Source organism: Lepus europaeus, chromosome X, assembly GCF_033115175.1.
Source record: "Lepus europaeus isolate LE1 chromosome X, mLepTim1.pri, whole genome shotgun sequence".
NCBI lineage: Eukaryota > Metazoa > Chordata > Mammalia > Lagomorpha > Leporidae > Lepus > Lepus europaeus.
The window spans coordinates 82,239,094-82,383,272 of NC_084850.1; the positions used below are offsets into that span (position 1 = coordinate 82,239,094).

At 38.5% G+C, this 144,179-nt stretch overlaps 1 protein-coding gene across 1 annotated transcript; it reads right to left on the reverse strand.

The window, feature by feature from the left end:
* Window positions 1–34,229: 34,229 nt before the first annotated feature.
* Window positions 34,230–115,423, reverse strand: CHIC1 (cysteine rich hydrophobic domain 1). The gene is made up of 6 exons (XM_062183716.1): window positions 114,990–115,423; window positions 103,092–103,146; window positions 95,793–95,948; window positions 42,319–42,375; window positions 41,987–42,046; window positions 34,230–40,475 (listed from the first exon to the last, which is right to left on the reverse strand). The coding sequence occupies exons 1-6, from the start codon at window positions 115,283–115,285 to the stop codon at window positions 40,425–40,427; spliced, it is 675 nt and encodes a 224-aa protein (XP_062039700.1). The 5' UTR covers window positions 115,286–115,423; the 3' UTR covers window positions 34,230–40,424.
* Window positions 115,424–144,179: the final 28,756 nt, after the last annotated feature.

Consider the following 144,179-nt stretch of genomic DNA (forward strand, 5'->3'; position numbering starts at 1 on the left):
TATTTTAAAAATACAGCAAAATTTTTGAAGTAAAGTATGTATTGTTAAAACATTTACTAGCAGCATTTTATAATACAGAGCATTTTCTTCTTTATAATTTTTGATTAACATGCAATATATGTACACCTTTATGGGGTATGGTGCATATTTCAACACTTGCATGTAGTGTAAATTGATCAAATTAGGCAATCAGCATCCCACCCTTCCTCCATGTTAGGTGCCTACCAGCTCCTCTCTCCTTTAGTTCATTATTGTGATTAATAGTGATCCCATTATGCTGATAAAGACAATAAGGCATATATACACAGTGGAATATTACTCAGACATAAAAAGAATGAAATCTTGACATTTGCTATAAAATACATGGAACAGTATATCATTATTCTAAGTGAAATTAACCAGACACTGAAAGACAAATACTGGTCCTCAACTGTGCTTTTGTGCTTTTGTGCCCATTAGGAAACTCCCCTCTATCCCACTCCTCGCTACCCTTCCCAGTCTGTAATAATTACTATTCTAATTTCAGATCAACTTAGAGAGAGAGAGAGAGAGAGAGAGAGAGAGAGAGAATGGCTGCAATAGCCAGGGCTGGGCCAGGCTGAAGCCAGGAGCCAGGGGCTCCATCTGGTCTCCCATGTGGGTGCAGGGGCCCAAGCAGTTGGTCCATCTTCTGCTGCTTTCCCTGGTAGGTTAGCAAAAAGCTGGATCAGGGGGCTGGTGCAGTGGTGTAGCAGGTAAAGCTGCCACTTGCATTGTTGTTATCCCATATGGGCACTGGTTCGGGTCCTGGCTACTCCATTTCAATCCAACTCTCAGATATGGCTTGGGAAAGCAGTAGAAGATGGCCCAATCTGGGCCCTTGCACCCACATGGGTTAACTGGAAGAAGTTCCTGGCTCCTGGCTTCAGATCGGCGCAGCTCCAGCCATTGTGGCCATTTGGGGAGTGAACCAGTAGATGAAAGACTTCTCTCTTTCTCTCTCTCTCTGCCCCTCCTTCTCTCTCTATGCAACTCTGACTTTCAAATAAATAAATAAATCTTAAAAAAAGAAAACTGGATTAGAAGTGGAGCAGCTGTGACTAACCAAAGCCCATATGGGATGCCAGCAGCATAGTTTAACCTGCAGCACCCTAAGGCTGGCCCATAACTCTACTTTCACATTCAATAAATCTTTTTGAAAAAGATTTAGTTATTTTATGTGAAAGGCAGAGTTACAGAGAGAGAGAGAGGTCTTCCATCCGCTGGTTCACTCCCCAGATGGCCACAACAACCGGAGCTGAGCCAATCCGAGGCGAGGAGCTAAGAACTTCTTCCAGGTCTCCCACACAGGTCCAGGGGTCCAAGGACTTGGGACATCTTCCACTGCTTTCCCAGGCCATAGCAGAGAGTTGGATCAGAAGAGGAGCAGCCGGGACTCAAACCAGTGCCCATATGAGATGTTGGCACTATAGGTGGTGGCTTTACCTGCTAGCCACAGTGCTGGCCCCATAAATATATCTTTAAAAAAAACCACAGTGAGATAGAAGTAATAGGTTCCGGGGTTCTTTTTTTATAAAGTCCATACTTTACCTGAAGACAGGCAAATAGCACCTAACTCAATTCAAATGATTAAGTGTTTCTACAAGCATTTTAAATTTAAAAGTCTTTAAGGAATTCTTCCTGGCATAAGTCAAGGATTCTTCTCCCATGTCACCCCACTCCGATAAAAGCAGTATTTCTATGTTAAAAGATCAACACTGTCTCCTTTTATAGTTCCTTCTCTTTAACTTACTCTAATGGACTTTCTCTGACATTGGTGGTTTCTTTCTGTCTCTGTTAAATGCATTGCTCCAACTACTTGGGTTCTGAATGGACCTTGGAGTTCTTGGACATTTTTATCAACACTACCAGTCACAGAGGTAAGGGGAGCTATGAAAGTTTTAGCTTATGTCATATTCACAGTAGACATCAAGGCAATAGAACTGATCAACTATGAGAATAAAAAATATATAACCAGTCAGGATCTTTGAAACTATCCCACATTTGACTTCCAAGAAGAAGAGGGAAAGGAAAAAAGATCTGCCAGAAAACACGGCTTGAACTACTAATAGAACTAAAGGTCTTTCATCTCATAGCCCAGTGCTCTCTTCACCTTACTATTTACAGAATTCATTAAATAAACATCCCAATAAACATCTGGTCATCGTTTTGAACAGGACAACTGGTTTTTGGTGTCACTATACCCAGGGGCTGTCACTGACAGCTTATGCCATATTTTAAACTTTTCTTTTTTTTTCTTTCTTTATTTTTTTTAAACTTTTATTTAATGAATATAAATTTCCAGTGTACAGCTTATGGATTACAATGGCTTCCCCCTCCCATAACTTCCCTCCCACCCGCAACCCTCCCCACTCCCGCTCCCTCTCCACTTCCATTCACATCAAGATTCATTTTCAATTCTCTTTATATACAGAAGATCAATTTAGTATAAAGATTTCAACTGTTTGCACCAACATAGAAACACAAAGTGAAACATACTGTTTGATTACTAGTTATAGCATTAAATCACAATGTACAGCACATTAAGGACAGAGATCCCACATGAGGAGCAAGTGCACAGTGGCTCCTGTTGTTGACCCAACAAATTGACACTCTAGTTTATGGCGCCAGTAACCACCCTAGGCTGTCGTCATGAGTTGCCAAGGCTATGGAAGCCTTCCAAGTTTGCCGACTCTGATCATATTTAGACAAGGTCATACAAGACAGAGTGAGGATAGTAACCAATGATCCTAAGAGTGGCATTAACCAGGTCTGAACAATTATACAGCATTAAGTGGGGAAGAGGACCATCAGTACACACAGCTTGGGAGTAGAGCCATTGGTGGTAGAGTAGAGGTTATGATTACAAAGGAATGAGGCCCAAGTGCACTAGACAGGGTCTAGAACAAAGGACAGAGTCATTATTAGAGGAGCTAAGAAAGGTGCTGTCTAAGCTACAATTAAGTTTTCTGATTGAGAGGCAAATAGAACCTGACAGAAGGGGCTTGATAATAATCTGGTGGGCTTTAGGCCTTGTAAGTTAAGAGGCCCAGACCTATCTATCTCTTCACATGGGGTATATCCTAAGGGAGGTGTGAACCTCCTAGGGAAAGGCACTCTGTTGACTTTCATTACTTGGCTGGGCTGGGAGGAGAGCTGGCCAGGTAAAGGCAGGGGGCATCTCTAATAAGAAATGTACAGTTCTGCCTGCAATGTTGCTGACCCTACTTGACCTTCCCCTCAGCTGCAGTGGTCACTTTGGAAGTTGGGCTGAGTGAAGGGCTTTTCAGCTTAGAGCCAATAAGATCTGTGGTTCTGACCTGGGCATCCTTCGACTCCAGGGCAGGTCCATTTCCAGTGATCCAACTCTTGGCAGAGCTGCCAGGGCTCTTCACAAGCTGACTTCTGCTGAAGCCCAGGCTTACCACATTGAAAGCCACTGCAGTGGACTGGCCTGTTGGGTCTCCTTGAGGGCAGATCACTGTACAGATCAGCCATTAATAGGCCTGCCACCCATTGCTTCTGATGCCGAGCTTTCTTTTCCTCCTGGTTTGTGTTAAAGCAGACCAGAGGATGCAAGTCAAGGGAGTGCCCAAGTCCCATCTCTAATCTTCTGTGGCCTGAACTACAAGTCTATAGTCACAGGCATGTTCTGTAGTAGTTTTTCTAAAGTAGACAATGCCCATGAGGAAAATTATATTCTCACTTAAACACTTTCTTTCCCTTTGGTCTGAAAGGGAGGTTTTTTCTACTTACTGCTTACTTCGCTGATGGCGAAGTGGATCTAGCTATGAGATTATTATTTAAGTTCTTATTTTGGCTATGCTATTACAGAAAAATGTTAGCCATCTCTTTTATAAGGTCTAAAGATTAAATTGTGCATACTACAGATTCCTTCATAATAGAATTAGTTTCCTACCTTGAAGAGAATAGAGAAATGAAAGAACAATTTGGGCTTAGAATAGAGAAATGAGGGAGCAAGTCCTAGATCGCTTGCTGACAATAGAAATATCACATGAATACTTAGCAAACCGTTTCATCCATTAGATAACAACTTAAGAAAACATTTACCAGAAGGTCCAATGCCTTCTATAAATTTTAAGAATCATGTATTTGAAAACACCTCTTAAATATCTAACATGGTGTAGTTTGTTTAACCAGTAAACTTAAGCACAACCATCTAAAATGTTTTTAGTTTCTTTCTACCAACCAGTTTAAAACATATGATACACAGATTCAGGTTACACAAATTAAAATGTATCTTTGATTGATTTTAGCAGCTTAAATTTATGGACAATCTTATCTATAAGCCATTTAAAATAAAACTCTTAATAAAATTTCCCCATGTGGACATACAATATGTACACACATATAATATAGCATAGTAGACCAATATAGCAATTTTAATAATAGCTTTTAAAATCTTTAACTCTTTTTGTAGATTGCCAATTGATTTGAATTGCTTTTTCTTTTTAGTAACCTCAGTTAACCATACTTTCTCTCAGTTGGTACTGTTAATACATTATTGGCTTCATCTATTTACAGAGCCATCCCAAAGTACTGAATACAATAGAAGTGGCTGGAAAAAGTCCATAGGAACCAATAGGAGGACAGCTAAACACAGAACCAACAATGCTTTAGTTTTATGAGCAGCATTAAGGATTTCTGTAGTTCAAGAATTTGTTTTTGAGAACTTCTTAATGTTCTTATCAATTTTTTGAGATCCGCTTCTTGCATTTCTTCGATCTCATCATCTTCATAATCTTGCATTGGGGTGTCTTTTTCATTTGGGGGCGTCATAGTGTCTTCCTTGTTCTTGTTAGCTTGTTTTTTGCGTTTGTTGTTTGGCATGTTGGAGATATTTGGTTTCTTCACTGTGGTGTTTTTTCTTGTTACACTAGGCTCTATATTAAGTGGACTGTCTGCTTTCAGTGGAGCCTTAGAGGCTTGAGATGAGTGTGGCCTGAGAGCTGTGTTTGGTTCCTCAGGGTTGAGGGTGTGTCAAAGATGACACTCCCAGGTTAAGTGTGGTAAATCTCTCTTTCTTTTTTTGATTTAAAAGGGAAGTAATTCCGCACAGCTGAACGTAATTGGAGGTAGTTAGCAGGCAAATGATATACCCACAGGAGCCAGAGATCAGAAGCTCTTTCCCAAGGACCACACAGGGAATCTCTGCTGCCCTCAGTGTGGGCTCCAATTCTCCTGCAGTCTCCCACTGGGTTGCCAAGTTAGATCCTAATCTCCTGTTATTTCACCCCTCCCCCCAGAGTCAGGTTTTTCTGCTAGGCTCAGGGCCGGTGCAGACCTGAGGTCGCCCTGCTTATGACGTGTGTCCAAAATGGCGCCTGCTCTGTCTTGCTCGCCTTTGAGAGGTGAGCGGAGAGAGAGAAACTTGTGTCAGTATCGGTCACTTTTTTTTTTTCCTCTCTCTCTTCTAGTTAGCCTGGTGAACTTTTCCCCACGGAGTTTCAAGCCTCGTTCCCTCTAGTCTCCTCTTTCCGCTTTCCCGCTGGTATCTCGGGCTATTGAGGTTCGGCTCACCTCGCGTTCCAGCGCTGGTGTGTTGAGTCTGCCGCTGGTGTCCCGAACTTGGGCCCCCACGCTCTCCACGCAGGTCCACTGTGAATCACTAGTTCCGGAAGAGTTTCCTCTGCTGTTTCATCCCCTACTCTTCCTTGACCCTGCAGTATCTCCACTTATATTCAACTGTCTCTCCCCCCTGACTACTAGTGTGCTCCCTTCCTATTCCGCCATCTTGCCGCTCTCCACCATATTTTAAACTTTTCTTTTTTTTAATGATTTATTTATTTATTTGAAAGTCAGAGTTACACAGAGAGAGGAGAGGGAGAGGGAGAGGGAGAGGGAGAGGGAGAGGGAGAGAGAGAGAGAGAGAGAGAGAGAGAGAGAGAGAATCTTCCATCTGCTGTTTCACTCCCCAAATGGCCTCAATGGCCTGAGCTGTGCTGATTCAAAGCCAGGAGCCCGGAGCTTCTTCCAGGTCTCCCCCGTGAGTGCAGGGGCCCAAGCACTTGGGCCATCTTCCACTGCTTTCCTAGGTCATAGCAGAGAGCTGGTTCTGAAGAGGAGCAGCTGGCACTAGAACTGGTGCCCATATGGGATGCCGGCACTGCAGGCCAGGGCGTTAACCTGCTGTGCCACAGCGCTGACCCCTAAACTTTTCATTTCCTCTACATCCCGTTGTAAACATGTCTCTACCTTGGGCCAACTTTTCAGAGTTCTGTGTGCTACTTTCTCAGGTGACAACAGGTATATTAATAGCCCTATTTCTCTCTATATAATCTGGGGAGTGAAGCAGTGGATGAAAGACCTCTCTCTCTGTCTGTTTCTGACTCTGACTCTGCCTTTCTGTAACTCTGCCTTTCAAATAAATCAGAAGTGGAGCAGCTGGGACTTGAACCGGTGCCCATATGGGATGTTGGCACTGCAGGTGGTGGCATTACCCGCTACACCACAGCGCTGGCCCCCATGTATTTCATATATACAGATTTAGGAGCAGTGATACTTCACACATACCTTCCCTCCTTCCCCACGCTCCCACCCTCCTTCATTTCTTATTCTTTCTTTTAATTTTTAAAAGGATTTATTTATTTTTCTAAAACCTGGAAGAAGCTCCTGGCTTGTGGCCATTTTGGGAGCGAACCAGCAGATGGAAGACCTCTCTCTCTCCCTCTCTACCTCTCTCTGTAACTTTTTCAAATAAGTAATTTTTTAAAAAAGAATCATTTGTAGGGTTGGACAAATGGTGAAAAATTCTTTCAATTTCTGATTGTTTTGGAAGGTATTTATTTCATCTTAATGTGGAAATGAGACCTTTTCTGGGTACAGTGTTCTTTCTTTTAGGACTTGGACTATGTCTCTCCATTCTCTCCTCGCCTATAGGGTTTCTGATGAGAAATAAGCTGTTAGTCTAATTAGGGATCCTCTGAAGTTGCATTTGCTGTCTTGTCCTTATGCAATATGTCATGGGATGATACAACAAGAAGTTTCTGATTAGATATGGCTCCTCAATATTGACCTTCTCAACTCCAGAGCCAAATAAATTTTTCTTCATAAATTACCTAATCTCTGGCATTCTATTATAGCATTCAAAATGACCTAAGACGCTGGGATCAGTTACTACTTCACTCACTGTGTAATATTATCACTCTGGTCTTGAACCCTGCCTCAGGTTTCACCCTACAAAATTAGGATACTTGTGTAAGATCAGTAGTTATCAATTTTCTGTGGAGGTAGGAACAAAGATGGAGGCTAAGTAAGATGCTTCACTGACACCTCCCTCCCCAACTGAGACACTAGTGTCAACAGCTAAACACACACCAAATCACCTTCACAAGAGCTATGGTAGCCACGTGGGAGATCACAGTGCCTCTTATTGATATAATCATTAGAAACAAACAAAAAAACCTCATATTGAAGAAAGCAAGAAGGGAAGAATTGCTTTCCAAGGTGCATGGTGTGGAGAGATAGCTCTTGCTTGGGACAAGGAGAGGAAACTGAATTCCAGTGCTAGGCCCACTACAAAATTCACTCATTCAGACTGAGCCCCGCCTTCCCCAGCAACCCCTGCTCTCAGACCTGCACCGGCAGGGTGGGAGTCCTTTTTTTCTGCCAAGGACCATTTTGATATTTATAACATTAACAGGTCATACAAAATGATCAACATAAAAATTAGCCTGCTATAGATTTGCTGAGTTTTGAGTCCCCCCCCTACTGATGCCTTGGCAGGGCCAGACTAAATGATTTTGTGGGCCTGATACAGCCCATGGGCTGGACATTATCCACCCCTGGGACTATTTGGACCCTCTACATCCTGGCAGGCTCCACCACCCTTCTCCTAACTGCCAGCAGAAAGCAAAATTCTAGGGACCAGAGTTGTAGTGTTTCAGGTAAATCTGCCACCTTTAATGCCAGTATCTCATATGGGTGCTGGTTCATGTCCTGGCTGTTCCACTTCTGGTCCAGCTCCCTACTTATAGCCTGGGAAAACAGCAGAAGGTGGCTGAAATGTTTGGGAGACTCAAGTGAAGCTCCTGGCTCCTGGCTTCAGCGTGGCTCAGCCCTGGCTGTTGCAGCCAACTGAGGAGCAAGCCAAGATTTGGAAAAATCTCTCTCCCCCGCCTCTGGTTTTCAAATAAATGAGTAAATCTTTTTAAAAAAGCAAGAAAAACTCCAACTGCGTAGAGAGGCCAGAAGAGGGAGCCTCAGAGCTCAGAGCAAGGCCTACCTGCCAACACCCAGCTCTCTATCTTCCAGCCAGTGCTCACAGACCAAGACTCTAGATTTGCTTGGCATCAAGTAGAGACCAGTGCTCCAGGATGTTGGACTCATTTTGGTATGTATCACTACTCACCTCAGGTAGGCCTGGTGGACTCCCTGGAACTTCATGAGGACCAGTGTCTGTGAGTATGATCAGCCTGGGACCAATCTTGGGTGGCCAGGGAGCTGCTCTTATGTCCGTCCCCCAAACTGGGGCAGGCAGCACAGGACCACATGACTGTGTCCTGGAACTCCATATTTGGTTAGTAAAGCCCAGGACTAGGCAGATCTCATCCTAAGATTGTCCCTTTGGATAGTCTGTGGACTTGTCCCAGTATCAAGCAGAGACCAAGCCCCTGGTGAGACAGACCTGTCTTGGCATGTATCACCACCCACCAACAACTAACTGGCCAGTTCTAAGTTTGTTAACAGTTAACAGATTGGTGGCTGCCTAATTTTTTGACCCTGAGCAAGTTGATTTGCTTTAAGTTTCAGTTTTCCTACTTATAGAATGAGAGAGTGGCAGTATGATATCTCTAAGGTCTCCCTGCCCTCAGCTCATATATTTTAATTCCATCATAAAGGTAAATCAGGATTTTTATGCTTTGTAGTTATCAGAACTTCAGAATAGGTAAGGTGGAAAGGATTGGGAGAAAGCAATTCAGAATAAGAACACCAAGATGTGGAGTTAACTAAGTCAAGGTATAGTAAAATTAGTAGAAAGGTCATGATTCTGGTATATGACCTTGGATAAATCACTTTTCCTTTTGTGTCTGATTTCCTTACCTCATTTTAAAATTTTTTAAAAAGATTTATTTATTTATTTATTTATTGACGAGAGAGAGAGAGAGAGAGAGAGAGAGAGAGAGAGAGAGAAAGAGGTAGAGATATCTTTCAACCACTGATTCAACTCCCCAGATGGCTGCAACAGCAAGGGCTAAGCCAGGAGCCTGGAGTTTTATCCAGGCTTCTCACATGGGTGGCAGGGGCCCAAACACTAGGGACATCTGCTGCTGCTTTTCCAGGCCTTTAGCAGGGAGCAGAATCAGAAGTGGAGCAGCCAGGATACAAACTAGCGCCCATATGGGATGCTGGTGTCACAGGCAGCGGCTTTACCCACTATGCCACAATACCAGCCTCTGATTTCATCATCTCTAACGTGGATATAATTGTGTCTGCACTATCTAGCAGATTTTTTTATGATTTAAAAAGCTATTAAAGTGTTAAAAAGCCCTATAGATCTAAAAGTGTAATTATGTAAGTGAAGTCCTAGTTAGGACAGGATTACAAAACATTTCCTTGGTATATTAGGTGACCATTATTTACAAATTACATACATCATTGGCAGAATAGCTTCTGTGGACTCAAGGACTTATGCCACATACCACATCTGGGAGTCCTGCTCATTTCCAGGAAATCTGTACGTTTGGCCTACATTTAATATAGTTGCTGATTAACTTGCCTTGATTAATGCTTTCTCTGTTCTTATATACTGTACTGGGATTTCCTTCTAGGAAACAGAAGAATTTTTTTTACTTTTTATTTTTTCTTAAAGATTTATGAGGATGGGCAACGAGGGAGAAGTCTTTCATCTGCTTGTTCACTCCCCAGTTGGCTGCAATGACCGGAGCTGTGCCGATCTGAAGCCAAGAGTCAGGAGCTTATTGTGGGTCTCCCACATGGGTGCAGGGGCCCAAGGACTTGGGCCATCTTCTACTGCCTTTCCAGGCCATAGCAGAGAGCTGGATTTGGAGTGGAGCAGCTGGGACTTGAACCAGCACCCATATGGGATGCCCAAATCTCATATGAGAGTGCCTGGGTTCGAAGGAGACAGAGGAATCTAAAACATGCTCCCTGCTGTCCCCACTCTACTCCCCTGCTGGCAGCACTATATTTTAGTTATGGGGACAAGACTACATGACTACAGTGTTCTTATTTTATAAATTAAAAATTGGGATTTGTGATCTAACAAGTACACATGTTCTTTTTTTAAAAAAAAAACAATTTATTTATTTTATTTGAAAGACAGAGTTGAGAGAGAGAGAGAGAGAGAGAGAGAGAGAATCTTCTATCCGCTGGTTCATTCCCCAGACCAAAGCCAGGAGCTTGGAGCTTCTTCCAGGTCTCATACGTAGGTGCAGGGTTCCAAGAACTTGGGTTATTTTCTGATGTTTTCCCAGGTGCATTAAAAGGTAACTGTATCAGAAGTGGAGCAGCCTGCGCATGAACTGCCACCCATATGGGATGCTGGTGTCTCAGGCAGTGGTTTAACCTGCTATACCACAACACTGGCCCTGTACACATGTTCTTACGGACACATTTGAATAACATTTAAAGTTTGTACTATAAGAAAAAAATCAGGATGGTTACAATAAGAAATATACACCCTTGCAGAAATAGCATATTTTGTATAGAATTGCTAATTAAATGTCAATTGAATGAGACAGATTATTACAGGGAAGATTTCATTGACATGGTCATATCTGATATGAGGTGGAAAGTGTCCATTGTACAGGCTTATAGAAAGAGGGATGAGAACACTGTAAACATGAACATAGTAGAAGTTAGATTAGTAAATTGCTCCACATTGGAGGGAATCCAACGTTGTGCAGCTGTTGATGTCACAGCTTATAAAGTTTCTGGTGTGGTCTAAATAATAAACCCAAGTCCATATAGTGTAAAGTTCTAATCTGGCTTTATGTTACCTGGCACAGCAGATTGATCTTCTTTGTGCCTTGCTTACACTTAAGATGAACACATTAAGGGTGGCTATTAGATGGACTGAAGAAAAGCCCTAGCTAATTCAGGGGACAAGGAAATGTCAAAAGTAATCAGTTTGCAAAGACAACACCAATTCATATATGTATCAAAATGTCAGGCCTTGGCTTGTCAGAGTGCAGCCTACTAGAATATGTTTCATCCTTCAACTTGCTTCCTTTTTGAGTTCCCAGGCAGTTTTCTCAGTGTTTACAAAGGTAAGTTTTCTTCCATGGGATTGACCCCGAAGTGCTCAGTGGGTGTCTTAAGATGCCAAGTTCCATCAGGGGAGAGCCAGGAGATTTTTCTATTTCACAGTGTGGTGGAATGAGAAGGCCATGCCAAGATAGGCGCTGGCAACGGAAATTGCCTGGCAACAGGTTGTGATTGGATGGCTTTGGAAACTCCCTGGCAACAGGCTGTGATTGGTTAGGGCATAGACCGCCCCTTGACCGGATTGGCTGCCTTGGCTATTTAAGCCGCTGTACCAACTGAAATAAACGAGTCTGCGGGCTGCTCGCCTCTGGCCTGCTTTCACCCGATTCCCGGGGTCTGTGTTGTGACTCCGTGCCTCTTGCTCCCACCGCACTCCTCCTCTCAGAATGAATCCACAGAATGGTGCAGTTATCAATGAGAAATAATAGATGGAATTTTCACATCCAATGTACAAAAAGAACTCACAAAGATGCATGGTGTTGTCCCACGATGTTAAATGTCCTAAAATTTTAAACTGGAAAAATCATTAAAGATCCTTGAAGTTACTAATTTGAAAGCACGACACTGAAGCCCTCATGATTTCACAGTTAAGAAACAGAAGAGGCAGGGCTAGCATCCTGGCTTAAAAAATACCTAGTCCAGTTTTCTCTCCATTCTACTATGCTGTCACTCACAAATCATGTAAGAATGTCTAAAATTTATTGAGTTTTTGCTTTATGCCAGACAGTTTACATGTGTCATTTCACTAAAATATCACAAGAACCCTAATAATTTGGTACCATTAATATGGTGATATTAATGATTAATGAGGAAACTGAGGTTTAGAGAGCTTAATTTTCCTAGGTCAAAAAGATGTTAAGTGGCTTAATTCAGGGCACTTCAAGAAGTTCATGGAAAACAAAATTAAAAAGTAAGTTTATTTTGATGCAAAAAGTTGAAATACATGCATACTTTCCCATAATATTCATTTTCCATTAAATTTTTAAAGACCCCTTAATTAGCACCAAATCCCATTATCTTCATAATTATGCTATACTTCCTTAAAATAGTAGACCTTACTTGGAAGAATGCTCAGCCTCACTAGAAATAAGTGGAAACTGAATTGATTAATGAATTCATTTAAATTAATAAGAATAAAGAAGCCTTCCTTGTCAAGAAACAGGAACATTTATGCATTGCTGATAGTGATATAATTAGGCAGTACACAGATTTATAGAGCACACATATGTATAAATTAAAAGGTATATGTATAAAACCATCAATATTTTTATTAATAGAAAAGTTGAAATTGTCCAAAAACTCACACTGGAGAAATGTTTAAATCCTATAATTATAGACTGCTGAAAGTAGAGTCTTTGAAGTCATTTTGTTCAAATACCATTTCTTTGCCATCCCATCTTATTTTTCACACTAAGCAATTGAACCCATGTAAACTCTGATACCAACTAAAACGAATAGTACACAGTATCAAACATGATAAAAATCATGAAATATAAGAAATTGATAAAATACAGTAGTCACAACCCCCTATGAACATGTAATGGTAAAGGGAAGGAAAAAATAGCCTATGAAACAGTAAGTCTGTAGGGACACTCTTTGATAGCACACTGACACCTGTAAATTATAGAACAGTTGGAATCATTCTGTTTGGAACATTTGCCTAATTCAGAGATTATTTATCCAAGTCACATCCTGAGGCAATTTTTTTCCTATTAAACAACCAGACTATATGAGCACAAATTGTTTTGTGTCAACCATTACAGGTTTGAGTAAGAAATGCAGGATAATCTTTGGGAAATACTCTGACTTACTTAGGTCCATATATCCCTTCACTTTTTCTATGCTTTTGATAGCTTCTGACTCATTCTTCCCTTCATTATGACTTCCAGCACGAGTGTGGGCCTGCTCTGAGTCATTAAAACATTCTCCTTTATCTCACATAAGTCATTCTGGTATCATTTAACCACGCATTGTTTCTTCCCGGTGAGACTTAGTTCTGATTTGGTTCCTGGAATATGCCAAAGCTCATTAGTCTTAGAAGTCAAGGCAACACTAACATGATTCAGATCAACTCAGTGGGGTGACCAGTAGTTCCTATTCCCATCTGCCAGCACAGATTTATTTGTTGACTGCTTTTAGGCTTTGAGAAAACTGGTTCAGGTGGAGTTGAAGAAAAGACAAGATTGAGACAGAGACAAAAACAAAGTAGAAAGACAAATGAAATTGAAGATGTTATAACACAGTGTTAAAATTGATCACTCATTAAGTTTCTACAGAGTATCAGACTAACATCAGCAATATGGAAAATGAGGGTCAAGGTGCATATGTGTTTCCTTTCAATTATGGTTGTAAAGAGTATACAGTTGATGTACTTTATACTTTGTGCGTCTGTATGGGTGCAAACAGTTGAAATCTCTACTTAGTATAGAGGTGGTCTTCTGTATATAAAGTCAACTAAAAAATCTTAATGAAGAATGGAATGGGTGAGGGAGTAGGAGGTGGGAAGGGAGTAGGGGTAGGAGGGCGGGAATGGGGGGAAGAACCACTGTATTCCTAAAAGCTGTACATATGAAATTTGTATTCATTAAATAAAAACCTCTGAAAATGTCAAAAAAAAAGACCTCATGAAAATGCTCTAAGCCAATTTAAAAAAAGAGTTGAAAGGTTAGTTTATTTGAGTTTTTCTCTTCTCTAGCCACAATAAGTAATCAACTGGAGGAAAAGGGCCCATGAACATCTCTCAACAATCAAAAGCACCAAGAATTTGTTTGTAAATCACCACTAATGCCTCTTGTTGCTTGGCCTCCATTGTGTACATCTTATCTTGGTTCATTAAAACTTCATTAATATGGGATATTTATCTTTTGAAGGCATTTAGAAGTCTCCTCTGGATGGCCCAGGTCCTTGGGCCCTGCACCCGCATGGGAGACCAGGAGAAGCACCTGGCTCCTGGCTTCAGATCAGCGTGGTGCGCCTGCTGCAGCAGCAATTGAGGGGTGAACCAATGGCAAAGGAAGACCTTTCTCTCTGTCTCTCTCACTGTCCACTCTGCCTGTAAAAAAAAAAAAAAAAAAAAGAAGTCTCCTCTGATCTCTCTCTGCCTTCACATCTATGCCACTCTAAACACCTGCATTACTGCCCACGTTTTATCTGTAAAAACTCTCATCAGACTGTAAATAGTCCAGGATGCTTTCTCAGACAAGAAAAATGAGAACTGGATGCTCTGTTACTTCAGTTCTGCTTGTTGATTAAACTCACTCCTGTCCTCCACATCCTGCTGAATAACTAATTTATAGCCCAAACTACTTAAAATATGTTTTCTTTTTTTTAAAAAAAGAAATCACACACTAAAAGTAAAATGTAAAACTGATCTCAGGAAACAATGTATTTGTCATCTTCTCTAATATACTGTATTCTGTGTATGTGAAATATATAAATATGCATATTTATAGGCAGAATATGCTGTCAGAATACCATGGTGGTAAAGAACATAGTCTCTGGAGAAACAAAATAGTATAGGAAGAATGCTAATGTTATTATTTATTTATTTTTAAATGTATAATAATTTTTTTCATAAATACAACTTTAGGAATATAGTGATTCTTCCCACCATATCTGCCCTCCCACCCACACTCCCAATCCTTTTCCTCCTCCTTCTCCTATTCCTATTATTTTTTTTACTATGATCCACTTTCTTTTTTTGTAAATATTTTCTGTGAATTTTAATTAATTTATTTATTAATTTTTTAAAAGACTTATCCATTCATTTGAAAGTCAGAGTTACACAGAGAAAGAAGGAGAGGCAGAGAGAGAGGTCTTCCATCTGCTGGCTCACTCCCCAGTTGGCCTCAATGGCTGTAGCTGCGCCAATCCGAAGCCAGGAGCCAGAAGCTTCCTCTAGGTCTTTTTTTAAAAAAAACTTTTATTTAATAAATATAAATTTCAAAAGTACAACTTTTTGGATTATAGCAGTTTTTTCCCCCCCATAACCACCCTCTTGCCCGCAAACCATCCCATCTCCTACTCCCTCTCCCATTCCATTCTGCATTAAGATTCATTTTTAATTATATTTATATACAGAAGATCAACTTAGTATATACTAAGTAAAGATTTCAACAGATTGCACCCACACAGACACACAAAGTATAAAGTACTGTTTGAATACTAGTTTTACCATTAATTCGCATAGTACAACACATTAAGGACAGAGATCCTACTTGAGGAGCAAGTGCACAGTGACTCCTGTTGGTCTTTCACACGGGTGCAGGGGCCCAAGGACTTGGGCCGTCCTCCACTGCCTTCCCAGGCCACAGCAGAGAGCTGGATTCAGAAGTGGAGCAGCTGAGATTCAAACCAGTGCTCATATGGGATGCCGACACCGCAGGCATCAACTTTACCCATCATGTCACAGCGCCGGCCCCATTAAGATTACTTGCAAGGTGGCATGTACCAATGCCATCTCACTAGTCAAAGTGATCAATTTCAGTTCACATTCGATGGCTCTGATAGGTCTAAGAATCAAAGGGATCACACAAACAAGACAAGTGTCTGCTAATACTAACTGATAGAATAAAAAAGGGAGAGAAAGATCCAACATGGGAAGTGGGATACACAGCAGACTCATAGAATGGAAGACGTCCTAAACAACACTCTGGCCTCAGAATCAGCCCTTAAGGCATTCGGATCTGGCTGAAGAGCCTATGAGAGTATTGTAGGCATGGAAAGCCAAGATACCATGGAAAAGAAAAAAAAAAAAAGAAGAAGACCTAAATGAAAGATCTCTGTGAGTGAGATCCCAGTGGAAAGAATGGGGCCATCAAAGAAGGAGGTACCTTTCTCTGAAGGGAGGAGAGAACTTCCACTTTGACTATGACCCTATAGGAATAAGATCAAAGTCAGAGAACTCTAAAGGCTTCCATAGCCCTGACAACTCACGACTAGAGCCTAGGGAGATTACTGACGCCATGAACAGGAGTGTCAAATTGTTAAATCAGCAACAGAAGTCACTGTGTACTTACACCCCATGTGGGATCTGTCCTTAATGTGTTGTCTAATGTGCAGTGATACTATAACTAGTACTGAAACAGTATTTTTACACTTTGTATTTCTGTGTGGGTACAAACTGATGAGATCTTTACTAACTATATACTGAAGTGATCTTCTGTATATAAAGAGAATTGGAAATGAAAAAAAAAAACCTGGTGTTAAATTGGAAATGGCATAGAAAATTAATTAATTTTTTTAAAAAAATATATTATGTAGGATCTCTGTCTTTAATGTGCTGTACACTCTTATTTAATGCTATAACTAGTACTCCAACAGTATTTTTTTTCACTTTGTGTTGCTATATGGAGGCAAACTGTTGAAATCGTTACCTAATATATACTAAACTGATCTTCTGTATATAAAGAGAATTGAAAATGAATCATGATGTGATTGCAAGGGGAGAGGGAGCGGGAAAGGGGAGGGTTGTGGGTGGAAGGGAAATTTTGGGAGGGGGAAGCCATTGTAACCCATAAGCTGCACTTTGGAAATTTATATTCATTAAATAAAAGTTTTAAAGAAATTTAAAACTATCCTTAAATAAAAAGTTCAAATATTAAAAAAAGATTACTTTTAATTAACTTTATACACATAGTATTAACTCTATACTAAGTAAAGAGTTCCACAAATTGTATAAAAAAAAAGTTCCTCAACCATCAAGACAAGGGCTGTTCAAAGTCATTGCATCTCAAAGTGCCAATTTCACTTCTACAGATTACCTTTTAGGTGCTCTATTAGTTACAACAGGTCAAGGAGAACATATGGCATTTGTCCTTTGGGGACTAGTTTATTTCATTAAGTATAATGTTTTCCAGTTGCATCCATTTTGTTGCAAACAACAAAGCAATTTTTTGAATTCTGTTTCTGGCATTTCTTCAATCTCTTAATCTTCACATTCTAATATTGAAGTGTTGTGTTCTGTTGGGGATGTCATATTGTCTTCCTTATTCTTGTTTCTTGATTTGTTGCATTTATTATTAGGCATTTGTGAAGATATTTGTTGATTTTTTTCCCCTATGATGCCTTTTATCTTCTGACTACTCCTCTGGGGCTTAGTGGAGTGTCTGCTCTTTCAGTGAATACCCAGAGGCCTGTGCTGGGTGTGGTCAGGGAGCTCTGTTCAGTGCTCCAGGGTGAGGAGAGTGTTCAAAGTGACACCCAAGTTGAGCATGGTCAACCTCCTCTCTCTCTCTCTCTCTCTCTCTCTCATTGGAGGAGAGATTTGTTCTACTCTGTTGATGTATTTTCATGCTCACCCCATATCCTCAAAGGAGATGAATGCCTGAGCACTATTCCAAGCGGATACAATTTTCATCTGTGCTGCCACAAAAACAACACAAAGGATCTGTGCAGCCCTCCATGTGAACATGGGTCCTGCAGCATGACCTTCACTAGGGAATCAGGAAGCCCTGAGCATGTGGAGCTGCCCACAGTGACTGCCCAAAGTCCCAGCCACACTGTGCACCTTCACACAGAGTCACAGTGTTTTCACAGTCCCTGCCCACAAGGCTCCCACAGTCATGAGCACCCAGCCCCCTGTGAATTCTCCCAGCTAGATTCAGGTGTCTCCTCTAGGCTGGTTGCTGGGTGTATGGACATGAGCTGGTGCAGCTATTAACATGTCCAAAATGGCACCTGCCCTCTCTTGGCTAGTTACAGGACTCCAGTGTCAGGTGGTTGGGGAGAGAGAAACATGACCCCTTGTTTTCCCTCTAGGTTGGCAAATACACTGTCCCCCACAAGGCTACAAGCTGGGCCAATGCCAGGCTCTTCCCAAGGTTTGTCACCAGTATCTTGGGCTGCTGCAATCTGGACTCACTGCACATGGAGTTTCCTCTGCCATTTTCTCTAACCCTTCCCTGAGATTGCATTCTATCCACTATTTTTAAGCTATCCTCCCCTAGACTAGAGCAGTAAGCTCCCTCCCTATGCTGCCATCTTGAAAAACCTCTTAAGCCTTAATGTTGTATTTAGCACATATTAATTGCTCACTAAACAGTGGTTGTATAAATGAAAGAATGAATCAATGAACTTTACCACTTTACATGTTAGGCACCAGAAAGTAGGGTCACATACTGTATAGTCATGGCAGGAGATGATGCACACATTGGTTGTGTAAAGAACACCCAAAAATTCTGAAGAGTGCTTCTAATTAGAAAGAACTGAAAGATGATCTGCAGTTTTTATCTTGGCAGAGTTTTCAACGGTCAATGCATCTAACATGAGTTTTTGTCAGAACCTCATCCCAAATAGCAGCTCTAAGTAGTGTATATGTTAATTCCTGATCTTAATTCCTCATCTATTCAGAGGAAGACAGAAATACTTACTTAGTTTTGGCATGTCTTATGCCCCATGCCTCTGCTAAAGCAATCTTGCAAATTATACGAAAAGTCATAACAACTTCATAACTTTTCACCCAATAATCAATTTGTAGGCATTCACCTGGAGGAAATTATCAGATTCATGTAAATGTCTACATATAAAGATGCTTATGGAGTCATAATTTATAATGTCAAAACACTAAAAACAGGTTAAGTGTCAAATGATAAGGAAATTCAAAATTAGGTATATTCTGAGGCCAGCGTTGTTTCCTTCCCAATTTGTATCCATTTGATTTTTTTTTTTTTGCCTTATGGCTCTGGCTAAAACTTTCAAGACAATATTGAATAGTAACAGTGAGAGTGGGCATCCTTGTCTGGTTCCAGATCTTAATGTGAAAGCTTCCAACTTTTCCCACTAAATAAGATGCTGGCTGTGGGTTTGTCACAGAATGCCTTGATTATCTTGAGGAATGTTCCTTCTATATCCAATTTGTTTAAGGCCTTCATCATGAAGGGATATTGTATTTTATCAAATGCTTTCTCTGCATTCATTGAGATAATTATATGGTTTTTGTCCTTCAGTTTTTAATGAGATGTATGACATTGACTGATTTGTGAATGTTGAAGCATCCCTGAATACCAGAGATAAATCTCACTTGGTCTAGGTGGATGATCTTTCTGATGTGTTGTTAGATTTGATTGGCCAGTCATTTGTTGAGGATTTTTGTATCTATGTTAATCAGGGAAATTGATCTGTAGTTCACTTTCTCTGTTGCATGTTTTTCAGGTTTAGGAATTAAGGTGATGTTTGCTTCATGGGAGGCGTTTGGGAGGATTCCCTCCCTTTCAGTTGTTTTGGCTAGCTTGATAAGGATTGGAATTGGTTCTTTAAATGTCTGCTCTTTCACTGTGCTGGGTGTGGCCAGGAAACTCTGGTCAGTGTTCCAGTGTTGGAGAGTATTGAGGGTGACATCCAAGTTGGGAATGGTATATCTATTTTTTTTTTTTTATCAGAAGGGAGGGTTTTATCAGCTCTGTTGGAATAGTCACACCATCACATCCTCTGTTCCAGGGTAATCAATGCTCAGATGTTAGCCCACAACGGGTTTAACACTCATCCCTGCTGCTGTAAGAACCACACAAAAGATCTGTGCAGTCCTCAGTATGAGCACAGATCCCCTTGCAATGACCCACCCTAGGCAATCAGGGAGCTCTGATTGCGTGGAGCCCTCTCATTGATTGCCCAGAGATCCAGATATACTCTGCACCCTCTTGTGCAGTCACAGTGTTCCCATCATCTCAGCACAAAAGGCTACCATATTCATGGGGTACCAAAGATCTGCTCTACCCTGCTAGTCTGTCCGGTCCACAGAGAGGTAGAGATGCCAGCTGTCTGTGAGTGTTCTGCCTAGGCATTTTTTTTTTCAAGTGAAAATGTCTCTTTATTAACAGTGGCTGCAGGTGGGACCACAAAGTGCAGAGCGACCCCCCTCCCCCTCCCGGGAAGGGCCGTGACAGTGAGCACAGAGCTGACCACGGAGCCCGGGTGGGGCCACAGGACGCGGGTCCTGCGGGAGATAAATAATGGGGAGTGGGTGTTAAATAAGTCGCCGTTCTGGGCAGATGAGGGGACCGACGGCGAGCGCCGGGGGCAGGCGACCTGGCCGTGAAGGCCTCCTGACCGATTCCTGAGCGGGAGCCGCCGCCCCAGCAGCTCGGCTCTACCTGGGTGCAGCGTGCTCGGGTCAGCTCACGTGCGGGCCACAGGCGCGTCCAGGAGACGCCCGGCGCGGGGCTGGACACAGGGTGCAGGCAGCCGGGCTCGGTCAGGGAGGAGGGTACAGTGTTTGTCTCAAGAACATGCATTGTTCTAGCCCGGGGACCTGCATGTGTGACTTCGCTACTGTCCACCCTGGGGCGTCCGGGGGAGCCGGGGTGAGGGGTGGCCCTCGGTTCCCCACGCCGAGCAGGGCCGCCCCGGCCGCGGGCAGGCGTGGGGCGCAGCACCTATGAGCCAAGAGCACCGAGGGAGGGTGGGCTGGCGTGAACCGGGTCCAGGTACCATCTTCAGACTTCACTATTGCTGAGGGCGGGGCATGTGTGGGCGGCCAGAGGCTGGGCGAGGTCCTGGCCGGCCCGCCCACCACCACTCCCCCATAGAGCTAGGCCCCGCCCCAGTGGTCCCTGCGCGGAGCGCGGCTGGCCGGACAGTGGCCCTGGGCCGATGCCACAGTTGTGCACTTTAAATAAAGAATTTCCCCTTGCTCTGCTGTACATCTGTACACTTTCTCTTTAAGTTCACTGTGTATTATACAATCTGAAAATAGATGCCGTCGCTTTTATGAACGTAGAAATCTCATCCCAGCTATAAAATACTGCCACCGGCCACCAGGGGGCGCGGCCAGAGGACCCAGGGCAGTAATGCACTTGTCGCACAGGCAGGCGCCCTGCAGGCCACAGGCCAAACCACGGGGGAGGGGAGCCCCTCCCGGGGGGAGCCTTTGGTACGGGGTGAGCGCTGCGGCGGCTGTCAGCACCGAGAGGTGGGGCTGCCGGTGGGCGCGTCGGCACATGTCCTGTTCCCCACAGGACTCGGTGCCTAGGCATTTTGAGCCCTAGAGCTTGTGATGTGTTGGGATCCTGGGGGTAATTCACAGTTCCAAGTGTGTGCCTAGCCCCTTATCAATCCTCTCAGCCTGACTCAGGCACCTCCTCTCTTCTGGTAGCTGGGTGCACAGACCCGAGCTGTTACATATGTCCAAAATGGCACCTGTCCTCTCAACTGGTTGCTGGGTGCCAAGATGGGGACAGAGAAATGTGCCCCTTTTATTCCTCTAGATTAGCAGGTACTCTGTCCCCTATAGGGCTCCTGGCTGGACTCATGCCAGATTCTCCCCTCAGCTATATCGCCAGTGGCACAGGCTGCTGCAGTATAGTCTCATGTTATCTTCCAAAGCGCTCACGTTCTTGGCTGCTGCGGTCTTGTGTTGTGTCCACGTTTGTGCTATGCATTCACACCCTCCACACAGATCCACAGTGTCCCTTTTCTTTCTGTGGAATTTCCACTGCAGTTTTCTCCCTAATTCTTCCCTGAGATTTCACTCTTTCTACTTTTTAAAAAAAACTATCTTGCCCTAGCCTACAGCAGTAAAATCCCTCCTATTCTGCCATCTTGAAGTCACTGTGTGACTTCTAAGTTTATAAGTTAAGCTATCATCAGTCTCTCTCTTTCTCTCTCTCTCCATTCTCCTTTAGAACTCAGTCACTATGCTATGAGAAAGCTGAAACTATTCCATGCAGACAGACCTAAGCAAGAATGCTCCAGTAAATGGTTTACATTAATTCGAGAATTTTAAAATTATTATAAAATACTTGCTTCCATTAGAAATTATAATGCTATGGGGGCCGGCACTGTGGCATAACAGGTTAAGCTTGCAGTGCCAGTATCCCATATGGGCACCAGTTCAAGTCCTGGCTGCTCCACTTACAATCCACCTCCCTGCTAATGCACCTGGGAAAGCAGTGGAAGATGGCCCAAGTCTTGGGCCTCTGCACCCACGTGGGAGACCCAGATGATGTCCTGGCTCCTGGTTTCAGCCCGGCCCAGCACTGGCCATTGTGGCCATTTGGGGAGTGAACCAGCAGATGAAGAATTCTTTCTGTTTCTTTCTGCCTCTGCCTCTTCCTCTTTGTAACTCTTTCAAATAGATAAACCTTTTAAAAATATAATGTAAATAAATATGAAGAAAGTAAAAGTTTTCACCATCTGCTATAATTTTAGTACATTTAAATTGTTAGATTATTTATGTGTGTATAGTGCATATTTCAAAAGAAAATTACTATTTTCTATTTTTCATTGTGTTTGAAAGGCAGAAAGAGAGCTTTCAGTGGTTCACTCCCCAAATGCCCACAACACCTAGATCTGGGCCAGGTTGAAGCCAGGAGCCTGAGACTTCATTTGGATCTCCCACATAGGTGGCAGGGACTCAAGTACTTGAGATATCACCTACTGCCTCCCAGGATGTGCATTAGCAGAATATTGGATCTGAAGCAGAGTAGCTAATACTCGAATCAGGTACTCCAGTATGGAATACAGGTGTCCCAAGCAGCGACTTAAGCCACTGCACCAAATATCTGCCCAAAGGAAAATTATGAATTATACTGTATATTATATGCCACATATTTTCATATATTCCTATATACATTCTTTGAAATTAAATCATGGTTATGTAATGGTACAATTTATGAATATACCATAATTTTTAAAAAAGATTTCTTTATTCATTTGAAAGGCAAAATTATAGACAGAGGGAGAGTCAGAGAGATAAAGAGATATCTTCCATCCTCTGGCTTACTCCCCAAATGTATGCAAGGGGATCCAAAAGACTACATGCACTAAGAGATTATTGGAAATTATAAAAGAGTTTGATAAAGTGGCAGGATATAAAATTAACCCTGAAAGACTAATCTGTACCCCCATGTTTATTGCAGCTCAATTCACAATAGCTAAGATATGTAATCAACCCAGACGTCAACCAACTGAAGACTGGATAGAGAAATTATGATATATATACACTTTAGAATACTACACAGTGGTAAAAAAAATGAAATCCTGTCATTTGAAACAAAATGGATGCAACTGGAAACCATTATACTTTGTGAAATAAGCCAGTCCCCAAAGGACAAATACCATATGTTCTCCTTGATCTGTGCTAACCAATAGAGTACTAAAAAGGTAGTCGATAGAAATGAAATTGACACTTTGAGATGTGATGATTTTGAAAAGCTCTTGTCTTAACTGTTGAGGAACATTGTTTTGTTTTTCTTCATACTATTTGTTGAACTCTTTAATTAGTGTAGGGTTAATCTTATGAGTATAAAGTTAACTGAAAATAGTTCCTTGTAAAAAATAAAAATGGAAATGGGAGTGGGAGGAGGAAGAAAGGTGGGAGTGCGGGCAGGAGGGAGGATGGAGTTGGAAGAATCACTGTGCTCCTAACTTGTATATATGAAACGAAACGCATGAAGTTTGTATGCCTTAAATAAAAGGTTTCTAGGTTAAAAAAAATTCTCTCAGTCACACTTTTCATGCATCTGACCTTAATATAGGTCATATTAAACTAAAAATTGATTTAGTTCTGGTTGCAGTGTGTAAACACACTGAATTTAGCTTATTGTTGAACTGTTTTTCCAAATATTCTTTTAGGCCAATATCAATTTGATGTATTATAGTATGAGAAAGGAAAAACAATCATTACTGCTATCTCAACTATAAAACCGAGGGTAGGTTTCATAGATTCCGAACAAGACTTATCATGTTAATATCCCTCCGGGTAATATCACCTTTGGGAGATAAATGCTGCTTTTAGGTAGCCAACCAATACTTTGTTGAAGAGATGTGAGGTAAAGGTCCAATGTTGTGGCTGAGCAGGTTAAGCTGCCACCTGCAACCCTGTCATCCTATGAGTGCAGGTTCAAGTTCCAGCTGCTCCATTTCTCATCCAGCTCCCTGTTAACGCACTTGGGAAAGCAGTCAAAGACAGCCCAAGCACCTGGCCCCTGCCACCCACGTGGGACACCCAGATGGAGTTATAGGCTCCTGGTTTCAATCTGGCCTAGACCTGGCTATTGTGGCCCTTTGGGGAGAGAATCAGCACATGAGATTTCTCTCTCTCCCTTCCTCTCTCTAACTCTGTCTTTTAAATAAATAAATAAATATTAAAAAAGAAAAGATGTGAAATAAGATCAGTTCTAAAATAATGCGTTGGCCTTTCCTGTCTGTGGCTATGTTTCAGTAGGAGGAATCTGTGATGCCACCATTCTATATGGAAATTTGACCAGTTTCATAAACTCCATTGATTCATCATTTCAAAGGCCCAATGATTCCAAATATACCAATATTTTAAGAATCACTTCCAGGAAATTCAATGTCAGAAGCAGATGAAACTTTACAGATTGTTTCAGGAATCTTAGAACAAGTGTCCATAATTATCAGGCTAAATCAATGAATGAAGTAGCTGGTCATATGTAAAACACTTACCTGTACAAACATGTACAAGTATACACATGTTCATGTGCTCGCACACACACAGAGTTTTTCTGCCATAAAAATCATGATAGCTACTTATATTAAAGAACACAAGAATATATGTAGCTATCATGGTATGTATGAGTATTTGTTCCTCAATTTTGAAAGAGACAGATATTTAAGAAATATTTTGCATTTAACTACACCATAGGAAAAACAATCTAAATATTAGGGAGACAAGAAAGAACAGTGGTGACCATGGTAAAATAGAAAATAAATGCCCCATTTAAAAGGAATAGACTATTACTCAGCTCTGATTGTTGACATGTGGGAGTTCTCAAAAGAAGCCAGAAATCTGGATTTCTACACAGTCTTTTATTTATTTTTTGACAGGCAGAGTTAGACAGTGATAGAGAGAGAGGGAGACAGAGAGAAAGGTCTTCCTTGTGTTGGTTCACCCCGCAAATGGCCACTACGGCTGGTGCGCTGTGGCTGGCGCGCTGCGCACCGATCCGAAGCCAGGAGCCAGGTGCTTCCTCCTGGTCTCCCATGCGGGTGCAGGGCCCAAGCACTTGGGCCATCCTCCACTGCCTTCCCGGGCCACAGCAGAGAGCTGGACTGGAAGAGGAGCAACCGGGACAGAATCTGGAGCCCCAACCTGGACTAGAACTTGGATGCCAGTGCCGTAGGCAGAGGATTAGTCTAGTGAGCCACGGCGCCGGCCCACAGTCTCTTAATTTTAAGTGATGGCAACTATTGCAAAATTAGTGAAAAATTATGTAGGTTAAAAAGTCATGTCTGGAAGATTTCCAAGATGGCTGAATAAGGAAATGATGTACTGCTTTAAGTCAGGGGAGAATAGAAAAAAAGTCAAGGAAGTGTATTCCCAGGGGAGAGTTGGAGAAAAATCTGCATTGGAAATTCTGCAGAAGGAAGAGGGACACCATGCATCAACACTGAAGGTGCGGATGCACAGCAACGAGTGTGGACCCAACACACAATCCCTGTAGCCAAGAGCTGGAGTATATGCCAGTTTTAGAAAGTGAAGTGAGAGCAGACTGCAGTAACCGAAGCCACTGGTGATATTGCCAGAGGGAGAGCTTTGCAAACCACACTGTCCTTGAGTCCAGCCTGGAGCCCTAACAGAGGGCAGGGTACCTGCCTAACCCACTGGGATAAAAAGCACATTTCTCTCTCCCCATCTCTCCACAAGGGCACCCGGCAACCAGCAGGGAGAAGGTACCATTTTCACAACAGTAGCGGTCACAGTGGCTCTTGTGTGTGTATGTGATCTGGGGATTTTACCAGAGGAGAAAATTCACATTCTCCACTGACTTTGAGTCTAGCTGGGAGGGATGACAGGGGGTTAAGGCACATACGTAGAACTGAGAGGTGCCCCCAGCCTCTCAACATATCATAGGCTCTGGGGCTCAAACTGCCAAGGCAGAGTATCCACAGGCAACTATTTCTGGGAATGTCTCTGCTCTCCTCGTGGTTGGGACAAGCTAGTGGGGCAGAGCAAATCCTCTGCACCCTGTGACTGTGGGAGCCTTGCATGCTGAAACTGTAGAAACTGTGAATGCATGACAGGGTGCAGGGTGTATCTGGGTCTCTGGGCAATCCTTGTGTCTGGGGCCAGAGGCTCAGAGTTCCCTGATTGCCTAGGATGGGTCATTGAACTGGAATCCATGTCCACATTGACTGCGCATATTCTTTGAGCAGTTTATATGGCAGTGCTGGTGAGTGTTGTACCTACTGAGGGCTAACCCTGGGCTTTGATCGCCTTGGAAGATAGGAAGTGAGGGTGTGATTATGCCAACAGAGGTGATCATACCCTCTTCCCTGCTGACAATAGAAGAGATCTACCACACTCAACTTGGGTGTCACCCTGGAAACTCACTCAACTCTGGAATACTGACTAGCTCCCTAGTCACATCCAGCAGAGACCTCTGGCTATTCACTTAAAGAGCAGACACTCCACTAAGCCACAGATGCATAGTTCAAAGACAAAATCCATCAGAGGAGAAATCCAACAAGTATTTCTATAAATGCCTAAAAATAAATGCAGAAATTAAAGAAACAAGAATATAGAAGGTAACATAACTCCCCAAAAGGAACATAACAACAGTTCAATATTAGAATGTGAAGATGAACAGACTGATGAAATGCTTGAGAAGGAATACAATACAAAAGATTGATAATAGGATTTCTCAGAAGAAATGAGAAGCAAATTCATGAGTTAAAAAAATCCATAAATGACATGGCTAAAATATTTCCCATGAAATTCAGATTTTAAAGAGAAATCAAACTGAAATACTAGAAGTGAATAGTTCAATACGTCAAATAAAAATACAGTGGAATGCCTTGAGAACACACTTGGTAATGCAGAAGAAATAGTATCTGAACTAGAAGACAAATCTTTCAAAATACAACAAAAAAGGAAGAAATTAGAAAAATTAAAAATAATATTTGAGATTTATGGGATACTATAAAAAACATATGGGTCTTAGGAGTTCTTGAAGGTGTGGAAAGAGAGTGGATTATAAAGCCTATACAGTGGCCGGCGTCGCGGCTCAATAGGCTAATCCTCCGCCTTGCGGCACTGGCACATCGGGTTCTAGTCCCAGTCGGGGCGCCGGATTCTGTCCCGGTGGCTCCTCTTCCAGGCCAGCTCTCTGCTGTGGCCCAGGAGGGCAGTGAAGGATGGCCCAAGTGCTTGGGCCCTGCACCCCATGGGAGACCAGGAGAAGCACCTGGCTCCTGCCTTCGGATCAGCGCGGTGCGCCGGCCGCAGCGCTCCAGCTGCAGCAGCCACTGGAGGGTGAACCAACGGCAAAAAGGAAGACCTTTCTCTCTGTCTCTCTCTCACTGTCCACTCTGCCTGTCAAAAAATAAATAAATAAAAATAAAGCCTATACAGTGAAGTAATTACAGAGAACTTTAATTTGGAGAAAGAAAGTGATGTCTAAGTACACAAAGCACGTAGAATTCCTAATAGACATTACCAGAAAAGATCCTTACCATGATACATTGTAGTCAAACTTTCAACAGTAAAACATAAAGAAAGGATTCTAAAATGTGCATGAGAGAAATGCTGGATTATACCTTCAGAGGCTCTCCAATTAGACTCAGCTGACTTCTCATCAAAAACTCAACAGGCTAGGAGACAATAGAGAGACATAGTCCAAATCTTAAGAGGAAAAAACTGTCAAGCCAGAATACTGTACCCTGCAAAGCTCTCATTTATGAGTGAAGGTAAAAAAATATCTTCCATAACAAACAAAAATTGGAAGAATTTGTCACCACTCATCCAGCCTTACAAAAGATACTTAAGAATGTAGATGTGCTACACACAGAAACACAGAAAAATAGTTATCACTATTAAAAAATGTGAAGGCAGAAAATCTCCCAATAAAAGTACAAAGGAAATCCAAAGCAAACAACAGGAATATTTGTGGGAAAATGGCAAGCCAAGTCATTATTTATCAATAATAACCTTAATATAAATGGCCCAAATTCTCCAATTAAAAGATATAGACGGGCTGAATAAATTAAAAAAATAAAACCCATCTATTTGTTGCCTACAAGAAATATAGAAACACATCACCAACAAAGATACACACAGACTGAAAGTGAAAGAATGGAAAAAGATATTCTGTGCTAATGGGAAGGACAAATAAGCAGATGTAGCCATCCTAATATCAGACAAAATAGACTTTAACACACGAAAAAAAAAAAACTGTTGAAAGAACCAAAGAAGGGCACTATGTATTGATTAAGGAATCAATTCAACAGGAAGATGTTACTATAATAAATGAATATGCAGCTAATGCTAGGGTGCCTAGCTATTTGAAAACAAATATTAATGGATCTAAGGGGACACAGAGACTTCAATACAATAGTAATGGGGGACTCCAACACACCCTTTCATCAATGGACAGATAAACTAGACAGAAAATCAACAAAAAACCAACCGAGCTAATTGACACTATGGACCAAATGGACTCTATATCTACAGAACCTTTCATCTCACAGATGAAGAATACACATTCTTTTTCATCAGTGCATTGAAGTTTCTCTATGATAGACCACATACTAGGCCATAAAGTAAATCTCAGCAAATCCAAAAAATTGAAATCATACCATGTATCTTCTCTGACCACAATGGAATGAAACTGGAAATTAACAACTTAAGAATCTCTAGAAAATATGGAAATATATGGACTGAGCAACATGCTCCTGTATTAACAGTGTGTCATAGAAGAAATGAAAAGGGAAATACAAAAATTCTGGAAACAAATGAAAATGAAAATGCAGCATATCAAATCTTATGGGATACAGCAAAAGCAGTGTGAAGAAGGCAGTTTATAGCAATTGGTGTCTACATCAACAATATGGAAAGGCATCAAATAAATGAACTATCAGTGCATCTCAAGGACCTAGAAAAACAACAACAAACCAAACCCGAAATTAGTAGGAGGAAAGAAATAATTAAAATTAGAGAAGAAGTGAACAAAATTGAAACAAAAATTACAAAAGATCAGTGAAAAAGAGCTGGCTTTTTGAAAAAATAAATAAAATCAGAGATGAAAAAGGAGACATAAAAATGGATACCACAAAAATAAAAAGAATCATCAGGAATTACTACAAATAGCTTATGCCAACAAATTGGAGAATCTAGAAGAAATGGACAGATTCCTGGACACAATACAATCTATCAAAATTGAATCATGAAGACAGATAAAACCTAAATAGACCAATGGAGATTGAATCAGTAAAAAGACTCTCCCAAGAAAAAAAGCCCAGGACGAGATGGTGTCACTGCTGAATTCTACCAGACTTTTAAAGAACTAATTCCAATCCCTGAAAGGGAGGGAATCCTCCCAAACTCCTTCTATAAGGCCAGCATAACCTCTAGCCCATAACCAGAAAAAGATAAAACAAAGAGAATTACAGACCAATATCCCTGATGAACACAGAGTACAAAAAATGTAGTGTATAGGCTTGAAATTCACATTTTGAGATTTGACAACTTTTTACAGCCCTTTTCTCTACTGTTTAGGAACAGTGTTTTTTTCTTTCCACTGTTTGTTGAACTCTACTTAGTGCAGGGTTGATCTTATGAGTCTAAAAGTAAACTGAAAGTAATCTTTGTAAAAATTAACAGACTGAATGAGAGAGGAAGGAGCAGAAAGGGTGGGAGTGCAGGTTGGGAAATTTCACTGTGTTCCTAAATCTGTATATACGAATTACATAAAATTTGTTTACTTTAAATGAAAAATTCATGTCTGAGGGTTGAATATAGCTTAGTTTATAACTTTGATCTAGTCTAACTCCCTTCCTTTGGTATCATGAACAAGATCAGCCTGAGTGTTCTGACTTTTGCTAGTGATCACTTGGGTGACCAGGCATTACAAATACCCTGGTAATTTTTAAAAAAGATTTATTTATTTATTTGAAAGTCAGAGTTACGGGGAGAGAGAGAGAGAGAGAGAGAGAGAGAGAGAGAGAGAGAGAATCTTCCATCTGATGGTTCACTCTCCAATTGGCTACAATGGCCGGAGCTGCGCGATCTGAAGCCAGGAGTCAAGAGTTTCTTCCGGGTCTCCCACGCGGGTGCAGGGGCCCAAGGACTTGGACCATCTTCTACTGCTTTCCCAGGCCATTGACAGAGAGCTGGATTGAAAGTGGAGCAGTCGGGTCTCGAACTGGCACCCATATGGGATGCTGGCGCTTCAGGTCAGGGCATTAACCCACTGTGCCACAGCGCCAGCCCTACCCTGGTAATTTTAACTGAAGAATTCTGGTATTGCCCAGTGAATTTTCTACATTTATGTAAGTATCCCATACAACGTTATGTACTATTTAATGCAGATTTAAAGTCCTATGACTTCTGCCCTCAAAGTAAAATGTAATGTAAAAGCATTTCCCACATAGTACATCCTACTTCAAAGAAGTCATCAATAAAAAGTAGTTTTTGCCCTATCCATGTAGTAAAGCTTCAAAAAATAATTTTAAAGCAAAACATTGTGAAACTTCTATGTATGGGGCCAATATTCTGGCACAGATGCTTGCTATGCCAGCATCCCAATTAGAGTGCCAGTTTGAACACCAGCTGCTCCACTTCCAATCCAACTCCCTGCTAATGTGCCTGGGAAGGCAGCAAAAAATGATCCAGTTGCTTGAGCCCCTGCTACCCATGTGTGAGACTTGGATAGAATTATTGGCTCCTGGCTTTGGTTTGGCCTAGGCTTGGATGGTGTGGCCACCTGGGAGTGAACCAGTGGGTGGAAGGTCTCTTTGTGCATGTCTCACCCTCTCTCTGTCACACTGCCTTTCAAATAAACAAACAAATTAAAATTTTAAAAAAGCTTCTATGTAGGTTTATCTGTGTCATCTCTGCTTTAACAGTTTGAAGCTTAGAATTCCTTTTGAAATATTCTTTACAATTAACAAAGATACCAGGAAACACTAAACAGTTTTTCTTATTATATTGTATTTTTCTAGTTTCGATGAATTCACCGACTTAGGTATATTTTGAAAAAAAAATCTATTATTCTATGTTAATCAGCTTGATTAGTAATTCAAATAGATGTTAACATTTGAATTTCTTACAGAATATGCAGGTTAGGAGAGCCAAAACTGTTGTCAAGTGGCTTCACATTTCTACATTCCTTGTACTTAAACATTTATGCTTGGTAAGGTGGATCTGTACTTGTACTATACTTTCAATTTTATAGTTTACATGCAGGGTGAATGCAGAGTTGCTTAGAAACCACTTTGTTATTTTAGAGAAAGAGAAAGAGTCAATGGTGGGTTTTTAGCTCTCTCTTTAAAGATGTAGGTATTCAGTCTCAGCGAAGAGTTAGGGAGGAAACTCTACACAAATTAGAGGGACACAGTGGACCTACATGGAGGGCGTGGACATGCACAACTCAGGACCCCAGCATCTGAGTGCTTCTGCACCAGCATTGGAGAGTGAGATAAGACCAGACTGCAGCAGCCCAAGCCACTGGCAAAAAAGCTGCAGGGAAAGCCTAGAAGAAATCCAGCTTGGAACCCCATAGGGGATAGTGTATCTGCCAAACTAGAGGAGAAAAAACAAGAGGGGCACATTTCTCTCTCCCCAATCATCCTCCAATGGTGTCCTGTAACAGGCTGATGGCAAGCACCATTTTGGACATACATAATGGCTGTGCCCAGCAATGAGCTTGCCATCAGCCTGTTAATAGCAAGGAAACAGCAGATTTAATCGAAACTATAGACAAAATGGATCTAACAGATATCTACAGAACTTTTCATCCTATAGTTGCGGAATTCACATTCATCTCACCAGTGCGTGAAACTTTCTTTAGGATTGACCCCATGCTAGGCCACAAAGCAAGTCTCAGCAAATTAAAAAAAAATCAAAATCATACCATGCATCTTCTCGGAACACTATGCATTGAAGCTGGAAATCAGCAACTTAGGAATCTCTAGAACATATGCAAACACAAGGAGACTGAACAACATGCTTCTGAATGACAAGTGGGTCATAGAAGAAATCAGGTGGGTCATAAAAGAAATCAAAAGAAAAATAAAAAAATTCTGGAAACAAATGAAGACAATAAAACATATCAAAACTTATGGGATACAGCAAAAGCAGTGTTAAGAGCTAAGTTTATAGGATTAGGTGCCTACATCAAGAAATTGAAAAGGCACCAAATAAATGAACTATCAATGCATCTCAAGGATCTAGAAAAACAACAGCAAAGTTGTTAGTATTAGAGAAGAAATCAACAAAATTGAAACAAAAAAATACAAAAGATCAGCAAAACAAAGAGCTGGTTTTTTGAAAAAATAAAATTGACACAGCATTGGCCCAACCAACAAAAAAAGAAGACCCAAATCAGTAAAATAATATGAAAAAGGAAATGTAACAACAGACACCACAGAAATAAACAGCTGTATGCTAACAAACTGGGAAACCTAGAAGAAATGGATACTATCTACCTAAATTGAGCCATGAAGACATAGAAAAGCTAAACAGACCAATGACCAAAATGGAGATTGAATCAGTAATAAAATCCCTCCCAATAAAGAAAAGCCCAATACCGATGGCTTCACTGCTGAATTTTATCAGATATTTTAAAAAGAACTAACACCAGTTCTTCTCAAGTTATTCAAAAACAATTGAAAGGATGTACTTTTCTTTGAAGGGAGAAGAGAACTTCCACTTTGCTTATGGATTTGTCTAAATACTAACAGAGATTATGGATTCAAAAGGTTTCCACAGCCTTGGCAGCTCATGTCAAGAGCCTTGGGTGATCATTGTTGTCATACGTAAGAGTGTTAATTGTTAAATTTACAACAGGAGTCACTGTGAAATCAGTTCCCATGCAGGACCTCTGTCCTCAATTATGAGAATTGACTGTAAACTTGTTCTCAGTTTGTGTGTGTGCAAATTGTTGAAATATTTACTTAGTATAGAGTTGGTATTCTGTGCTTAAAGTTAATTGAAAATGAATCTTAATAGAATGGGACTGGGAATGTGAGAGTAGTTGGGGTGGGAGGGTAGGTATGGTGGGAAGAATCACTATATTCCTAAAATTGTACTATGAAATTTGTACTCCTTGAATAAAAGGTTTCCTTGGGGAAAAAATAAAAAAAAGAATATGTATGTAATTATTTGAAAGAGAGAGAGAGAGAGAGAGAGAGAGAGAGAGAGAATCTTCCATCTGCTGGCTCACTCCCTAAATGGCCACAATGGTGGGGGCTGGACCAAGTCAAAGCCTGGAGCCAAGAGCTTCTTCTGGGTCTTCTATGTGGGTGCAGGGGCCCAAGGACTCAGGCCATCCTCTGCTGCTTTCCCAGGTGCATTAGCAGGGAGCTGGATTGGAAGTGGAGCAGCCTGGATGTGAACTTGTGCCCAAATTGGATGCCAGCAACACAGGCAGCAGCTTAACCTGCTGTGCCATAATGCTGGCCCCTAGAAACCACTTTCTACTTAGCCAAATGTTCAACACTGGACATAAGAAAGGCTTCCATAGACAAACCAGTATAAATTACTTATAGAATCAGACACACACTAGCAATTAATTGTGGGAAGGGACAATACGGAAGATACAGTGTTAAAAGGAACCCTTTGGGAGTGCACTTATTTGACCTAGTGGTTAAGATATCCATGTCTTCTATCTTGGTACCTGGCTTCCATACTTGGCTTCAGTTCCAGACTCCAGCTTCCTGCTAACGTGGATCCCAGGATGCAGTGTGATGGCTCGTGTAATTGGGTCCCTACCATCTGTGTTGGAGACCTGCTTTAAGTTTCTAGCTCCCAGCTTCAGCACAGCCCACTCCAGCCATTGTGGGCATTTGAGAAGTAAATCAGTTTATGGAAGGAGTCAGTATCTCTCTCTCTCTCTTGCTCTCTCTCTTTCTCTCCATGTCTTTCAAATAAATAAATGAATAATTTTTTAAAGGAAGCTTCAAGTAACTACCTTATGATGATGCAACTATAGGGAAGGGAGAAGGAATATGCAACAAAAAAAAAAGGAAGAAGAAAACAAATTGCACACATTTCAACTCATTACGTAGATTTGTACTTTATTTTAATTTTGCATCCTGAGATAATAAAATTTTATCTGACAAGTGAACAACGACAGAAGCAGCAGTGAAAGTTTCAGAGAGGCAGGTATCCTTCATTTTGGCACAGCTGTATATAGGTTGAGTTCTTCCAGGGGAGTCATTCCTGGACTCAAGGGAGAAAAATGAATTCATTCCACAGGCTATGTAACAATACAAGATGCATGAAAGTTCTTGGTTCGGATGGACATGTCCACTATTATTCTTTTCTGGTAAAGCTGTCCCAACAGGAATCCTCTCCCAAAAAGTAGAAATCCTAGGCTTTTCAACCAGATGTTCTGGGTAAATGTCTGCTTCTAGCTATCCGGATGTCCTGTTCTTGCAGCTGAGACTCATATTTGTAGTGGTTAGTCCAAGGATGGCAAACTACCTTGTAGATTACATATTTTCAAACATTTGGAATTTGTTCCAAAGTCCAGGCATTAAAATAATTTTACACTATTTGCTTATTGAAAAAACAGAAAATTAAGAAAATTAAGCTGAGATAAAGGTAAATAAAATAGGCAGGAACCAAAGGAACATCCGAGAAATTATTGCCTTGATTCATCATGTTGAGTTTATACACAGAACTACTTTGAAGAGACTCAGAAATTGATATTTAGTCCAATGCTAGAACATGACATAACACTTTCCACATTTGCAATCCTATATGTGTGTCTTTGTATGAGTTACATTACATACCTAAATAAATTAGCTCAGTTATATCATCTTGAAACAGAAAAAAAAAATGAAGGCAAATTCTAACTTGAAGTGATATAGCCCAATCTAGTCAGAACACACACACACATACACACACACAAAATCTAGTATCTAATTACAAGTATTTAGGGACTTAAGTAAGTCATCTGTGGAGAGGGTCAAATAACCTTATAAAAATGGCTCCCAACATTTTCACCATAAAGATCTCTTCATTATCTCTTTCCCTTGATTTTAAGTATTTACTGAACTGTATGTAATAATAGGCTTTTTCTTATTAGTCAAAAGCATACTGCTATTCACAGCTTCTGATCAGTGTTGAGAAGCAGCATTAATAATTGAAAGAATATAAACAAATACACGGAAATCCAATGCCTTAACTGGCTTATGCAGCAGAAATATTATGGGTTTGTAGCATTTTTTTAAATATTGAAAAAGGATAGACTCCATTGTAATCTTCATCTGCCCCACATTGGGAACCACTGGTTTACATCTACCTGCTTTTCCTCCCTAAATCAAGTATTAACATAGTATAATTACCCATAATTAACAAACATGGGATTAATAAAAAATTTACCACTGAAAAAATAGATCGTCTGCAACACTCATTCTGTAGAGTCTGACTGAGAAAGAAAACATCACAACACGTATTTAAAGAAAATATACTTAGAAATTACACAATTATGATATCCAGTATATCTTTCAATCAACTTCAAAGCACGTTAATATGTGAAGAAAATCCTCAATTCCCCTGTGAGGTAGGTCCAGATTTTGTCCCCACTTCAACAATGAGGACATGAGGTACAGAGGAATTAAGCAGCAGAGCTAAGAATTAAACTAGAAGTGACTTGGGTTTAAATTCACTTTCCTTTCCTCTTAATTGTATCAATTCGTTCCAAAAGATCTTCTGAGGGTATGGAACTTGATAAGACACTAAAACAGATATTGGATAGGATATGAAGCTTTTCACATAAATGTTAAAGTGGGTCCTCCCATATCACCATTGTTGTCACAGCTATAATTCTTGCTTAGATGTCACCCCGATAATCGGATTCCACATAGGCAAAGCACACAGACCTCAGTCCTCAGTTATTAGCAAAACTACATTCAATCTTATCATTATGGAGGGACAAAGGTCTAGCAGGCATCAGGTTCTTTCAGTCTATATGAGATTAACACCAACTGGCAGCCAGTTGGCAAATCGAACTTCTACTGTGTGCAAGGCACTGAGAGTTTCCAACAAGGGGAGTAGATCTGAGAATAATCATTCTGAGGTTCTATGGAGTAAAAATTCGCTAAGGATTCCTAGAATCACAGAATGTTAGCTGATTTCTAATTTTCTGTCCAGCTCTAGGTTCAATCCTGTAATTTTACAGATGAAAAAACTTACATGCAATATAAGTGACTTGTCTAGGGCTAACACATTACACCATTTCCTTATAGAAAATGAATTTGAAAAAGTCCACAGAAAATGGAGCATATTCTCAGGTTGCCATCATCAAAATAAAGACTGGCTTAGGATCAGGTATGAGAAATTTGGGGTAAGATAAAGTCAGATATATATCTTCAATTATTTAGTCAACATATTGCATGAACAGGTGTTAATAGGAACTATTCCTTTTCTATGGAAAATTTCCCAAAAGTTCACGACAATTTGACAAACAATTTGACAACTGTTGCAAAATAGATGGTTTTTAAGAAGCAGACTCTTATATACATAAGAGGACCTAATTTCAATGAATTTGAGAACTTAGAATCAAATTAGCAAAAATATTTCCATTATGTGAAACTGCTCCAATTAATTAGCTGAATACAATTTCCATACCATCCTAGGCAAATATAGAAAATTATATTGAAATAGTGTGTGTGGACTTTATGTTCAAGTTGTAAGACTTTATTTTTTAAGTGGCAGCTTATTTGTAAACAAAATAAAAATGCAATGGTTTCTTAAATCTCTCATACATTTGTAAAAAACCCTATTTGTTCAAAGGCTTACAAATGTTATTAAACTTTACTCAAATTGCTTAAAAATGAGAATAAATTTCATTAAAATGACAGAGTGATAAATAGTAACACAGTTTGATTATTTGCTCAGACACTAGTGTTTATAGGTCATGACAATATGAATAGCATGTGCATTAAATACCTAAAGTGGGTTTTGGTACAGCTTCCATCAAAAACTACTGTCCTTCTAGAACCATGTTAAATTACAAGCTTACCAACACTAGAATTACACTATTTTTATGTGATAGTCCTTTTCTGTAGCATCTTGTCACTAATATATCACCTTATTGGGGAAAAATAAGGAGACAGGTGTTTGGATAATAAATAAAAGAAGGACAATAGACTAGTGAAATATTTTTATACCTAGTGGAAAAAGATTATTTTTAATATAATGATCTTCATTCTTCTTCCTTCAGCATACTGTGTTATCTTTGTTCAAAAAAGACAAGGCACTTCTCCATCTACTTCTGAAGTTTAACTACAGCAGTCTTTTTCCTAAATTAACATAGGGGTAGGAGGGAACAAAGAGTAGAGGACATTTTTGGGATGGAGTTAATAAATCTATAAATGATACTTGTCAATATTTGTTATTAATAATTCACATGCCACTGGCTTTTTGACAAGATTTAAAACAACCAATTGGATAAATTTATTAAGCCAGAATCTTGGACCAAATAAGAAGCATTGGAACATTAATTTTAAAGAATAGTTTTAACTTGTAACTTCAAAGCCTTATGAGATTTATAAATTTTGGCAAATACATGCAATCTTTCCCTAAAAACCACCAGGTTAGATTTCAGGAAGAAACGTTATGTAACAAAGAAATTCAAAATTAGTTCAATCTAAAAACACCTTTTGCAAAAATATTTTACTAAACCAATGGAAAAATACAAGTGTGTTCTATCCTGAGTATAAAATAAAGGTCTGATGGGAGATGAAATAATTACTATAGTGTGCTCTGTTGTTTCAGTATTCACTGCTGCCAATTTCATTATAAAGATTTTCTCCCACCCAACGCTCTAAAATATTCAACTGTTAATCAATTCCCTGCAAAATTAAATAGTTTGAAAAAGAAAAGAAAAGAGAGAGAGAAAAAAAAAGAAAATTGGGTGTTTTCTGGGTGGGTCAAAGAAGGTAAGTCAACAAGCATAATGAATAACACAACTGTAAATTTAAGAGTAGGTTAAAATTAAGTTTATACAAGCTGGCATGTTGTTTATGATAAATACTACTGTAACTTGAATTATACTCTGTCACTGCCAGATACACTCTACTCTTGTCTCAGTATTTGTTTCATGGAAACAATTCACCACTTTCTGCTGTTCTTTGAGCAAAATCAAGTGTGATTTATACATGGCAGAAAAAGTTAATATGACTACCATAAGACAAAATTCTAAAGTTACAGAAAAAGATAAGATTTTTAAGGGCTGACACTTAAAAGCTATCAGTAATAATTAGAAATTCTGTTATGCTGAAAATTAATTTTAGTATTAAAAGTCACAGTTTGAAGCATAAAGTTGATGACATTAGCTAGAACATATACCACAGATACAATTTTTCCCTGACCTTAGCTGTAAAACAAGACATTTGGTATGATTTTCAGAGGTTTCCACCTTGTCTATAAAAATATACCTTCTCTTTTGCGACAGACAGACATATGATATTTGCAGGCATACACAATATATTAAAAGTAGAGACTAGGGGTCCCTGGGTGGCATGGTGGTAATGAAGCTCTACAGAGGAAAGTGGAAAAGTGTTTGTGCAAATAATTATCATCACATCCCAAAGAGTGTATCTTTTTGTTACTGGTCTAGGATTGTGGATTTCAAATTAGGCATGTGTTTTAAAAGTAGCATAAAAGGCTTGCCCTTGTATGCACGAATAATGATTGTTTTCTTTACTGGGATGAATGCTTGCCAAAAAATTTACTGAAGGCATTAAGAGTAAGATGACAAATAAAATATTATTCAGTCTTAGACACTTTTATTTTTAGCACTGTGAATTGTAAATAATGCCTACACACAGGCATACATTTGCAGTTGAATTAGTGTAATATGAAGCTTTTGTTATACTCAAATTTTAAATTCTAATAGAATTAAGAGTGTGGTGCTCTCACTCACATTAATGGTGAGGAGAAATAGAGAAATATGCACACAACAATGAAATGGCTACATGTTTGGTGAATTTATAAACTAAAATACTTTTGTATTTGTGTAACACTTGTCTTTTCCACTAGTAATATCCAAATGTTTAAAAAAGATCCTCAAAAATAGATTGAGAATTTTTGATCAGTTATGAATCAGCCACTAGATATTCTTTATCTATAGCTTTTTAACAAGTTCACTCTCTTTCTCAAAGCAGAATATTGGAACTTAAGAACGGGACTACAAGTGGCTTTTACAGAGGTCTAGATACCTCCCAAGATATCTGAAATCTCAAAATACTCCTTTAAAAGTCATAGTTGTGTGTATTTGCAAAGGAGGGGAATACATATAAAGGGAAACAAATGATGAATAAGTGAGGTTGTGAAATGTGTCAGGTGTTAAGTAAATTCTGTTGGGGATTGAGGGGGAGGGCAAAATGGGAATCATTGAATTAAATGGAAAACATAAAGTTCTTGGTTTCAATTTTAATTCATTTGTTACAAAGGGCAACCCTGCCCTACACCTGAAATTTTTAACATACTTATTATGGCTTTGCCATAAAACGGCATGTTAACGGTCTCTACATTCAAAAGGATGCTTGCAAACTTCATTCCTATTAAAATCTATGCAGAATTGTTGGCAATACAGCAAGAGTAATATTACATTCTGTAAACCATGGCATATCACATTTTACATTATGCAAAGAGACAATATTTACAAGTCTTTAGGAGTTTAAATATATTTTATCCACTAACATAATTTAGCAAAGTGCAGGACGAAACCAGTGCTATTAATTGCATGTCCTTTAAAAGCGTATCCTTTAAAAGCAGAGTAAAACCATTTCTAAAAGCTACCAAAAGCTTATTTAAGTGTGTCCAGTAAGGGATTACAGAGCATTAAGTAGCCTAGAAAAATGATGCATATTTAGAAACAGTGAGTATGAAAATTATAAGGCAGCATGCTGAGAACAAGTTTTTGTTTTTTTAAAACACCAGCACTGATGTTTTATCTTTAGTGGCAAATATATATATATATATATATATACAAATATATATATGTATATGTTGATGTGTGTATTTAAAAATTGAGAGTGCAAAACACAAGCCTCATTTAACAACAAAAAAGATGTGCAAATTTCTTTCTTCAAACCAACAAAAATTAAAAAAGCAAGAAGAATATTCTACCATTATAAAGAATAAGTTGAACACAGCAAAGGAGACCATCTTCATTCCAAAATCATCTACAAGGCACTAAGGGTAGGAAATGACAGGAAACACAGAAGTGACCGAATAAAACTTCTCAGTCAGGTCGGAAAATGGGATATTTTGGTAAGAATTCTATTAGTATTACCTGTAAAATAAAACAAACAAGACCATATTGACAAAATATTTTTCATTTAATACAACATAATACCAAGAAACTTTATAATAATTTTTCACAGGACTATAGTTTTTGATCAGTTATTAAATAAAGTAAGTAAAAAACATGAAACAGATAAAGAACATATCCTAAGTCGTGATTAGACTGGCAACTTAAAAACTAAGGTGGCAAACAAAACTACTTGCTATAGCTAAGAGTTTTTATTTATCTGATTTATAATAACTATTTGTTTTGATTCAGAGGAGCAAACCCTATTACATTATCACGTCCTTCTCCTACTTGCATTTTTAAAAGCAAAATAGAAAGGATTAAAACTATGTTATACAGATTAGAATAAATACTTTTATATATTTTTTCAATTAAAGCAGTTGACATTGAAGATTACCCTCTTACAAGTTGTTTGTGAAAAATAATAAAGTGCCCAAATATAATAATAGAAATCTAACATACTTGTGTATGTTTAAGTATAACTGATTTTAGACTTGTGGTCATCTGTACGTTTTCCCCCAAATTATTCAAAGTATAGAGAGATGCCATAATAATCCTTATTTATGAGATGCAAATGGAATGTTTGTATTAAATATACACTATTTCAGTGAAGTTTGGATAAGTTAATAATCTCTTGAGTGTTGGTGTTGAATTGATAACATTGGTTATATGCAAATTTACAAGTTGGTTTTATGACTAGAACTGCAGTGTTTTCAGAGGGGGGGAGAACAATAGCTTCCTCATGAAAAGTTAAATGTCAGCTAAGGGAAAAAAAAAACCAAGAATATGAACCTAGAATTCAGAAATCAATTTGTATTTATGCAAGTTTTGACAAGATCACATTTAGAAATATTTTGTTTGACAGTGGCTATCCCTACCATAATATGCTATGGTTTGTGCCTATGTTAAAATAAAATTAAGAGGGTGACAAGGTGGCCCAATAGCTTAAGCTGCTGCTTGAAACACTAACATCCTATATGGAAGTACCAGTTTGAGGTTCAGCTACTTCACGTATGATCCAGCTTCTCGCTAATGCACCTAGGAATGCAAGTACCTGGGTTCTTGCCACCCACATGGGAGGGAGACCTGGATGGAGTTCCAGACTCCTAGTTCTGGCCTGGCCCAGGCCTGTTTGTTGTGGCTATTCAGGGAGTGAACCAGCAGATACACGATCTCTCTGCCTTTCCCTCTCTCTGTATCACTTGCCTTTCAAATACACAAATACATAAAATAAAATAAAGATTAATGTTGTACAACGTTGCCATCTGAACATACTAGCTGAGACCTTTCTAAGATCTAAATTGTTAGTTTTCAAATTACTTTGGGTTTACACATCTAAAGAAGATGGAAGGGAATCTCTACATTCCAACTAACAAAAGTTCAGGCTGAGCAGAAAAAAGAAGGCAGAAAGAAGAGATGATAAATAATAAACCCAGTGAAATGTTACATTTAGGATGAAATCCAAAAAATGTAATTAAGAGCTTCATACTTACATACTCCATCATATTGCTAGTTTCACATTTCCTTTTAGTCAACTTCCAGTGCAAAGCAAGCTAGAAAGTACAGTTTTTTTTAAAGAATGTTTATATCAATTTAAACTAATTACAATCTATACATTTGAAATCACTCAAAACCATTCATTAATAAGTATAAGACACAAAACACAGCACTTAAACACCTTGTAAAGAATATATACTAAAAACAAAGTACTAGTTCTGTAATCCATTCCTTTGTGGCCCAAAAAATTACGATTTTGTACTTATTCTCTTTTCAATTTTATAATGTAAATATAAGAATGAGGCATTTATTTGCTTAAATTTCTTACCTTGTGATATAATCTGTTATTTTCCCATTCTAATAACTTCTGAATGGATCTTCTGGTCTAAGAAAAAGGACCAAGACATTTGTTACAAGATGAAATGAAGATCCCTGAACTACATGTATCTGTATTTTTCTGCTTACTTATACGACCTAATTATTATCTCCTCATGTTTTTCTACTAGAAAATCAGGAAAAATAATGTAAGTGAAACTGCCAGAAGAGTAACATTTTGGGGATTATTATACAGTTATAATAAGATCTCAATTTATATATCTACTTATTAGATTCTTGTATATGATTTTCAAAATGAAATATACATTAGAAATATTTTGCACAAATTATTCTGCATCAAAAGGCCATTCACTTGACTACTGTGAAAACTTCAACAACATCGCTACCTTGAAATCATAGTCCATTTTTGTATATAATCTAGATTTTCACACAGCTTTCACAGAATCCCTTTTTTCTTAAATAAGCATCTAATATGTCAAGCTAGTCTGACCCCTCATAGAAAGTTTTCCTATCACAGCTCCTGGCATAAAACCTCCAGTCAAGGTCTGTAGACTGAATAAAACAAATCAGCATAAATCAGAACTTCCACTGAAAAGAACATGTTAAAAAAAAGCCAGTAAGGAAACTTGTATTTATAGGAAAAATAAAAATATGAGAAGCAGCAATGTAGTAAGTGGAAGCTGAGGTTTTCCATTAGTAATGCATATATTTTATGGGGAGTAAGAAAAGTTTGCAAAGCCTTTGTAAAAATAAAAATAAAAAGCCATTAAAGGCATTTCTTATTCTTACTGAAGGAAGAGCTTTATGAAATTTCTGATTTTAAAAACTGTTGGCAGGCATTCTTAACTTTGGAAACTATTCTCTAAAATTAAATGTTAACAAGCCAGACTATATCTGAAATTATTTTTAAAGTACCAACATAAGAAACTATTCTACTTGCTCAACTATGTAAGTTAACAATCAATGGCAACTGAATCAAGTGGCTGATTTATCACTGACCAGATAAGTGACAACACCAGCTACAGTATTTCTCAGGGTCATTATATTTGATAGAATATCTCTAGATACAATCAGATAGATAATAAGCAAAAATACTGAATTAGTAATTAAAGTCTTTCCACAAAGGAAAACCTGCTACAACGGGCTTTAATTATGAGTTCTTCCAAATATTTTAAGAAATAATATCAATGTTTCACAAATTCTTCCTGAAGATGGAGGGAACACTTCACAACTCATTTTGTGAGGACATTGTAACTCTGATACCAGACAAAGATGTTAAAAGAAAAGAAACCTCCATATCAATCTGCCTCAGTAGTATATACACAAAATTTTCAACAATACTAGCAAACTGAATCATTACAAAGTGTTATCCATCCCAAGTACCAAAAATAAACTAGAGGAAAACTAAACCTAAATTTTGTAGAAGAAAGGAAATAACAAAGATCACAGGAGAAATAAATTAGAGACTAGAAAAACAACAAAGGATTAACATCACTAAATCACTAAGAGTTGGTTTTTGGAAAATAAACATAAAATCAAGAAACCCTTACCAAGTCTAAGAATAAAGAGGGATGACTCAAATAAATCAGAGATGAAAGAAAACAGCATTACAACAGATATCACGGAGATATAAAGGATAATGGGACTACTATGAACACTTACACTCAAACAGACTAGTAATGAGCAAGGAGAATGAATCAGTAATAAAAAGGCCCCAATTGAAAAAAAAAAAACCCACAAGATGGTGGAATAGGGAGGGAGTATATTGCTCTAGTTTAGGGGAAGATAGCTAAAAAAAAGTGGAGAGAGTGCAATCTCAGGGAAGAGCTATGGAGAAAACTGCAGAGGAAACTCCATGCAAATTAGAGGGACACTGTGTATCTTAGTGGAGGGTGTGGACATGCACAACTCAGGACACCAGCAGCTGAGAGCCACAGCACCAGCTTTGGAGAGTGAAGTGAAATGAGACTGCAGCAGCCCAAGCCACTGGTGATAAAGCTGCAGGAAGAGCCAGGCATAGTCCAGTTTGGAGTCCTATGGTGAACAGTGTACTTGCCGACCTAGAGGAAAAAAAGTGGGCCAAGTTTCTCACTCCCCAACCACCTAGCACCTACATTCTGTAACTATTTGAGGTTGGGTGGGGGCGCCATTTTGGACACACGTAACAGTTGAGCCAGCTTGTGTTCCCCTGTCCAGCAACTAGTCAACAGGAGATGCCTGAGTCTGGCTGGGAGAACTGACAGGGTGCTGGGTGCTCATGACTGTGGGAGCCTTGTGTCCTGGGACTGTGAAAACACTGTGGCTGTGTGGGAGGGCACAGCGTATGGTTGGGTTTTTGGCATGAGAGAAATGCCAGATTACTTTCAGAGGATTTCCAATTAGACTTATCAGAACCTTGCAGGTTAGGAGAGAATGGCAAGATATATTCCAAGTCTTAAGAGAAAAACATCTGTCAACCCAGAATACTGTACTCTGCAAAGCTCTCATTTATGAATGAAGGTGAAATAAAGACCTTCCATAACAAACAGAAATTGAAGGGATTTGTCACCACTTGTCCAACCTTACAAAAGATGCTTCAGGATGTGCTGCACACAGAAACACGATCATCACTATGAAAGAGTGTAAAGGCAGAAAATCCCCCAGTAGAAGTACAAAAGAAATTAAAAGTAAACAATAGGAACATTTATGGGAAAACAGCAGGGCCAAGTTGTAACATCAATAGTTGCCTTGAATGTAAAGGCCTTGACTCTCCAGTTAAAAGATACAACCTGGCTGAATGGATTAAAAAACAAAATCCATCTATTTGCTGCCTAAAAAAAACACATCTCACCAACAAAGGTACACACAGACTGAAAGTGTAACGATGGAAAAAGATATTCCAAGACAACAGAAACCAAAAAAGAGCAGGTGTTGTCATCCTAATATCAGATAGAATAGACTTTAGCACAAAAACTGTTAAAAGAGACAAAGAAGGGCACCATGCAATGATTAAGGGATCAATTCAACAGGAAGATGTGACTATTATAAACATATATGCACCTAATTACAGGGCACTTGGCTACTGAGAAGAAATGTTAATGGATCTAAAGGGAGACAGGGACTCCAATACAATAATAATGCGGGACTTCAATACCCTATTTTCAGCAATGTATAGAACAAACAGACAGAAAGTCAACAAGGAAACAACAGAGTTAATTGACACTGTAGACCAAATGGACCTAACAGGTATCTACAGAACTTTCATCCTACAGTTGCAGAATATACATTCTTCTCACCAGTGCATGGAACTTTCTCTAGGATAGACCATAGGCTAGACCATAAAAAAATATGAAATCCTGTCATCTGCAACAAAATGGATTAAACTGGAAAACATCAAATTTAGTGAAATAAGGCACTTCCAAAAAAGGACAAATATATGTTCTCCCTGATTTGTGGTAACTCATAGAGCATCTAAAAGGTAATCTATAGAAGTGAAACTGATACTTTGAGATGAGATGATTTTGAACAGCCTTTGTCTTGACTGTTGAGTTAATCTTATGCGTATAAGATGAAGACAGATGTTAGTAAAAAATAAGATTGGGAATAGGAGAGGGAGGAGGAAAAAGGGTGGAAGTGCGGGTGGGAGTGTGGGTATGGTGGGAAGAATCACTATGTTCCTAAAGCTGTATTTATGAAATGCATGAAATTTGTATATGTTAAAGAGTTTCTGGGAACAAAACAAAACACTCAGGACCTAATGTCTACACAACTGAATTTTACCAAACATTAAAGCAGAACTAATATTAATCATTTTTAAACTCTCCCTGAAAACCTGAAGATAAAGGAACACTTTCAAACTCATTTCACAAGGTCGGCATCACCCTGATACCAAAGTCAGGCAGGTACACTACAAGAAAAGAAAAGTATAGGCTAATATCCCTGATGAATATAGATGTGTAGGGTTTCTTCAACAATATACTAACAATTCAGCAGCATGTTAAAAGTAGAATTTCCTGTGTTCAAGTGGAGAATTTCCCTGGGTTGCAAAGATGGTTCAATATACACAAATAAATGTAAGAAATTCAATTAACAGAATAAAGGACAAAAACCATATGATCATTTCTACAAATGCAGAAAATGCATTTGACGAAAGTCAACACTTTTCCATGATTAAAAAAAACTCTGAACATACTAGGTAAGGAAGGAATGTTGTGGTGCAGTGAGTTAAGCTGCTGCCTACAATGTGGTATCCCACATGAGCACGAGTTCTAGTCCCAGCTGCTCCGCTTCCCTGTTAATGTGTCTGGCAAGGCAGCAAGCAGCAGATGGCCCAACTATTTGGGCCCCTGCTACCACGTGGACATCTGTATGGAGTTCTGGGCTCCTAGCTTTGGTCTGGCCAGGTCCACCAAATTGAAGCCATTTAGGGAGTGAACCAGTAGACAGAAGATCTTTCTCTGTCTGTCTCTCCCTCTTTCTGCATTTTTGCCTTTCAAGAAAGAATCTTCCTCAACAAAACTAAGGCCATAGGAAAGCTTTTCTTCTAGGATCAGGAACAAGACAAGGATGCCCCTTTCACTTCTATTCAACATAGACCTGAAAGTACAAGAAAAGTGGTTAGGCAACAAGAGGAAATAAAGGGCAACACAATTGAAAAAGAAAGGATGAAATTGTGTGTTGATAACATGATTCTACATGAAGAAAACCCTGAAGACTACACCAAAAAGAATCTGTTAGAATGGATAAATGAATTCAGGTGAATTACAGACTACAAAATCAACATGTGAACATCAGTTTATTTATCACTTACATCTTTTCTAGAAATATTATTTTATTTTTTAAAAGATATATTTATTTATTTGAAAGAGTTACACACAGAGAGAAAGAGAGACAGAGAGAGACAGAGAGAGACAGAGAGAGAGAGAGAGAGAGAGAGAGAGAGGTCTTCCATCCGCTGGTTCACTCCCCAATTGGCCACAATGGCTGGAACTGTACAGATCCAAAGCCAGGAGCCAGGAGCTTCTTCTGGGTCTCCCAAGTGGGTGCAGGGGCTCAAGGTCTTGGGCCATCTTCTACTGCTTTCCCAGGCCATAGCAGAGAGCTGGATTGGAAGTGGAGCAGCCAGGACTTGAATTGGTGCCTATATGGGATGCCGGCACTGCAGGCAGTGGCTTTACTCACTACGCCATAGCACTGGCTTCAAGAAATATTATTTTATTATTTTTATTTCACTGGAGAGAGAGAGAGAGAGAGAGAGACAGAGACAGAGAGAGAGACAGAGACAGAGAGAGACTGATAAAATCACAGAGCTCCCATCTACTGGTTCTCTCCTCAAATGCCCACAATGACTGGATCTGGGTCCAGAGCCAGCAGTCAGGAATGTAATTTAGGTCTCCCATATAGATGGCAGGAACCTAATTACCTGAGCTACCACTGCTGCCTCCCATGGTGTGCATTGGTGGGGAACTGGAGTCAGGATCAGGAACTGGAAATTGAATCCAGGCACTCCAATGTAGGATTTGGGGGTCTTCACTGCTAGGTTAAATGCTAACTCCCAGTTGCATCTCTATAACTCCTTTAAAAATAAAGCACTTAATAATAAATTTAAGGAAGAAAGTGAAAGACTGAAAACTTAAAGGAAATTGAAGATACAAATAGACAGATGTTCCATGTACTTAGATTGGGAAAATTACTATTGTTGAACTTCCATGCTAACCAAAGTGATCTAGAGATTCAATGCAATCCCTATAAAAATTCCAGTGAAATTTTTCAAAGAAACAGTAAAAGGAATCCCAAAACTCATTTTGAACTACAAAAGATCCCAAACAGTCAAAGCAATCTGGAAGCAAAAGAACAAAGCTGAAAGCCTCAAAGTACCTGATTTCAAAATATATTTTAAAGTCATAATAATCAAAACAGCATGGTAGCAGCATAAAAAGAAATATATTGAACAATGGAATAGGATAGAGGGCCCATAAATAAACCTATATATTTACACTCATTGATTTTTAGGAAAGTTACCAAGAATACACAATGGGGAAAGGAAAATTTCTTTAATAGTGTTGGGAAAGCTGGGTACTCACATTTAAAAGAAAGAAACCGAGCCCTTATCTCAATCATAAAATCACTCAAATGGATTAAGGACAAATACATAAGACCTGAAAGTGTAAAAGTACTAGAAGATAATGGGAGAAAAACCAACTCAAAATGGATTAAGGATTAATATGTAAGACCTGAAAGTATAGAGGTATAAGATGGGGCTGGCACTGTGGCGTAGTGGGTGAAGCCACTGCCTGCAGTGCCAGCATCCCATATGGGCACCAGTTCAAGCCCCAGCTGCTCCACTTCTGATCCTGCCCTCTCCTGTGGTCTGGGAAAGCAGCAGAAGATGGCCCACATCTTTGGGCCCCTACACCCGTGTGGGAGACCTGGAAGAAGCTCCAGGTTCTTGGCTCCAACTGTTGTGGCCAATTGGGAAGTGAACCAGTCAGTAGATGGAAGACCTCTCTGTCTCGGCCTCTCCTTCTCTCTGTGTGTAATTCTGACTTTCAAATAAGATAAATAAATCTTAAAAGAAGTATGAGAAGATAATGGGGAAAGTTCCTTGACATTGTTCTTGGCAGTGAGATCTTGGCAAAAATACAGCCAACAATAAGAAAAAATAGAAGAATGCTATTACATCAAGTGAAAAACCTTTTGCACAGCAAATGAAATAATTAACAGAGTGAAAAGAAAATCCATGGATTATGAGAAAATATTTTCAAACTATACAGCTTATAAGGGGTTAATATTCAAACTATGTAAGTATCTCATACAACTGAATAGCAAGGGGGCCGGCACTGTGGTGCAGCGGGTTAACGCCCTGGCCTAAAGTACCGGCATTCCATGTGGGCGCCGGTTCGAGTCCCGGCTGCTCCACTTCTGATCCAGCTCTCTGCTATAGTCTGGGAGGGCAGTGGAGGATGGCTGAGTCCTTGGGCCCCTGCACCCTCGTGGGGGACCTGGAGGAAGCTCCTGGCTCCTGGCTTCGGATCAATGCAGTTCTGGTCGTTGTGGTCAGTTGGAGAGTGAACCATTGGATGGAAGACCTCTCTCTCTGTCTCTCCTTTCTCTGTGTGGCTCTGACTTTCAAAGAAATAAATAAATCTTTAAAAAAAAACTGAATAGCAAGAAAAGAAATAACCTTATTAAAAATGGGCAAATGAGTTAAATAGACATTTCTGAAAAGAAGATATGCAAATGGATAGCAGGTATATGAAAATGTATTCAACATAATCATCAGAGAAATGTGTATTAAAACAACAATGGTTATTATCTCATACTCGTTGGAATGACTATTATCATAAGGATGAAAAATAACATGGATTGAGAAGTATATGGAGAAAAAAAAGCCTACACTTTTGGTGGGCATAAAAATTAGTACAGCCATTATGGAAAACAGTATGGAAGTTACTCAGAAAACTAAAATTAGAATTATATGATCAAATAATCTCACTTCTGGGCCTACACCCAAAGAAACTGAAATCAGAGAGATATCATGGTTGGCTTTATTTCTTGTTTTGCAAAAACTGACAAACTGATCTTAAATATTCATATATAAATGCAAGGGATCAAACATAGGCAAATCAATCTTGAAAAAAACCATATTTTCTCTTGATATCAAAACTAATCACCAAGCTACTGTAATTAAGTCCTTGTGGCACTGGCATAAAAACAGAAGTATATTTCAATGGAATAGAAATGAGAACCAAGAGAAAAATCTTATTTATGTTCAACTGATCTTTGACAAAGATGTTGAGAAAATAAATGGAAGGCCAATCACATTTCTAACAAATTATGCTGGGACAAATGAATATCCACAAGAAAAATGATGAACTTGGACTACTACACTATGGACAAAAATTAACTCAAAGTGGCTTAAAGAATTAATCCTAAGAAGTGAAACTTTAAGCCATCTAGAAGCAAAACCAAGAGCAAATCTTTGTGATACAATATTAGGTGAAATTTTCTTAGATATGATATAAAAACCATAAGCAAGAGAGTTTAAAAAGTGATAAATGTGACTTAATCAAAATGAAAAGTTTTGTGTATCAAAGACACCCTAAGAAAGTGAGGGCACTTCTAAAACAGTTGTGTGGAAATCTCTTCCCTGGAGAGACAACTATTAAGCTGATCAATATTAGCAAAGCAATCATTCAAACTGTCCAGAGATTGACCAAAGAGCTTATAACAAATTGAGAAGCACTTATTGAACACAAATCTGTGGAAAATATGTAAGAACAAAGTCCTTGGTATCAGACCTAGGCAACACACTGAGATCACCACTACTGAGTCTTTGGAAGAAGTCTCTCAGTGAGTTCGGAAGCTGAGTGGCAGTTACCATATCTCTCAACTCCCTGAAGTACAACCACTCTTCTAAGTAGTTTGGACAGATGTTTACAACAGGTTGATGCCATTTTCCATAGTTTCATGCTGCAGAAGGCCTATATCAAGTGGGTGGTGGCAGCTGGGCAACACCCATTTCCCCACCCACAACTTCAACAATGGAGGCAGGGCAATTGGTGAAAACTGCAGCACCCTTTTCTGGCACATATTTATTCTGTAGAAAAGCTGCTACAGTTGTTGGCTTTACTGCTGAGTGGCTGTCCCCATCTACTCCAGCTTCTTAAGGAGTATCTATTTTGGGCAGATTTGACAGATTATGGATCTTGGCATATCCTAAAGAATTGTATTGGGTAGCAGCTGCAACCACAAGGTGGCACTAGTTCCCACCCTTCCTCCAACAGCTGCTCCATAGGGAGGATAAGGTAGGGGTAACTGGTGAAAAGAATATTTCCCATCACATGCCAACACTTGCTCTACAGCACAAAAGTTCTTCACAGAAGAGTGAAGCATAATGCAAAGCAAAATCTGTCTAAAGGACCAACTTGAATTGGATCAGACTGAAACAATTTATATCATAGGCACTGTCAGATATAATAGAACAACAAGATAGCAGATAGTGGAGTCTTCTTGTTGTGCCAATAGAGGCAAAGAAGCCACAAGCTTAACCCGGAGGTCCGGGAAAATACAGTAAATGTTACAGGGCCAGTGTTGTGATGCAGCAAGTTAAGCCACAGCCTGCAACACCGGTATCCCATATGTGCACCGATTTGAGCCCCAGCTACTCTACTTCCCACCAGCTCCCTGCTAATGTGCCTGGGAAAGCAGCAGAAGATGGTTCAAGTACTTAGGCCCCTGACATCCATGTGGAAGACCCAGATGGAGTTTCAGGCTCCTGGCTTTGGCCTAGCCATTGTGACCATTGAGGAGTGAACCAGCAGATGGAAGATCTCTCTCTCACTCTGTGTCTCTTTTTCTTGCTCTGTAACTCTGTCTTTCAAATAAACAAATAAATTAAAAACATATTAAATGTTAGCCCAGCTAAAACCACAGTCAACCCTATTGACCAGGAAGAAAGACTACATGCATACCGAAGCCTGTGCTTTAAGCGTACCATCCAATGTTGCAGCTTGCAGGGGAAATGAACTTCATTGAACTAGGCCAACCAAGTCATTAAACAAATACACAAGCCAACAACAACTCCTGGATGGAGAGGCAGAGGACTCTACATTCAGAGTTGCTTCAAAATATATCTAAGACATCTAATTTTCAACAAAAACTATGAGACAGTAAAAATAAACAGGACACTGGGCATTTAGTGCAGCAGTTAGGATACTTCTTGTGATACCTGCATCCTATATCAGAGTGCCAGAGTTCTAGCCTCAATTTCACTTCCAATTCCAGTTTCCTGTTAATGCATATAATGGATGCAGCAGGTGATGGCTGAAGTACTTGGGTCCTTGCCACTCACATGGGAGACCTGGGATGAGTGCCTGGCTCCTGGCTTTGACCTGGTCCAGCCCTGGCTGTTGTGGGAACCGGGCAAGTCAATCAGTTAGCAGATGGATGATCTCTGACTCTGTCTTTCACGTAATTTGTAAAAATTAAAAAAAAAAGAACAGTAAATTGTGACCCATACACAACTTAAACTTCAGTTGAAGAGGCCCGGATTTGGCATTTGGCAGGCATAAAAGCAGCTATCAGGCTTAAAACATAAAATCATGTTTAGGGACTTGGAAGAAAAGGTCTGAAAAATGTCACACTAGGAAGCTCCAAGCTCTAGTTTTTCCAGACACTTAAAAATATAAATGTCAACCAGAAGCTATCTGGTTCAATTTTGGAGTAACTCTGGAAAACAGGCAAAGGTTTATAGTAATCAAGTAAACGTCAAATGAAGGAAAACAAACACCTTTTAAAATGGAAGAAAAAGTTTTGTGGCACTTTTACTGGACCCTGTCCTTGACGCACTGCCACCTAGCCTATGTAGCAGCAGTCTTGTTGTGGATGAACATCACAGTTTCCACTTCTCTCTCCTGAACCAGAGAGAGAAGAAAAATCCTTATTTACAATATTTACAATCTGTTTGAAGCTGCCCAAAGGACAGATCTCTGTTTTACATAATTTGCATTTAAGTGGGTGAAGGAGTGGACATGTTTCACAGAATCTGCAGGGATACTGCAAACCACAGGAGCCTGGGACCAGAGATTATGAGTGAACACATACAATAGACTAAAGCCCCCAAGGGTGAAACTTTCTGGGTATTAAGACATAGAAACATAGTCACATTTTTGGGTAACTGAAAATACCAAACACAGGTCCAGGTAAGATGCATGCTCAGAAAAGACCTGAGAAGGCTTTAAACTTTCACCTTGGAATGATCCTTATGCAAAGATCAAACTCAGGCAATCTGTAAAGGACTGTCTCTGAGAAAATCCGGTCTGCAAAGATTGGAAGATGTGGTTGTTTTTCTCAAATGCCCAATTTTCAAAAACAAAATAACAAGGCATACAAAGAAACAGAAAGCATGGTCCACTCATAGGAACAAAGAAATTGACAGAAAAGGTTTATAAGGAAGCCAAGACACTGGGATTATAAGGCAAAGAATTTAAAACAACTGTCTTAAATATACTCAAAGAATTAAATAAAGGATAACACAAACAAAGGAAATCAAGAATATTATATGTAAATAAAATAAGAGCATTAGCAAAGGAATAGAAAACATAAAAAGGAACCAAACAAAATTCTGGACCTGAAAAATATGAGAGGTGAAATAAAAATTCATTGGAGAGGTTTACCAGCAGATCTGAGAAGGCAAAAGATTCAGTAAAGTTGAAGATAGGATAACTGAAATTACTGAGTCTGAGAAGAAACAGAAAAGAATGAAATGAAGAACACTGAGCAGAGCCTAAGGGACTGGGGTACACAATTAAGCAGATTAATATATGTATTATGGGTTTCCAAGAATGAACAAATAGCAAGAAAGGAACAATGATATTATTTGAGGAACTAATGGCTGAAAACATTTCCAATTTAAGGAGTGATATAAACCTACAAATCCAAGAAGTTCAATCCTTTATAAATAGGAAAGACCCAAAGAAATCAACACCAAGGGGTTTCTGTTGTCATATAGTTGCCACTTGTGATGTGAGCATACTATGCTGGAGCACCAGTTTGAGTCCTGGTTATTCTACTTGTGATACAGCTCTCTGCTAATTTGCCTGGGAAAGCAGTGGAAGGTGGCCCAACTACTGAGGCCCCTGTTACTCACATGGGAGACCAGTTCCTGGCTCCTGGCTTCAGCCTGGCCCAGCTCCGGCCATTGTGCCATTTGGGGAGTCAACCAGCACATAAAAGATATTTTTTCTCTTTATGTCTCTCCCTCTGTTTCTGTCACTCTGCCTTTCAAATAAATATTTTCAAAAAATGAGACCAACACCAAAACACACTGTAATCAAACTATCAAAAGACAAAGACAAAAAAGATCTTAAAAACAAGAGAAACAACTCCTCATCTGCAAGTTATGCTCAATAAGATGGTCAGCTAATTTCTCCTAAGAAATCTAGTGGGCAGGAAGGCAGTGAGATACTTCGTTCAAAGAAATGAAAAATGGTAACACAGAATTATGTGTTGTAAAACTGTTCTTCAAAAATTGGAAAAAAAATTAAGACATTCTCAGATAATCAAAAGCAGAGATCTGCTTTACCATTAGACTTGCCCTCAATGAAAGTGCTAATGAAAGCTTCACAGGAATTCAAAGTCAGAAGAAAATAGAAACATCCCTGGTAAATACATGGACATATATAAAATCATCATAATGTTGCTGTGTAACTACATTTAAAATTTCTCCACATAAAATAATTATAAATTTATGTTAGTAGGTATATAATATTTAAAGATGTGTTTTGTTCTATCAATAGCAAAGTGTCAGAGGGATAGATACATGTGGAAATAGAGATTATGTATTTGAATCTAAACTGGATTCTTATAATTCTGGATGTCATATGTAATCTCCATAGTAACTACAGAGAAAATACCTGTAAAATAAACATAAAAGGAAATTAGAAGATAATCAAAACATTTCACTACTTCACTACAAAAAAAATCAACTAGGGGGTTAGCATTGTGGCACAGCAGATTAAGCAACTGTCTGCAATGCCAGCATCCTAGATGCCACCAGTTCAAGTCCCAGCTACTCCACTTCCCATCCAGCTCCCTGCTAATGGCCTGGGAAAGCAGTGAAAGATAGCTCAAGTGCTTAGGCACCTGCATCCATGTGGGAGACCTGGAAGACGTTCCTGGCTTCTGGCTTCGACCTGGCCCAGCTCTGGCCATTGAGACCACTTGGAGAATGAACCAATGGATGGAAGATCTCTCTCACTCTCTCTCCCTCCTCCTCTCCATCTTTCCAATAAATAAATAAATCTTTTTAAAAAATCAACTAAACACAGAAGGTAGTAAACAAAGAAAACTACATGTATAAGGCATACAGAAAAAAATTAACAAGTAGTAAAATCATGTCACTACTTATAATTAATTTAAATGTACATGGTTTAGACTCTCTAATCAAATGTGAGCAGTGAGAGAATGGATAAAATATATGATCTAACTGTATTCTGTCTACAAGAGACTAACTTTAGATCTACAGGCACAAATACAATGAAGTGAAAGGATGGAGAAAGATATTCCATACTAATAGTAAGCAAAGGGACCTGAGGTGGCTGCTCTAATATCAGACAAAACAGGTTTTAGGTAAAAAACCATTATGTGAGAAAAAGAACTGCACAATATATTGAAAAAAAAATGATATATATTCCAAAACAAGAATATAACAATTACAAGAATATATGCACCAAACATTAGAGTTTCAAATATATAAAGCAAATATTGACAAAACTGAAAGGAGAAATCAGACAATTTTACAATAATAATCACACACTTCCATATTCAACTTTCAATAATGGAATCAACACCAAGAGAGAAGCAAACAGAAGACTTTAACAATACCATGAGCCAATAGGACCTAGGAGATATACAGACTGTTCCATGCAACAACAGCAGAATACATATTCTTTTCAAGTGCACATGAAACATTCTCCAGGACCAACCAAAAGTTAGTTATTAAAAAGGTCAACAAAACTGACAAATCTTTAGTTTGACTAACAGAAAAGCCTCAAATTAATAAATTCAGAAATGATTTTGGGGACTCTAGAATGAGTTTTATGGGAAATAAAAAGGATTATGAGAAAATATGGCAAAAAATTGGATGAAAACAAATTGGGTAGCCTAGATGAAATGGACAAAGTCTTTTTTGGACAGTCTTAAAAACACAAGACTTGGGGCTGGTGTTGTGGCATAGTGGTTAACTGTAGCATCAGCATCCCAAATGGGCACCAGTTCCAGTCCTGGCTGCTCCGCTTCTGATCCAGCTCCCTGATGATGTGCCTGGGAAAGCAGAGGTGGACATCACAAGTGCTAAGGCTCCTGCACCCATGTTCCTCAGCCTGGCTCAGTCCTGGTCGTTGAGACTATTTGAGGAGTTAACCAGCAGATGGAAGACCTCCCTCAGTTCCTCCTTCTCTCTCTGTAATTCTGCCTTTCAAATAAACAAAATAAATCTTCAAAAGTTTATTTAAAAAACCATAAAACTTATAGAGGCCAAATCAGGAATATACAGAAAATCTGAATAGACCAATAAACAAAATTTCTATATTTTTATAAAGATTTATTTTATTTATGTGAAAGGCAAAGTTACAGAGAGAAAGTGAGAGAGACAGAGACAGAGAGATATCTCTTCTGGTTCACTCCCCAAATGGCCATAATGTTCAGGGCTGGGCCAGACTAAAGCCTTGAGCCTGGAACTCCAACTGGGTTTCCCACATGAGTGGCAGGGACTCAAGTACTTGGGCCATCTTCCACTGCATTAGCAGGCAGATTAGCAGGAAGCTGGATTAGAAGTGGAGCAGCTGGGACTCCAACCAGTGCTCATATAAGATGCCAGCATCGCAGACAGTAGCTTAACCCACTGCACCACAAGGCTGGCCCCAACCAATAACTATTAAGGATACAACATCAGAAATCAAAACCTTCCTATCAAAGGAAAGACCTGGACTTGGACAACACTAGTGAATTCTTCCAAACTATCCAAGCAGTGACAAGGAAAAATACTTCTTAACTCATTCTATGAGGCCAGCATTACTCATATACCAAAGCCATTCAAAATACTACAAAGAAAGAAAACTACAGTCTGTTATCTTCTGTGAATACTGATATAAAAATTTTCAACAAAATACTAGCAAATGGAATTAGTAGCATAATAAAAGGATTACAAACCATGACCAAGTAGGATGTATGCCTGAAATGTGATGATAGTTCAACATATAAAAGCCAATCAATAGGATATACCACATTAACAGATGAATGTAAACATCATGCGATCATCTAAGATGATGCAGAACAAAAAAAGTGAAAGAGTGACATCAGTAAGACTGCAGAATAGGAGGTCCAAGCTCTCATCCACTATTAAGTCCTCAATTTTGGCAATCACCCATGGATGAGAAAATCCCTATGGGATCCACAGAATCCAGCTAAAGTTCCTCCACCCCAATGGAACAAATTTGAGAGAGGATTGACTCACTGAAGTGAGTACAAAGAGCAGTTTCAATACACTCATGTCATCCCTCTGCTAACATGTCACAGCTCAATGCCAAATGAGCCCTATGGGAGAAAAGTGAGAATAAAAAGAGCAACTGGCTTCTGCAGCTTTGCAGGACACTGCCCAGGAAGCCCACTTCTTTTTTCTTTCTTTCTTTTTTTTTTTTTTTTTACAGAAGATCAGTTTAGTATATATTAGGTAAAGATTTCAACATTTTGCCCATATAGCAACATAAAGAGAAAAAACTACCATTGGAATACTAATTATAGCATTAAATAGCAATGTACAGCACATTAAAGACAGAGATCCTACATAATTTTTTTTCAAATTAATTAATTTTCTAAGCCATTTCCATTTTAACACCAGGTTGTTTTTTTTTTTTTCATTTCCAATTCTCTTTATATACAGAAGATCACTTCAGTACATAATTAGTAAAGACCTCATCAGTTTGTGCCCACACAGAAATGCAAAGTATAAAAATACTGTTTCAGTACTAGTTATAGCATCACTTCGCTTTAGACGACACATTAGGGACAGATCCCACATGGGGTGTAAGTACACAGTGACTCCTGTTGCTGATTTAACAATTTGACACTCCTGTTCATGGCGTCAGTAATCTCCCTAGGCTCTAGTCGTGAGTTGTCAGGGCTATGGAAGCCTTTAGAGTTCGCTGACTTTGATCTTATTCCGATAGGGTCATAGTCAAAGTGGAAGTTCTCTCCTCCCTTTGGAGAAGGGTACCTCCTTCTTTGATGGCCCCGTTCTTTCCACTGGGATCTCACTCACAGAGATCATTCATTTAGGTCTTTTTTTTTTTTTCCATGATATCTTGGCTTTCCATGCCTGCTATACTCTCATGGGCTCTTCCGCCAGATCTGAATGCCTTGAGGGCTGATTCTGAGGCCAGAGTGTTGTTTAGGCCATCTGCCATTCTATGAGTCTGCTGTGTATCCCGCTTCCCATGTTGGATCTTTCTCTCCCTTTTTGATTCTATCAGTTAGTATTAGCAGATACTTGTCTTGTTTGTGTGATCTCTTTGACTCTTAGACCTATCAGAGCTATCAATTGTGAGCTGAAATTGATCACTTGGACTAGTGCGATGGCATTGGTACATGCCATCTTGATGGGATTGTGTTGGAATCCCCTGGCACATTTATAACTCCACATCCCTACTCAACCACTGAGAAGATTGGCACAGGAGCAAGGAGGAAACTGGCATGTAGTTGAAAATAGTGGCCACAGATCCTGCTAACCTACTCACAGACTACACCAAGAGGCCTACCCAAGAAATAAATAGGATGACTTGCCTGAGGACCAATTTCCCTAAGTAGCCAACATAGGCCCAAGTGTACATGTGCCTTTCGCAAACCCTTGGATGTTGCTCCACATATTCATGACATTGTCTGACTGAGCTCTCAGAGGCAGCACATGGATCTCAACAGCACATGTGTATCTTAGCAGCCGTTGTGATTTTATTGATTTGCAAGAAACTTACATGTGTTAGGGCACTGCTCTACAGAAAAAAACAGGAGGCTCTCAGGCCTGGCTTCATGGGATATACAAAAAGGAACAGAATTCTGAGATTGCCCCCTAGAAGAGAACAAGAAGAGTGGAGTAGTAACATCCATAGAAAGGGTATGAGAGGGACCAGCGCTGTGGTGTAGTGGGTAAAGCTGCCGCCAGCTGTGCTAACATCCCATATGGGCACAGGTTCGACTCTCAGCTGCTCCACTTCTCATTCAGCTCTCTGCTATGGCCTGGGAAAGCAGCAGAAGATGGCCCACGTCTTTGGGCCCCTGCACCCGTGTGGGAGACCCGGAAGAAGCTCCTGGATCCTGGCTTTGGATCAGTGCAGTCATCTGGGGAGTGAACCAGTGGATGGAGGACCTCTCTCTCTCTGCCTCTGCCTCTCTGTAACTCTACCTTTCAAATAAATAAATAAATCTTTTTTTTTTTTTAAAGAAAGGGTATGAGAGCCCAAGAATCTCTTGTTGGGTTCACCCGCAAAGGTCTTTTTCTCACAAAGCCAGGTAGTAAAGACTGGAGGAAGTAAACTTTCAATTGTAAAACAGTAACAGAGACTAAAAGAAAAATGCAGAATTAAGGAAATATCACCGAAATAGCAAAATAAACCTCCAGTGAAGACCCCAAAGGATAGAGACCCATGAATTGCCTGAGAAAGAATTCAAAATAGTCATCTTAAACTCATCAAGTAACAAAGAACACTGATGGACAACTGAACAACATTAGAAAAATAAAAGAAAAAAGCTTGGGGCTGGCACTGTGGCTCAGGTTAATCCTCTACCTGCAGTGCCAGCATCCCATATGGGCACTGGTTCTAGTCCCTGCTGCTCCTCTTCCAATCTAGCTCTCTGCTAATTGCCAGGGACAGCAGTGGATGATGGCACAAGTGCTTGGGCCCCTGCACCCATATGGGAATCCTGGAGGAGGTTCCTGATTTCTGGCTTAAGATCAGCTCAACTCTGGCCATTGTGGCCATTTGGGAAGTGAATCAACGGATGGAAGACCTCTCTGTCTCTCCCTCTCACTGTCTGTAACTCTACCTCTCAAATAAATAAATAAAATCTTTTAAAAAAAGAAAAAACCCAAAAAGTTTAAAAGAGAGAAAGAAAAATGGTAAAAAATAAAATAAAAGCCCTGGAAATACAAGACACAATGACAGAAGTGAAAAATTCAACAAAAATCTGCAATACCAGATTTGATCAAATGGAACACAATATCAGCAAACTTTAAGACAGATCACTTGAAATTATTCAGTTGGAGAAACAAACAAACAAACAAAAAAATGGAAAAATGGCCAAAAGAACTTACAGAACAGCATCAAATAAACCAATAAGAACATTATGGCAGTCTAAAAAGGTGCAGTGGAAAAGAAAGTACAGAATGATTAAATAAACAAGGACAGAGAACTTTCCCAATCTGGAAAGGGAAGTAAACATCCAGATAACAAAGAACTCCAAAATAGGCTGAGTTGTTTAAAGTCAAAGAGAATTTTGAAAGCACCAAGAGAAAACTCAATGCATCACATTCAAGGGAATCTCTTATCATCATTGCAATGAAACTATCAGCAAATTTCTGAACATAAACCTTACAGGGTATGAATAAGTTAAATGATATGTTCAAAGTGCTGAAAGAAGAAAACTGTCCTTACTACCTGAACGAAAGGTAAAGACTTTCCTAGATAAACACTGGGGGAGTTCTTTATCAGTGAACCTGCATTGCAAGAAATGCTAAAGGATGTTCTTCAAGTTGAAATGAAAGGATGCTAATCAGCAACATGAAAATATATAATATTATAAAACACACAGTAAAGCTGCGTAGATAGTGAAATTGAGAATACTATGGTACTGTAATGATGGTATGCAAGTTAAGTTTTAATTCTATGATATGCAAACAACAATAGCTATCATGGTTTATTAATGAATACACAACATAAAAAGTGATGAAAACTGATCTTATGGTAACCACCAAGAAAAAACCCTACAGTAGATATGCACATTTAGAAAAAACCCAAACGTGTGCTTCCCACAAAATACACATTACCTTTAAAAACACACTTAGGCTGGAAGTGAAGCATGGAAAAAATATAGTCCATGAAAACAGTTTAACAGAACCAGAGCAGGGGTGGCTATACTTGTGTAAGACAAAATAGAATTTCATTTAAAATATATCACAAGCGACAATGAAGGTTTTCATCAAGTAAATATAACACTTACAAATTCATATGCACTAAGGTTAGAGGACCTAAGCAAATGCAATAATTTGCAAATAAAAAGACAGTAGCACAATAAAAGCAGAGAATTTCCATACTCTATTTTCAATAATGACAAACCATCCAGAGAAAAATCAGTAAGCAAATGGCAGACTTGAATAAGACTGTAGATCAAATGGTCCTAATGGATACACACAAAACATTCCATTAACAGCAACAGAACACACATATATCTCATTTGCAATGGAACATTATCCAGGATAGAAAATGTGGCAGGCCATTAAACAAGTCTTAACAAGTTTAAGATTGAAAAAATATTAAGTATATTTTCCCAGTACAATAGTATTAAATTAGAAATCAGTAATAGGATGAAAATTGGAAAACTAACAAGTATGTGAAAATTAAGTAATACACTTCTGGAAAACCAATGGGTCAAACAAGAAATCAAAGGTGAAATTAAAAAATGAAAAAAATTAAAAGTATAAAAATAATTCATTCTGAGATAATTATATGATCGGTCTTGGTAGTAGAAAACAGGGGAGAGAAGAGAGGACACCTTAAGAAACACTTCAGGGATTTTATTTGTTTATTTGAAAGGTAGAGTTACAGAGAGGGGGAGGCAGAGGCAGAGAGAGAGAGAAGTCTTCCATCTAATAGTTCATTCCCTAAATACCTGCAACAGCCAGGGCTGGGTCAGACCAAAGCCAGGGGCCAGGAGCTTCATCTGGGTCTCCCATGTGGGTGCAGGGGCCCAAGCACTTTCCCAGGTGCATTAGCAAGGAGCTGGATCAGAAGTGGAGCAGCCAGGACTTGAACCAGCGCCCACATGGGATGCTGGCACTATAGGCAGTGGCTAAACCCACTACACCACAGTACTGGCCCCATGGGATTTTTAAAAAAATATTTTATTTATTTATTTGAGAGGTAGAGTTACAGACAGTAAGAGGGAGAGACAGAGAAAGGTCTTCCTTCCGTTGGTTCACTCCCCAAATGGCTGCAACGGCCAGAGCTGCAGCAATCCGAAGCCAGGAGCCAGGTGCTTCTTCCTGGTCTCCCATGCAGGAGCAGGGGCCCAAGTACTTGGGCCATTTTCTATTGCTTTTCCAGGCCATAGCAGAGAGCTGGACTGAAAGAGGAGCAGCCTGGACTAGAGCTGGTGCTCATATGGGATGCCGGCACCACAGGTGGAGGATTAACCTACTACGCCATGGTGCTGGCCCCCTTGTGGGATTTTAACTTAACAGGCCACCCTGCTAGACCAGCTCTAGTTGACCAAGGTGCAGGGTAGGGATGGAGTAAGTTATTTTTTCCCCATTAGCACAAAGAAGGCAATAAACACTCCAAGCTTCAAAAAAAAAAATGAACAGAACAAAAATGTGTAAGGGTATTGGTAGACAATCAGGTATCAAGGATTCCAAGATAGCTGAATAGGGAAAAGACATACTGCCTTAGATGAGGGGAAAATAGCAGAAGAAAATCGGAGGAAGTGTATTTCAAGGGGGAGAGTTGGAGAGAAGTTTGCAGGAAAAATTCTACAGAAGGAAGAGTGATGCTGTGGAGCAGTGTGGAAGGTGTGGACACGTAGCAGCTAGAGGAGAAACCATATACAAACCATGCAGCCAGGAGCTGAAGGAGACGCCAGCTTTGGAGAACAAGGTGAGAGTAGACAGTGGCAGCCTGTGCCAGTGGTGATATTTCCTGAAGGAGATCCTTGTGGACCACACTTCCACACTGTCTTTAAGTCTAGACTAGAGCTCTAACGGAGGGCAAGGTACCTACCTAATCCAGAGAAAGAAAAGCACATTTCTTTCTCCCTATCTCCCTACATGGGTGCCCGGCAACCAGCTAGAACACGCCATTTTGACATACGTAGAGGCTACACTGGCTCTTGTGCATGCGTGTGATCAGGGGATTTTACCAAAGGGAAAAATCTGCATTCCCCGTGGACTTTGAGTCTGGTTGGGAGGGTTGACAGGGGCTAGGCATTCACGTAGGACTGGGAGCTACCGCCAGCCTCTCAACATATCACAGGCTCTGGGGATCGAACTGCCAAGGAAAAGCACCCACAGGAAGCTGGCCCTGAGAATGTCTCTGCTCTTTCTATAGATGGGACAGGCTAGCGGGAAAGACTGCATCTTCTGACTCTGGGAGCCTTATAGGTTGTTGACTTTGGGAACACTGTGATTACAGGAGAGGGTGCAGAGTGTAGCTGGGTTTCTGGGCAATCACTGCATTTGATGCCAGAGGCTCAGAGCTCCCTGACTGCCTGGGGTGGGTCATTGTAGAGGAATCATGCTCACACTGAAGACCACAAAAATCCTTTGTGCAGTTCATGCAGCAGCGCTGTTGAGTGTTGCACACACAATGCCTGGCTAGCCCCAGGCATTGATCACCTTGGAAGAGAGGAAGTGAGGGTGTGACTATACCAACAGAGGTGGTTTTAGCCTACACCGTGCTTACAATAGAGATCTACCATGCCCAACATAGGTGTCACCCTGGTTACTTGCCCCACCCTGGAGCACTGGCCATAGCTCCATAGTCACACCCAGAACGTGCCTCTGTGCATTCACTGAAACAGCAGACACTCCACTAGGCCACAGAGGAATAGTTCAAAGATAAAATCCATAAGAAGAGAAAACCAACAAATGCCTAAAAATGAATGCACAAATTTAAGGCACAAGGATAAGGAAGACAACATGACCACCCAAAGGAACACAGAAACACTTTAATATTAGAATGGGAAGACGAAGAGACTGAAGAAATGCCCGAAAAGCAATTCAAAAGAATGATCACAGGATCATTCAGAGGCAATGAGAAGCAAATTCATGAGTTAAAGAAATCCATACATGACATGGAGGAAAAACTTTCCCATGAGATTAAGATTCTGAAGAGAAATCAAACTGAAATATTAGAAATGAAGGTTCGATATGTGAAATAAAAAATACAGTGTAAAGCCTTAACAATAGACTTAGTGGGGCAGAAGAAATAATATCTGAGCTAGAAGACAAATCTCTGGAAATATCTCAGGCCAAAAGAGGAAGGAGGAAGGAGGAAGGAGGAGAAGCAGAAGAAATTAGAACAATTGAAAACAATATTCAAGATCTATGGAATACAGGTCTTAGGAGTTCCTGAAAGTGTAGAAAGAAAGGATTAGAAGGCCTGAAAAGTGAACTAATTACAGAAAACTTCCCTAGTTTGGAGAAAGAAATTGCTTTCAAGCACACAAGGCACATAGAATTCCTAATAGATGTGATCAGAAAATATCTTTACCATGACAGATTGTAGTCAAAATTTCAACAATAAAACATAAAGAAAAGGTTATAAAATGCACACTAGAGAAATGCCAGATTACTTTCAGAGAACCTCTAATTAGACTCACAGATTATTTCTCATCAGAAACTCTATAGGTGGGGTTGGTGCTGTGGTGTAGCAGGTTAATGCCCTGGCCTAAAGCTCCAGCATCCCACATGGGCATTGGTTCAAGACCTGGCTGCTCCACTTCCAATCCAACTCTCTTCTATGGCCTGGGAAAGCAGTAGAAGATGGCCCAAGTCCTTGGGCCCCTGCACCCATGTAGGAGACCTAGAAGAAGTTTCTGGCTCCTGGCTTCGGATAGGTGAAGCTCTGGCCGTTGCAACCAATTGGAGAGTGAGCCATCGGATGGAAGACCCCCCCCCCCCTCTCTCTCTCTCTCTCTCTCTCTCTCTCTGCCTTTCTTCTCTCTGTGTAACTCTGTCAAATAAATAAATAAATCTTTAAAAAAAAGAAACCCTACAGGCTAGGAGAGAATAAAGAGACATAGTCCAAGTTTTAAAAGAAAAAAAAATTGTCACCCTGCAAAACTCTCATATATGAATGGTGAAATAAAGACCTCCCATAAAGAACAGAAATTGAAAGAATTTATCACTACTCATTAGTCCTTACAAATGATGCTTAAGGATTTGCTACACACAGAAATACAGTCATCATTATGAAAGAATGTGAAGGCAGAAAATCCCCTAGTAAAATTACAAAGGAAATGCAAACAAACAACAGCAATATTTATGGATTAATGGCAGGGCCAGGTAGTTACTTTTTTTTTTTTTTTGGACAGGCAGAGTTAGACAGTGAGAGAGAGAGAGAGAGAGAGACAGAAAGGTCTTCCTTCCGTTGGTTCACCCCCCCAAATGGCTGCTACAGCCGGCACGCTGCACCAATCCGAAGCCAGGAGCCAGGTGCTTCCTCTTGGTTTCCCATGCAGTTGCAGGGCCCAAACACTTGGGCCATCCTTCACTGCCTTCCCGGGCCACAGCAGAGAGCTGGAATGGAAGAGGAGCAACCGGGACAGAATCTGGTGCCCCAACCAGGACTAGAACCTGGGGTGCCAGCGCCGCAGGCAGAGGATTATCTAAGTGAGCTGCAGAGCCAGCCAAGGTAGTTACTTTTCAATAATAAGATTGAATGTAAGTGGACTAAATTCTACAATTAAAAGATGCAGAATAGCTAAATGAATAAAAAAACAGGACCCATCTATTTGCTGCCTATAAGAAATACACTGTAACAACAAAGATATATGCAGACTGAAGGTGAAAGAATGGAAAAATATATTCTGTGCTAACAGCAAAACCAAACAGGTGTAACCATCCTAATAACAGAAAAAAAAGATTTTGAGACAAATACTGTTAAAGGGGCCAACGAAGAGCATTATGTAATGATTAAGGGATTAATTCAACAGGAAAAAGTGACTATAATAAAAGTATATGCAGCCAATGCCAGGGCACCTGGATATTTAAAAGAAATGTTAATGTATCTAAAAGGAGACATAGACCCTAATACAATAGTAATGGGAGACTTAAACAGCCCACTTTCATCAATGGAAGATCAATCAGACAGAAAATTAACAAAGAAACAACAGCCCTAATTGACATTATGGACCAAATGGACCTAACTGATATCTACAGAATCTTTCATCCCACTGATGAAGAATATACATTCTTTTCATAAGTGTATGGAACTTTCTCTAGGGTAGACCATATACTAGGCCATAAAGCAAGTCTCAGAAAATTCAAAACAAAATGAAATCATACTATGCATCTTTTGTTACCAGAATGAAATGAAGATGAAAATTAAAAGAATCTCTAGCATATATGCAAACACATGGAGACTGAACAACATGCTTCTGAATGAACAGTGGGTTACAAGAGAAATCAAAGGGAAATAAAAAAAAATTCATGGAAACAAATGAAGATGACAATAAAACTTATGAAAACTTAAGGGATACAGCAAAAGTAGTGCTAAGAGGGAAGTATACAGCAATTGGTGCTTACATCAAGAAATTGGAAAATCATAAAATAAATGAACTATCAATGTATCTCAAAGACATAGGGAAAAAAACAACAAACAAAATCCAAATTAATGGGAAGAAAGAAATAATTAAAATCAGAGAATAAAGAAAATTGAAACAGAAAAAAATAATACAAAAGATCAGTGAAAAAAGAGCTCTATATTTTGAAAGAATAAACAATATTGACACAACATTGGCCCAAAAAACAAAACAAAACAAAAAGATGGAGAAGACTAAAATTAAGAAAACCAGAGGTAAAAAAGGAGACAAAACAATGGACAACAGAGAAATAAGAAGAATCATCAGTAATTACTATAGCTATATGACAACAAATTGGAAAATCTAGAAGAAATGGATACATTACTGGATACATACAATCTACAAAAATTGAGTCATGAAGAGCTGGAAAACCTAAACAGAGCAATAACCAATACAGAGATTGAATCAGTAATAAAGTTCCTCCCAACAAGGAAAAGCCCAGGATGGGATAGCTTCACTGCTGAATTCTACCAGACATTTAAAGAAGAACTAATTCCAATTCACCTCAAGCTATTAAAAAACAATTAAAAGGAATGGAATCTTCCCACAATCCTTCTACGAGGCCAGCATTACCTGAATTCCAAAACCAGAAAAAGATAGTCAAGAAAGAGAACTATAGACCAATATTATCAATGAACACAGATGCAAAAATTCTCAACAAAAACCTTACTAATTGAATCCAATGATCAGAAAGATCATTCAACCAGACCAAGTGGGTTTATCCTTGTTATTCAGGGACGGTTTAATATATGCAAATCAATAAATGTAATACATCAAATTAACAAACTGAAGAATAAAAGCCATAGATTATCTCAATAAATGCAGAGAAAGCACTTGATAAAATACAACATCCTTTCATGAAAAAACCTTAAGAAAACTGGGTATAGAAGGAACATTCCTCAACACAATCAAAGCAAACCCACAGCCAGCATCTTACTGAATGGGGAAAAATTGGAAGCATTTCCACTGAGATCCACAACCAGACAAAAATGCCCACTTTCAGAATTGTTAATCAATATAGTCCTGGAGGTTCTAGCCAGAGCCATTAGGCAAGAAAAAGAAATCAGAGGGATACAAATAGGAAAGGAGGAAGTCAAATTATCCCAAAAGACTCCACTTAGAGACTATCGGAATTCCTAAGAGAGTTTGGTAAAATGGCAAGATATAAAATTAACATATAAAAATCAATAGTCTTTGTATACAAAGACAATGCCACGGCTGAGAAAGAACTTGTAAGACCAAACCCATTGAGAAGAGCATAAAAAATTTAAATATCTTGGAATAAATTTAACCAAGAATGTGAAATAACTCTACAATGAAAATTACTAAACATTAAAGAAAGAAATAGAAGACACAAAAAATGGAAGAATCTTCCATGTTCATGGATTGAAAGAATTAATTTCTTCAAAATGTCCATACTACCAAAAGAAATTTAAAGATTCACTGTGATCCCAATAAAAAAACCAGTGACATTCTTCTCAGATCTAGAAAAAATGATGCTAAAATTCATATGGAAACACAAGAGACTCTGAATAGCTAAAGCAATTTAAACAACAAAAACAAAGCTGGAGCCATCACAATACCAGATTTCAAGGCAGTTGTAATCAAAATAGCCTGGTACTGGCACAAAAATAGACATGTAGACCCATGGAACAGAATAGAAACTCCAGAAACCATCCACACATTCATAATGAACTAATTTTTGAGAAAGGAGCTAAAACCAATCCCTGGAGAACAGATACTCTCTTCAACAAATGATGTTGGGAAAACTGTATTTCCATGTGCACAAGAATGAAACAAGACCCCTACTTTATATCTTATAAAAAATTTACTCAAAATGTATTAAGAATCTCAATCTACGTCCTGATACCATAAAATTATTAGAGGAGAACTTGGGTGAAACTCTGAAAGACATTGGCATGAGCAAAGATTTCTTGGAAAAGATACCAGAAGCACAGGCAATGAAGGCAAAAATAGACAAATGGGATTACATCCAGTTGAGAAGTTTCTTTACTGAAAAGGAAACACTCAGTAAAGAAGAAGCAATTGACATAATGGGAAAAAATATTTGCAAACTATGAAACTGATAAAGGATTAATATCCAGAATCTACAAATAGCTCAAGAAAATCAACAACAACAAAACAAATGATCCCATTAACAAATGGGAAAAAGACTGGAACAGGCACTTTTCAAAAGAGGAAATTCAGCGGAAGGAAGATCTTTCTCTCTGTCTCTCCCTCTCACTGTCTGTAAATCTAACTCTCAAGTAAAAATAAATAAAATCTTAAAAAGGGGCAAGTGCTTTGGCATAGTGGGTAAAGCTGTCACCTGCAATACTGCCATCCAATATGGACACCGGTTCAAGTCCCAGCTGCTCCACTTTTGATCCAGCTCTCTGCTAATGGACCTGGAAAGCAGTGGAAAATGGTTCAAGTCTTGGGTCCCTGTACCCTTGTGGGAGAACCAGAAGAAGCTCCTGGATCTTGGCTTTGGATCGAGCCAGCTCCAGCTATTTCAGCCATTTGGGGAGTGAACCAGTGGATGGAAGATATCATGCTCGCACTTGTGCGCTCTCTGTCTCTCCCGCTCTCTGCCTTTGCCTCTATGTAACTCTGCCTTTTAAATAAATAAATCTTAAAAAAAAAAGAAGAAATTCAACTCACCATCAAACACATGAAAAAATGCTCAGGGGATCACTAGCCATGAGGGAAATGCAAATCAAAACCTCAAAACCACAATGAGGTTTCACCTCACCCCAGTTAGAATGGCGCTCTCTCTCTCTCTCTCTCTCTCTCTCTCTCTCTCTGACAGGCAGTTAGACAGTGAGAGAGAGACAGAGAGAAAAGTCTTCCTTTTTCCGTTGGTTCACCCCCCAAGTGGCTGCTATGGCCAGCACGTTGCAGCCAGTGCACTGCGCTGATCTGAAGCCAGGAGCCAGGTGCTTCCTCCTGGTCTCCCATGCGGGTGCAGGGGCCAAGGACCTGGCCCATCCTCCACTGCACTTCCGGGCCACAGCAGAGAGCTGGACTGGAAGAGGAGCAACCAGGACAGAATCCAGCACCCCGACCCAGACTAGAACCCAGGGTGCCGGTGGCACCGCAGGTGGAAGATTAGCCTAGTGAGCCACGGTGCCGGCCATAGAATGGCTCTCACACAGAAATCAACAAATAAGAGCTGGCCAGGATTTGGGGGGAAAAGGTACCCTATTCCACTGTTGGTAGGAATGTAAACTAGTATAGCCATTGAGGAAAACAGTATGGAGACACCTCAGAAATCTGAAAACAGATATACCATATGACCCAGTCATCAGGCTCCTGGGACTTTATTCAAAGGAAACAAAATCAGCACATGAAAGAGTTTTCTGTACCCCATGTTTATTGCAGCTCAATTCACAATAGCTAAGATAAGGAATCAAACTAGATGTCTAGATGTCCATCAACCAATGACTGGATAAAGAAATTGTGGTATAGATAGGCAGGTAGGTAGGTAGATAGATAGATATAGTATAAATATAGATATAGATATGTATATATATTATGGGATACTACTGAGCAAATAAAAAAAAATGAAATCCTGTCACTTGCAACAAAATGGATGCACCTGGAAACCATTATACTTAGTGAAATAAGCCAGTCCCAAAAATACAAGTATCATAAGTATTCCGGGATCTGTGATAATTAACAGAGTACCAAAAAATGCAGTATATAGGGATGAAATTCACATTTTGAGATTCGATGATTATTTATAGCCCTTGTTATGGAAGTGTTTTTGCTTCTTACTATTTGTTGAACTCTTAGTGTAGGGTTAGTCTGATAAGTATAAAATAAACTGAAAGTAGATAACTGTAAGAATTAAGAGAGGGAATAACAGAGGAAGGAGGAGGAAGTGTGGGAGCATGGGCAGGAGGGAGGGTAGGGTGGGAAGTATCACTATATTCCTAAATCTGTATATATGAAATTTGTTCACATTAAAATATTTTTTAAAAATCTCATAAAAGATCTAATCAATTATATTCCCACAAGGAAAAGTTCAGAAACAAAGAGCTTCATATTTGAATGCTACCAAGCATCGAAAGAATTAATATCAATCCATCTCAAACTCTTTCAAACAACTGAAGAGGAGGGAACACTTCCAGTCTCATTTTACAAGGCTAGCATTACTTCAATACCAAAGCCAGCCAAAGATATAGACAATTACAAGTTCAATATCCTATATATATATATATATATATGTATATACACACACACACACACGCACATACATATATATATATATATATATATATATATGCAGAAATCCTGTTCACAATATAAGCAAATCAAATTCAATGACAGATTAAAAGCATTACAAACCATGTAGGATTTATCCCTGGTAAGCAAGGATGGATCAATATTTCCAAGTCAATAAATGTGATACATTATATGAACAGAAAGAAGGATAAAAATTATACGATCATCTCAATAGATACAGAAAGCATATTAAGAAAAGTGAACATTCTTTAATGATTAAAAAAACTCAATAAATTAGGTGAAGACCCAGCTACCTGAGCCAGGCTCCACCCCCATCCTAATGGGATTTGCTGCTCCTGCTTCCCTGACCGTCCTCAGGTGAAGTTTTAAAAGGGCCTGTTCCTGAACACGTGCTCTCTTGGCTTCTCTCCTCCTCTCGGCTCTCTTCTCCCTCCTCTCTGTCTCTCTCTCTTACAGTCTCCTTCTCTTTTTCCTTTGCCACGCCTTCACTCCGGTCTGTAGGGTGTTCCCCAGTAAACCCTTTCCCTTAAAAAAAATTAGGTGAAAAAGGAATGTTTATCAACCAAATAAAAGGCTACATGTGACAAGCCCACAACTGACATTACATACAATAGCAAAAAGCTGAAGAATAAGGTAGGATGCAACTTCTACTCAACCTAGTACAGGAAATCCTAACCAGTACAATTAGACAATGAAAAAAAGTAAAAATGTCACAATTCATAAAGCAGGAAGTGAAATTGTGAGCTTTTCTCTAGTAAACCCTATAAGACTCCACCAAAACGTTGCTAGAATTAATAAGCAAATTCAATATATTTCAACGATAAATACAATAAACATACAAAACTCATTTACATTCCTATACAATACAAATAAACTATTTGTATTAGTCAGTTTTTTTGCTATGATGAGATACCTAAGGTAAATTAACTTTATAAAGAAAAAAGGTTTATTTAGCTCATAGTTATTTTTTTAAAGATTTATTTTATTTGCAAGTCAGAGTTACACAGAGAGAGGAGAAGCAGAGAGAGAGAGGTCTTCCATCCAATGGTTCACTCCCCAGTTGGCTGCAACAGCCAGAACTGCGCTGATCCGAAGCCAGGAGCCAGGAGCTTCTTCTGGGTCTCCCATGCGGGTGCAGGGGCCCAAGGACCTGGGCCATCTTCCGCTGCCTTCCCAGGCCACAGCAGAGAGCTGGATCGGAAGCAGGGCTGCCGGGTCTCGAACCGGCGCCCATATGGGATGCCGGCACTTTAGGCCAGGGCGTTAACCCGCTGCGCCACAGTGCCAGGCCCTTAGCTCATAGTTTTAAAGGTTTAAGTGCATGGTGCTCTTATTGCCTCAGTTCTAGTGAGTGCCCTCTAGGCTGTATCACATCATAGCAGATTATAGTTAATGGCAGGAGTGCAAGTGGGAGGAAGCAATCAAATTGCCAGTGAGGAAGCAAGGGAACACTGGGTAGGGCCAGCTCAGGCTTTTATAACAGACAGCCTTTTATAAAAAGACTTGTCAAGGGATCACAGAACTACCTGAATCCCTTTCAAGGGCACCCCCTCAATAGACCTAAGGATGTCCCACTAGGTACAACCCTTAACTCCTACATCTTTCAACACTGCTACACTGAAGACTAAGCTTCCAAATATGAACCTTCGGGAGGACAAGCATCATCCAAGCCATAGTATCATTTCCAAAAAATAAATTAAGAAAATAACTCAATTTATAACAGTTAAAAAATATTTCAGAATAGATTTAACCAAGGAGGTGAAAGATTTGTATACCAAAAAGTGTAATACACTGATGAAATATACTGAAAATACATAAAATACGAAGATAACTAATTTTTTAATATGTCTATACTACCCAAAACATTCTACAGATTCAACACAATCCTTATGCAAATTCCCTTGGATTTTCCAAGAGAAATAGAAAACACAACTCCAAAATGGAATCATTTAAGACTCTAAATATCCAGAGGAATCTTGAGAAAGCAGAACAGAGCTGGAGGCCTCAAGCCGTCTGATTTCAAAACATATTTCAAATCAAACTACTATGTTACTGGCATAAAAACAGACATTTAGACCAATAAAATGGAATAGAGAGTCCAGAAACTAGCCAGTGAATACACGGGTAACTAATTTTAGACAAGGGTTCCAGAAAAAACAATGGGGAAAGGATAATCTCTTCAATCAATTGTGTTAGGAAATTACATCTACTTGCAGAAGAATGAAAATGGACCCTTAACATACAAAAATAACTCAAAGTGGATTAAAGACTTAAATGTAAGATTTGAAACTATGAAATTCCTAGAAGAAAAGAAGTAATACTCATAAGCTCCTGGATATTGCAATGATATTTTTTAGATGTGACAGTAAAAGCACAGGCAACAGAAGCAATCAGATAACATATCTCAAAAACTTCTGCACAGCCAAAAGAGACAATCAACAAAATGAAAAGGCAATCTACAGAAAGTGAGAACACATGAGGGCACTTCAAAAAGTTTGTGGAAAAATGGAATTAAAAAATAATTTTAGGAGCCACTGTTGTGGCACAATGAATAGTTGCAGCTTGAAGTGCCAGCATCCCATACCAGAGTGTGAGTTCAAGTTCTGGCTGCTCCACTTCCGATCTAGTTACCTGCTAGTGTGCCTGGGAGAGGGAGGATGGGCAGCAGCAGATGGCTCAAGTGCTTGGTCCCGGCCATCCATGTGGGAGACCCAAATGAAGCTCTGAGCTCCTGGTTTCAGCCTGGACGAGCCTTGGCCATTGCAGCCATTTAGGGAGTGAACCAGGGTTTGAAGATCTTCCTCTCCCTCTCTATCACTCTGCCTTTCAAATAAATAAATCTTTAAAAAGATAAGTTTATTTCAGAGGTGTAAAAAGTTTGAAATCAATGCATATTTCTGAACTATCTATTAAATAAATCAAGAATGAATAACCTTCAAAACAGAAAGTATCTGGCCCATATAAGTTAACTAATGAATTCTACCAAAAACCTAAAAAGGAAATTACACTAATTTTTGACAATATCATTCAGAAACCAGCAACAAAAGGAATACTTTCTAGCTCATTCTATGAGGATGGTGTTTCCCTAATTACCAAAACCAGACAGATACTGTACAAAATCATAACTATAGACAAGTATCTCTCATGAACATAGATTCAATAACCTCGTACAAAGTATTCGTAAATCAAGTACAAGAATGTATTTAAAACAATCAAGTGAAGATTTATTCCCTCTATCTAAGGCTAGTTCGACATCTGAAACACAATTAACATAATCCATCAAACTGACAGGCTTTACAAAGGGAACTCACATGATCATGTTGATACTCATAAATGCAGGAAAAGCATCTGACAAAAGGCAACAGTCATTCATGATTAAAAATAAACATTTTAGCAAATCAGAAATAGGAATTTTCTCAACTTGGCAAATAACATACACAAAAATCTACTGGCAACATCATATCTAATGGTGAGAAACCAGATGCTTCCCTGCTAAGATCAGTTATCACTACTTCTATTCAAATTCATAGTGGTTGTCATAGCTAATGCAGTGAGACTAGAAAGGAGATAAAGACTATACAGACTGGGATATGTCTTACTCCATTTAGGCTGTTATACCATGATACCATACATTGGGTGGCTTATAAAGAACAGAAATTTATTTCTCACAGTTGTGAAGGTTGGGAAGTCTAAGACTCTCTTACGAGCACATTCAGTGTCATGTGAGGACCTGCTTTTTGGTTCAAAGATAGCTGTTTTCTGGCAATGTCTGTACAAAGCAGAAGGGCAAGGGAGCTCTCTAGGATCTTGTGTTGATAAAGGCACTAATCCCATTCATGAGGACTCTTCATGACCTAATCACCTCCTCAAAGTTCCACCTCCTAATACCATCACATTGGGAAATAGTTTTCAACACTTAAATTTTAGGGAGGCATAAATATTCAATCTATAGCACAGCCCTTAGCCACCTAACAAACATGTCCTTCTCACATGCAGAATGCATTCATTCCATCTCAATAACCCTCAAAGTCTTAATTTATTCCAGCATTAACTCAAATGGAATTGAAAATTAATATAATACCATTTATATAACCACACCAAAGTGGAAATACTAGGGTACAGATCTAACAAAACAGATACACAATCTATATGAAGAAAGCTACCAAATTCTGATGAAAGAAATAAAAAGTATAAATAATGGAGATATTCTATGAAAATGTATAGGAAGTCTAATTATTGTCAAAATATCTGTCCATCCCAACTAAATCTACAGATTCAATGCAATCCCAGTCAAAATCCCAGCATCTTGTCAATACTGACAAACTGGCTGTTAAGTTTATATTGAAATTCAAAAGTTCCAGAACAACCAACACAAAATTTCAAGGGAACAAAGTTAGAAGACTAATACTGCCTGACCTCAAGACATATAAACCTACAGTAATCAAGACAGTGTGGTACTGCCCAAAGAATCAATTAATTGATCAACAGAAAAAAAAATGGAGAGACAGATATGGATCCACAATAAATGAAGTCATCTGATATCTAACAAATTACCAAAGGCCATTCAATGGAGTACAGATGGTCTTTTCGACAAATGGCGTTGGGCACAACTGGATATCAACATGTAAAAAACAAACCTATTCACAGGTCTTATATCTTTCACAAAAAATTACTCAATATGAATCACAGATCTAAATGTAAAACTATAAAACTTCAGGTTTGGCAATGAATTCTAAAATGCAACACCAAAAAGCATGTTGCAAAAACGAAAAAAAAAATGATATATTAGAATCTTCTGATCTACTACAAAAGACAGTTTTAGGAGAATAAAAAGATAATCCACAGACTGTTTGAAAACATTTGCAAAATATATATCTTATAGAGGACTAGTATAAAAACATATGAATTAATATTTTAAAATAATAAACCAAGCAACCCAAATAAAAAGTGGGCATAGGATAACCTATAATCACCCATCTCTCTGTGCCATAATAAAATAGGGCGTAGATTTGAACATAAATTTCTTAAAAGAATATATAGTTGGTAACTAAGCATATTAAAAAGCTACTGAATATCATATGACTGCAGAATTGAAAAATGAAACAACAGTGAGATATCACTACACTACAAATTTCTTAGAATGACCAAAATTAAAAAAAACTGACATCAAATGTTGCTAAGGCTATGGAACAACAGGAAATCTTCTTCATTGCTGGATGTAGGCAAAGTGGTGTTGCCACTTTGGAAGACAGTTTGTCAGTTTCTAACAAAACTAAATACGCTCTTACCATACGATCCAACAACCATATTTGTTAGCATTTTCCCAAATGAGTTGAAAACTTGTACTGACTGAAAAACCTATACTTGAGTGTTTGTAATAGTCTTATTTGTGATTGGCAAACGCTGAATGCAGCCAAGGTGCCCTTGAATAGGTGAATGAATAAACAAACTGTGGTACTTCCAAAGAATGGAATATTATTCAGTGATAAAAAGAAATGAGCTTGGTACTGGTATAGAAACAGATGGATAGATCAATGGAACAGAATAGAAACACCAGAAATCAATCCAAACATCTACAGCCAACTTATATTTGATCAAGGATCCAAAACCAATCCCTGAAGTAAGGAAAGTCTATTCAATAAATGGTGCTGGGAAAATTGGATTTCCACGTGCAAAACCATGAAGCAAGACCCCTACCTCTCACCTTACACAAAAATTCACTCAACATGGATTAAAGACTTAAATCTACGACCCAACACCATCAAATTATTAGAGAACATTGGAGAAGCCCTGTAAGATATAGGTACCAGCAAAGACTTCTTGGAAAATACCCCGGAAGCACAGGCAGTCAAAACCAAAATTAACATTTGGGATTGCATCAAATTGAGAAGTTTCTGTACTTCAAAAGAAACAGTCAGGAAAGTGAAGAGGCAACCGACAGAATGGGAAAAAATATTTGCAAACTATGCTACAGATAAAGGGTTGATAACCAGAATCTACAAAGAAATCAAGAAAATCCACAACAACAGAACAAACAACCCACTGAAGAGATGGGCCAAGGACCTCAATAGACATTTTTCCAAAGAGGAAATCCAAATGGCCAACAGACACATGAAAAAATGTTCAAGATCACTAGCAATCAGGGAAATGCAAATCAAAACCACAGTGAGGTTTCACCTCACCCCGGTGAGAATGGCTCACATTCAGAAATCTACCAACAATAGGTGCTGGAGAGGATGTGGGGAAAAAGGGACACTAACCCACTGTTGGTGGGAATGCAAACTGGTCAAGCCACTATGAAAGTCAGTCTGGAGATTCCTCAGAAACCTGAATATAACCCTACCATACAACTCAGCCATACCACTCCTTGGAATTTACCCAAAGGAAATTAATTTGGCAAACAAAAAAGCCGCCTGCACATTAATGTTTATTGCAGCTCAATTCACAATAGCTAAGACCTGGAACCAACCCAAATGCCCATCAACAGTAGACTGGATAAAGAAATTATGGGACATGTACTCTATAGAATACTATACAGCAGTCAAAAACAATGAAATTCGGTCATTTGCAACAAGATGGAGGAATCTGGAAAACATTATGCTGAGTGAATTAAGCCAGTCCCAAAGGGACAAATATCATACATTCTCCCTGATTGGCGACAACTAACTGAGCACCAAAGGGGAAATCTGTTGAAGTGAAATGGACACTATGAGAAACAGTGACTTGATCAGCCCTTGTCCTGACTGTTGATGTACAATGTAATACTTTATCCCTTTTAGTATTTTTTTTTTGTTCTAGTACTATTGGTTGAACTCTGTAATTAACACACAATTATTCTTAGGTGTTTAAATTTTAACTGAAAAGTGATCCCTGTTAAATTTCAGAGTGGAAAAAGAGAGGGAGGAGATGTACAATTTGGGACATGCACAATCGGACTTGTCCCAAATGGTGGATTTAGGAATGTGCCAGGGCATTCCAATATAATCCCATCATGGTGGTATGTACCAATACCATTTCACTAGTCCAAGTGACCAATTTCAGTTCACAATTGATCACACTGATAGGTCTAAGAGTCAAAGGGATCACACAAACAAGACTAGTGTCTGCTAATACTAACTGATAGAATAAAAAAGGGAGAGAACGGTCCAACATGGGAAGCGGGATACACAGCAGACTCATAGAACGGCAGATGTCCTAAACAGCACTCTGGCCTCAGAATCAGCCCTTAAGGCATTTGGATCTGGCTGAAGAGCCCATGAGAGTATTTTAGGCATGGAAAGCCAAGACACTCTGGAAAACAAACAAACAAACAAACAAACAAAAAAACACCACCTAAATGAAAGATCTCTGCGAGTGAGATCCCAGTGGAAAGAACGGGGCCATCAAAGAAGAAGGTACCTTTCTCTAAAGGGAGGAGAGAACTTCCACTTTGACTATGACCCTGTCTGAATAAGATCGAAGTTGGCGAACTCAAAAGGCTTCCATAGCCTTGGCAACTCATACTAGAGCATAGGGAGATTACTGATGCCATAAACAAGAGTGTCAAATTGTTAAGTCAACAACAGGAGTCACTGTGTACTTACATCTCATGTGGGATCTGTCCTTAATGTGTTGTCCAATGTAAAGTAATGCTATATCTAGTACTGAAACAGTATTTTTTTTTTATTTTTTTTATTTTTTTATTTTTGACAGGCAGAGTGGACAGTGAGAGAGAGAGAGAGACAGAGAGAAAGGTCTTCCTTTGCCGTTGGTTCACCCTCCAATGGCCGCCGCGGTAGCGCGCTGCGGCCGGCGCACCGCACTGTTCCGATGGCAGGAGCCAGGTGCTTCTCCTGGTCTCCCATGGGGTGCAGAGCCCAAACACCTGGGCCATCCTCCACTGCACTCCCTGGCCACAGCAGAGAGCTGGCCTGGAAGAGGGGCAACCGGGACAGGATCAGTGCCCCGACCGGGACTAGAACCCGGTGTGCCGGCGCCGCAAGGCGGAGGATTAGCCTGTTGAGCCACGGCGCCGGCCCTGAAACAGTATTTTACACTTTGTGTTTCTGTATGGGTGCAAACTGATGAAATCTTTACTTAATATATACTAAATCGATCCTGTATATGAAGATAATTGAAAATGAATCTTGATGTGAATGGAATGGGAGAGGGAGCAGGAGATGGGAGGGGTGTGAGTGGGAGGGAAGTTATGGGGGGGAAAGCCATTGTAATCCATAAACTGTACTTTGGAAATTTATATTTACTAAATAAAAGTTTAAAAAAAGAAATGAGCTAACATGTGAGGAAAACACACTGATGAACCTTAAATGCATATTGGCAAGTAACAGAAGCAAATATGAAAAGATTATATTCTGCATAATTCCAATTATATGATATTCCTTAAAAAGCAACACTGAAGAGGCAATAAGATTTTCAGTGATTGCTCAGATTTAGGAATGGGAGGAAGGGATGAATAGGTGTGAATAGGCATAGTACAGTAGACTTTTAGTGCAGTGAAACTACTACTGTTGTCTATGACACTATGATGATAGATACATGTCATTAAACATTTGTAAAAACCCACAGAATGAGAGGATTCCAATATGGTGGACCAGGGAATGACATATTGCACTAGGCTAGAGATGAACAGTAAAAAAAAAAAAAGTGCAGGAAGTGCACTCTCAGGGAAAAATTGGAGAGCACCACACTGGAAATCCTACAAGAGGAAGAGGAATGCCATGGACTTGTGTGGAAGGTGCAGATGAGTAACACAAACGCAATCACAAGCAGAACTAAAGCAGCCAAGGCCCGGTGCAGGCAGCAGCCTGGATATGGTGGTGAGACTGGACTGCAGCAACCCGTGGTGATATAGCCAGAGGGAGAGCATGGCGTGAGCCCAGGCTGGAGCTCTGGGGACTAGTGATTGCTAGTGGTTGCCCGTGGAATTAGAGTGGGCATGTTTATTTTCCCCCAATTTCCCCACAACAGTACCTGTTGTCTAACTGAGAAATGGCAGGCGCCATTTTAAGTTAGGGCAGGAGCTGTGGGAGACTTTGTGAACACAGCAACTGGCTGAGACAGGACACCATCTTCTCAGGATTACTGGTGGTAGTGGTGTGGAGACAGCAATATTAGGCCGGTAGCTCTTGTGTACATGTGTGATCCAGTGATTCTAGGGGAGGGAGCAATCTGCAGTCCCCCCTGATTCTGAGCCTGGCTGGGAAGAGGCTGGGCAACTATGTAGGATGGTGAGGCACTCACAGCCTCCCAGCAGCAAGACACTTGGGTGGAGCTGTCTCAGGGAACATCTGCCTCTCCATTGACTGGACAGGCTGGCAGGGCATAGAGAAACCTGTGCACCCAGTGACTGTGGGAGCCTTCTGTGCTGAGGGTCTCAGTGCTTACAAGAGAAAGTGCAGGGTATAGCAGGGTCTCTTGGCAATACTGGGTGCAGCTCCACATACTTGGAGCACCTTGGTTGCCTATAAAAGGTCATTGAAGGCCAGTGCTGTGGCTCACTAGGCTAATCCTCTGCCTGCGGTGCCGGCATCCCGGGTTCTAGTCCCGGTCGGGGCGCCGGATTCTGTCCCGGTTGCCCCTCTTCCAGGCCAGCTCTCTGCTATGGCCCGGGAAGGCAGTGGAAGATGGCCCAGGTCCTTGGGCCCTGCACCTGCATGGGAGACCAGGAGGAAGCACCTGGCTCCTGGCTTCAGATCAGCGCAGTGCACCGGCTGCAACGTGCCAGCCGTGGCGGCCACTTGGGGGGGTGAACCAATGGCAAAGGAAGACCTTTCTCTCTGTCTCTCTCTCAACTGTCTAACGTTGCCTGTCAAAATAAAATAAAATAAAAAAAAAAAAGGTCATTGAAGCGGGAATTGTGCTCACAGTGAAGACTGCACAGACCATTTGTGCAGTTTATACAGTGGTGTAGAACACACTGGGGCTAACATCCAGGCATTGAGATCTACCACGTCCAACTTGGGTGTTACCCTGGATACTTGTCTCACCCCAGAGTGCTTTACAGAGTTCCCTGGCTACACCCACCACACACCTACTAGTATTCATTGAAAGTGCAGATATTCCATTAAGCCACAAAGGCATAGCGTAAAGATAAATGCCATCAGGGACAAAACAAAAATCAACTCCATAAATGCCTAAAAGCAAATGCAGGAATTCCAGAAACTAGAATAAGGAAGACACCATGACCCCACCCCCACAAAGAAACACAACATTTAATATACTAGAATGTGAAGATGAAGAGATTGAGGAAATGCTGGAAACAGAATTCAAAAAATTAATCATAGGATTACTCTAAAACAATCACATGCAAATCCTGAACTAAAGAAAACCGTACATGACATGAATGAATTTTTTCTCACGAAATTGAGATTTTAAAGACATCAAAATGAAATACTAGAAATGATGGATTCAATAGATATAGATCAAATAAAAAATGTGATGTAAAACTTATGGGATACAGAAAAAGCAGTGTTGAGAGAATTTTATAGCAATCTGTGCCTACATAAAGAAATCGGAAATGTACCAAATAAATGAGCTATTATTGCATCTCAAGGACCTAGAAAAACAACAAACCAAACCCAAAATTAGCAGGAGGAAAGAAATAATTAAAATTAGAGAAAAAGTAAACAACACTGAAACAAAAAAATACAAAAGATCAATGAAATGAAGAGCTAGTTTTTTGAAAAAATGAACAAAACTGATACACCACTGGCTCAACTAACCAAAAAAAGAAGGAAGACCCAAATCAATAAAATCAGAGATGAAAAGGATATATAACAACAGATACCACAGATGTATCAAGAATCACCAGGTGTTACTACAAAAAGCTGTGTGCCAACAAACTGGGAAACCTAGAAGAGATGGCTAGATTCCAAGACACATACAATCTATCAAAATTGAGTCATGAAGACACAGAAAACCTAAACAAATCAATAACCAAGATGGAGACTGAATCAGTAATAAAGACCCTCCCAACAAACAAAAGCCCAGGACCGGATGGCTTTACTGCTGAATTCTACCACACATTTAAAGAACTAATTCCAATTCTTCTCAGGCTATTCAAAAACAATTGAAAGGGAGAGAATCCTCCCAAACTCATTCTATGAAGCCTGCATCACCTTAATTCCTAAATTTCTAAGCCATAAAAAGGTACAACAGAGAAAGAGAACTATGGACCAATATCCCTGATGAATACAGATGCAAAAATCCTCAATAAAATACTAGCTAATCAAATTCAACAACACATTAGGAAAATCACTCAACCAGACCAAATGGAATTTATCCCTGGTATGCAGAGATGCTTCAACATCTGAAAATCAATGTGATAAATCATATTAACACATTGAGGAACAAAAACTATATAGTTATCTCAATAGATGCAGAGAAAGCACTTGATAAAATATAACACTCTTTCATGACAAAAACTGTAAGCAAATTGGATATAAAAGGAACATTCCTCAACATAATTAAAGCAATTTATGACAAACCCATGGCCAGCATCCTACTGAATGGGGAAAAGCTGGAAGCATTCTCCCTAAGATCCGGAGCTAGACAAGGATGCCCACTCTCACCATTTCTATTCATTGCAGCCTTGGAACTTTTAGCTAGAGCCATTAGGCAAGAAAAAGAAATCAAAGGGATACAAATTGGAAATGAGGAAATCAAACTATCCCTATGACATGATCCTATATATAGGGGATCCAAATGACTCTACTAAGATACTATTGGAACTCATGAAAGAGTTTTGTAAGGTGACGCGATATAAAATCAACACAGAAAAATCAATAGCCTTTGTATACACAATGTCATGGCTGAAAAAGAACTTTCATGATCAGTCCCAATCACAGTAGCTCCAAAAATAATTATACACCTTGGAATAAGTTTAACAAAGGATGTTAAAAATTTCTATGATGGAAATTACAAAACACTGAAGAAAGAAATGGAAGAAGATATTAAAAATTGGAAAAAATCTTCCATGTTCATGGTTGGAAGAATCAATATCATCAAAACGGTCATACTACCATAGGCAATTTACAGATTCAATGTGATCTCAAAATACCAATGACATTCTTCTCAGATCTAGAAAAAAAAATGATGCTTAAATTCATATGGAAACACAGGAGACCCTGAATAGCTAAAACCATCTTAAGGAACAAAAACGAAGTCAGAGGCATTACAATACCTGATTTTAAGACATACTACATGGCAGTTATAATCAAAAACAGCCTGGTACTAGCACAAAAACAGACTTGTGGACCAATGGAATAGAATAGAAACTCCAGAAATCAATCCATGAATCTACAACCAATTTATCTTTGACAAAGGAGCTAAAATCAATCCTTGGAGCAAGGACAGTTTCTTTAACAAATGGTGCTGGTGAAACTGGATCTCTACATGCAGATGTATGAAACTAGACCAATATCTTACACCTTTCACAAAAATCCACTCAAAATGGATTGAGCACCTAAATCTATGCCTGATACCCTCAAGTTACTAGAGAACATTGGAGAAACTCTGAAAGAGATTGGCAAAGGCAAAGATTCTTGGAAAAGACGCGAGAAGCACAGGCAATCAAAGCCAAAATTAATAAATGGGATTATATCAAGATGAGAAGTTTCTGCACTGCAAAAGCAACAGTCAGCAAAGTGAAGAGGCAACTGACAGATTGGGAGAAAATATTTGCAAACTACAAAACTGATATAGGCTTGACATCCAAAATCTATAAAGAGCTCGAGAAATTCAACAGTATCAAAACAAACAACCCAGTTAAGAAATGGGTAAAGGACTTGAACAGGCATTTTCAAGAGAGGAAATTCAAATGACCAAGAGACACTTGAGAAAATACTTAGGATCACTAGCCATTAGGGAAATGCAAATCAAAATCATGGTGAGGTTTCATTTCAATCCAGTTAGAAAGATTCACATGTAGAAATCAACAAATGACAAATGCTGGTGAGGATGTAGGGAAAACAGTACTCTGGTCCACTGTTTGTGGGAATATAAACTGGTGCAGCCACTGTGGAAGACAGTATAGAGATACCTCAGAAATCTGAATATAGCCCTACCATGATCCAGCCATCCCTCTCTTGGAAATTATTCAAACCAAAAGAAATCAGAATATGAAAGAATTATCTGTACTCCCATGTTCACTGCAGAACAATTCACAATAGCTAAGATATGGAATCAACCCAGATGTCCATCAACTGTTGACTGGATAAAGAAATTGTGGTATATATACACTACGGAGTACTACTCAACTATAAATAAAGTGAAATCCTTTCTTTTGCAACCAGATGGATGTCATTGGAAACCATTATACTTAGTGAAATAAGCTTGTCCCCAAAAGACAGATATCTTATGTTTTCCCTGATTCGAGGTAACTAATAGAGTATCTGAAAGGTAATGTATTAGAGTGAAAGACATTTTGAGATTTGATGACTGTACAGTGTTTTTGCTTGTTTGTGTTTTTCTTCATACTATTTGTTGAACTCTTTTACTAATTTTAGGGTTAACTATACAAGCATTAAGTAAATTGAAAATAGAGTTTTGTTAAAATTAAGAGTGGGAATGTGAGAGGGAGGAGGAGGAAGGGAAGGACTGTGGGCAGGAGGGAGGGTAGTGGGGGAAGTGTCACTGTGTTCCTAAATCTGTATATATGAAATACATGAAACTTTTATAAACTTAATAAAATTTTTAAAAAAGAAAAAAAAAACCCATGGAATGCAGAACACAGTGAATCTTAATGAGTACCATGGACTTTAGTTAATCATAATGTATCAACACTGGCTTATGAATTTTAACAATTGTATGATACTAATGCAAGATGTTAATAGGGAAAATTTGTGTTGGAAGAGTTATGGAAAGTCTGTACTTTTTGCTATTTTTCTGTAAATCTAAATATTTTCAAAAAATCTACTAATCAAAAAATTAGGGGTGGGCTTTTGGCACAGCGATTGTTTTGCCATTTGGCATGCCAGCATCACATATCAGAGTGCCAAGTTGGAATCTTGGCTTCTCTATTTCTGATCCAGCTTCCTGTTAACGTATACCCTGGGAGACAACAGCATGTGATGGCTCAAGTGTTTGTGTCCCTGTCACCCATGTGGAAGACACAGACCAAGTTATGGACTTCTGGCTTTGGACTGGCCCAGCTTTGGCTGTTGTAAACATTTAGGAAGTAAACCATAAGACAGAATATCTCTGTTTTTCTGCCCTTCAAATAAAATAAATTTTAAGAAATTTTTAAATTGTCTAAAAAACTGAATATGAAATGAAGAATTTCCTAGATAATAACTGAGAACAGACTCATCTTGTGATAAACACTAAAGAAAGTTCATCAGGCTGAAACCAAGTGATAGTAGGTACTAATTTGGATTCACACACAGAGAAATATGAAAAACCCAAGAAGGTAAATAAATTTCAGGTGCAACAAACTGTAAGTGAGCCATACTAAGACAAAGTGTAATAAAACTATTGAAAACCAAAAAACAATGATAAACCTTAAAAGCAGTAAATGGGAAGTGCCTTTAAGGGATCCTCAATAAGATTAACAGCTAATTTCACATTAGAAACCATGAAAGTCAGACACTGTTTGAATAATATATTTAAAGTATTGAAAAAAACCCATCAACTAATAATTTTACATATAACAAAACTACTCTTCAAAACCGGAGACATTAAGAAGCTTCCAGACATAGATGTGCTGAGGAAATTCATCGCTATTAGAACTTCGGTGCAAGAAATTCTATGGAGTCCTTCAGGCTGATATGAAAGGACACCACACTATAACTGTAGTCATATGCTGAAATAAAGAATATTGGGGCCGGCGCCGCAGCTCACTAGGCTAATCCTCTGCCTGCAGCACCGGCACACCGGGTTCTAGTCCCGGTCGGGGCGCTGGATTCTGTCCCGGTTGCCCCTCTTCCAGGCCAGCTCTCTGCTATGGCCCGGAAGTGCAGTGGAGGATGGCCCAAGTCCTTGGGCCCTGCACCCACATGGGAGACCAGGAGAAGAACCTGGCTCCTGGCTTCGGATCGGCTCAGCGCGCTGGCCGCGGCGGCCATTGGAGGGTGAACCAACGGCAAAAAGGAAGGCCTTTCTCTCTGTCTCTCTCTCACTATCCACGTTGCCTATCAAAAAAAAAAAAGAATATTGGAAAATTACATATATATTAATACTGCTGTATTTTTGGTTTGGAACTCCTCTTTACATCCAATACAATTTAAAAGAGACATGCACAAATAATAATGCTAAGCTTAGATTAAGGGCCACAATACATAAGATGTTATTTGTGATAACATAAATTGGGAGGTATAGAGGTATAGAGAAGCAGAATTTATGTACTATTGAAGCTAATTAATTCAAACTAGCATGTTATAAAGTTAAGACATTAATTGTAACAACTAAGAAAACAATTTAAAAATACAGATAAAGAAATGAGAAGGTACATAATACACTCTAATAGGAGAAGGTGGGTATGTTTTATAGATTATTACAAGTATATTAATATAAGAATCTATGTGAGGGATATATGAGAACTCTGTACAACTTCACAATTTGTATTTCATAAATTTAAAAATATTTTGAAATATAAAGTTAAATATAAAAAGATTGGAAGATGTAAAAAAATCAAACAAAGCAAGGAAGTAATGGAGGAATTGAGGAGCAAAAAAAAAATGAAATGTGGAAAACAAACACAAAATAGCAGTCTTTCTTTATGTGTTACAGACTGAATTACATTTGATCAAAATTCATACGCTGAAAGCTGGTCTTGTGGCACAGAGGATTTAGCTACCACTTGCGACACTGGTATCCCATATGAGCACCAGTTCAGATCGTGGTTGCTTCACTTCTGATCCAGCTTCCTGCGAGTTTACCTGGGAAAGTAGCAGAAGATAGCCAAAGTACTTGGACCCCTGTCACCCAGCTGGGAGACTTGGATGGAGTTCCAGGTTCCTGGATTCAGCCTTGGCCAGCCCTAGACCTTGTGGCCACTGGCGAGTAGACCAGAAGGTGGAGGATCTATAATCTTTCCCTCTCTCTGTAATTCTGCCTTTTAAGCAAATAAATAATTATTTAACATATTATGCTGAAGTTATAACCCCAGTACTTTGGAATGTGTCTATATGAGGATGCTAAAAAAAAGTTCATGGAAAATAAAATTGACATGTAAATTTATTGTGGTATAAAAGATTTGAAATCCATCCATAGTCTTCATAACATATATTTTCATGAACTTTTTAAAGACCTTGTGTATGCAAGATACCCCCAAAATTTTTGTCCCAAAATAAACCTATTTTTTAATTCAATTTTTCCATGAACTTTCTGGAGTACTTTCATATTTAACAACAAGCTATTTAAATAAGTAATTAAGTCGGGGGCCAGCATCGTGGCACAGTGGGTTAAGTCATTACCTGTGATGCTGGCATTCCATATGAGCATTAATTTGAATCCCGGTTGCCCTACTTCCAATTTGGATCCATGCTTACGCACCTAGGAAAGAAGCAGAGGATGGCCCCAGTGCTTGGGTCCCTGCCACTCATGTGGGAGACCTAGATGGAGTTCCAGGCTCCTAGTTTTGGCCATCTGGGGAATGAACCAGCTGGTGGAAGATCTCTGTCTCTCTCTCTTTCTGTAACTCTGCCTTTCAAATAAACGAAATAATTCTCTTTAAAAGCAAGTTAAAATGATTGTTCAGGGTTTGCCTTAATTGGATATGACTAGCATCCTTATAAGAAGAGGAGATTAGAAACAGGAATTTATGGAGGGGAGTTGATGTGAAGACACAAGGAAGAAAATGGTTATCTATAAGGCAGGGAAACATGATGCCATAAAAAAAATCAACTCCCGCAACATGTTCATCCTTGACATCTAGCCACCATAATTGTGAGAAAATATATTTCTGATGTTTAAGCCACATAGTCTGTGGTACTTTGTTATAGCAGCCCTAGTGAACTCCTATGTTATCATTAATAACCGTAAATGTAAATAGATTAAGCTCTCAAATAAAATGTAGAAATCTGTAGAATAAGTTTAAAAACATGATCCATCTACATGTCTACATGAGACTCAACATAAAAATTGACACAAATTTATTGAAAGTGAAAGGATGGAAAAAGATATAGCATATAAACAGTGGTCAAAATTGAACTGGGGTGGCAAATGAGGGTAGCAAGAAGGGAGGATAGAGAGGGAGAGGGAGGAAGGAGGATGCAGAGGGATGAAGGTGAGTGAAAATGAGCAAGGCAAAGGAAAAGGGGAAGGGAAGGAGAGCTTTCTGATCTCTTTTCATGTGGGCTAATCCTATCATAAGGACCCCTACCCTCATGATTTCATCTGAGCCTAATTACCTTCCAAAGGTCCCATCTCAATACCATCACACTGGGGATTAGGGATTCAACATAATGAACTTTTGAAGGTCACATTCAGTCCACAACAGTATATATTTATAAAAGAGTAAATTAATCAAGAAGAAACAGCTATAAACATATATGTAATAAAAACAGAAACATAAAATATGTGAAACAAAAACTGACAAAACTGAAGGGAAAAGTAGATAGTTCCACAATAATAGTGACATTAAGAATAAACACTATTCAGGGGCCAGCATTCGTGACATGGCATTCAATATGGAAGCACCAGTCTAAGTCCTGATGCTCCCCCTTCCAATCCAGCTCCCTGTTAATGTGCCTGGGAAAGCAGTGGAAGGCCACCCAAGTCATTGGGTCCCTGCACCCACATGGGAGATCTGAATGGGGTACCAGGCTCCTGGCTTCGGCTGGCCCAGCCCCAGCCACTGTAGCCGTTTGGGGAGTGAAGCAGGGATGAAAGAAAGATATCTCTTTCTCTCCCCCCCACACCTTTATCACTTTGCTGTTCAAATAAATAAAAATAACTCTTTAAGTTGGAAATGAAAAAAAAAACAACCTGGTGTTAAATTGGAAATGGCATAGAAAATTAATCAATTTTAAAAAAATATTATGTAGGATCTCTGTCTTTAATGTGCTGTACACTCTTATTTAATGCTATAACTAGTACTCCAACGGTAGTTTTTTCACTTTGTGTTGCTATATGGGGCAAACTGTTGAAATCTTTACCTAATATATACTAAACTGATCTTCTGTATATAAGAGAATTGAAAATGAATCTTGATGTGAATGGAAGGGGAGAGGGAGCGGGAAAGGGGAGGGTTGCGGATGGGAGGGAAGTTATGGGGGGGGGAAGCCATTGTAACCCATAAGCTGTACTTTGGAAATTTATATTCATTAAATAAAAGTTTAATAAATGGAAAAAAAAACTCTTTAAAAAATAATAATCACTACACAGAAGACCAATAAATAAATACAGAACTTGAACATTATCAACTAACTAAACCTAACAGAAATACAGAACACCCCACCCAAAACAATGTAGTACAAATTCTTCTTAAGTATAAATGGAGGCCGGTGCCATGGCTCACTTAGCTAATCCTCCGCCTGCGGTGCCGTCACCCCGGGGTCCTAGTCCTGGTTGGGGTGCTGGGTACTAGTCCCGGTTGCTCCTCTTCCAGTCCAGCTTTCTGCTGTGGCCCAGGAGGGCAGTGGAGGATGGCCCAAGTACTTGGGTCCCTGCACCCTCATGGGAGACTGGGAGGAAGTACTCGGCTCCTGGCTTCATATCGGCGCAGTGCCGGCCGTAGCGGCCATTAGGGGAGTGAACCAATGGAAGGAAGACTTTTCTCTCTGTCTGTCTTTCACTGTCTACAACTCTCTCTCTCTGTCTCTCTCTCTCTCACTGTCTAACTCTGCCTGGCAAAAAAATAAAAATAAAAAAAGTATAGATGGAACATCTTTGAGGACATTCTATATGTTACATCACAAAGCAAGCCTAAATAAGTTAAAAACAAAGATTAAAATAATACAAGGTCATTTCCCCCAGTAGTAAGAGAATGAAACTGGAAATCATGAGAGAAGAAACCTGGAAAATTCACAAATGTATGTATAAAACACCACATTCTGAAATGACCAATGGGCCAAAGAACTCACGAAAGAAACTGGAAAGTGAATGAAAACAAAAACACAACATAAATAAAGCTGTATTTGAAAGGAAATTGAGAGCACTCAATGCCTTCATTAAGAAAGAATTAAGATGAGGGGATGTATTTCCTTTTGTTTGGGACATGGGCATTCCATATGGGACAGCCTTCATAGGACTCCACACTTCATTCCAGCTTCCTGATAATATGTACCCAGGAAGAGGGGCAGCAAGGGATGTCTCAAGTAGTGGGGTCCTTATCACCCATGTGGAGACCCAGATTGAGCTCCAGGTTTCTGGCTTCAGCCTGGCCCCTCCCTGGCTGCTATGGGCATTTGGGGAGTAAGCCAGCATATAGGAGATCTCTCTCTCTCTCTCTCTAATTAAAAAAAGGAAAGAAGAAAGACCTCAAATCACTAACCTAATTTTATTTCTAAAGGAGATATATGAAAGAGAGCAAACTAAACACAAAGATAGCAGACGAAAAGAAAATACAAAGAGTGGAGATAAATGACATAGAGAATAGGAAGATAACAGAAAAAAATGAACAAAACCAGAAGTTTTGAAAAGATTGACAAATTTGACAAACCTTCAGGTGTAAGGATTAAGGGGAAAAAAAGAAAAATACAGAAGACTCAAATTATTAAAGTCTGAAAGTCAGAAATGAAACTACAGACATTACTATCAATCTTACAGAAATAAAAAGATTACAAGAGAATACTAAGAACAACTGCAGGTCAATAATTTAGAATATCTAGATGAAATAGGCAAACTCCTATTACTGATTCAAGTAGAAATAGAAAATATGAATAAATCTGTTACAAGTAAGAGACTTAATTAGTAATCAAAATGTACCATGAAAAATCTTCTACAAAAAGATGTTTTCACTAGCAAATTATCCAAATTACCATCAAATTGCCCAAATATTAGCAAATTGTCCCAAATATTTAAATAATTAATAGTAGTCTTTCTTAAACTCTTCTGAAAAACAGAAGACGTAATTGCAGTTCTTAATTTCCTAAGTAAGGGAAAGGGACATGAGGAGTGGCTGCTTAATAGATTTGGGGTGATGAGTAATTTTTGGAACTAGACAGTGGCGATGGTTGCACAGCACTGCCAATGTACTTACTGCCACTGAATTATACACCTGAAAGTGTTAAAATGGCAAATTTTATGTGTATTTTCCATAATATAAACCATTCTGCTCAGTTTCAAAATCTAGCCATGAAAGAATACGTATTATATGGATGCAATATCTGAAATGACAAAAAAACAAATATAAGAGAAAAAGTAGACTAGTGGTCACTTAGAACTGAGAGAATTCTGGGGAAATGGGGATTGACTAAAAATGGCCACAAGTTTAAGTTTTCCCTTCAGGATGATGGAAATGTTCTAAAATTAGATTACAGTGATGGTTGCACAACTCTGTAAGTATATTAAAATTCAACAAATTGTGAGTAAACATTATGGAATGTAAGTTATTTCCTAATAAAGTGTTTTGGAAAACCTTGGATGAGTGGCTCTCAAACTGATTGGAAAAAAATGTTAGCTTAATACCAACCATTGTACTTTTGTGGAGCTGATAAAATCCTACATGCAGCATAGTTAGCCAGCAAAGGTGATAAAAGAACAAATGAAGCAAACTTAGCCTTTAGCATTTTACATGTCATAAACACTGTCATTTTTTTATAACTGATTATAGCCAAATGACTCAAGTTTGACACAAAAAAGGTTCAAAGATGGTGAGAAAGAAAGGAAAACCCAGGCTAAGAACAAATTATTAGTATCTGAGTGCTAGCTTTACGCATGCTGTCTTTGTCTAGGAATACAGAATGTCTTTTGTGGAAGGCATATATAATAGGTATAAATTATATAGAGATTATAAGTAGTTTACTTAACTTCAGCTGAACTATTTATCTCTTGTAACAAAGACTGGTTTTGTTTTCCATATGGCTCAATGGATGGCTGAGGATTTTGTTTCTATCATATGCTTTCTTTCTTTTTATGACTATATACAAAAATATGGGATCAAATAAGACAATGAATTATAACTTCTATCTCCTAAAACATGATATTCATGTTGTGAGACAGAGAATAGTCCCTTCCTTCTGAATACCCCCTCAATTCAGGAAGCATTAAGACAATACATGGAAAAGTCAAAGTAATTTCAAATTTAAGGGCGGTAGTGTGACTAGGCCAGAAAACTGACTACACTATCACAGCTGAGTGGTAGATTCAAGAATGAGTAAGTGGTGCTACCATGTAGCTATGAAACCCCCCCGAAACCATGATAGACCAGCTCAATGCACCCAGATTAAGATTTCTTTTCTCTATTACCTGCTATGTTAGAGAAAACAATCACAAATTATACTGTCTCAAAAAATAACTCATAAGGTAGACTAACACAGAATTTTTTCCTGGAGATATTTTAGTCATTGATTCACATAGCAACTTTGTGACACAGGCCACAGTAATCACATTATTCCTGTTTCATTTTGTGGATAAACAAAGACACAACTTTGATAGAGCTTGATACCCAACTAGAGATGGCTACAGCAGGATGGCAAACCGTAGCCCACAGATCAAACCTGACCTGCTGCCTGTTTTTGTAAATCAACTTTTATGGGAACACAGCAATGCAATCCATTTATATGCTGTTTATGGTTATTTACATGCTACAATGGCAGACCTGAGTAGCTGTAAAACACCTCTGGGCCACAAAACCTGAAATTTTTACTATCTAGTTCTTCAAGAAAAAGTTTTCCAACCACTGCAAGAGAATTAAAATCCAGTAGGCTGTTGATTATGTCACTTATTCTAATGTTTCTTGTCTCAGGAATAGGGAATAGGACATAAGAAACATGAGTTGGGATGGGCGCTGTGGCACCGCATGCTACACTGCCGCCTGGAAATACCCGCTTCCCCCATTTGGAGTGCCAGTTTCAGTCTTGACTCCTCTGCTTCCAATGTAGCTTCTTAATGCACCTGGGGAGGCACTGGATGATGGCCCAAGTTCTTGGGTCCCTGCTACTCATTTGGGAGACCTGGATGGAGATCCTGGCTCCTGGCTTCAACTTCGCCCAGCCCTGGCTGTTGTAGGCATTTGGGGAATAAAGCAGCAAATAGAGGCTCTCTCCCTCTCTCTGTTATTCCGTATTTCAAATAAATAAATACAAAAATAGATAATTGTTAAAAAGATTTATTTATTTATTTGAAAGTTGGAGTGACAGAGAAAGAGGGAGAGGTGGGGGGGAAGAGAGAGAGAAAGAGAGAGAGGGAGAGAGAAATATCTTCCATCTGCTGCTTCACTCCCCAGATGGCTGCAAAGGCTACAGCTGGTCCAGGCTGAAGCCAGGAACCAGGATCCAGGAGTCAGGAGCTTCCTCCAGGTCTCCCATATGGGTGCATGCGCCGAAGGACTTGGGCCATCCTCCATTTCTTTCCCAGGCACATTAGCAGGGAACTGGATAGGAAGTGGAGCCAGGACTCGAACCAGTACCCATATGGGATGCCAGTCATGCAGATGGCAGCTTAACCCATTGTGCCACAGCACTAGTCCCAATAAATATATATATTTTTAAAGATTTATTTATTTACTTGAGAGGTAGAGTTATAGGAAGAGAGAGGGAGAGATAAAGAGAGGACTTTCATCTGCTGGCTCACTCCCCAAATGGCCACAATGGCTGGAGCTGAGCTGATCTGAAGCCAGGAGCCAGGAGCTTCCTTAGGGTTTCCCATATGGGTGCAGGGGTCCATGCACCTGGGCCATCCTCCACAGTTTTTCAAGGCTACTATTAGTGAGCTGGATTGGAAGTGGATATGGGACGTTGGCACCGCAGGTGGAGGCCCAACCTACTACATCGCAGCGCCAGCCCCCATTAAATAAATTTTTAAGAAGAAAAAATAAATATGATTTAGTCAAGAGAATACAGTGAGGCAAGGGGAAAAAACAAAGAAAGGAATATTTTTCTGGTTGTACCATTTGCTGTGTGATACTGGGAAAGTCACTTCAGCTCTCTGGCTGTCAGTTTCCACACTTGTAAAATAAGGGACTTGGGCTATTTGAATGCTAAGGATTATTTCAACTAAACTAGTATAATATATATATATATATATAATATATATATATATATAAACTTATTTTATAGATTGGAAAGCTGAAGTAAGGGTATAGAAATCCTTAAAATTTTCCATTTTATTTTTTATTCCTCCATGTACACAAAAACACTCTGAGATGTCTTAAATCTCTTTATCATCACAAACACCTTAAAAGTAAATAGTACACATACTGTCCTAATTCTATAGGTGAGGAAACAGGCAGTAACTTACACAAGGTCATCAGCATGTACTTAATGTTTATGAACTGACAACATGGTATTGTACAAAATCAGGGGCCATGAACGATATTGCCTGTCATTCATGTAAGGCAGATCATATAAATGCTGAGTAGTTCTATGGTGAACAGGAGACTGAATGTCCTATTTAAAAGGAGTAGCCTCCATCTAGCTAGAGCCAACTGCTGACACAAAGGTATGTGGGTTTAATAAACCAGACTTTTAGATTTTATGAGAGACTGGATATCTCAAATTTTACCATAAATATCCTAATTTTTAAGTATTGATAGCTGATTGATTTATTGAGAAACAGAGTGGGCTGGATTTGTTTTATGGGACTGCAGTTTGCAAATCTACGTGAAGTAACTTTTGAATTGCCAGATTGGTGAAGTAGACACATTGATGTCTCAATTTCAGCATGAACTCTAAATTAACCAAAGTAATGGTGAACAGGGAGAAATCACAACATGAGTATTACCTGATTTTACATTGAAAATTCAACAGACAGATGAACAAATGAACGAACCAATAAAAACCGCTTCTCCCTACTCAGGTCCTCTGGGTGGAGGTATTAACAAACAGATAAATAAGTAAGGCTTAAATAGGTGAGAGAGAGAGAGAGAGAGAGAGACAGAGATACAGAGAGAAAGTGACAGTGAGTGAGCCACTGATTCTATAACATTAAAACTGAAAATCTGTTTTTAAGTAATTGAGATAGGTTGTACTTATATGATGGGAAATCCAAATCATGATTAATTCACATAGAGGTTTTTAAAACGATGAGGATGGGTAAGAGTTATTGATTATAACTTTTAAAAGGAAGATATGACAATTATGAGGAGAAATTTATACTGTCAGCTTTTTAACTTATGGAAAGCCATTTGAGAATATTGTACATGCTTTGACAAAGAATAAATTAAGCTCCATTTAAAGGAAAGCTCTGACCTACTGGTGGTTACCAAGGGAATCAATAAAATGCCTAACTTTTCCATTCAAAAATAAAATGCCTAACTTTTCCACACAAAAAGGTGTTTGTGATGATAAATGGCAGTATTTTATTTTTTTGAAGTAGGCATTAAAGAGGGTTGAGTAAAGATGGAGAGGAAAAAATAACCAGCATGTCCTGGGAATATTTTTAGCCTTAATGAAATAACTGTACCACTAATTGTTCCTCCACAAGGTGCTATAATTTTGAAGCTGATTTAGTGGACTAATTATTATTTCAAAGTTTAAATAAAACGATTAATGTTGTACTGGGAAAAGAACTTTAAGTAAAACAAATTAATTTTCCTCCTTGGCTTCAATTAAAAGTTCTAAAGCTATTTTTCCCCCACTGGGGGATAATCATTCTAAAGACTAAAATGAAATTTTAAAGACAAGTTTAAGACAGTATCTTAAATCCATAATGTAACTAGTAATGTTATGTTAGAAGACTATTGTGACATGTTCAAAACTAAGAATTTCCCACTGGTTACTCTCACTTCTGCCTTTCTTCAGCTAGAAGAAGCTCTCCCATACACCTGTAACTCCGATATACAGTACCTTGAGGCATAGCTTCAGGTTTTGTAAAAAGAATAAGTAGCTTACTCATATTTATATTTACTTAAGTTCTTCACTTACACTGTATTTATTTAAAATGATAAGAATCCGCATCTCTAAATAAGGATAGTATTATATAAAGTACTTGATAACAGTTCTGAGCACACAGTAAGCACTCAACAAATATTAGCTCTTATTATTATACAACAAAACGGTTACTCACTCTTTTGTTGAGACAAATAACAGGCCACAGGCTGCAACCCAGTGTGCAACAACAGCAGAGACAACCACACAGCAGCCATTTCACATTGACTGGGAGAGCCTTTTTCAAACATGAATTCACACGGCCAATGCTGGTCTTAAATTCTTCTGGGGCCACCTACAACAAGGGCACTACCTTTAAAAGTTTGTGGGCAGCTTTTTCATTATTTATCTCTAAACCTAAAGAAAATGTTTGTTTTATCACAAATGCCTCCTGGAATTACAAATGTCTAAATATATTTTCTTCCCATTTCACCCCATAAATATGTATCACATACTCTTTGATGACATTGGAAAGCAAAATAATGTGATATCATATTCACAGAACTTAGCCTGATGTTCAAAAACAATCTTCTGAGATAACCAACAATAAAATGACAGTGATAAAACTGATGGTAATGTATACCCTTCAAGCAGTTGTGTGACCAAATATTCTCACTGTTAAGACAATATTATTTGTAGTCTGCAGTCACTCTGAGTTGAGTAAGATTAGAAGCACAATAAAACAAAAATCCAAATAATACCACAGGAAATGTAATTAAAATTAGACCTTGGCACTATTCTTTGATTACATTTTAAAAGGCATCTTTGCAATCTTTTCTCTCTGGCAAATTTTGCAACATATCAATTTTAATTACCATTTGCCATTGTTTGCAGAGGAAAGTTACACCAACTAAACACAATACCTTGTGGTTACATTCAAAATGATGTGTTAATATCAACATAATATGGACTCATAACTACTGTGAATTTTTCAAAGTTGAAATGTCTTTATATATATAAATTTAACATGTTGAATTACTACTTCCATTCCTGGAAGTGGTTGCTTCTGCCTCTCTGTAAACAATGACAAAGTCAGTTCAAAGTCATGAGCATGACAGGGATAATTAGATTTATACCAAAAATTCTATTTTAAGGATACAAAATTGAAAGGTATACTAAAAATAGTTTTCTTTCAGTGAAATCACATTTCTGAATGACAAAAATGATTCCCTTCCATTTAGAAAACTGTCAAACTGTAAAATTTATGGGAAAAAATTTGCACATCTGGCTGTGAAACCAAAAGTTAAAAAAACTGTTAGGAAAATAACCTGCTGGAAAGTAAAAACCCCATGATCATGGTAGCTTATCAAAAACTTGGAGCTTTACTACTCTTCCCAATAAAAATTTCACTAGCGGAATCAATTTATTACATTTTTTGTCTTTTAATAGATATACCTTAGAATCAACACTACAAAACATATACCTATATGTATTATAAAGCTATGTGACCACAGAATTCAGCACAGTCATGATTAAAACATTAACTAAATGAGCTTCTTTAGAACTGCTCATGTCATCCAATAAAGTTAATTGTTTAGCCCAGGAGTCTTATTTTCTTCCTAATGTGTTAACACTCAGTAGTTGTGAAATCATAAGGCTCAAAAATTTATCTGGGACAAATAAACTAATTTTATTATCCATTAAGATCAACAGCAACAGGATGTAAAGACAATCAGTGCATACAAAGAATTCCAATTAAATGATAAAATTTATCATGTAAATACGGAAATAGATTCAGAGGATCATGCCTTATAGTTGAAAATTGAAGATGAGCTACATACATTAGACATAAATCAAGAGATCTGGACTCTAATAACTTATTGGCTATGAAAAATGCAAGGCAAAATCATTTAATTTTCCTGAATTTCAGTTTCCCATCTATAACCTGTTTTAGATACATCATGGAGAATGCAAATTAAACCTTAGAACTTTCTGATTAGAATGCTTTGAAAAAGGACATCTGAATCACATCTTAAGTAGATCTGAATCACAGCTCTCTTTTGTATGGAGTCTCACACAAAGGCAAGAGGATTGATCAAGTAACTGTTGACACTCCACAGTTCTGATACACAATTCATCATAAAAAAGAATAATAATTTGCTGCATTTTGAATGTAAATTTAATGCTCTTCATGTCTTTAATTCCACAGAGAAAAAAAGATGTCCTTTTTACAAAAAAGGTACCAAGTTCCTATCTTAAGATTCACCTCTCCAAACAGCAATAGTCAACTTCTTTTTTCCTGTGGAACCACACAGAAGTTAAAATAAAGAAAAATACATTTATATATTTAGCTCTAATTTGTAATGTAACATTATCAACTCTCTTTAAGTTGTATAGCCAAAATCACTAACATTTTTAAATACAGCCATTTTGATATAAATTCATGTAAATTATAAAATTAACTGTCTATTTACAAATTTAAGTGCCTGTAATTCAAATGAGAATTTTTATTTGTAAGTATAAGCACACATGAAAAAGCTCAAAGTACAGCGAAGCATGAGGCTATGTGCAGAAAGAAGTCAGGGTAAAAGAATAGAAAAATACGTTTATAAAAGCCTCAGAAAAGAAAGCTGTATTTCTGCAAGGGGTGACAAGTGTTAGAATTCTGAGGGAGACTAAACCTACAGAATAAAAGGGAAAAGGAAAATAAAACTGGCTGTTTATTTCAAACATTGTGAAAGAAATAAATTATATGCAAAGGGATATAAAATTTATTTAAAAACATCTTTTGTTACATGTTTCTGAAAGTGAAAACAAAAACATTCCTAAAGCATGACAATTTTCCTGTTTCTCCACCAACACTTTCCACTTTTAACATATGAATAGTCTCAAATTGTATTTTTTATGATAGACCAATTAAGACAAACTAAGCAAGTTAATAAAAATGAGTACTGAAATTCCTTAAAGTCATAATACAAATATATTGAAAAGAAAAACTTCTACTAGTATTTCAAACAAAAACTAAAACCTGCATTTTGGCTTTAAGAGGAAGCCAGAATTGTCTTTGAAAAAACAAATCTGTATTTGAATAACAGTAAAAGTCGTAAAACAGAAAAAGGCATAGGAAATGAGAATTGGCTAATACCGGATTTGATTTTAAACAATGCGGAAAAAATGTTTAGTTAACTGCGTAGAATCAGTGTTAATAACATTTGACTCATTTACTTCCGTATAATTGAGTATCTCTAGTAATGAAAGTTAGATGGAAGCTCCTGACTTTCTGGTTGAACGGTAGGTTGTAAAAAAACGTTTCATTCCTTTTGACTCTCTTGGAAAAAAAAAAAAACCACATCATAAAGGCCAGGAGAAGGGTCATAATATTTTATAACAGGATGCAGGAGCCTGCAAACAGAAGAAAATCTAAGCAAACCCCAGCAGGACTGATTTGCCTCCTTCAGTTGTGGAGGACACAACCCTATCAATCACTTGTCATATTGGATCACAATAGTAAAAGTTGATTTTTATGGCTCAAGATTACCAAAGCTACACACTAATTTCCCCATAACACCATGCAATTGTTTCAAGTTAAGGGCCGGAAGCTGGAAGCTTTCATTTCTTTTCTAAAGTTCTACAGTTCTTTCATTTTCTGGCCACCACAATCTGTGTATCTATACCTGCTTGATATGTCCTATCATGACAGGAGGACTTAAAGTGAAATAGGGAAAATTATCTTTTGTGTGTTTAATATAAAAGATGATCTCTTTCTCTACATTAAAAGCATTAACACACAGGGAGCACAAAAGTAATACTGAGCCACAGAACTTGTCAAAATGGCTTTATTTTTGCATTTAAGAATTCATTTTGCTTAGCCCAGAAAGGCATAAAAGCTATACAGAATCTCATCCATGCTGGAAAACTGATTTTGTAACAAGTGGATTTTTAAAAAAATTTTAGGTATTGCATTTATTTATTTTAAAAAATGTTTTAACCTGAAGGCTAGAAAATTCAGAATTTGAATTTTTCTTAAATTATTTTTCAGATTCATGCAAATTCTCTTTGCTTTTTCACCCAGTCAATAAAGAAGAATTTTGATAACCCAAAGTAACCTATACAAATGAAACAGTGCCTACTAGGAAAAAAAATTACCTTGTTAAAGAGAAAATTAATAAAGTTAATGTTATCACCCCGTGACTCTTACAAATCAGACATTGAGAATTCCTTTTGTGTTTTTCTCATCACCAAACACACATGAGAAAAACACCATAGTATCATTCATGCCTTACAAATATATGAGAAATTTTACATACTATAAATAATGCACACTTGAATAAACATGCATGCATCATCATAGTATATGTTACAAAAGCAGTCATCTGAAAAGAATGGATGACTTTTAAGAGTGGCTCATAGTCAGATCATTTAAGTTATGTTAACACACAACAAAAGCCTACTTACCATTTTTACTCCTCTAGTTAAAAAGCAATACTATCTTTTGGGTCACTAGAATTTTAAGTTTCAGAAGGCTTGGAAAGAAATATGTAGGTGTGAAAAGATATTTTGAAGATTTCTTGAGCATATAAGACTAGTTAATTTTTTAAAAATGGGTAACTCTTAAGTCTGGGAACTTTATTCATTGACATTTCTTAGGTTATTCATTTTCTAGAATTTCTTGGACCTAGAATTCAAACCTTTTTTTTTTTAAGTAAATCAATACTAAAGCTGGATGCAACAATCCAAAAAACACATTTAACAGCATCAAGGAGAACAAAAAGACTAAGTTTTCCACTGGAGATATTTTAATTCATATTCTCTGTCATTTTAATATTGAACTTACCATTTTCTACCAATATATTATTATTCAAGAGATTTGCCCACATCTGTTTTTATTCATTTGGAAAAAACATTTATAGTTAACTCATATATAAAATCTAAGTATAAACTGCTGCTTCAATTCGTGAATTATTCTACTATTATTATTCTACTATCAGGGTAGAGAACCTTATTTCTGCTAAGGGTCATTTGGATATTTATAATATAATTCACAGGCCATACAAAATTATCAACTTGCAAATTAGCTGGTTACAGATTTATAGAATTTTGAGTCCTTCCTGAGGTTGCCTTGGCAGGGAGGGCCAGACCAAACAATTTTGCAGGCCTTATATGGCCTATGGGTTGGACCTTCCCCCACAATTGTATCTAAATGATTAGAGTAGGAAGGTAGAACATACAACACATCTAAGGCTTCTTTGGGTCCTAAAGAGTTAAAGGACCATGTATCTTCTAATGTTAACCATGGACTATGATCTCATGCTTATTCTATGGAAGGATTTGATATTATATCTTAGGAAAGACAAAAGTGGTCAACAGGCAATAGGACAGATTAATTGGGACTAAAGAATAAATTATTACTTAGATTAAGAGTAGCAAACACAATTAAAAATTTAAAGTTAGTGAACTAGCAAAATAATCAGGCTGAAACTTGGATACACTGATGGAAGCATGGCCAACAGCAATCACAAAGTAACACTGGGAAGCTACTAAGCACCTGACAATACAATAGGAATTTCATATATATTCTCTCAATTAAACCCTTAAAACAGGAAGTGAGAGCATTATCAGCATCATCTCTATTTTTCATGCCAGAACTGATTCCAAATAAATAAATAAATCTTAAAAAAAAAAAAAAGATCTAAGGCACAGAGAAGTGATTTGCCCAAGGCCATATAGCCAGGAAGCAACAGAATTTGGAGACAAATGCAGATCTGACAACAAGGTTTATTTATTTTACTCTTTCTCAAGACAGATTCCATTTTTCAGGGGGAAAATGAAGTAGATAAAGTATAAAATACCTACCAGGGTTAAATTATAATTTCTCACAATAATTAGAGACACATCATCAAAAAAAAAAAAAAAAAGAAAAAGAAAGAAAGAAAGAGAAAGAAGCTGTCTTTTTCTCTCCCTCTCCCTCTAAAGTGGCTGGGGAGAGAGAGGGCCAAGAGGTTTCTGGATTTAGGCCAAAAGCAAAGAGAGTAAGCAGCTAGAAAATGCATCATGAAAAAAAGAGAATATTCATAGAAGCATCTTAAACTATTCTCAAAAGAGTTTAGCATAAGAGAGGACAAAGTAAAAGTAAAGGAAGGTTTGAAATGTAATCTAGTCACATGGTTAAAAAAATCAAAACAGTCTTAAAAGATATTCAGAAAACAGGCTTATCCTCATGCCTCTTCTCCCAGCGAGGGGAATCACTTTTCTCAATTTCATGTATATATTTCTACATTCTCTTTATGTGCAAATACAATTATTAATATGCTGATTTCCCCCATCCATTTCCTATATACAATATACACACTGATTTGTACCTCATTTTTCTAACAGTATGAGAAAAATGAACATTATCCTTTAGAGAATGGAATGATTTTAAAATATGACCAAAATCTATTCTAACATCACTATGTCAGTACTAAAATTAAACAAAATAAAATTAAATTATAGGTTCCAAAATATAAAACGTCAATTTCTTTTAACCTCAAATCATAATATAAGCTACCTAAGCATTCAGCTATTAACCATTTAGGAATTACTGAGTATTTTGCAGTCCAAGGTCTTTTCTCTTCATCTTCCTTGTCTCAAATAACACACAGGTGTAAATAATGTTTTGCCTTAGTCAGACTTCTTCTTTGGGCCTAGATAGCTACCATTACTACTGTAAGAGGGTTCTCCAAATATAATTTTTTTTTCAAAAAATTGTGTATATTTAAGATGAACAACATGATGTTTTGATATATATGGTAAAATGATTATTACAGTTAACCAAATTAACATACCCATCTCTTCACATAGTTACCTTTTTTTGTAGTAAGAGCACCTGAGATCTATTCTCTTAGAAATTTCTGTCATGTAATATTTACAACTATAGTCATCATGCTGTACATTAGGTCTCTAGATTTATACTTTTGAATTTAGGGAGTCTTTAATTTCAAGCTTCAATGATAAAAGATACTACTGAATGTAAAGGAACCAGAGAACAGAGAGGTTACATTTTTTGCAGTGAGTCCAATTTTAGAAACTTAAACTATGTAAAAGGCAGAAAATTGTGTAGCCAGAAATTTTATTCTTTTTGCATATAACAAATCCTACTACAGGGTACTTTAAAAATAATATAAGTTATGCAGTTAAAAAATAACATTGTTAGCTCTAAAAACATTGGTAATTACTGACTTAAATGAAAACAACTGTAGATATTTGTGCTGAGAAAAAAGGCAAAACTGGAAAAGATGAACAGATAAACAACACTGGTATTAATGAATAATGGACAACATGAGTAGTCATAGCTGGTAGTCATGGAGACAGCTTTTAGTCACTACCAATCCAGTTTCCAAGCACGGAAGCCTCTTGTTATTGACTTCATTACTAATGAGTAAGAGCATCTGTCATAACACTGAATAAGCCATAAAATAAAGCTTTCATATTGAAAAGTTCAAAGCAAACTCTCACTTACCTTCCCTGTTAGAACTGAAGGAAATTCAGTATCAAACTTGTTGCTCAAGCCAAACCTTAAAAACAAAGACAGAACAAAATATATTCTATCCAGCATATAAAATTCTTCCTTTGTTTTAAAACTGTTACTAACCTGTACATTTTTTGTCTTTTGATTTATAAATGTGTCCTCAAAAAATTTTTATGGAATACTTACAGAACATAAATCCAAATTAATAGTAAATGAAGCTTAACAAGGAGCAAATGTTAAAGCGGGATTCTAACTACACACCTGATATGGAAAAGTCATAACTTTTGGCTGTTTCTGCTTAAAACCTACTTTAATAAATAATCTTTGGAGTTGGATGATAGATAGTATATGGAAATGCATTATGCTATTCTTTCTATGTTTCTGTATGTATGAAAATATTCCTAATCAAAAGTAGCCCTTGCCCCATTAATATAGCCTTTGGAACTATAATTTTTGTGACCAGTTACTATTCAGATACTCAAAGTTTGATCCTTACAAATGGCTTTCATGTATTTGTTCAACCAATTTGGAGAAAAAAGACCTAGTCTTTACAGTTCTGTCTTCCAGCAGGCCAACTGAAATATGTAATAAGAAGTCAAAACGAATTTTAAAAGCCTTTGATAACCTACTTATTGATTTTAGTAGGAATAACATAGGTGATGTCCTAAATGTTAAATGGTACTGTAACACCGTGACTACCATTTTCTGTTAGTCAATGATAGGCTGAAAGTAAAAAGGAGGGGCTGGTGCTGTGGCGTGGCAGGTAAAGCTGCCGCCTGCAGTGCCAGCACTGGGCACTGGTTCGAGTCCTGGCTGCTCCACTTCTGATCCAAATCTCTGCTATGGCCTGGGAAAGCAGTAGAAGATGGCCCAAGTCCTTGTGCCCTTTGCACCTGCGTGGGAGACCCGGAAGAAGCTCCTGGTTTAGGATTAGCACAGCTCCAGCCATTGCAGCCAATTAGGGAGTGAACCAGAGTAGGAAGACCTACTCTATCTCTCTTTCTCTCTCTCTCTCTCCACCTCTCCTGCTCTCTCTGTGTAACTCTGACTTTCAAATAAATAAAATCTTTAAAAAAGAAAGTAAAAAGGAAAAGACACTCATTTTTATTAAAAAACTCCATGTCAGGCAAGCAATAATCAGTGACCAGTAACTATGTATTTACCATGGGCTGGATATTGTACTAAGTAAAAAGCCTTCAAAAAAGTATTGTCATTCTCATTTACAGACAAGAAAGCGGACTCTCCAAAAAATCCAAGTTAATGAATTAAATGATTTTCCCAAAATCATGTATCTAGTGGGTGGGAAAAAAATCAAAATTCAAATACTGATCCCCAAGTCCTTTTTGTCTTGTACTAAACTCCTTTAATTTCACTAGTTTCCATCATGCCTAGTAGCATAACCGAATCTAGTAGGTTTTTACTAAAAGTTTGTTGAATAATAAGCTACTGTATTTTTTGGTTCAAATGATTTTTAACACTTTAGTCTTAGCGACATTTTAAAGAATGTTAGGAATCCAATTAAAACTATACAGGAATATCATATTCTCCTTTCATCATTTATGATAATAGTTCAATTTCAAGGACACAAACCAGTTTTAAGCAGAAAGGCTCTCTTCTTAGCTATATATATATATATATATATATATATATGTGTGTGTGTGCATACTATACATATATACATAGTGCATACTATATGTTTAAAATTTATTTTAAAACAAGCACTATTGTTAAAAAAGATTTATTTACTTGAAAGGTAGAGTTACAGAAAGAGAGGGAGAGACGGAGGAGAGGGAAGGAGGGAGAGAGAGAGAGAGAGAAAGAGAGAGAGAAATCTTCCAACACTGGTTCACTCCCCAAATGGCCATGATGGCTGGGGTTAGGACAGGATGAAGCCAGGAGCAAAAACTTTTTCCAGGTCTCCCATGTCAGTTCCAGGGCCCAAGCACTTGAGTCATCCTCTGCTGATTTTCTCAGGGACTTAAGCAGGGAGCTGGATCAGAAGTGGAGCAGCTGGGACATGAATTGGCGGTGCCCATGTGGAATGCTGTCATTACAGGCAGAGGCTTAACCTGCTACGCCACAACACTGGCTCCAAAACAAGTACTGTATTTCTAAATGGCTGTAAAATTTAATTAGCAGTTGTAAAAAGAACTTAAGTACATTGAAAAATCCTTCATTCCTTTCATTCATGTGTCAGAACATGTCATGAGAAAGTAATATGCAAAAGCACATTCCCTTTCAACCTGTACATAGACACAGGAGTATTGCCAAACTTAAAACAAAATGGGACATTCTTATGCTGCTTGAGAAATTAACACTCTAGCATTAAACATATATTTGCAATTATGTGCTAACTCAACAATCAATAACATTACCAATATTTAATAGTGCAAGGAACATATTTCAGTTAACTCATTATTTAACCAGTTACATAGTGACTTTGGGGTTGGGCATTTGGTGCTGTCGATAAGATCCTACTTGGGACATGTTGTAGTGCCTGAGTTCCAGTCCTGGATCTGCTCCTTATTCCAGCTTCCTGCTACTGTGCACCCCGGGAGGTTGCAGGGGCTACACATGTGGAAGACCTGGATTGAGTCCTCAGCTCCTGGGCATTGGGGAGTGAACTAGCAGATGGGAGGTCTCACTGTCTCTCAAATGAAATTAATCAGTTAAAAATTAGTGAATTTATCATTAGTAAAAAAGATGCAATTTTAATAATTTGTTTTGACAGGCAGAGTTAGACAGTGGGAGAGAGAGACAAAGAGAAAGGTCTTCCTTCCGTTGGTTCACCTCCAAATGACTGCCACAGCCTGCGTGCTGCACCGATCTTCCTCCTGGTCTCCCATGCGGGTGCAGGAGTCCAAGCACTTGGGCCATCCTTCACTGCCCTCCCAGGCCACAGCAGAGAGCTGGACTGGAAGAGGAGCACCTGGACTAGAACCCAGCGCCCATATGGGATGCTGGCGCCGCAGGCGGAGGATTAACCAAGTGAGCCACGGCGCCGGCCCCTGCAGTTTTCAGTTTTAAAAAGTGCACGTGACACATTTTAAAGTAGAGTTCTATTTCCATATCATTTCTGCATTTTAGATATAATGGCAACATGTTCCTTTTTTTTTTTTTTTTTTTGGACAGGCAGTTAGAGAGAGAGAGAGAGAGAGAGACAAGAGAGAAAGGTCTTCCTTTTTCTGTTGGTTCACCCCCCAAGTGGCCTTTACGGCCCACGCATTGCAGCCGGCGCGCTGAGCCAATCCGAAGCCAGGAGCCAGGTGCTTCCTTCTGGTTTCCCATGTGGGTGCAGGGCCCAAGGACCTGGGCCATCCTCCATTGCACTCCCGGGCCACAGCAGAGAGCTGGACTGGAAGAGGAGCAACCGGGACAGAATCCGGCGCCCCAACCGGGACTAGAATCCGGGATGCCAGTGCCGCAGGTGGAGGATTAGCCTAGTGAGCCACATCGCCGGCTAAGCAACATGTTCCTAACTCAATCACAGACTCTATTTTAACTTCTGCCGTCTGCTATTTCTTTACTAGATATCAAACAAAGAGTGGACACAGATCAATGTATTCTGTGAAATGTAAAATGTAAAGAATATGCTTATTTAAAAAATTCTTAGCTTTGTTACTTTCTGTTTGCACTTATCACCAAAGAACTTTCCATTATTTTCATCTCACTAATGTCCCCTACTTTCTTAACCTTTGAAAATTTGACTTTTGATGATGCTTTTTGAAAAATAAAGTTTTATTCAGTAAAACTATTCAGAAGCACAAGTTTATCTTTTCTAATTTATTGCCAGATTCAGTGCCCTCTTCACAGAGCTTTTTCCCTTGACTTTGAATCTGTGATATTGTTGATCACTCCCTTCCTAACATGCCCTTTCTTTCACTTTGCCCTAACTCTTTTGGCTTTTCCCAAAATTTAGCTTTTACTCATATGCATCTATTTCTTTTTTTCTGCATCTATTTTTAAAGGAATTGTAACAGTTCATCTGTATGAGTATTTAATAGTTTGACAATCACTTTTATACCTCTAGCAACACAGATTTTCAAGCATAGACTTTCATCTCTAATTGTATATTGAAAATTTCTATTTGGATATCTTGCCACAAAATAACAACACCTCAAGTGAAACATGTCTAAAAATAAATGTTAACTTTTCTTGGAAACTGGTTGCCCTTTTCCAAATTCTTCATCTCTGTCAATAATATATCATTCTCTTTAATCTAGATCTTGATCTCATTTCGGCATCTCCATCTATTTATTTGCACCTTCCTTATTATTTGTTCCACTGTAATTATTCTCATAATGAATCCTTCCTTTCCAATGCCACGTTGGCTCTTGTCTTTGCTTACGTGGTTGCTTCACTTCCCTAGTTTAAGTCCTACACAGCCTTCAAAGCTCAAGTCAAGTTCCAATCCCTGGTATAATACCTTGAATATTCAAACCTTCATGGATTATCCCTTTCTCTGATCATTCACAGCCACTTCAAATCTGCACTATGCAATTCAACAGTTAATAAAATATTGTCTTTTATTCTTTGCTGATCCACAAAATATCTTAAAGGAAAATTTTGTTAGCTTTATAAAGCAAGGCTTGTACTTTGTTTTCTCTGTATTCTTCACAGTGATTAAGTTCTCAAGAAATACTTGCTATATTTACATTTTCTTGTTTAATATAAAAAGAGATTATCTTTTCTAAAATGAGAATTATATTAGAAATGGTAAAGTGTCCTTTTACATTTTAAAATATTCCCCTATAACCTACGTACAGTGGTTCCTCAGTATTCATAGGAGACTGGTTCCAGGACTCCCTGCAGATAAAAAATCCATTGATGCTTAAGTCCTTATATAAAAGGGTATGGTATTTGCATATAACCTACACATATTCTCCTGTATATTTTAAAGAATCTCTAGATTCCTTTTTATACTCAATATCATGTAAATGCCATATAAACAGTTATTATACTGCACTGTTTGGGGAATAATGACAAAAGGTCCATAGATGTTTAGAATAGACCCAAACTTTTCTGAATACTTTCAATCCATAGTTGGTTGAATCACAGATGAAGAACCCAAGGATATAGAAGGCTGACTGTACAGCCACATCAAAAGGTATGAAGAAAGGCAAATTGGACCCAATACTCTCGTAATTTTAACTAATACACAATAGCAATCTTGTTCTTACCTATCAGAGACTTCTTTCCTTAACTTTCCCCTTTAAAGACTACACACACACACACACACACACAAAGAATATTTAACTCAGATCACCTTAGGCCCAGTATTTCAGTTAGTAGCTCTCTGGATAATGTCAAAATAGCTAGTTGTTACATAACTATATTGATAATCATTGTATTTAGTGTAGTGGAAAATTTCTAAACAGAATGTGTTAATGATATATCAAGATTTTTCCCCAAAAATTTAGTGATATTTCATGAAGTTGAAGCCTCCTCTACTGGAGAATTAAAATATGAAGAATTAAAAAAAAAGAAATAGCTGCTGTTGAATAAACACCTAAGCCCTGTTTTATAAACAAACTGTTAAGAACAGTGGGGAGTGGGCTTTGAGGTGCAGACCCCCATAACAGAATGCTGGTTTGAGTTCCAGCTACTCCACTTCTGATCCAGTTTCCTGATAATTCACCTGGAAGCAGAGGATGATGGCCTGCACACTGGAGTTCCTGCCACCCGCGTGCAAAACCCAGATGGAGTTCCTGTCTTCAACCTGGCCCAGCCCTGGCTGTTGCAGCTATTTGGGGAGTGAGCCAGAGGACCACTCTGCTTTTCAAATAAAAACAAACATATCTTAAAAAAATGAACAACAAATCCACAAAGGTTAGACAAGTTCATTTACTCATTACTGATCAGTGATAGACATTAACCAAGATGTGGGGCTCTCCAGTATTAGATAAACAGGCACTTGGGAATTGCTCACATTGTTATTTTATTGTAGAATCAATTATGTATTGGAAGCTGACCCAGACGGTGGTTCTCAATAACTGTATTTTCTTTGTCAAGTGTCTTCAATACCTATATTTTTAATTTGTGAGAACAATTCTTTGGAGTAAAAGAAACTGAGGCAAAGGATGGGTCCTTTTAGTTGTTCATACCTTTTTCTCCCTCTCTATACCCTTGTTGTTTTACATATTTTTGAAAATGGCTATACATCAGTCTTTCAAAACCTTACACAAATTAAAGCTCATATGCTCAGGTTGCTTAAGAAATTAGTGTGGTAAAATTCAGCCAATAAGGAAAATAATTTCTTATACAACTATGAACTTATAGAAAAACAGATTCTGAAGCATGTGCACCAAACTTTTTACTATACAAGGAAAAAGAAAGGTCATGCCACAATTCTAGTTAAATCTTATTGATGCTTCATATGGGAATAATCATATCTTACCATACTATACAATGCCACGTTAGCATAGCTTCAGTATTCTTAAGGCCTAAAATCTTATATAATATTCACCTTATACAGGGAGATTTAAAAAGATCATGGAAAATGGAATTAAAAGGCAAGTTTATTTTGTTGCAAAAAAATCAAAATCCATGCATAACTTTTTATAATATGCATTTTATGTGAACTTTTGAAGACTCTTCATCTAACACAAATTAAGAGTGCATCATTGGGGCTGGTATTGTGGCAGAGTGAGTTAAGCCACCGCCTGAATTGCCAGTATCTCCCATGAATACTGGTTCAAGTCCTGGCTGGGCTGCTCCACTTCCAATCCACCTCCCTGGTAATGCACCTGGGAAAGCAGTGGAAGAGAGCCCAAGTGATTGGGTCCCTGCTGCCCTTGTGAGAGACTCAGAGTTTTAGGCTCCTGGCTTTGGCCTAGTCTAGCCCCGGCTGTTGGGGCCATTTTAAGAGTTACCAGCAAATAGAAGATATTAGATCTCTCTCTTATATCTCTGTAACTCTGCCTTTCAAATAAATAAATAAATGTTTTAAAAAACAGAGTGCATCACTGCAATTTTTCAAAGAGAGCTGATAGGAATGGCACTCCACTAGTGTTTGGAGGCCTCTCTAAATTTTTGCAGACATGTACTGTTTGGAAAATCTGGCCACCTTTTTCAATTCATATAAAATTGATAACTTCAGCTTTCTTACATTAATTTTAATGAGACGATTTTATGAATCTGTGGAGATTGGTAATCTGTCATTCCTATTTAATTCAGTTATACTACATGTGTTCCATCAAGAGTAAATATCTACACATATTAAATATGTGTATTTAATATATATGTGTATATATGTATACATGTATATATTATATAATATATATGTATGTATATAAAATTTATGTATATAATATATACTGTAGTGTGGTAATGTCTATAAATGAGAAAAACCTAGTAAGAAATAATTTTTTATATTCTAATACATTAGATCCAAATATTGATTCTAAAGAATATCAGGAATAAAAGTGACTGAAACTAAGTTATACCAATCAGATGTAGAATATTTCTGAAACACTTCATATTTCCAAGCGATTTCATTATTTCTGCTTCTACCATCTCAAATCTATGAGAGTTAATTGAGTCATATTATTTGAAACCTGGAAAAAGATCTTCAAATAACTGTTTATGATCATTCTCTCAGAATTGGAATTATAATTGGTGTGATTAGGTCATTCTCCCTGAGAAATAATAATTAAATGCATGTTGAAGTAATTAGAAAGCTAAAAAGTTAAGATGATAAATGTAGGTAGGAGCACTCTGATACATAGGAGCTAGCTTAATAAAGCTTTCAGAGGTAAGGCTATGCAATAAGCCTCATCACTGGGACTAACAATATTATTGTATCCATATACATCCATGCTCAGAAACAAGAACTCTACAGTGTGATTCAACTAATTAGTACTTATTAAGAGCTTTTACAGCTTTCACTATAATGAGCATATTAAATGCCACTAATATGAATCAATATTTATTCAATTCACTTTATGTCAGGCACTGTACTAGGCATTGCAGATTCAGAGGGAACCAGAAGCTGTTCTTGTTATTGCAACTTACAATTTAGTGGGGACAGAGAAGATTTGAAGGAAGGAAGTGGTGACGTATGGACAGGTATGGTGAGAGGAAGTAGATATTGACATTCCAGCTCGAGCAGAGGCAATGAGGCAAGAAACAGTATTCTCTGAATAGGAAGGTACAACGAAGGAAGGGAAATGGCAGATAAGGTTCATACCAAGGATCCAGTTTTGTATGCCATATTATAGAGCTTAGAGTGCATCCTCGAAGTGAGAGGAAAATCATAGAATAATCTTAAGCAGAAAAGTAGTTTGGTTAGATCTGAATTTTGGTATCTTAATCTAGCAGCAGGCTAGAGAAGGGATGTGAATGTGACAAGCACAAAAGCAAAATGATTAGTTGGAGTGGTGAAAGGGGCCTGAATCAATGGAAGTGGTGGCAGGAAAGAGAAGACAAAATGTTTAAATAATATAGTATTAACATTTGCTGATTGCTCAGCTGTAGGAAGTGTGAATGGAAGAAAAACAAGGATGGGTAATGGAAGAAGCACAGAAACATTCAATGGAAATAGAGAATAAAAAAAGAGGGATTTTTATGAGAGTCTGGGGATGTGAGGTGTTAAGTTCTGTTTGAACGTGTTGAATGTAAGGTGACAGTAGTGCATCAAGTGAAGAAGCCCAGGTAAGATCCTGAGCACAGTCTGGTTACAGAAATACGTATATGAAAGCCATCATTGAAACTCTAAGGGGTTAAAGACGAGACTATCTAGGAAAAGTAGAGAATAAGAAGAGTAGTGAGGTGGGGACAAAACTCTGGAGATCACTGGCATGTAAGAGGAAACAGAGGAAGAGCAGTCCATGAATGAGACAGTTAACACTAGCCTGAAAAGTACAAGGAGAAACAGAGGGTGAAGTAGTCAAGGAGATAAGAGATTTCTTTGGCTAGTAATTTTTTAAAACTCAGAATTTGAACACTTTAGACAAGACACACAGCTTCCATCACCACTTAAGCTGCACTATTTCTGTATGTGATCCCTGGAGTAGAAGTCTCCAAGAAAGAGGGACTCATCGTGTCAATGCAGCAGAGATGACTGGAAAGGGAATGAAAGCTGTCTGCTGATTTAGCAACAAGAAGGTCATGGTGATTTTAGTGACTATGTAACAGAATCCACATCACAAAGGGGGAAAAGGAAAAAGATTTCTTAAGATACCTGGAGGAGAAGGAAAGAAGAAGGATTAGAGAGCTAAAAGGATCATAGGTGTTGGAAGGCTTTTGCCTTAATTGCTTTTTTAAAAAATCAGAGAGATTGAACATGTTAACAGGGTATGCTAGTAGAGTGGCAAAGAGAGGTAATATTGGAGCAAGATTTGGCAGGAGACTGGAAGAGAAGGTTATGGAAGGATCAAGTAGAGGGGTGAGCTGTGGACAAGAAGAGGTTGGAGGAACAAGGCACAGGAACTCAGATTTAATTAAGATCCAGTGCAGGTTTGTAGCAAGAAAGTGACCTGATTAAACTGTGTTTTAAGAAAATTACTTTGGCACAAGCATGCAGGGTGGATTGGAGCTAGGAGAGGCATCAGACTATGGCAATATTTCAAGCAGGAGATGATGGCAACCCAAACTTGAATGGTGCCAAATAGGAACAGAGAAAATGAAAAATCTGATGAGATATTTCAAAAAGGTATGATGACATAATTCTGGGAGAGCTCAGCATAGGGCACTTCAAGGAGAAGGAAGAGTCAAAATGACTCAAATATTTTCCACATTATCCTGGAAGATTAGAATGGGGCTATTGGGGCCAGAAATGGGACAACTGGAAAGCACAGACAATGTGGGGAGGGAAAATTATTGACTTTAAGATATACTGAGTTGGAGATGATGGCTCTCAAATTTTAAACACTGAAAAAGAAACAACATCCTCTATAGAATAGAGGACCAATCAAGGTTGAGTGAAAATAAGAAATATTTCATCCTAAATATTTTATCTGTTTTTCAAATCCCAGACATTGGGCATCAAATTAGCTTTCTAGGTATATTATAAAACTTAATAAGTTTCTAAACTACACACACTGGTTAATGATACAAGTACCAGTTTGCTGCTTTCAGGTTTTGGCTTCAATCAACATCAACATTTGTTATTAGTACTCCTAATTCCTAATCCCATTTTTTTTTAAGCTGGGAGGGACATTATACCTAATACAAAAGCCTGGGGATGGCAAGCATCAGTGCTCTGCTTTTCATGAAGAACATACGTTTTTAAAATACTTTACCATGGTTATGTGGAGAGGAGACAAACCACCAGTAAGTTTTAGGGAACTTAAATACTGTTTCCTTGCTCCTTCTCCATTGTTTGAATTTCAGAAAATAATGCAGAGGAGTGAAGTTTTATAATATAAAATTATGAAATGGAAGAAGATAGTTTTTCACTGCTCAGTTATGTTAAATACTCTTCAAGAAAGTAGCCAGAATCATAATTAGTTTGACTAATAAATTTTCTTCCTAGTGAGTAAGGAATGGAAGTAAAACAGTGCAGCAAGCTGTCATCTAACCATTGTAAACTATTTGCAAAATTCTTGGACCAACAAAAACTGTCTTAAAATTGACTAATCAAAAAGCAAACCCAAAAGCCTCCCAGACCTTTCTACAATTTCATAGTCTTTGTTAATACATTCCATGCAAGGACTACCAAAGTATATTACAATCAAAATACTCAACATGTTAAAATTAAAAGCTAACATGATGGAGGAGGTTTCTAACATTTGATTTCATATAATATGAACTCAAGTGAAAGTTAAAGGGGCCAGGTGAGCCAATAATCAAAATTAGAGGCAGCATGTTTTGAAAATGCAGTAAAAGGGAGTATAGTTAAGAGAATGCACATGACAAAACAGTCCAACTACAAGTATTTACAGTCCAAACAAATATAAATGAGGAATCACTCTTCAAAGTACAGAGAGTCATCTTTTTTTTTCTTTATAACTACTATGTCCTGAAGTTCCTCTCCATTTTATTTTCTCAAATATGATCCAAGATTTAAAAGTTTAAAAAAGCCACCCTGGTAAGTTTTTAAGAAATCATCCTCAGCTCTCAGAAGACAAATTTCCACATACACTTAACGTTTGTATATTTAGTATTCAGGAATACAAAAGCCCCTGGAGGTCTCTTAGATTATCTCAGAACTCTATGCTTTAGAAACCATCTACTTCAAACGTTTCATTTTACAGATGGAGATATCAAGGCCCAGAAAAGGGAAGCAATCTGACCAAGGTCATAGCATCAGTAAGAAGCAAAATTGAAATTAGCATCCAAGAGCCTTGACTCTCAATTCATTGCTCTTTCTACTTTCCACAGCTGTCTCTCAACCTGAACCTCTACTGGTGTGCTATTTAAGGAATGTTCAGTGCAGCACTGTTCAAAACAGGGGATTATTGAATTCATTCACATAAGGATTCGATGGAAAGAAGGGATAGATTGATATTTTATAATATTTTCACAAAATGTATCATGTTTCTGTTTGGAAGAATCCAAACCTAGTTCTGATCACATGTCACAGCAGTTGCACCGTTTTCAACTAGACACCAATCTTGGCAGCAAAGAACCCTCTGGTACATCCTGCAGTTTAGTGACTATTCGCTCACCAGGATACACACAAGAAAGGAAATTCACCCCTACTCCAATCTCTGTGGCTCCCAAACCCCTAACTTCCCTGTGCTATACTCAGTCTTTGCCTGCGTTGCTGCATCACACATTCTCTTCACTTTCTTTACACCGTTTCTCCTAAAATGTAAACCAGGTGTCCTTTCCTAACTGTACGTCTCAGCCAGCCCTCCCCCACCTCACAGGCCCTTCGATCACGTTTCTTTTTTCTCTGTCGCCAAATCTCGGCTTTTTCAAAACCCATAGCACCCTATCGCTTACACAGTGATGTGGCCGGCGCCCCGCACCAATACAGGGTCGGGGGCATATCTCCGCAGATGCTCCTCGCTCACTACCCGGGGCGGGGGCGGCGCCTCTTCCTCCTCCTCCTCCTCTTCCTCCTCCTCCTCCTCTTCCTCCTCCTCCTCCTCCTCCTCCTCATCTTCCTCGTCATCGTCGGGTCCAGATACCGACGACGACGACGACGACGACGACGACGTTGCCGCTTCTTCTTCCTCCTCCTCCTCCAGTTCCGAGATGGTGTCGAACTCCGCCATGTTGGGCAGCAGGATGCTCATCACGTGACGTCGCGAGCACCGCCACTCTCACCGAGAAGAGTTTGAACCTGCCGAGGTGCTGGAAGAGGAGGGGGAACGAAATGAAGAGAAAGAGGAGGGGGAGGGACAGGCTTTGAGGAGACGCGCCTGCGTATTAGGCAGACTGGGGGTGGGGGGGTGTTGGAGGCGGGGGCATGAGGAAGAGAGGCGCAAATTCAGTGTACGCTTGCGCGGCTCCAAGGGGAGGGGGCCGTTAGAGGTGAACTCCAAGGAATTACCGAGGTGCGGTCTGCGGGTGCCGATCTGAATTCTGCTCTTTGGGAGTCAGCTGCTTGTATCCGAGGGATTTTATTCCGTAATGATTAAAGTTGCACCCACAGTGCAGGCAGGCGAGAGAAAGCATATTCTATAAAAGTGAATTGAGGACTTTGCCCTAAATAACTCAAGGTGCAGTATACCCTCTGTTTGTTCAAAATTAAAATTTAAAAGACTTTTGCGTCAGAACCTTGCCACAACCGTGGAAAGCAGAGTAAGCATTTTATTAGCATTTTACTGAAGAGGAAATTGCTATACCTACTTCTCCTACTATGTAATACTTCTGGAGGACTTAGTGTCAGAGGCTGTGTTAAGCGTTTTTCGTATCTATCTCATTTAGTCCTCCGCAACTCTATGAGATATGTGCCATATTGATCTTGTTTTACGGACAGGAAATCAAGATGCAGAGAGAATAAGTAGCTTGTCCAAGGTCATTGCAGCTACTAAATTTAGGGGTCTCTTCTGATTACCAAAGCCCAGAACTCATAACCAAGGGGCTATTACTGCCTAAAGGAAGTTGTTTGAAAAAGTTTTGTAGAGTGGTACCTTATGGACTCTTTGTGAAAAGTTAAATCAGAATATACAAGTTTGGATTTTGGAGGACTTTTTTTTTGGCTGTGGTTCAGTTGGTGGTTGTGGTGGCGTGTGTGTGTGTGTGTGTGTGTTGGGGGCAGGGAATAGAGATAAGAGGGGAGATTGGAGAGTGCATTCCAACCCAAGGAAGCATTAATTATTATTGTCCATTTTTCCAGACATTGAGCTAGGCTTTTTCACATATAATATCTCAGTTAATATTAAACAGTCCTGAAGTTAGGCACCTGTTTTATAGGTGAGAAAACTGAGTCTCAAGAAGCTTAAGTAATTTGTCCAGGTCTATGATGGCCTTTTCTCCAAAATTTTCCATTTGAAATGTTCTATCCTATATTCTCCACACTCACAGAAATGTTGTAGAGATCACATATTTTGAGTTTCCAAGGAATGTGCCAAACTAGTTTGTACTTGGCAGCAGCACAAAATCCATGTCATTAAGACAATCAAGTCTTAGAGCTAAGTAACAGAACAAATACTGTATTCAGATATTCTAATACCAACTTCACTGTTCATTCTACTACACTGCATCTGCATCCCATTCAGGTGGTGACTAGAGAAGACATTTCAGGAGACTAGAGAAACAGACATAGCCATGCTCTGATTTAGGATGAACATTACATTAGCAGCATAACAGTATAAACTAAGTACTTCAGGTGACATCAGGTGTATGCGGGAGAAAGAAATTAGTTCTATAAGAGCAATGGATCAGACCATTATCATTATCAAGGGGTTTGTGTTATTAAAGTGAGAAGTTTCCCATTGTATTCAAAAGTCAATTATTTAAGAACTTTAAAAATAAGTTTTAACACTACCAGTAAGCAACAAAATCTAAGTTTTTATAGTATAGAGAACTTTATCTGCTAGCCAGAAATTATAGTAAAAGATGGGACCTTAAAATATCTAATAATAGCCTTCTGGAAAAGCATGTATATCTTTGTTTTTCTGGGTGTTAATAGATATGTAATATATCAACTATGGGAGTAAAATACCTTAGACTTAAGATCAAATTCAATATTTTGCCCTAGTACTTCTCATTGAAGAAGCAAAAAAGCCAAAGATGAGACTAAAAATTTCCAAACACTTTACATTATCCATAAAACCACACTGAGTCAGTGTCTAAAGGGAACAATATTTCCATAATTTAAAGGAGAGAAAGGAAAAAGGAAAGGAATAAGAAGTGGACTTTGTAATAAATACAAATAAGGTACTGGAACTATGGCAAAGTGAAGACGCGAGAATGGTAGGGGATGAGAGTTAAGGAGGGAAGGCTAAGGAGGAGAAAATTCCACTGTCAAAATGCAAAGAGGCCTCTGATGTTTAGTCAGTCAAAAGAAAAGAGCAGCTCAGGGAAGTGCTATATTTGCTTAAACTCGCAAGTATTGTCAATTTTGCTCATCTGGTTTCTTTCATATACGTGATGCTGAAAAGGCAAATGTGATTCCAAAGGCGATTTGTTTTGCTGAGCGACAGGAAAATTTGGAACTGGGCAAACCAAGGAAATTTTGTTTATCCATTGTCAGTAAACACAATAAATGCTAGGGTTTTCAAATGATACTTTAGCATTGAGGATAATAAATTGAGGAGTGGAGGACAAGAAAGCAGGACATGTAACGTAACTTTCTGATGTGCTAAGCTAAGGCATGGGGTAATTCTCCCATCTAATAGATGGAGACCAGAGGAACACAGTCACAGGTTTAACCATTTGAGAGTGTGTCAACCTTAAAACAGTGGAAAAGAATTCTAACTTCTTAATTATATTTATTAAAACATATAATTCAGGCCAGCGCCGCGGCTCAATAGGCTAATCCTCCGCCTTGCAGCGCCGGCACACCGGGTTCTAGTCCCGGTCGGGGCACCGATTCTGTCCCGGTTGCCCCTCTTCCAGGCCAGCTCTCTGCTGTGGCCCGGGAGTGCAGTGGAGGATGGCCCAAGTACTTGGGCCCTGCACTCCATGGGAGACCAGGAGAAGCACCTGGCTCCTGCCATCGGATCAGCGCGGTGCGCTGGCCGCAGCGCGCCTACCGCGGCGGCCATTGGAGGGTGAACCAACGGCAAAGGAAGACCTTTCTCTCTGTCTCTCTCTCTCACTGTCCACTCTGCCTGTCAAAAAATAAGTAAATAAATAAATAAATAAAACATATAATTCAGTGATTTTAGTACATTTACAGAGTTGGGCAACTATCACTACAAACTAATTTTAGAACATTTTCATCACCATGAAAAGAAATATGTCTCACTTTCAGTCACTCCCAATTCTCATCCCCAGGCCTAAGCAACCTTTAAAATACTTTTTATGTTTCTTTAGTACTTTAATGGATATTTCAAATAAGTTGAATCATGCACTATGTCATCTTTTGCGCCTAGCTTCTTTCTCTTAGTATAATGTTTTTCAGGTTCATCCATCTTTGTAAATGTCGAAGTACTTGATGACTTTTAACTGATGATAAATAAGTATTCTGTTGTGGTTTTGTTTATTCAACTATTGATGATATTTGCATTTCCTTCTAACTTTTCTACACTGTGAACATGCTGCTATGAATATTCACATACACATTTCTGTGTGAACATTTTTAATTTCTCCTGGGTAGATAACTATGATCTGAGTAATTTGATATGATCATATTTGATCTGATAAGAAACTGCCAAAAATCCCATCAAGATGGCATGTACCAATGCCATCTCACTAGTCCAAGTGATCAATTTCAGCTCACAATTGATAGCTCTGATAGGTCTAAGAGTCAAAGAGATCACACAAACAAGACAAGTATCTGCTAATACTAACTGATAGAATCAAAAAGGGAGAAAAAGATCCAATGTGGGAAGCGGGATACACAGCAGACTCATAGAATGGCAGATGTCCTAAACAATACTCTGGCCTCAGAATCAGCCCTCAAGGCATTCGGATCTGGCGGAAGAGCCCATGAGAGTATAGCAGGCATGGAAAGCCAAGATATCATGGAAAAAAAAAAAGACCTAAATGAGTGATCTCTGTGAGTGAGATCCCAGTGGAAAGAACGGGGCCATCAAAGAAGGAGGTACCCTTCTCTGAAGGGAGGAGAGAACTTCCACTTTGACTACGACCCTATCGGAATAAGATCAAAGTCAGCGAACTCTAAAGGCTTCCATAGCCCTGGCAACTCATGACTAGAGCCTAGGGAGATTACTGACGCCATGAACAGGAGTGTCAAATTGTTAAATCAGCAACAGGAGTCACTGTGTACTTACACCCCATGTGGGATCTGTCCCTAATGTGTCGTCTAAAGCCAAGTGATGCTATAACTAGTACTGAAACAGTATTTTTATACTTTGCGTTTCTGTGTGGGCACAAACTGATGAGGTCTTTACTAATTATATACTGAATTGATCTTCTGTATATAAAGAGAATTGGAAATGAAAAAAAAACAACAACCTGGTGTTAAAAAGGAAATGGCATAGAAAATTAATTAATTTGAAAAAAAAATTATGTAGGATCTCTGTCTTTAATGTGCTGTACATTGCTATTTAATGCTATAATTAGTAATCCAATGGTAGTTTTTTCACTTTATGTTGCTATATGGGCAAAATGTTGAAATCATTACCTAATATATACTAAACTGATCTTCTGTATATAAAGAGAATTGAAAATGAATCTTTACATGAATGGAAGGGGAAAGGGAGCGGGAAAGGGGAGGGTTGCGGGCGGGAGGGAAGTTATGGGAGGGGGGAAGCCATTGTAACCCATAAGCTATACTTTGGAAATTTATATTCATTAAATAAAAGTATAATAAAAAAATAAATGAAAAAAAAAAAAAAGAAACTGCCAAACTGTTTTCCAGCTCCATCAGTTTACATACCCACAACTATGTGTGGGGGTTTTACTTTTTTTTTAAGATTTATTTTATTTATTTGAAAGTCAGAGTTACAGAGAGAGGTAGAGACAGAGAGAGAGGTCCTCCATCCACTGGTTCAAGTCCCAGATGGCCGCAATGGCTGGAGCTGTGCCAATCTGAAGCCGGGAGCCAAGAACCTCCTCCGGGTCTCCCACGCGGGTTCAGGGGCCCAAGGACTCGAGCCATCCTCCACCGCTATCCCAGGCCATAGCAGAGAGCTGGATTGGAAGAGGAGCAGCCAGGACCAGAACTGGCGCCCATATGGGATACTGGCACTTCAGGCCAGGACTCTAACCCACTGTGCCACAGCGCCAGCCCCGGGTTCTCCTTTTTTTTTTTTTTTTTTTAAGATTGATTGATTTATTTGAAAATCAGAGTTACAGAGAGGGAAGGAGAGAGAGAGAGAGAGAGAGAGAGAGAGACACCTTCCATCTGCTGTTTTTCTGCTGTTTTACTCTTCAGATGGTTGCAGTGGCCAAGGCTGAGCCAAGCTGAAGCCAGGAGCCAGGAGCCAGGAGCACCATCCGGATCTTCCATGTGGGTAGCAGGGGCCCAAATAGTTGGACCATCATCCACTGCTTTTCCCAGGCTATCAGCAGGGAGCTGGATTAGAAGTAGAACAACTGGGATACAAACAGGGACCCATATGTGATGCTGGCGGCAGCTTTACCAGCTGTGCCACAATGCCAGCCCCAAGGGCTCAATTTTCCTCACATCCTTTCCAATATTTGGTATTATCTGTTTTTTTTTTTACTATGAATATTGTGGGTGTGTATTGTGGTTTTGGTTTTCATTTCCCTAATGACTAATTCTGTTGAGAATCATTTTATATGCCTGTTTTCTATTCATGTATCTTTGATGAAATGTCTACTCAAGTCTTTTACCCCATTTTTTAAAATTAAACTTTTTTGCAATTATTGTAGATTCATTTGTAGTTGTAAAAATAATGCAGAGAGGTCCTGCTTACCCTCTCCTTTATTCATTATCTCCCAATAGCAACATCTTGCCTAACTACAGTACATTATCATAACCATGAAATTACATTGGTACAATGCACCTATTTTATTCAGATTTCCAGTAACACATGTACTTATTTGTGTATGTGGTTGTGTGTGTGAATTTAGTTCTATGTAATTTTCAACACAAGTAAAGGTTTTTATGACTGCTACACTCAAGACACAGAACAATTACATCACCGCAAGATTCCCTCCAGTTACACTTTCATAATCATTGTAAATCCCCTTTCTTCGCGCTGACAACCATTTTAATCTACTTATCATGTATAATGTTGTCATTTTAAGTGGCTGTTCACCCACTAAAGGACATCTGGGTTGTTTCCAGATTTTGGTTGTTATAAAGAAAACTACTATACACATGTATACACAGGTTCTATGCACTTTTAAAATCAGTATGTCTTATTGTTTAGTTATAAATATCTGTTGTATATCCTGAACAGAAGTCTTATCGGATATATGAGGTGCAAATGTTTTGTTCCAGTCTTTGGTTTGCCTTTTTATATTGTATGATGTCTTAAAATGTGCCAGGGGTTTCCAACACAATCCCATCAAGATGGCATGTACCAATGCCATCGCACTAGTCCAAGTGATCAATTTCAGCTCACAATTGATAGCTCTGATAGGTCTAAGAGTCAAAGAGATCACACAAACAAGACAAGTATCTGCTAATACTAACTGATAGAATCAAAAAGGGAGAGAAAGATCCAACATGGGAAGTGGGATACACAGCAGACTCATAGGATGGCAGATGTCCTAAACAACACTCTGGCCTCAGAATCAGCCCTCAAGGCATTCAGATCTGGCTGAAGAGCCCGTGAGAGTATAGCAGGCATGGAAAGCCAAGATATCATGGAAAAAAAAAAAAAGACCTAAATGAGTGATCTCTGTGAGTGAGATCCCAGTGGAAAGAACGGGGCCATCAAAGAAGGAGGTACCCTTCTCTGAAGGGAGGAGAGAACTTCCACTTTGACTATGACCCTATCGGAATAAGATCGAAGTCAGCGAACTCTAAAGGCTTCCATAGCCCTGGCAACTCATGACTAGAGCCTAGGGAGATTACTGACGCCATGAACAGGAGTGTCAAATTGTTAAATCAACAACAGGAGTCACTGTGTACTTACACCCCATGTGGGATCTGTCCCTAATGTGTCGTCTAAAGCCAAGTGATGCTATAACTAGTACTGAAACAGTATTTTTAAAATGAAAAATATTTTAATTGATGACACATTTAAGACTTAACATTAACATCCAATAACAAAAAGATTTGCTTTTATATTTTTGAATAAACATTTTATAGTCTTAACTCTTAAATTTAGGTCAGTGATCTATTTTAAGTTATTTTTATGGATAGCACTAGGTAAGAGATTAAATTCCTAGTTTTTAATGGTGACTAACAGATTATCCAAGAATCATTTGTTGAAAACTGCCATTTTTCTGTTGAATTGCCTTGGTACTTCTGTTGAAAACCAATTGACCATAAATGTATGGGTTTATGTTGGGACTCTTACTCGTAATTTCAGTCACTCTTTCTATATGTCTATCTTCACACCAGTACCACACCATCTTGAATATTGTAGCTTTGCAGTAAGTTTCTAATCAGAAACAAAATTTGTTCTTTTCAATATTGTTTTGTCTATCTTGAGTCTTTTGCATTTCAATGCAAATTTTAGGATCTTCTCATCAGTTTAGTTCTAAAAAGCCACCTGGAATTTTGATGGGAACCAATTGAATGTGTAGATCAATTTGGAGAATGTTGTCAACAATGTTAAGTTTTCTGATACAGAAACATGAGATGTCACTCCAGTTATGTGGGAATTTTTTAAAAAATCCCTTCACTTACATTTTATAGTTTTCAGTGTACAAAACTTGGAATTCTGGGGCTGGTGTTGCAGCGCAGTGGTTTAGCTACTGCCTGCAACACTGGCATCCTATCTGGGTACCAGTCCAAGTCATGTTTGGTCCACCTCTGATCCAGCTCCCTGATAATGGCCTAGGAAAAGCAGCAAAGATGGCTCAAGTGTTTTTGACACCTGCCACATACTTGGGAAACACAGATGAAGCTCCTGGCTCCTGGCTTAGGCCTGGCCCAGCACTGGCCATTGTGACCATTTGGAGAATGAACCAGCATATGGAAGATCTCTCTCTCTTTCTCTGTTTCTCCCTGTAACTCTTTCAAAATAAATAAATAAATCTTCAAAAAATTTCAATTATTTGTTAAATATATTCATAAATATTTTTATTTTTTATATTCTTATGAATAGAATTGTTTTCTTAATTTCATATATTGTATTGCACATTATTAATACATGGGGATACAATTTATTTCTTTATGTTGATGGAGTGGTATACTGCTTTACTGTACACTTTACTAGTTATTAGTGGATTTGTGTATGAGTGTGTGTTTTTGAATTCCTTAGGATTTTCCACATATAGACAATGTAGTTTGTGAATGAACAGAATTTTACCTATTCCTTCTCCCTCCATCTCTTTCTCTCTCTCTCTCTCTCTCTCCCTGCCTGATTTTACGGGCTTGAATTTAAAAAAGAAATCAGGAATGGATGTTTAGTCAAATGCCTTTTCCATGCCAATTGAGTTGATCATGGAATTTTTGTCCTTTACTCTCTTACATTTTATTATGTAAATTGATTTTCAATTGTTAAACCAAACTTTCAGCCCTGGGATGAATTACACTTAGTCTCTGGGTATAATTACTTTTATACGTTGGTAGATTCAGTTTTTTAGTATTTAAGAGTTTTACATTTATATTCATGAAGGTATTGGTCTGTATTTTTTTTTTCCTTGTGATATTGGTCTGGCATTGGTATCATGAAAATAGAATATATTGGGATTTTCTCCTTCTCCTCTGTTTTCTGTGGGAATTTGTGAAGAATTTTATTTTTAGTCTTTAAATATTTGGTAGAATTCACAGGATGGGATCGTTTGTGTATATGAGTAGTTATTATTATTAGTCTTGTAATATGTCTATTCAGACATTCTATTTCTACTTACATAAAGCTTTAGTACTTTTTGTCTTTTAGGAATTTGCTTCACATAAGGTACCAAAGTTTTTGGTCTAAAATTGTTTCTTTTATTCCCTTATAATCTTTTAAATTTCTGTCACGTTACTAGTAATATCCCCTCATTCACATGACTGGAAATTTTGTCTTCTCTAGGTTTTTTTCTTGATCAATCTAGCTACCTATTGGAGAGTGAACCAGCGGATGGAAGACTTCTCTCTCTCTCTGCCTGTCCTTCTCTCTCTGTGTAACTCTGACTTTCAAGAAAATAAATAAATCTTTAAAAAAAAAAAAGATGTGAGGCTCACAGACATCCTTGGCATCTGGCATGCAGCATGTGGCGTATACAATGGTTTGTAATAAAGTCAGAAATCATAAGCTATTAACTGTCTGCAATGGTTGGAGCTATGCCGATCGGAAGCCAGGAGCAAGAGCTTCCTCCAGGTCTTCCTGGAGGAACAAGGGCCCAAGGAGTTGGGCCATCTTCTACTGCTTTCCCAGGCCATGGCAGAGAGCTGGATCAGGAGTGGAGAGGCCGGAACTCAAACTGGCGCCCATATGGGATGCTGGCACTGCAGGCGGCAGCTTTATCTGCTATGCCACAACAGCAGCCCCATATATTTCTTTAAGTTCTAGATATTTGCAGATTTTCCTTCTGTTGTGGATTTCTCGTTTAATTCCACTGTGATTTGAGAACATAAATTGTGTGATAATCATTTTATATTTATTGAGACTTGTCTCATGGCTTATCACATAATATATTTTTATAAGGTGCCACATATATTGTATATTCTGCTTTTATTGATTGGAGTGTCCTCAAAATGTTGTTTAGATCTACTTTATAGTGCTGTACAAAGCCGATTTATTTTCTGTCTCATTTTTCTGTTCAGAGAGATTGAAACATTGAAGTCTCTAAGTATTATTTTTTAAATCCTGCATTTCTTTTTCATTTTATTAGTCCTTACTGCACATGGTATTAGGCTTTCTTATTAGGTGAGGATATGCTTATAATTACATTTTCCTGATCCTTTATTCCTTCCCTGATCCTTTAATCAGTTTAATATAAACTTTTTATGTCTAGTAATAATTTGGGTCTTATAGTCTGTATCTTCATATTAGGATACATACTCCAGCTCTATTATTGTTACTGTTTGCATCATATTGTCCTACCTTTTTACTTTTGACTTATTTGTATCTTTAAATCTGAAGTATGTCTCTTGTGAATACCATATTTTTGCATCTTTTACAAAAATGAGCTAACAATAGCATTTTATTGGAGGTTTAATCTCACTTTTTAATATCTTAAAAAATTTAAACTGGCACATAATAATGGCACATATTTCTGGAGAAAAGTGTAATACTTCAGTGCATGTATACAATATGTAATAATCAGATCAATGTGGTTGGCATATCCATAAGCTCAAATATTGATCATTTATTTGTGTTCAGAATATTAAAGCAATCTCTTTGCTAGCTATATTGAAATATACCATTTATTAATGTCAATCATAGTTATCTTACTGTGCTTAGAACATTAGAAGTTATTCCTCCTATCCAGTTGTATCTGATACCCATTAACTATGCTTTTTCAATCCTCCTTCCCTTACCCCCTTCTGAGCCTCTAGAAACCAATATTGTATTCTCTACTTCTATAAGACTAACTTTTTAGCTTTCACATATAAGTGAGAACATGCAGTACTGTCCTTCTGTGTTTGGCTGCTTTTCATAATATCCTCCAGGCTTATTCCTATTTTGGCAAATGACAAGATTTCATTCTTTTTATGCAAGAATAAAATTTCATTGTGTGTATGTACCACATTTAGCTTATTCATCCATCCATCCATGGGAACCTAGGTTGATATCATATCTTGGCTATTGTGAATAATGCTGTAATAAACATGGCAGAACAGATATACTCATTTAATTTCCTTTGGATATATAATCACTAGTGGAATTTCTGGATCATCTGGTAGTTTTATTTCTTCTTTTTTGATTTTGTTGTCTGTGTTTTTGGGGCCATATAAAAATCATTGCCTAGACTAATGTCCTAAAGCATTTCTTGTGTGTTTTCTTTCAGTAGTTTCATAGTTTCAGGTTTTACATTTGAGTCTTTGCCCCATTTTGAGTTCATTTTGTATATAATGAGAGAAAGGATGGCTCTAATTTCATTTTTCTGCATGAGAATATCATGTTTCCTCAGCATCATTTATTGGAGAAATTGTCCCTTCTTTTTTAAAAAGAACTATGTATTTAATTGAAAGAGAAAATGACAGTGAGGGAGGATGGGAGGGAGAAAGAGAGAGAGAGACTGGGAGAGAGATGATAGGTATCTTCCAACTGCTGATTCACTCTCAAATGAATGCAACAACTAGGGCTATGCTAAGCCAAACCCAGGAGCCCAGAGTTGTACCTGGGTCTCCAACTTGGGTGGCAAGGGACCAAGGACTTGGGCCGTTCTCTGCTGCTTTCACAGGTGCATTAGCAGGGAGCTAGTTCAGAAATGGGGCATCTGGGAAATGTACTGGGAGTCAATATGGGATGCTAGGGCAACTTATGCTGCAATGTCACAGTGCCAGCCCTAGAGCCTGTCCTTTCTGCATTATATGTTTTTGGTGCATTTGTCAAGAAATCAGTTGGCTGTGAATATGCGAATTTATTGTTGGGTCTTCTATACTGTTTTTTATTTTTAGTTCTCTACTGATCTATGTGTCTGTTTTTATGCCAATGTCATGTTGTTTGGGTTACTATAGTTTTGTAGAATGTTTTGAAGTCAAGTATCGCTATGCCTCCAACTTTGTTCCTTTTGCTGAGGATTGTTTTAGATTTCAGAGTCTTTTGTGGTTCCATACAAAATTTTAAGGCATTTTTATTTCCATAAAGAACATTATTGGTATTTAGTAGGGATTCAGTTGAATCTATATAATATTTAGAATAGTAGCAATATTGATTCTTCCAATCTATGAACATGAAAAATCTTTTTATTTTTTATTGTCTCCTTCAGTTTCCTTTATCTGTATTTTATAATTTCTATTGTCAAGTACTTGCATCTCCTTGGGTAAATTTATTTCTGGGAATTTTATTTATTTATTTTTGGTAGCTAATGTGGATGGGATTACTTTCTTGATTTATTTTCAGTTAGTTCATAGTTGTTGTATAGAAATACTTATGATTTTTGTTTTAATCTTGTACCTTGCAGATTTACTTAACCTCTTTATCAGTTCTAACAGCTTTTTGGTGGCATATTTGGGTTTTTTATATATAAGGTCATGTCATCTGCAAAAGCTTTCTCTGTAAGATCTGGAATAAGACAAGGATGCCCACTTTCACCACTTTCATTCAACATGGTACTGGAGGTCCTAGCTAGAGTAATTGGCAGAAGAAGGAAATAAAGGGTATCCAAATTGGAAAAGAGGAAGCTGAATTGTCACCGCTTGCATATATTAATATGTGTGTTGTGTGTGTACCCCCAAATGCTCCATCAAAAAGCTGTTAGAAGTAATAGACATATATAGCAAAGTTGCATGGTACCAAGTCAATGTACAAAAACCAAATTCCATTAAGCTGGGTGATAAAAATGCCATCTTAAGTGTTAAAGTGATCATATTAAGTGAACATATAGATAGGATTAAGTGTTAAAGTGACCATATAAATAGGATCAAGTGTCAGGTAATTATAATAGAATTAAAAAGGAGAGAATGTTCCAACATGGGAAGCAGTCCCCACAGCAGACTCATAGAATGACAATTGCTTTAAGTAACACTCTGACCTCAGGATCTGCCCTTAAGGCTTCCTGGTCTGGCTTAAAAGCCCATGAGAGCATTTCAGGCATGGAAAGCCAAGACACTGTGGCAAAAAATATTCTACATGAAGGATCTCTGATTGATACTCCAGTGGAAAGAAGTGGCCATCATAGAAGGATGTACTTTTTCTAAAGGGAGGAGAGAACTTCCACTTTGCTTATGGCCTTGTTTAAATACTGACAGTTTGTGGATTCAAAAGGCTTCCATAGCCTAGGCAGCTCATGTCAAGAGCCTCAGATGGTCATACATAAGAGTGTTAATTGTTAAATTAACAACCGGAGTCACTGTGCACTAACTCCCCATGCAGGATCTCTGTCCTCAATGAGTTGTATTATGAGAGTTTACTGTGATACTTGTTCTCAATTTTTTTGTGTGTGCGTACATGTGTATGCAAATTGTTGAAATCTTTACTTAGTATAGAGTTGGTCTTCTATGTACAAAGTTAATTGAAAATGAATCTTAATGGAAAATGACACTGGAAAGGGGAGAGGGAGGAGGAGGGGTGGGAGTGTGGGTGGGAGGGTGAGTATGGTGGGAAGAATAACTATATTCCTAAAGTTGTACATATGAAATTTATATTCCTTAGAAGATTAATTAATTAATTAAAAAAGAAAACAGACAAAAATACTGTCTTATAGTACTATTTTGTGGTATGCTAAATTACTTTCCATTAAAATACTCAATTTTTAAAAAAAAAATCAATAGCATTGTTATATATCAATAGCTACCAAAAAATAGAATAAAATACCCAAAAATAGAATAAAATAACCAAAAAAGTGAAAGATCTCTAAAATGAAAACTACAGATCATTGATGACAGAAATCAAAGAGGACATAAAGAAATGGAAAGGCATTCCATATCCATGTGTGGGAAGAATCAATATCATTAAAATGTGCATACTACTGAAAATAACTTACTGATAAATGCAATTGCTAGCAAAAGCCCAGTGATGTTTTTTTACAGAACTGGAAAAAACACCACTACAATTTTATGGAACCGCAGAAAATGCCAAATATCCAAAGAAATCATAAGCAAAATGAACAGAACAGGAGAACCTTACATTACCTAACTTTAAAATATATTACAAAACTACTCTACTTTAAAAAAAATATTACAATGGCTGGGGCTGGGCTAGGCTGAACCTAGGAACCTGGTGCTTCTTCTGGGTCTCTCACATGGTTGTAGGGATCCAAATACTTGGGCCAGCTGCCGCTGCTCTCCCAGGAGCATTAGCAAGGATCTGGATTGGAAGTGAAGCAGCTGGGTTTCTATCAAGTACCCATATGAGGTGCTGGTGTCACAGGCAGAGGCTTAACCTGCTAAACCACTAGCCCCAAAGATACTGTATTGAAACATGATATTGGCATAAAAACAGATCTATAGACTACTGGAATGCAGTAGAGACCCTAGGCATATGCCCACACATCTACAGCCAACTGATCTTTGATAATGATGCTGAGAACATGTATAGACCTAAAAAGGATAGACTTTTTAATAAGTGATACTGTAAAATGATATACACATTCAAAAGAATGAAACTAGACCCCTATCTCTCACGATTTGCAAAAATCAGCTCAAAATGGATTAAAGACCTAAATGTGAGACCTGAGACTGAAATGATCTGAAGAAAATAGGGAAAACGTTTCAGGATATTGGAATGGGCAATGATTTTCTGGCTCAGATTCCAAAAGCACAGGAAATAAAAGCAAAAACAGACAAATTGGATTTCCTCAAACTAAAGAACTTCTGCACAGCAAAAGAAAAAAAAATCAACAGAGTTAATACACAACCTACAGATGGGATAAAATATATACAAGCTGTATATTTAACAAGGGGTTACTATTAAGAGTATTTAAGGAATTCCAACAATTCAATTAGCAAACAAAGTAAAAATTAGAAATGGACAATAGATCTAAACAGACATTTCTCAAAGGAAGACATACAAATGGCAAACAGGTACATGAAAAAGTGTTCAACATCACTAACCATCAGGGAAATGCAAGTCAAAACCACAATGAGATACAACTACACTCTAGTAAGACTGGCTATTATCAAAAAGACAAAAGATAACAAGGATTCCTTGTTTATGTTGGTAGGACTGTAAATTACTACAGCCACTATGGAAAACAGTATGGATGTTGCTCACAAAACTTAAAATTAAAACTACCATATTATCCAAATCCTACATCTGGGTATATATTCAAGGGAAATGAAATCCATCTGTTGAAGAGAAATCGGCACATCCATGTTTATTGCAGCAGTATTCACAATTTCCAGGAAATGGAAATAACCTAAATGTCTATCAGCTGATGAATGGATAAAGAAAATGTGGTATATATATACAATGGAATATTACTCAGCCACAAAAAGGGTGAAATATTGTCATTTTCAACAACATGGATGGAACTGGAGGGCAGTATGTTAAGTGAAGGAAGCCAAGGACAGAAAGACAAATGTCACATGGTCTCACTCATATGCAGAATCTAAATAAATAAGTGGTATCATAGAAGTGAAAAAATGTAATTATAGTTACCAGTAGCTGGGCAGAAAAATGACAAGGAGAGATGGGGAAAGGTTGAGTGATGAGTACTATGTTATACCTAGGTATGAGCAAGAATTTCTGGGGTTTATTGTGCAGTAGATAAAGATAGATAATCTTAATTTATTGTATGTTTTTCTCTACAGAAGTTAGAAGCTAGTATTTTTAGATGTTTTCACTGTAAAGAAATGTTAACTGCTTGAAAGTATAAATATCTTCACCCTTATTGGACATTGCTTAATGTATACATGTAGTGAAACATCACGTAGTGTGCCAGATATATGTACCATTTTTATATGTCAATTTTTAAAAGATAAAATTTTAAAAAGAAAAATAATGTGGTACATATACATGAACTATGGAGGTTTCCCTGAGTTTTTGGGGAGGAGGCAATGAAATCTCCAGGACAGATAGAAGTAGCTCTTTATTCCAGGCCAGCTCTCTGCTATGGCCCGGGAAGGCAGTGGAGGATGGCCCAAGTCCTTGGGCCCTGCACCCGCAAGGGAGACCAGGAGAAGCACCTGGCTCCTGGCTTCGGATCAGTGAGATGCGCCATCCGCAGTGGCCATTGGAGGGTGAACCAACGGCAAAAAGGAAGACCTTTCTCTCTGTCTCTCTCTCTCTCTCACTATCCACTCTGCCTGTAAAAAAAAAAAAAAAAAAAAAAAAGTAAAAAAAAGAAATTAGGCCTAATTGCATAAGTTATGCGTGGCACTTTCTACCTCAATAAATCTCTTATGAAAAATAACCTAAAAATAAATGGAAGTCCTTGTTTATATTACTGAATATATAGCAGGAAATAATATAGAGATCTGGCTTTTTAAAAAACATTTTCCAGATTACCTAAAATTAAATTCATCATCCAAAATTATAAATCTTATTAATTTTACTGTAAAAGCTTGCTCAAGGCTTACCAAAGAGACAAAAAAATTCATTATTCCCAAAAACTACAGCTATGTAATCTCAAAGTTAGAAGGCAGAGAAATATTAACTCCAAAGAGTTCATTTTGCTTATGAATTCTCCTTCCTTTTCTAGAAACACTGAGGACACTGAAACAACAAAGCACAGATACGACTAATCTGTAAATATGTGATGATCCTGGCACAATGTGGATCTTGCTGGTGAAGCAGAAATATTTGTTGTAACATGTTTTGAGGAACAATGCCAAAAATTATACAAAAGTTGAAAATATAATTTTAACAAAGTTTACATGTAAAAGGGAACATCAAAGAAGGTAAAAATCTTTTGGCTTTCTTAAAAATGGTATCCTTCGGGCCGGCGCTGTGACACAGTAGGTTAATCCTCTGCCTGCAGTGCCCACATCCCATTTGGGCACCGGTTCTAGTCCCAGCTGCTTCTCTTCTGATCCAACTCTCTGCTATGGCCTGGGAAAGCAGTAGAAGATGGCCCAAGCACTTGAGCCCCCGCACCAGCGTGGGAGACCTGGAAGAAGCTCCTGGCTCCTGGCTTCGGATCGGAGCAGCTCCAGCCATTGCAGCCATTTGGGGAGTGAACCAACAGAAGGAAGACCTTTCTCTCTGTCTCTCCCTCTCACTGTCTGCAACTCAAATAAATAAATAAAATCTTTTAAAAATGTTATCCTTATAATTCCCCAACTGCCAGAGGATGAAGTATTCTTGTAAGAAAAATAAATTGACTACAAACCACATTTATTCTGTTGCTTTATGAATCACTCACTTGCGTATTCTGGTCTGCTGTTATTGGTGCATCACTTTCCTTGTTCCAGTCTTTCAAAGATGCTTCCATCATGAAATCATGAAGGATCGTCAAACTTGGGCCAATGCCACCACTGTTGTCTTTTTCCTTTTAAAAATGTATTTATTTATTTGAAAGTCAGAGTTACAGAGAGAGATGGAAAGATTTTCCATCTACTGGTTCACTCCCCAGATGGCCGCAACAAAGCCAGGAGCCAGGAGCTTCATCTGGATCGCCCACCTGGATGTAGTGGTCCAAACACAAACTGGCACCCATATGAGATGCCGGCTTCACAGGTGACAGCTTTACCCACTACACCACAATGCTGGCGTCCTGGGATGTATTCTGATTTCACTTCAGTCTGTTTGGCTTTTTTTTTTAAGATTTATTTGAAAGGCAGAGGGGGAGGGGGAGAAGGAGAGGGAGAGAGAGAAAGCCTTCCATCTGCTGGTTCACTCCCCAGATGGCCGCAACGGCCAGAACTGCGCTGATCCAAAGCCAGGAGCCTCTTCCAGGTCTCTGACGCGGGTGCAGGGGCCCAAGGACTTAGGCCATCTTCTACTGCTTTCCCAGGCCACAGCAGAGAGCTGGATTGGAAGTGGAGCAGCTGGGACTAGAACCAGTGCCCATATGGGATGCTGATTCTGCAGGCGGCAGCTTCACCAGCTATACCACAGCGCCAGTCCCCAACTCCTGCTTCTTATCATGTTGTTTCTTTCTAGTCTTTCTTTGTTTAACTTTCATTTTTCTCTTTTCACCTCTTTATTTTTGACAAGAACAGTAAGTTTATATATTAGTCCCAACACTTGACTCTGCAGCATTTTCATTTTCTCTGTCACAGGTTCAACATCACCCTCATTGTTAGCTTCTATTGCTTCATCATCAGAAAAGTGATCCTTTTCCAATCCACAGTTTCCTATAGAACTTCTACTATCAGAAGCATCTTTGACCTCATTCTCCATCCCCGATTCTATGACCTTGACCACTATTTTCACCTTCTTCTTCAGGGAAATTTTCAGCCTTTCCCCTGCTCTCACAGAGTCCTGAATGGTTGTAGTCATTTTCCACCACTGGAAATGCATGTATAGTATTTTCATAATACGCAATTCCATAAACTTTTTGAAGACCTCTAATATTGGTACACCTCATATTGATATCTCATAAGTTCCTTATACACAGTTCATTTTTCATCATTCATTATTCCCTTTTGCCTTTTCACACTCATTAATTTCAAGTGTCCTGCCTTCAAATTTACTGATTCTTTTATCTGCCTGTTTGAGTCTGCTGTTGAACCATCTAATGAAAAAAATTTCAACTCCATTATTTATTTTATTCTTTTTTATAATTTCTACCTCTTTGCTGATTTTCCCATTTTGTTTATATATCATTTTCCTGATTTACTTTATTTCTTTATCTGTGATATCCCTTAGTTCTTTGGGAATGTTTAAGACAGCTTTAAAATATTTACTTGTGATTCTTCAGTGATTATTTCTGTCACCTAATTTTTTTTCTTTGCATGAACTATGTTTTCTTTGTATGCTTTGTTTTTTTTTTTAAATGAAAATTGGGAATTTGAAAAAAGGAGCCACTTCTTCCAGCCTCATACATCTATCTGTGCTACTACTGATACACTTCACTAATTAACAGCATATATCTGAACCTTGGGATCAGTGCAGAGAAAGCTCAGGTTCTCCTCATGTCTTTTTTTAAGATTTATTTTATTCATTTGAAAGGCAGAGTTACAGAGAGAGAGGGAGAGACAGAGAGAAATCTTCCATCTTCTGGCTCACTCCCCAAATGGCTGTAATGGCCAAGGCTGGGCCAGATGGAAGCCAGGAGCTTCTTCCAGAGCTCCCATCTGGGTGCAGGGGCTCAAGGACTTGTGTCATCTTCTGCTGCTTTCCCAGGAGAATTAGCAGGGAACTGGACTGGAAGTGGGGCAGCTGGTACTCAAACAGGCACCCATATGGTGCTATACCAGAGTTGGCTCCACTTCTCATGTCTTTTTTTTTCTTTTTTTTTTAAGAAAAATTTTATTTAATAACTATAAATTTTTAAAGTACAATTTTTGGATTATAGCTGCACTTCTCATGTCTAATCTAACTACTCATTTATGGTATGTTTAGGTATTCCATTTTCTTATGATTCAGCCTCAATAAGTTGTACATATACAAGAATTTGTCCATTTCTTCTAGGTTATCAGTAGTGTTACCATATAGTTGTTCACTGTAATCTCTAATATTCCTATGTATTTCTGTGGTATCAGTGATAATGTCTCCATTTTCCTTTCCAGGTCTATATATTTGAAACTTCCCTCTTTTTTTCTTGGTTATCCTAGTTAAGGGTTTTTCAATTTTGTTTACCTTTTCAAAATATCATTTCTTCATTTCATTGATTTTTTTTCATATTTTTTAGTGTCTATGTCATTTATTCTCTGTTTTATTGCCTTCCTTCTATCAATTTTGGATTTGATCTGTGCTTATTTTTCTAGTTCATTGAGGTGCAGCAATAAATTATTTTGAGTTATTTGTTTCTTTAAAATATAGCATTGATACTATAAACCTTCCATTTCATACTGCTTTTGCCATATCTCATAGGTTTTGGTATGTTGTGCTTCAATTTGAATTCATTTAAAGAAATTTTTAGGCCAGCGCCGTGGCTCACTTGGCTAATCCTCCGCCTGCGGCGCCAGCACCCCGGGTTCTAGTCCCGGTTGGGGCACAGGATTCTGTCCCGGTTGCTCCTCTTCCAGTCCAGCTCTTTGCTGTGGCCCGGGAGTGCAGTGGAGGATGGCCCAAGTGCTTGGGCCCTGCACCCACATGGGAGACCAGGAAGAAGCACCTGGCTCCTTGCTTTGGATTGGCGCAGTGCTGCGGCCGGCACGGCCATTTGGGGGGCCAACGGAAAAGGAAGGCCTTTCTCTCTGTCTCTCTCTAACTCTGCCTGTCAAAAAAAAAAAAAAAAAAAAGAAATTTTTAAATTTCTTGTTCAGGAGTAATTTGTTTAATTTCCATACTTTTTTTGTAGTTTACAAAGGTCTTCTTGTTGTTGATTTCTAGTTTTATTGCATTGTAATGAAAAAATACTCGATATGATTTATATTCTTTTTAATTTCTGAGACTTGTTTTTGACCCATCATATTATCCATCCTGGAGAATGTTACACGTGCTGTTGAGAAGAATATGTATTTTACAGCTGTTGGATGGAAAGTTCTGTAGATGTCTGTTAAGTTCAAATGATCTAAGGTACAATTTAACTGTGCTGTTTCTTTGTTGATTTTATGTGTGCATGATCTGTTCATTTCTGAAAGTGAAGTACTAAAATTCCTCGCTATTATTGTATTGGAGTACATCTCTCCCTTTAAGTCTATTTATATTTGTTTTATTTATTTGTGTGCTCCAATATTGGGTGCATATATATTTAAAATTATTATTTCCAATTGCGTGTTTGAACACTTTATCATCTCTTTATACTCTTTTTACTGCTTTTGATTTAAAATCCATTTTTTATGGTATGCATATCATACTCCTGCTGTTTTTGTGGGAGGACCTTCCACTTGCATGAGATAGCTTCCTGTATCTTTTTACTTTCAATCTGTGTGTGTCCTTAGAGGTTAGTGAGATTCTTGTAAGCAGCAATAGTTGGGTCTCATTTTTAATTCAATCACTCTATTCTTAATTAGAGAATTTAGTACATTGATGTTTAAGGTAACTTGACAGGTAGAAGTTTCATACTTGTTTTTTGATTTATAGCTCATTTATTTTTCCTTGTCTTAAAATCTTCATTTGTGGTTAAGTGATTTTCTCTAGTGGTGTATTTTGATTCCTTATTATTTTAGGGAAATCTACACATAGATTCTGGTTTGTGGTTATACTGAGAATTACACAAGATTTCTTTTGGCTATAATAAGATATATTGAAATGATAGCATTGATTATATAAAATAAGAAAGGAGACACAAAAAACACAGATATGACATACTAATAAAGCACGTGACATTTGTGGCCCATTCCTCCCCACATTTTCAATTTTTATTTTTTAAATATTTGTATATTACCCCTACAGAGGGAGGGAGGGAGAAAGGGAGGGAGGGGGAGGAAGGGAGGGAGGGAGGGAGGGGGAAGAGAGAGAGAGAGAGAGAGTCCTTCCATATACTGGTTCACTCCCTAAATGGGCACAACAGCCAGGATTAGACCAGGATGAAGCCAGGAACCAGGAATTCCACTGCTCTCCTACATGAGTGACAAGAACCCAACTGGTTGGACCATCCTCTGTTGCCAGGCATATTAGCAGAAAGCTGGATCAGAAGCGGAACAGCCGGGACTTGAACCAGCACTCTGATATGGGATGCTGGCAAAACAAACAGCAGCTTAATACACTGCCACAACATCAGCCCCTGCATTTCGAATTTTTGATGCTATAATTATCCTATTTCAATATTTCTTGTATATTAATATTTTAGTATAGTAATTATGGTTTTTAGTTTTCATGGTAAAGATATAAGTTATTTATACATCATATTTGCAATATTAGAGCATTCTGGACTTGTTGATATGGTTACTCTTAGCAGTGAGTTTTCTACCATCTGAAATTTTCTTCTTGTTAGAACCTCTTTCTTTGAGTTTGCAGAATTCCCTTTAACATTTCTTGTAACACAAGTCTGGTGGTGATACATTCCCTTAGCTTTTTTGGGGGGAATGTCTTTCTCTTTACCTCATATTTGAAGGACAGCTTTGCTGAATACAGTATTCTTGGCTGGCAATAGTTTTCCTTCAGTCCTGTAAAAGTCTCATCCTATTCCATCCTGATCTCTAAGAGTTCTGTTGAGAAGTCTGCAGTCTGGAGAATTAGGACCCCCCTTTTGTATTATTTGCTTCTTTTCTCACAGTTTTGAGAATCCTCTGTCTTTTGCCTTGAAGAACTTGATTATAATATGTCTTGAGATAGACTTCGCTGTGGTGATTCTGACAGGTGGCCTTTGAATTTCCTGTATCTGCATAGGTAGATCTTTCTCTAGGTTTGGGATGTTTTCTGTCATTATTCATTTGAATATGCTTTCTAACTATTTAACATTCTCTATTTCCCCTTGAATCCCAATAACTCAAATATTTCCACTTTTCATGCTATCCCATATTCCCCATAAACTTCTTCATTCCTCTTGATTTTTTTTCTGCTCCAACTGTATATTTTCAAATAGCCTATCTTCAAGATCACTGATTCTTTCTTCTGTTTGATCTATTTGGATATTTATAAATTCTATCACATATTTATTATCATGAGTATTTTTTAGTTTTAGGAGTTCTGCTTGATTTTGTCTCATTATTTCTATTTCTCCATCAAATCTCTCCGTTAGAATATTGAAACATCTCTCTTTGTTCTCTTAAAGTTCATTGAGCTTCCTAAAACAGTTACTTTGAAATCTTCATCCAAGTATTTGGTAATTTCAGTTTCTAGGTGATTGTTTTCTGACCTCTTATTTTGTTCTTTAGGTGAAGACATGCTTCCCTGGAAGTTCCTGGTGCTTGTTGGAGTCCCACATCATCTGTAGATTGAAGGATTAGTTTTAGTATTCTGGCTTCATGTGTGACTGTCCTAGAAATCCTAAGAAGTCTGTTTTGCTGCTGAGTTGGGTTGACTGTTGAATGTTGCAGCTATCAACCACTGGTGATGTTTGCTGGTGTATAAGACTACTTAACCAGGATACAAAATTTCACTGGTTCCTGAAGCAGGTCCAGAGGCTCTGTCTGGATGCACTGGCCTAGGGACAGAGACTACTAGAATCAGTTTAATGCTAGATTTTATAAGGCTGGCACTGCATTCCAAAGCAGTCCTGTGATTCCCTGCTGTCTGCCCAAGATTGTAGGAGGGGTGGAAGAGGCAGCTCCTCATCTACTCAGGCAGGCCCTAGGTGGCTCACATCTGGGTCTCACAGTCACAAGGCCCTGTGCATACCAGGCCCACAAGAGGCTAGTGGTGCTGCACACCAAAAAAGTCTGTCTCACTAAGGTCTAGGTCTCTGCCCTATATTGGACTCTGTCCACAGGCACTGGCCTAGGGATGGAACCATTAGGATCTGCCAAGCATCATGCTTTACCAGCCCAGCTTTGCAAGATGCAACCCCTTGGTCCCTTGCTGTCTGCTCAAGTTTGGAAGAAGTGATAAAAGGCCACCCCCTGGCTGCCCAGATTGGCCCCAGGTTGGTCATACCTGAGTCCCATATTCCCTGGGTCCCATAAAGTCCAAGGGTGCCCTCCAGCTCCGCCCTAGGCTGACAGTGATACAAAACAAAATGAGTCTGATCCAGTGAATCATAGGTGTCCACTGGATGGCAGGCAAATCTAGTGTCTCAGTTTGTGAGCATCAGCTGGGTGGTAGGGGCCTTTGGGCTTTAACAGGTGCCAGGTCTCATTTGGCATGATAGGCCCAGCTTTGAGTTTCAAGGTGTGGTCCTAAACTGCCTCTCTTGATCTCTCTGCCATGCTACATGGTAGGCCTGTCTTTAAGTTCCAATTCAAGGTCCTAAGGTTGCTGTCCTGGTCTTTCAGTATGGTTTGAGTTTTGCTTTCTGTGCGTGATTGGGAGAAGGGTCAGAGATGTCCTGGCTATGGAGGTTCCAAATATTTACTCCACAGGTAAGGACCTGGGTGCAGGGACCAGTGGGTTCAGCCAACTGAATTTTTTCTTTTTTCTTTATTTAAAGGCAGAGTTACAGAGAGAGAGAGGGAGAGACAGAGAGAATTCTTCCATCCACTGGTTCACTCCCCAAATGACTGCAAGAGCCAGCACTGTTCCAGGCCAAAGCTAGGAGCCTGGAGCTTCTTCTGGGTCTCTTGGCACTTGGGCCATCTTCTGTGGCTTTCCCAGGCCATTAGCAAGAAGGTGGATCATAAGTGGAGCAGCCAGATCTTGAACTGGTGCCCATATGGGATGCCAGCACCGCAGGCGATGCTTAACCCACTAGGCCTCAATGCTGGTCCCTGAGTTTTTTCATAGTGAGCCTGGCACTAAGACTCAATTCACGCTCCCTCTCCCAAGTGGGAGTGTCTGCCCACACTGTGCTCCTTCGAGCTGAGGAAGGGGTGACAAAGACAACGCTTTCTTTCTTTCTTCAATGAGACTTTTCTTATCGTTATAACTAAAGGAGGTACTGAGTCCCTTGCCTGGCTGCTGCAGCTCTTGTGAAGGTGACTTGGTGTATGTATAGCTGTTCCCATTGGTGGCTCTGTGGGGAGGTGGCCACTGGAATTTCTTATCAGCTGCCATCTTGGTTCTGCCCTCTTGCAGCATTTTCTTTATCTATTCACCAACTGATGAATACCTAGGACATTTCCCCAGCAATTATAAATAGTACAACAATAAACATGGGAGTGAAAATGTCTCTTTGACAGACTGATTTCATTTTGTTTCAATAGATATCCAGTAGTAGGAATGCTAGATTATATGGGAGTTCTATTTTTAATTTTTTGAGAAATTTCCATTCTGTTTTCCACATGACTTTACTAATTTACATTCCCACCAACACTGTGCAAGAGTTCGTTTTACTCCACATCATCACCAGTACTTGTTTTCTTTTGTCTTTTTGATAATAGCCATTCTAACTGGAGTGAGGCAGGTGATATTTCATTGTGGTTTTGATATGTGTGTGCTTGATTATCAGTGATGATGATCATTTTTTCATGTACTTGTTGGTCATTGGTGTGTCTCCCTCAAAAAATTATCCATTTAGATGTACCAGACATTTTATAAAAAGATTATTGTCATTATTATTTTTTTTGACAGGCAGAGTGGATAGTGAGAGAGAGAGACAGAGAGAAAGGTCTTCCTTTTTGCCGTTGGTTCACCCTCCAATGGCCACTGCGGCCGGCGCATCGTGCTGATCCAAAGGCAGGAGCCAGGTGCTTCTCCTGGTCTCCCATGTGGGTGCAGGGCCCAAGGACTTGGGCCATCCTCCACTACCCTCCCGGGCCATAGCAGAGAGCTGGCCTGGAAGAGGGGCAACCGGGATAGAATCCGGCACCCCAACCGGGACTAGAACCTGGTGTGCCGGCATCGCAAGGTGGAGGATTAGCCTGTTAAGCCACGGCGCTGGCCTATTGTCATTATTTTTGCTGTTGAGTTGTTTGAGTTTCTTATATATTCCAATAATTAACCTTTTTAGGTGTGCAATTTGCAAATGTGTTCTCCCATTGTTTTCACTCTGTTCATTATGTCTTTTGTAGTGTGCAAGCTTTTTAGCTTGATGAAATTGGACTTGTCAGTCTTGGTTATTTCCAGCACTTTTAGGATCTTATGAAAAATTCCTTGGAGCCAGCTTTGCAGATTAAGCTGCCACCTTCCTATGACAGCATCCCATATGAACTCCCTTTCCAGTCCCATCTGCTCCACTTCCCATCCTTGCTAATGTGCCTGGGAAAAGTAGCATAAAGATGACCCAAATATTTGGGCCTCTGCCATCCATGTGGGAGACCCAGGTGGAATTCTGGATCTCTGGCTTTGCCCTGGCTGAGCCATGACTGTTTTGGCCATTTGGGAGTGAACTGGCAGATGGAAGATCTCACTATTTTTGTCTTCCTCTCTTTCTTTCTCTATCACTATGTATGCCTTTCCATAAATCAAATCTTTAAAAAAAGAGAATAGAATGTTCTGACATATTTCATAATAGTTACTTTCCCCCACCTGTAGAAAGCATGAGAGATTTATTCTGGTCTTCATAGTTAGATTCTGGTAGAGCTCATGGAAGTAAAACCCACCTGAGTGTTAGAGCCCCGTGACTTCATCTCCTTGAAGTTATTTTAGCCCTTAGACTTGTACAATTTGAGTCTGCAGCATTTCTTCAATTGAATTTAGGTTTTCTTATCCTGAGCACTGGTTCCTGTACAATTTCCTGATTGTGAATTTTTCACCCAATAGGTTGTATTTCTCTGCGGTTCTCTGTTCTTTAATTTTTATTTTATATATTTTCATTTTATTTGAAAGGCAGAGAGACAGAAAGACAGATAGACATCTTCCATCCTCTGGGTCACTTCCCAAATTCATACAAGACACCAGACTGGACAAGGCTGGAGCCAGGAGCCCAGAACTCAGTCCGTATCTCTCATGTGAATGGTAGGGTGCCAAGTACTTGAGCCATCATCTGCTGCCTCCTAGGGTACACATTATCAGAAAGCTGGATAAGGAATGGAATAGCTGTAATTGAATCAAGCTCTCTAATATGCAATGCAGGCATCCCACGGCACTGTATGTCTTCCCTTGTATTCACTTGTTTTTATCTCCAATTTCAGGGACATTATTTTGATCTGTGACCTCACTTCTGAGTTGTCTATACAGAGCTGTTGGTTTTTCACTTTGTTCATCTTTTCACTGTGTTCAGTTGGAGCAATGACTTCTGAGCTCCTTCCATGCCAAACTGGAACTTGGTAATCTCTAGTTTATTATTGATGTCATCATATGGCTTTAATATTAGAATAATTCTGGCCTCATAAAATGAATTAGAAGTATCACCTTATCTTCTATTTTCTGGAAGTGACTTATAGAATCCCTATTATTTCTTCCTTAAATATTTGGTATTATTTTCCAGTAAAACTATCTGAGTCTAATGTTTTATTCTCTGGAAAAATTTTAATTCAATTTCTTTAATAAATATAGGCTATTCAGGCAATGAGTTTATTCTTGTATGAATTTTGCAGGTTTTGTCTTTTAATGAACTCATTTTATCTAAGATATTAAATTTATAAGAGTATCTGACAATATTTTGTTATTATACACTTATTTGAGAGGCCAAGAGAAGGGATAGGGAGGGAGAAAGAGAGAGAGAGAGAGAGAGAGAGAGAGCTCCCATCTGCTACTTCACTCTCCAAAATGTCCACAATAGCCAGCACTGGGTCAGGGCTGGAGTCAAGAGCCAGGAATACAATCCAGATCTCCCATGTGGGAGGCAGGAATTCAATTACTTGAGCCATCACTGCTGCCTCTCAGGGTCTGGGAAGCTGGAGCCAGGAGCTGAACCCAGGCCCTATGATGTGCTATGTGGGCATCTTGATCACTAAGTTAAATGCCAACTCTCCAGTTATCTTTTTTATGTCAATGAGACCAGTAGTGGTAAACTATTTTTATATCTACTATATTGATTTGTGACTTCATTTGTTAGTTATCTTGGATAGAGGTTTATCAGTATTATTGATCTTTTTAAACAAGTAGTTTTGCTATATTTTCCATTGTTTCACTATTTTCTGTTTCAATTATTTCTTTTTTTTAAAGATTTATTTATTTATTTCAAAGACAGAGTTACAGAGAGAGGTAGAGACATAGAGGCAGAGAGAGAGAGAGAGAGAGAGAGAGAGAGAGGTCTTCCATCTGACGGTTCACTTCCCAGATGGCCGCAACTACCGGAGTTGCACCGATCCAAAGCCAGAAGCCAGGAGCTTCTTCCGGGTCTCCCATGCGGGTGCAGGGACCTAAGGACTTGGGCCATCTTCTACTGCTTTCCCAGGCCATAGCAGAGAGCTGGATCAGAAGAGGAGCAGCTGGGACTAGAACTGGTGCCCATATGGGATGCCAGCGCTTCAGGCCAGGGCATTAACCCACTGCGCCACAGCGCCGGCCCCTCAGTGATTTCTGATTTCAATTTTAATGTTTCCATGCTTCTGCTTGCTTTAGCATTTAATTGCTATTTTTCTCTAGTTTACTAAGGTGAATGCTCAATTTATTATTTTCATATCTTTCTTATTTTTTAATATAGCATTTCATCTTTTAAATATCCTTCTAAGTATTTATTTAGCTACGTCACACAAATTCTGGTGCTATATTTTTATTTTCAATTAATTAATATATTATATTTAATCTTGAGAATTCTTTGACTCTTGAGTTAAAGTTTATTTTTAAATTTTCAGTCATCTTTCTGTATATAATTCTTAGTCTAATTTTTTATAGTATGACCATATCTTTTGTATATCTTCTCCTTTTTCCAAATTTTGTTAAGGTGTATTTTATAGTCTAGAATGTGGCATATCTTAGTGAATTTTCATTTGTGCTTTACAAGAATGTGTGTTTTGCTATTGTCAGATGTAGTGCTCCATTAAGGCCAACTTCATCATGTTGATTGATTCTGCTATTTAGTTTCTATATACTATTTTTTTTAGATTTATTTATTTATTTGAAAGGCACAGTACACACACACACACACAGAGAGAGAGAGAGAGAGAGAGGGAGAGAGAAAGAGAGAGAGACAGAAAAAGAGAAACTTCCATCTGCTGGTTCACTCCCCAAATGACTACAACAGCCAAGGCTGGGCCAGGCTGAAGTCAGGAGCTAGGAGCTTCCTCTGGGTCTCCCATGTGACTGCAGGGGCCCAAATCCTTGGGCCATCTTCCACTGCCCTCTCAAGTGCATCAGCAGAGAGCTTGATTAGAAGTAGAGCAGCCTGGATGTGAACCAGTGTCCATACAAATATCATGATAAAGTTGTCTACCTCCACAAAAAGTTTGATCAGATTTGAATAGACATTTTGGTAAATCACTATATCAGTAAGTGGAAGTTTTACTTCTTCAAAAGGCTTGGGCTTCTAATCTGTAAACATGCTATGTTTTTCCATTTATTTATTTCATCAGAATTTTGTAATTTTCTAAATATAGATGAAATATAATAGTTCTTTTTAAGTTTATATCTAGGTATTTTACTTTATGCTGTGCATCTGTGAATAAGACTGTTTTTAACTTGGGTTTCCACGTGCTTATTATTAGTTTATAGAAATATAATTTTTATTTTGGTGATAATCTTGTATCTTATGGTGTTGCAGCCCTCACTTATTAATGATAAGAGTTTTTGTGAACTATTACTGGAATTTTCTGCATAGACAACTATATCATTTATTAATAGGTACAAGTTTATTTCTTCCTTTCTTGAAAGTATGCCTCAAATTTTTTCATGCTTTGTTACACTGCATAGAACTTCCCATAATATGTCCTATGAGTGATAAGACTAAATACCTTTTATTGTTATCAATTTTTTTAAAAAAGATTTATTTCATTTATTAGAAAGGCAGAACAACAGAGAG

What these genes read in the sequence shown, in the direction of transcription:
- CHIC1 (XM_062183716.1), bottom strand. Translation starts at nt 115,285, where the DNA reads ATGAGCATCCTGCTGCCCAACATGGCGGAGTTCGACACCATCTCGGAA. An exon ending in GGCGCCGGCCACATCACTGT is followed by an intron (nt 103,147 to 114,989) that starts GTAAGCGATAGG and finishes TTTGTTTTTAAG; the next exon opens with GTTTGGCTTGAGCAACAAGT. An exon ending in CTAGCAATATGATGGAGTAT is followed by an intron (nt 40,476 to 41,986) that starts GTAAGTATGAAG and finishes TTTATTTTACAG; the next exon opens with GTAATACTAATAGAATTCTT.